Raw genomic sequence first — 133,661 nt, 5'->3', positions numbered from 1 at the left:
TTTTGACATTGCTGTTTTATGAGTTATTTGTAATGTTGTTTTTGTCCAGGCAACAGAAATGGAAGAATAATTTGAGACAAAGCTGAAGAGAGCACTTCTATTGAGGAAAAATAATCATACATAATAACTACATAGATGTAACTAGTCTCTGTTATAACGTTAAAGGGGCTGTCCCACGAAAAATATTCTACCTTTTTCGAACCAGCACCTGGATCTGAATATTTTCGCAATTTCATGTAATTAATAGTTTATTATAGCTACTGAGCTATCCAATGAAATCTATCTGCATGGCGCCATCTGCTGTTTGTTCTTTTTCTTATTTCTCTGTCCACCCCAGTGAAGTGGATTTACATGCTTACTCCATACTTCGGCTGCTACCAGCTGCAGCAAAAGGACACACATCTTAGAAAGGACACGCCACCGAGCTGCCAGCTTGAAATAAATTTAGTGGAGGAACTGGATCAATAAATGGAGATAGCTCTGGTTCTAGCTTTGTTAGAAAAGAGACTGTCAGGCACTATATGATGTCTGGTTTTAATATTTTACATTAATCATGAGATAACCCCTTTAAAGGCTATGGACAATTTTGGGGCCTTTTTTGTCATTGAAGTCTACAAATTGTGGGCTAAAAAGCTTTTTTTATTTCTAAGCTTTTCCCCTACAACTTTTACTTTCAGTGTATCTGCTTCACAGTGAATCAGTCGGAGAGCTATTCTGATGGCATGGTCTTTAGCCCTATATTTTCCTAACTGCTCAATAAGTTTGATAATAATTTAGCTTAAAGGGTTTGTGCACCCTGAGTGAGTAGCAAATCCCACTTCTTGGGCAGACCTATAAAGGGAAGCATACTTAGGACGGGTTCACATCAGCGTTATGGATTCCTTTTTTGCGTTTTGGCTTCCGTTTTGCATTCCATCATAATACAAGTCTATGGGCAGCATAACAGATCCATTCTGGTTTCCGTTATGCAGGACTGGACTCCTGCATAATAGAAACCAGTACGGATCCGTTCTGCTGCCCATAGACTTGTATTATGAAGGATCAAAATGGAATGCCTCTTAAAGGCTTCCGTTTTGACTTCCGTCTTATGGATTCGGTTATTTTCCGTTATGACCATGTTATAACGGAAAACAAAAACGGAATCCATAACGCTGATGTGAACCCACCCTTACCTGCTTCCAGGTGCTAGCTCCATGCTCCTTCTCTCCCTGGCTTAGGCTGCTCCACCACGCTCCCACGCCACAGTGGTAACCTGCTCCCCTTACATCACGTGACCATTTAACATGATGTAAGGGGAGAAAGTAAATTTCTGTCTGCAGCAGCATCAGAACGGAACTTTACATCCTGGGAGAGCAGCTGAGCCACCGAGATCAGAGAAAGAAGGAGCTGGGAGCCAGCACCAAGAAGCAGGTAAGTATGCTTCCCTTCAAAGGTCTGCTCAAAAGACAGGGTTTGCCCCCAAAAAAAGTGCAAAAAAACTTTAAAAAAGTATTTATGAGCTGTCAGGATTTCAAAGATAGGGGCTACAGACTGAGCTGCTCCTTGATGGATTCACTGAGAAGGGAAAGCAATTGTTTGCATTTACTGTACACAGAAAGAGAAAACTGTGGAAGAAAAACAATTGAAAATATTTTAAAAAAAGACCACTTTGAAACACCATTTTTTGCCCAAAATAAGTAGAAATACTTTTAAAAATACCCTTTAAAGGTGTCCATAGCTTTTAATAATAACATGATTTAATTGATTATGTAATAGGCAAGGATGTTGGTGACAATCCCTCCACCACCATGGGGCACTGGCAGGAGGTGAGGATGCACTTATAGTTGAATGTGAACAAAAAATCCAGCAAAATGATACGATTGATGTAATAGAGTTACTCGAAGGGAAACAACTGGTCCAGCAAAACAAGCATACTCTTAAAATCTTAAAGTTTAATTAATCCTCTTTAAAATCGGATAATATCCCAATAATTGATATATAACTTGGCCAATAATGTGATAATCTTAAAGACCAGACATACAAACAATGATGTGGGATCTACCAGGTATAGACAGGGGAGGAGGGGAGGAGGGGGAGAGGGAGGGTGGACCTAACCAACCCTTCGCTGACCCTATCTAACCCTCTGTCTAGGGATGACCCTGAATGGTAGGGACTCCCTGTCCTCGTGCCTAGACTAAATGTACCCTGGTTGTCCCTATGCTAAACATATAGCACTAATATAGCCCAATAATGACCTTAATGTGTTGTGGGTGTCCCCGCTGAATACAACTATAACGGGGGCTATCTAATACATATAGGTGATACCTCGACACGTTTCACCCTATATTACAGGTTCCTCAGGAGATAGATCTGATGAGTGACTATCATTTAACAAATAAGAATAAATTGATATCACAAAATCATGTTAACTGCAGCGGTGGCAATCATGAATCTTATACACGTCTACCAGAGATTACTCAAAACAAATAGCCTTCCATGTAATGTCAGATGAAAGGCACTGTGATGAACCAATGGATACTGGTTCCCCAGTGTTACACTCAATATCCACAATATAAATTGTGGCAGTGCCAGTGAAGGATCCGCAATCAGTGGAGGACATGTCCTAAATCTCACACTTAACCAAGATGTTAACTGCAGTAGTGGTAATCAGGCGTCAATAAGCGCGTCCTCCAACAGATACAACAGGGACACGCACTTCCTTGTAATTTGATGGCCTGTAAACAGAAACCAAACAGTGACATAGGGGTACACATACAACAAGATAATAATAACCCCTGCCTGTAGGTCACACAGCATAACGTACCCGTCAGATGGCGGTTTCACACAAACTGCAATCACCTTCCACCATATAATTTCCTATAGGGTTGTGATGATGTTGGTAGAGAACCTGCAGTCCTAGAGATTAACCACGTAAAATGCAACGGTTCACTGGACATGCAAGAGTCACATGGAGGCAATGAGTAAATTGCTTACAATGGAAGACGTCGCGTCCAATGTGTCCACTCTGCCGCTGTCACAATGGACTAACTAGTCTGATGCCTGCTTACAATTTAAACAGGATGCCCAGTTCCCACCCTATAGTTGAATGTGGTGACAGCTGCTGTCAAGCAACCCGGGCACCTAGCATAAAACCCTGGGAACATACATGTTCCTGGTGCCTGATGTTAGCAACAGCACCAGTCATAGGGAAAGTTACAAGAAGAAGGCAGAGCTCAGCAGTGTGGAGCAATGGTGGTCAAAGGCCTGTGATGACATCCAGGGTTGGTGTCACGATGGGGAGTGTGGGACAACTCCCCACCGTATAACATGGGTAAATGGACTTCCGATTCCGGCGCTGAGATGGAAGGCGAGTAGTAAGTGAGCTCCGACCATCCCTCACCCATAACAAGCTCCGGTCGCTATATACCGGCAGTGCGAGGGTCGGGTTTGCGTCCCCGATCTCTCAAGATTGCCCTGCAAGAGACCAATGGACAGATACCTGCTCCGGAGCGGTAAAAAACTTGTACGGAGCGGCGCTACACAGGCCGACAACAAGACATCAGGCAAGATGGAGGACCTAGTTCCTGCGTCTCCGTAGAGCGCTGTTGAAAGCGTTATAGATGCCTTACCTGACTCGCCACTCGGTGACCCATCGGAGGGGGCCAGAATAAACTATAAATCACTGGCAATAGAAGTGGCCAGACACCTGGTGCCAGATATCAAGGAGACGCTCTCCAAAACACTGGCGGCGTCCCTACAGCAGCTGCATGAGACTGTGGGGCAGCATGAGGTGTGCCTAGTGGACCTAGGACAGCATTGTTCAGCATTAGAGGAGGAGAACTCCAAATCCAACCTGGCCATTCAGGAGCTACAGAACCATAATATCATACTGAAAGACCGTCTTGAGGACTTAGAGAACCGTTCCAGGCGGAACAATTTGAGACTCCTGGGTTTACTTGAGGCGGTGAAAACACAAGCCCTCAAAGAGATATGCGAATTTGACCTACCACGGGCCCTGGGCCTGGATGGAAAGCACAAAGTTGAGCGTGCACACTGGATCGGAACGCCACCAGACCAGAACAGTTCACCTGGCCGGAGCAGCAACAACTCACTGCAGAGACCCGTCCAGTAATCATGAGGTAACTGGACTATTGCGATAAGGAGGCGATTCTTAGGGCCTACAGAACCAGGAGAGGCCCCTTGATGATTAAGGGGCAGGTAATACTGCTATTTGCGGACTATTCTGCTCAAGTTGCAAAACAAAGGAGAGAGTTTAGCTGTTTGTGCTCGGCTTTGTACGGCTGTCAGATCAAGTTTCAGCTACAATACCCGGCTACGCTGAGAGTGGCCATGCCAGATGGAACTTCTGCTGTATTTAGTGACCCCTCAGGATTCCCTGCAAGACCTGCTGGCCGCTGAAGATATACGGGACTTGGCTGACCGGGGTAGGGGTAAATATAAGCGTTGGGAGAGATCAAGCAGCCCGGAGGAGAAGCATCTTCCTCAGAGGGATGGTGGTCGTAGAGGCGGAGAGCAGCCTCCTGGAAGGGGCCGTGCGCCACGTGTCAGTTAAGGACTCCAGTTTAACCTGATGTAGTTAATTGCAATGTAAGGTTAGCATAAGGGCAAGTGAGGTAATGATGTTAAATACCGTGGAAAATGGTGAAGTTATCATGAGCTCTGGTGCTAATATGTTTAGTATGTTTAAAAGGTGTTCCAATAGAACCAAGTCACTAGCATCTTGTAGGAATGTGTAGGTCGCTAACGACACATGGTAGAGGATGTGCTATAACGTAATAACAGGCAAATACACAGTTGGTGGGGGGTGGGTGAGCCTTGGCAGCTCAGAAAAAAGGAAGCCCCAATAACAGAAAGTAAATACGGTGGGAGGTGGGGTTGGTTTAACCGTTGGTGTTGACGGTCATAGTTCTGCAGTTATTTTTTGAAGGGGGGGGAGGGGATCTAGCTATATTTGCTGGAGATTTGTTGTTCTATTTTTCAGGGAAGCATATTCTAATCAAATAGGGGATAAGGATTTCGAGCTGGTATAACACTTAGGAGACTAGGGGTATGAAAGTCATATCCTGGAATGTTAAGGGCCTAAGATCACCCCACAAGAGATGGATGGTGCTGCGTCACCTGAAAAAGGCTGACCCGGATATAGTAATACTTCAGGAAACGCACCTCGCAGTGAATGATTTTACAAGGATGAATAAACTGTGGGTAGGGAAAGTGTATGGATCGGCCTCGGTTGAAAAAAAAGCTGGGGTACTAATCCTAATAACAAGAATCTAAATTGTCAGGTTCTAGGATCATTTTCGGATGAAGGGGGACGACTTATCCAAATCCGGATTGCAGTTCAAGGAACACATTATAGCATCTATAATGTGTATGGCCCCAACAAAAACAATGGGAATTTTTTTAAAGATCTAGAATCCAAACTATTGACTGATCCCTGCGAGAATAAAATAGTGGGGGGGGGGATTTCAATTCGGTGGTGAGAGAGGCGGAGGACAGGCAGCGTAGTAACTCCCCAAAGGCAGCTACAAGTAACCATGACAGAGCTTTAGGTAGATTGATGGAGGGGGTGGTATTGGTTGATCCATGGCGCCAATTGCACCCTGATGAAAGATCCTATTCCTTTTATTCTCATTCGCAGGATTCATGGTCGCGTATAGATTATACACTGACCAGCTCTGATCTGATGAGAAAGGTGGAAAAGGCTGTAATTGGCGACCTTGGTGATATCAGATCTCTCCCCAATTTGGATACAAGTGATTTCCTTCAAATCTGGTAACAAATGAAGATTTTACTAACAAGTTGATTGCATGGTGGGAGGAATACATGGGTGACAATCAGGTGCATACAGATTCATCTGAGCTGTTGTGGAACGCCTCTAAAGTAGTCATACGGGGGAAAATTATGAGCTATGTTTTTGGGCTTCGGAAACAAACTCAAGCTAAATTTGAGCAAACAAGTTTATTAGTAAGAGACTCCTACCAGGAATACAGGAGGAACCCCACAGCCCTCAATAGACAAAAGTGGCTAGATGCCAGGGGAGCTTTTGAGGCTAATGAAAAAAACAGGGAGATGCTAAATAATACTAAACTTGCGGCAACGTTGCACAGATTTGGAAACAAATCTGGGAGTCTTAAGGCTAATCTTGCTAAAGGCAGGCGAGCCCCTCAGTTCATATCTGGCCTTAAGGAACAGAAAGGACAAGTTGTTACTGACCCTTCTAGGATAAATTCAATGCTAGGTGAATACTATGAGAAATTATACCAGGATACCACTAAACCTGATCTTAAGGATTCTCTCTTGGAAAAGGTCAAATTACCATGTCTTAGCACGGAACAATTACAACTCCTTAATAGAGAGGTAGGACTTGAAGAACTTCAATCAGTCATTAAAAAGTTAGGCAATGCTAAAGTGCCTGGCCCAGATGGGTACCCTGGGGAATATTACAAAGCATTATTAGGTCAGGTATCACCGATCTTACTACAATGGTATAATGAAGTACTACAGGGCAAAGCATCCCCAGACCAGGAAAACATCTCCTATATCAAGTTACTTCCCAAGCCGGGTAAAGACCCCTTATCACCAGGGTCCTATAGACCGATCTCACTAATCAATGTGGATACCAAGATTCTATCAAAGATTATTGCAGATCGTTTGGCGGCCATACTACCTTCACTTATTGGTAAAGAACAGGTGGGATTTGTGCAGGGTCGTTCAGCGGTAACAAACCTTTGTACGGTATTAACGGTCCTAGATAGAGTTCGCCACCGACCGAGACCTGGGGAAGCTCCAGCCATGCTCACCTTAGATGCTGAGAAGGCTTTTGACAATGTGAGATGGGCAAGGCTAGAGGCAGTGCTGGATAAGATGGGGTTCTCGGGGGATGTTTAGGGTTTTTCTCACGCAATTATACAGATTACCGAGGGCACGGATATCTACTCCGGGCTTCTTGTCCAAGCCCTTCTATCTTCAAAAAGGGACATGCCAGGGGTGCCCTCTATCACCCCTTTTGTTTAACCTTTCCATTGAACCACTAGCTAGGTTCTTAAGTCATTCAGATCTATATGAAGGAGTAGGGATTGGGAATAGGCAACTGAAGGTCTCATTATTCGCAGATGACATAATGCTATTCATAGCCAACCCTAGAAAGCACATAGATAAAAATTTTCAGGCTCTGAATCATTTTGGTTCCTATTCGGGGTATAGATTGAATGCGTCAAAATGCGAGATGTTGGCCCTATCCCAGAACGATGTGGGGGGATATCAGATACCGAAGCACTTGAATATAACAAAGGCGCAAGGGAGTATCAAATATCTGGGCATTCATATTGGCAGAGACCCGCATTCATTGTGTACCTTGAATTTTCCCCCTCTCATAGCCAAGATAGTGCAAGAATTGGATAGATGGCAGGGATTACCGCTAAATTTGGTAGGTAGATGTCATCTCATTAAAATGATGAGTATGTCCAAGCGTCTATATCCACTCCAGACTATCCCGCTTATCATTCGCCACGCAGATGTTCAATTACTGGAGAGTAGATTCATTCGCTTTCTCTGGCAAGGGAAAAAGGCCTAGAATCTCACTGGACAAACTAAAGCTGAGGAAGGAGGAGGGAGGGTTGAACTTTCCCGATATTAGAGGCTACAACTTAACGTGTATAAGTAGACACATCTTAGACTGGGTCAATGGGACGAGTTACTATTCAAACTTGGCCTTAGAGCGGGAATTGGTGCGGCCCTGGGACCTGGTGGCTTTGCTACATGCTAAGAGGCCCACTTTACCGGTTTACATCAAATCTTCTCTTATAATAAGGGACATGACGATAGCCTGGAAAGCCCTTAGAACCCATTTTCATCTCCCATACCAGATATCCATACACCTTCCTTTACGGGGGAACCCATCATTCCGACCAGGTAGTGGCAATGTATTTTTCAAAGAATGGGCCCTTAAGGGGTTGAATAAAATAGGGGATATGTTCCATGAGTCTGAGAGGAGGTGGGCAACTCTGCAGGAATTAAAAAGTAAAATGGCATTAGGAAGTTCCTCGTTCATGCAGTATTCTCAAGTAAAAAATGACTGCAGGAGTTTATCTAGAGATCTGTCAATGGAATGGAAACCTAATGATTTTGATTCGTTCATCAGTGTCAAGACGAAGAGGTCATTGTCAATGTTACACCATGTGCTGAGGGATAGGTGGAGAGCTAAAGATCCCAGGGGAATATTTAAAAAATGGGCTAAAGAATTAGGGGTGGTGGAGATTCATGAAACGATTTGGTCAGGGATCTCAGCAATGTGCAAGGCCATAATAAATGAAACATGGAGGGAAACACATGTAAAAATCCTGCATCACGCGATATATGGATTTGATATCCCTAGTTCCCCGACTAGTCCAGGGAGACTTACAGCTTGCCCTAAGTGCGACACCCCCAAGACAGATCTATATCATGGTTTGTGGAAGTGTTCGAAGTTAGGTGGGTACTGGGAGGAAATTGGCCAGATGTTGGGGAAGATTAGCAGAATACGTGCTGCAGTCTCGCCATCGGCGGCAATACTGCATTGTGAAGTTAATAATCATCCAGATACCCAGATCTTAGGGGAAAAGGAAGGTGATCTTTCTAAAATACCATTGGTGGGTCACAAACTATTTATGGTTGCTAAAAGATGTTTGCTTCAGTTATGGCTATCAACCGAGGTCCCCACTATTGCAATGGTGGTAGCCCAAATGGGTAACTTATTTCATTTGGAATGGTTAGAAGCATTAAACTGCAAAGAGGTGCTTGGACAGCGTCTATTTCGGACATGGAAACTGTTTGTCTTGTCATATGTTCCGAACACAGAGTTCATGAAAATTATGAGCCCATTCAGACTGACAGCATGGTACCTAAAAGAAGACTTAAAGGGAGGCCTAGGTCCGTTGCAAGTAACCAGATACATTTCAGATGTCACTTTCAGACTCATTTGGAGGCCAAGCATATGTATGTTCGGAAGGGGGAGAAATGATCTAGTTTACTAAGAAAACTACGTAAGGGCAGATGTCTCTATTGCGCTTAGAGCTTCCTTGGGATATTTCTAGGACAACGGATCTGCATCAGATAGGTTGGGGGGAGGGGGAGAGGAGACCAGGAGGTATACCAGTTTAATGGGGGGGAGGGGGGGGGGAAAATTGAAAATGAGATTCCAAATGTATTGTTTGATTTGATTTCTGCTATACTTTGATATTGATGCAATGCAATGATGTAAGGAGGATAATGTTATACCCTCGAATTGCCTGATATGTGTAATTTGCTTGTCATTGTACGGAATCTCTTAAACTTAATAAAAAGATATAAAAAAATAAATAAAAAAAACATGGGTAAATGGGGAAGCAGCTAGGCCTGGACAACAGGAAAAGGGGAGCAGGTCACCTCCTAGAGCTTCCCTAATCCTCGCCCTGACTCCTAACCGTATGAGCGGACCCATATGGTAGAACGGCTCATACCCAGGAACCTTGGACCCTGAGACGCCCTGATAATCCCTGGAACAGGAGCAGGGGTGAGACGACCTGTTCTTCCAAGACATGGATGAACAGGAGCAGGGCCGGACTGGGGATAAAAACCAGCCCTGGAAAAAGTTGCACACCAGCCCCACGGCGTTGCGTCATTATTTACTTGTTTATAAAAGGGGAAAGCATTCATTTTAAAACACGTGTGTAAACACGAATATGAACTTTGCCCCACAATAGCTCTTTTGTAGAACCCCATTGTTCATATTACCGTTTTACTGGCTAGGGCAGCGCTAAATCCCGGCCGACGGTGACGTCACTGGGCTTCCTGGCAGCCCCATGGAGAGCCCCGGTACGTCACCAGATCTTCAAAAAATGCCTTTGCCCTGCGCGATTTAGCGCAGGGCAAAGGAGAGCATCGGAGCATGAACTGCTCCGATGCTCAAGTCAAGGGGGCTTCCTGAATGAAAATGGAGGTATGTCCGGGTTCAGCTCTGAACCCGAACAACCCCTTTAATTTATACTCAGATATAGTCCTCCTGTAAGTACCTGGCTTTCCCCCTCTTCCTCACCCCCCTTCCCCCCCTCCCTTCCCGTTCTGTCCCCCTTGAATGTATGTCAGCAGCAGCACCAGGAGAAGGACTGGAGCTGCAGGCTGCACAGGGACAAGTGAGTGACTGGCAACCCCTTCCTGCTGTCACAGAGTTGCTGGATTCTCCTGGAAAAGTTGTTGAAGTGCATCTGCCTGGAGGTGGTGGGCTCCAAGCTTCTCACAGCCACTCTGACCATCATGCATGGAGTTTCAGCTGCCTGGAAGTGACCTCCAGGCTTCTATGTATGAAGGCACAGTAGACTGCTGGGAGCTGCCTGTGTGGAGGCTGAGCAGCCTGCTGGATGCAGAGAGCTGTGTGATCACTGTCCCCTCCTGTACAGAGAGCAGCAAGGGATCTCCAGGAGTGACATCGGCTGGGCAGATCAGCTTCTAGGATCTGGGCTCCATGGGCCCTCTGTAGCCCTCACATGCTTCTTTATGCATCACAGCAAGGAGATTGGGGCAGTTGACAGCAGGGCTCTGGCTGGAGGTAGCACTTTGTGAAAGGTTGTCACACAGGTTGTCAGGGGCTGGGAGTAGAGAACATCTTGGTGTGTAACCTGGTGTCACTGTGCTGTACAAAGGATCTTCTGGGCATGGTGCCTCCACAGAGGGCAGGGAATCAGATTGACTGAGGAGGGCTTGTACTTTGGAGAAGAATATGTGGCTTCATGTGACAGAGCAGAGGAATGGCACAGAAGAGTGTGTGGATGAGGATACGTCGTGTCTCCAGGAGCTCTGCCCCTGACATCTCCAAGTGACAGACACTGCTGGACCCCCTGGCACCCTGCACACAGAGCCTTCATGTATGTATGGCTGGTGCCAACTTGTGATCAGATCTGACAGTCTGCAGCCAGGAAGCGCTGCCACCCTGTCCCTGTGCATGCACCCGGAGCCCTCTGTGCCCACACCGGTGATGCCATGTCCCGCAACCATAGTGGAGGTGATGTGGGAGGCTCTGGATAAAAAGCAGCTCTGGAGGTAAAGGCAGGGGCAGGGACCGTTACTACGGCATGAAAGATGTGGAGTCGGGTCGGGGCAACAGGGTGCTGTTGAACTCCAGTAGAGGGGACGGGCTGCTTCTCCTGGGCACCAGTGACACTGACAGGGGCAGCGGTGTGGGATCGGGAGGGGGCTTGCAGGAGAGCCGCCGGGGGAAGCAGGGAGCTTGCATGAGCTTATTGGGGAAGCCGCTGTCGTATAACAGCAGCCAGAGCTGCCGGAGGAACGTGAAGTACCGGAGGCTGCATAACTACCTGCGCAACGTGTTGGAGAGACCCCGGGGCTGGGCATTTGTCTACCACGTCTTTGTGTGAGTACCGGACACCGTGCTGCTGTGTATAATGCACCGCCACTTGCCACATGTGGGCATGGCCCTGGCATCCAATACATATCAGGGAAAGCTATACTGTGCATGTATAATGTGTACAGGGTGCCAGGGGGGTCCAGCAGTGTCTGTCACTTGGAGATGTCAGGGGCAGAGCTCCTGGAGACACGACGTATCCTCATCCACACACTCTTCTGTGCGATTCATCTGCTCTGTCACATGAAGCCACATATTCTTCTCCAAAGTACAAGCCCTCCTCAGTCAATCTGATTCCCTGCCCTCTGTGGAGGCTCCATGCCCAGCAGATCCTTGGTACAGCACAGTGACACCAGGTTACACACCAAGATGTTCTCCCCTCCCAGCCCCTGACAACCTGTGTGACAACCTTTCACAAAGTGTTACCTCCAGCCAGAGCCCTGCTGTCAACTGCCCCAATCATCTCCTTGCTGTGATGCATGTGAGGGCCACAGAGGGCCCATGGAGCCCAGATCCTAGATGCTGATCTGCCCAGCTGATGCCACTCCTGGAGATTCCTGTAAACTGGAGACTGTATGTACACTAATAGTATACACTACATAACCCTGAGAGCCTGCACAGTCACATGTGGGCACAGCCCTGGCATCCAATACATATCACAGAGAGCTATACTGTGCAGTATAGCTTATAATGCACAGTATAGCTCTCTGTGACATGTATTGGATGCCAGGGCTGTGCCCACATGTGACTGTGCAGGCTGTCAGGGTTATGTAGTGTATATTAGTGTACATACAGTCTTATAATTTATAAGACTGTATGTAAATAATATACACTACATAACCCTGACAGCCTGCACAGTCACATGTGGGCACAGCCTTGCCCCTTCTTACCCCCAGTATTTGCGGCTCCTCAAGTCCTCTCAGGGCTGTGTTTACATTGGGTCTGGCTCTGCTTCTGGTCTGCGGCCTGGGCCCGGCATATTGAATCTAGAGGTGAGGCGGTGGGAGCCTGAGGCCACTTGCAGGAAGAGAGGGGCGGCCGCCCACACACAGGACAGCCAGCCAGGCCGGGCCAGGAGGATCAGGGGCTGCCGCTCACAGCGACACCAGGTGGTCGGAGGGAGTAGTGCCGCTCCCACGGAGGCCGGCCGGCCTGCTCAGCTCCACCCACCGGCCACCACTACAGAACTTAGAGTCAGAGCTTTCGGATTCGGCCTGCCGGCCGCCGAATAAGTGTAGGAATATCTTAAAGCGGCCCCAGGGCCAGCGGCCTACCGGGAAATTTCCCGGTATCCCGGTAGGCCAGTCCGGCCCTGAACAGGAGTCTCAACCGGACTAGATGCAGGGAAGGAAAAGGCAGTGAAAAGCCACTGAATCATCATCAGGTAAGAGCCAAGAACAACACGCACTTACCGGCCGCTGCAACAACGAAGACTGGACCCTATGCAACAGTACTGGAACCCGTACACCACACAGGACACAGTACAAACAACAAACACAGGTATCAAGCACACCAGTCACTGTCTGGACCCCCATGTGGACAGGATGCATGGCGGCCCCAGGCAGAGCTGCACACTGACTTGTGGTTCTCCCTCTGGGGAACCCAGGGGCCCTCTCACCGAAGGCACAACTGAAAGGGGAAATGTCTAGCAACCATGCTGGACAACAGACACCAAACAGACCAGAAATGGAACACCAAACTAGACATACAGCACACCCAGAACATAACCCACACCAAACATAAACAATGGAAAGTAGGGAATGAAGGGATATTGATGTTCCACAAGGTGGCCCTCAAGCACTGGGCAGATGGAATAAGCCAGTCAGGAGCAAAGCGCCAGCACCAACAAAGGCTGGAGGACAACTGACTCCAGCCTACAGGCCACAGGCAATATAAACCAAGTGGCCACACCCAGCCAGATAGTTAACCCTCTAGCACCAGAGAGGGAAGGAACCAGGAAAAAAATGGCAGTTTACAGACATGCTGCATAAACAACACGTTGCCACGGGCAACCAGCAGGCACGGCAAACGTGTCACGGCGCATAGAGACAAGACCATGACACAGCCGTGACAGGTGGACTGGGAACTTATAGTGGCCCTGGAAAAAATACAAAAAGTGGCCCCGTTTTGTAGTTGGGTCCAAACTGATGGAGGTAGGGCCAACACAAGTTGGCATTGCCAGCAATACCATATTGTGACACATTATACCACCCCAACAGGACAAAATAGCACAGTCCATCACAAAATACTGTCCCAGGAGCACGGCCATTAGGAGGGCTCAGGCGTCTCTCTGGGCATCGGTCCAACGGGAAATTTCCCTTTAAGGTCTATGGCCAATCCACCCCTGATGACATCATAACGTTCTGATCACTGCAAAAGGGAATGGAACTGAGTAGTTTGGAGAAATGGTGGTCAAGCGCAGCGTCCCACTAGCTTATGGGGGAACTGCAAAAGCTTTTTGTTATCATCTGTATATCATGCTGTATTATGTTATCCTGTGATATTCCTATTTACCAGGCTGTCAGGTGCACTACATACATCCACCACTAGGTGTATAAATAGTGTAGTTCAGGCCTAGTTAGGGAGTTAAGTCAGTTGAGAGGAGAAGTGAGAAGTGAAGGAGTGAGAGTGCAGCTGTGGCTGTGTTAAATGAAAGGCAATTCAAGAGAAACGGAGTGGAGATAAAATACAATGGACAACAGCCATTTATTCAGGCTTCAAGGACCTTTGGATTCAAGGTGAAGGACTTACTAGCTTCGGGCAGCCTAACCATTAACGAGCTGGAGAAACAGAACCGGATTAAGGAGCTGATTATCAGTGAGGGTATAACTAACTACCCTAGCCTGACACAACATTACCAGCACAGCCTGTTAAAGGGATTAATCACATTTAACCTGCATGTGAACAGAGACTGTATTATTACTGGATTTGAACTGTTATTAAGCACCTGATTATAGTAAAGTTTACTGTTGGATTCAAACCTGCCTCATTCTTCTAACTCCACATCACTATTACTCAAAACACTCTGCACCATAAAGGTGCTGGCGTCACGACATTACTTAAACCAGGGGCCCAGCTGCACAAGCACTCAGCAACCATCCACCATCAAGGGCACCTCAATCCCCACCTGGCCGGTGTCCCCTGTAACCGAGTGTGCCCCGGAGAATCCACTGCTGTTCTCCCCTTCACTGCACTGCTGGCCCAGGGAGGCGTCTGCTAAACCGTGATGAACTGTATGTACATTCCGGCCCACTGTGCACCTCACGTGTTCTACCCCTGCAGACTGGCACGTTGCATAAATTGGCATCCCCGAACAGGATCCATATCCTTTGTGCCTTATGTGAATGAGCCCCAATTGATTGACTGTTTTTATTGGGCTAAATAACTGTTTAAACTGCTTAAAACTGCAAGGATATATACACTGTGCACATTGACTGCTTTAAAAACGAACTGTTGAAATTGAGAAAAACACAGATTGATTTGTCACTAGAACTGCTTGCTGCGATTGAATTGACTTTGACCTTGAATCTAAAATGGCTGCCGGAGGCCTTCTTGTCAGATTTTTTGGCGCCTTCACCCCGCAAAACGCCCTGTACAGCGGGAAAATAGAGTGCCACCGCTATATGCAAAATAACTTGGATGGCCCACTATACCTTCATAGTAGTGATCCGGGAAGGCCGGCCCTGTATGCACAATTTTGCGCCGCCTCTTCTGTCAGTCAGATTCACTGGAGTCCAAAGATACGCGAAACTTCGCATGTAAGTGACGGGAGGAGAAAATAAGTGCGATCACCAGCCGTCCTCTACGGAACAATTATATGTTAGTACTCCGATACCTCTGCAGTCTGAGAACTCTCCAAAAATAACAGGGAGCGCTGCCGGAAAAGTTTAATTAAATACGAACTGCTTAAACATTACATTCAGCCGGCACCGTGATTCTTAAAGGGCTATACCCCCACAAAATAAAGGTAGCCCATCGCAGCACAGCCTAAAAAGTGTGTGCAACTAGATTTCACCAGCCATTACCATGTCTGTGCAGAAAGATAATGTGCAGCCTGACCTCAATAGGTCCCCTGCAGTAGCCGCAGCCGTTTCCAACGCATCACAGACCGCTGCAGCACCAAGTATGATGCCGCTAACGATGTCTTACTACTTAGGGGCACCCTGGTTCCCGCGATACTCTGGGGAAGCCCATACTTTAAGAGACTTTAAAGAAAAGATCCTTCCTATATTCAGGTTGTATCCTGTAACAGTAGAGCAACAAATGGAAATTCTGCTTGCGCAATTGGAAGGAGCTGCCAACAGAGAAGTGAAGTCCTGGCCAAGCTCAGAGAGGAAAACGCTGGAGCAGATATTTGAACTGTGTCAGAGGTTAAGATGAGGTTCTTCAGCAAGAAACAACAATCTGGTGAGTCACTCAGAGACTTTGCATTGTCATTGCAGGAAGCCCTCAGAGCTGTGGTACAGGTAGACCCCCATGAAGCGGAAAATGAGGACAAGACGCTTAAGGAGCAATTCATTGAAGGTGTTAACACAGAAGCCTTAAAAAGTCAGTTAAGGATCCTAGCGGCTCAGCATCCAAGTTCCACTTTTCTAGACTTCAAAGAGTTAGCCATTAGCATTATGGGGACAAACACCCCCTCGAAGCCTACTAGGCTACCTATGGATATGCCAGTTGTATCTCCAAAATGTTGTTCCATAGCCAGTCAAGCAACTTCAGCCCCGGCTCCTGATGCAGTTCCCACCTTGACAGAGCAAGTCAACTTTCTGACCAAAAATCTGGAGAAAGTGTGTGAAAAACTGGAAGAATGGGAAAAGCCCTTGCTGCTGGAGGATGAGACGCCGGTATCCAGGAGACTCTTCCCTCCTGATTATAAAGAGACATATCCCAGAAATTCTGGAAGATGCCCTCCTGACCGCTCCAGTGCTCGGAGACGACACACTTGCACCTACTGTCACAAGCTAGGCCAAACAGAAATGATGTGCTGGCAGTTAAAAGGTCAACCCTCGAGGTCGAGGACCATCCCTCGGGAGGTGAATCAGTAGGTCTAAAAGATCCCGCTGGATGCCTAGATATGTAGGATCACGTCCAGAAGTGGTTCTTCAAATAAATGGGGTTCCCTTTGTTGCTTTATTGGATACCGGGTCCCAAGTCACAACCATTCAACAGTCAGCATTTGAAAAATACTGGGATCAGTAACTGGTCCTGATCCCAGTATTTTTCAAATGCTGACTGTTGAATGGTCAATCACCAGAATCCTGGCTGAGTCTTATAGCCAGCAACGGAAAACCCATGCCAGTGCATGGTTACTGGAAACCAACTCTCCTAGTAGGAGTCACTACACTACCCCGGCAAGGTATCCTTGTTGTGCAGGTCAAGGAAGATCACAACCCTCCAGTAGTCCTAGGGATGAACGTCCTTAGGAATTGTTATGCTGAAATGCTTGAAGCTTTGCACAAATCTATACCTACTGCCGCACCTGCCTCCAAAAAGGCAATACAACAGACTATCCGTGTGTTAAGTGCGCAACATAAATTTGCTAATGAGAAAGGAGAGATTTGCTGTGCCTGTATCCGGGGTAACCAACCAGTAATCCTTAAACCAAATATCGAAACACTCCTGTGGTGCCGAGCTGCTCTTGGGATCCAAGGCCAAGACTACCAGGCCGTGGTAGAACCCATCACTCTAGAAGACCATCCTTTAGTCTGAGCTGCAAGGAGCCTAGTGACTGTGTCTCAAGGTAAAGTGCCTATTTGTCTTCTGAATTTAAGTGACAGTATAACTTTGAACAAGCATTACTCTGTGGCCCAACTACTACAAGTCACTTTCCAAGATGTTCTCAGAGTGCGTGTAGCTATTACAGAACAATCTGCTCAGAAGCTACATCCACAAAAATATCCTTCAGATACATTATGGAGGAAAGAACTCAACGTGGGAGATACCTCTACCCCTGAGGGCCAAATTGAAGGAGTCTTAAAAGTTCTGCAAGAGCATCATCAGGCCTTCAGTAAACACCCTACAGATTATGGTGAAGTCAGTGTAATCAAGCACACCATCTCTACCGGTTCACATCCTCCAATCAAGGAGAGGTATCGGCCTATACCACCGACAATGTACCAATCTGTGAAACAAAGGATCCAGGAAATGAAAGATTCAAACATCATCCGAGACAGCCATAGTCCATGGGAGGCACCTCTAGTCCTTGTCCCAAAGAAAGATGGTAACATTAGATTCTGTGTGGACTATAGGAAAATTTATCAAATCACCCATAAGGATGCCTATCCTTTACCAAGAATCGAGGAGTCCCTGACAGCATTGGGGTCCTCAGCCTACTTCTCTACCCTGGACTTAACCAGTGGGTACTGGCAGGTACCTATCACCCCTGAAGACCGTGAAAAAACTGCTTTTACTACCCCTGTGGGCCTATTTGAACTTAATTACATGCCTTTTGGACTCTGCAATGGCCCTGGAACTTTCCAAAGACTAATGGAGAGATGCTTACGCCACAACAAATTTGAAACTGTCCTGCTATACATGGATGATGTAATCATCTATTCAAAATCCTATGAGGATCACTTAAAACATTTTGCAGAAGTTTTCCAAGTCCTCATCAAGCATGGACTCAAGATCAAGCCATCTAAGTGCTATTTACTAAAGTCAGAAGTCAAGCACCTGGGACATGTAGTCGGTGCTGAAGGTGTTAAGGCAGATCCAGACAAGATAGGGGCAGTCCGGAATTGGCCTACTCCTACTACAGTAAAAGAGGTGAGAAGTTTTCTTAGTTTTGCAGGATACTATAGACGTTTCATCCCTCACTGTTCAGATTGCTAAACTGAAACAAGAGCTCCTGAGAGGACATCCTAAGAAGTACCAGAAATCCCAGATATCAGTTGAATGGAATGAAGAAAGGGAAATCGCTTTACAACTCATGAAGAAGAAGTTGACAGAACCACCTATCTTGGGCTATCCGGATTATCAACAGCCATTCCATCTCTACACTGATGCCAGTCAGAGAGGCCTGGGAGCTGTCCTGTCTCAAGTGCAAGAAGGTAAAGAAAGAGCAATTGCTTATGCTAGCAGATCTCTTAGAGGTGCTGAGAAAAATGACCAGAATTACAGTTCCTTCAAGTTAGAGTTCCTAGCACTTGTTTGGGCCGTCACTGAAAATTTTAGGATTATCTCGCAGCAACCCCATTTGTGGCCTATACTGATAACAACCCACTGGCGTATCTCAACACGGAGTCTTAGAACAAAGATGGGCCTCACATCTTGCCAACTACAACTTTACCGTCAAGTAAAGAACAGGCAAGTCAAATGAAAATATGGATGCCTTATCTCGCCTGCCCATTAAAGAAGATCCTACAGAGAATTTAGATGTATGGGAAGAAGTGGAGATTCCTGGTTTTTACCGACATTTTGCCCAAAACGCCATCACCGCCAAAGGTAAAGAAGTTTTCCAGTTTCAACAACAGACAGATCCAAAATCTCCAGTTGAAAAAGAAGGTTGGATCAAGTTGCAATTAGAAAGCAGAGTCTTAGTTGAACTTCAAGACTTCATCACCAGTGGAAGAACCCCGGAACGAATCCGCCAGAGAAATGCAGATCCAGAGTTACTCAAACTATGGAGACATCGAAAACAACTCTTCATGCAAAAGGGCTTGATGTTAAGAAGCACTCTAGATCCAATTACCAATGATCGGCTGTACCAAATCCTGATACCCCGCCGAGAAGTAAGACTCGTTCTCGAAATGTACCATGATAAGTCAGGACACTTTGGGGTACAAAAGACTGAGGCTACTATCCGCCGCAGGTTTTACTGGATTGGAATGAGAGGAGATATTGAGAGTTGGCGTCGAGAATGTTCTACTTGTGCCCTTGGGAGAAAGGAAAGACATGACCAGAGAGCACCATTACATTCCATCGTGAGCAAAACTTCTCTAGAAATAGTGGCCATTGACCATGTAAAGGTAGAACCAAGTCGCTCAGGGTATACCTATGCCATGACGATAATTGATCACTACACTAAATTTGTAGTAGCTGTACCTGTTAAAGACTTGATGACCAAAACCACTGCCAATGTTTTCTGAAAAACTTCCTGTTGCCCTATGGATGCCCTGAAAAGATTCTTACAGATCAAGGATCCGCCTTCGAGTCCCAATTGTTCCATGAACTGTGTTCCCTTCATAATTGTCAGAAGATCAGAACAAATGCTTACCATCCTCAAGGTAACGGACTTTGTGAAAAGATGAATCAAACCTTAATTAAATGTTGAGGGCTGTACCACCTGCTAAGAGTACTGAGTGGCCCACTTTACTGCCCCAATTGATCTATACTTACAACGATACCATCCATTGTTCTACTGGATATACTCCATATTATCTTGTGTTTGGCCGCCAAGGAAAGTTGCCTGCGGATCACACCCTGGATGTGCAAGTTCCAGAATCAATTAACCCTCTACAACAAACTGATTGAGTGAGTGAACATCAGAAATGCCTAGCCGATGCCCAGGAGATTGTCCAAATCCGCATGGCAAATGCACGCGACAAACAACAGAATGACTATAACCAGTCTGCTAAAGCAGAACCTTTAGAAATTGGTAACCGAGTGTGGCTGAGAAATAATCATCGCATTAGCAAGCTGGATAGAAAATGGGAAAGAGAACCCTACCTCATTACTAGAGATGTCGCGAACATAAAATTTTCCGTTCGCGAACGCAAATTTCCTCAAATGTTCGCGAACGGGCAAACCGGGCGAACCGCCATAGACTTTAATAGGCAGGCGAATTTTAAAAACCCACAGGGACTCTTTCTGGCCACAATAGTGATGGAAAAGTTGCTTCAAGGGGATTAACACCTGGACTGTGGCATGCCGGAGGGGGATCTTTGGCAAAACTCCCATGGAAAATTACATAGTTGACGCAGAGTCTGGTTTTAATCCATAAAGGGCATAAATCACCTAACATTCCTAAATTGTTTGGAATAACGTGCTTTAAAACATCAGGTATGATGTTGTATCGATCAGGTAGTGTTAAGGTTACGCCCGCTTCACAGTGACAGACCAAACTATGACAGACCAAACTCCCTGTTTAACGCACCGCAAACAACTTCAAACAGTCCATTTGCATAACCGCAAACTCCCCATTTGCACAAGGTTGGATACCAAGCTAGACATGTCCCGTTCCTTGTCCTCACTGATGTCATTGAAGGTCTCTTCCTCCACCCAGCCACGTACAACACCAAGGGTCCCCGAAAGGTGACAACAAGCCCCCTGGGACACCTGCTGTGTTTGGTCTTCCACCTCCTCAAAGCCACCTTCTTCCTCTGACTCCTCTTCTTCAGACTCCTCTCTCTGCGTTGCCTCTCTCTGCGTTATTATAAGGTGTGTTAAGTAGTACTATTCCTATCAGTTTAATCCCTGTTACGTCCCCTATCAGGGGACGTGTATATGGAATCGATTTTGCCTATGGCAATCAGGGGGACGTGTATATGGAATCGATTTTAGGAACCGGGAGATGGAAAAAGATGCTTGGTCGGTCCTCCTACTTCCAATTTGGGGCACTGCGAGGGCAATCTACTGTGCTACCAGATAGGAGTGGTGTGTTAAGTAGTACTATTCCTATCAGTTTAATCCCTGTTACGTCCCCTATCAGGGGACGTGTATATGGAATCGATTTTAGGAACCGGGAGATGGAAAAAGATGCTTGGTCGGTCCTCCTACTTCTAATTTGGGGCACTGCACGTGCAATCTACTGTGCCACCAGATAGGAGTGGTGTAGTACTTTTTCTATCAGTTTAATCCCTGTTACGTCCACTAGTATTATTATTATTATTATAAGGTGTGTTAAGTAGTACTATTCCTATCAGTTTAATCCCTGTTACGTCCCCTATCAGGGGACGTGTATATGGAATCGATTTTATGAACCGGGAGATGGGAAAAGATGCTTGGTCGGTCCTCCTACTTCCAATTTGGGGCACTGCGCGTGCAATCTACTGTGCCACCAAATAGGAATGGTGTGTTAAGTAGTACTATTCCTATCAGTTTAATCCCTGTTACGTCCTCTATCAGGGGACGTGTATATGGAATCGATTTTAGGAACCGGGAGATGGAAAAAGATGCTTGGTCGGTCCTCCTACTTCCAATTTGGGGCACTGCGCGTGCTATCTACTATGCCACCAGATAAGAGTGGTGTGTTAAGTAGTACTATTCCTATCAGTTTAATCCCTGTTACGTCCACTAGTAATATTATTATTGTTGTTATTATAAGGTGTGTTAAGTAGTACTATTCCTATCAGTTTAATCCCTGTTACGTCCCCTATCAGGGGACGTGTATGGAATAGATTTTAGACAACCACAAGAGTTGTCAATAGTTGACACACTCATGACATACATTTTATTCCTCTATGCGTCAATCTTGGTGTAGTGATGACTGTGCTCGTGCGCACGTTTGGGAGATTGCAGGCGATGGGGGTTTTTCAAAGCCTATGGTCGTGCTGAAGTAGTTCAGTGACAGTTAAGTGACCCAGAAAACAATGATTCTGCAGTGTGGGCCCATTGTTGGCCTAGTAGGCTTTAATGATCACCTTAGATGATCACAAAGAAAATTAATGTTTTTTCTATGCAAAATTATTCAAACGATCGCTTTTGGTCTGTTCACAATGAAGCAACAACCTTATCATCTGGGGTGTGCCAACATTGCCATTGCCAACACACTCATAGAGGTGGTCGCTTCATTGTGATACGCAAGCCCCTTCACCACAACAAGGTAACGAACACAAAGGGGAATTGACACATGTATGTGCCTTTTTTTTTGTTTGGTTTTTGAAGCCACAGTGCAGCACCAGAGGCCAGAAAAATTAGGCATGTACACATGCCTGAAAAATTAGGTATTGTTGCAGCCGCTGCAACAGAAAAATTTATGTTTCCCAGGCAGAAAGTGCCCTAAAACATTGCGGCTTGAACCCTAGTTGGTGGCGGATAAGTCACGCAAGTCATCCGGCAAGTGAGGAGTAACGACATTGCCACTGAGTATATGAAAGATACACCCCTGATGTGTCGTCCTTTATTTTTCTTTATTTTCATTTCTATGTTTTGTCTGTTTGTGGGAGTTTGTTATTTTATTAGATGATTTATATTAAAGGCTACGTTTTATAGCAGGAAGTACCCTGTGATGTGAATAAATAGCAGTCAGTTGCCTGCACGTGTGTGAGACCTCACACAAGGAATCATTGAGGCACCGGCACCTATTGCTTATGGGCCGATTTGGACCGCCAGTGATATGCCATAGATCCCAGTGACCATATGGGACCATCTATTTCCCAACCTGGGCATGCAAGTAACACCATTTAACTTGCATAAAATGGCGCATATTATTTATACGTGACCAGCCTGAGTGGGATAGTACTAATATTGTCTATATTGACATGGTGTGATAGTCCCACAACATCTATACCTTGGTGGACTCTCACTCCTTATTTATTACTGCCACTGGTACCATACATGTGTCCTATCGCTCTTAATGTGACAGGACGTGCTATTCAGAATAATTATATATAATAGGTTATCTACTTTGAATGTTTGATGCACTGTCATGAGTATTGATGGCCCGTGACTGCTGGCCATCTTTATTTAATGTACAACATTGATGGCCCGTGACTATCGTGCCATCTTCTTTTGACTGTGCTACCTTTTTTAAGTGTTGATGCCTAGTATTACACAAAGTTAAGTATCCCCTGAAGAACCCAGTTTATCTTTGTGGGTGAAACGCGTTGGGATCAGGGTGCCTAGGCATATGCTGCGGCTCTGTAGGAGCGGTTCCAGGTATCCTTCATTATTATTATTATGTTTGGCATCTTAATATATGGTAATATATATAGATATCTGCATGTCTTAGTAGAAACATAGATAACCGTACCGTATTGTGTTGACGACATATTCAAGAACACTGTTTCTAGCAATTGGGGGATCCACGGCTGTGGTGCTCTATTTGCTCTGTGTATAAAAATGTATTCTTTTTTGTACCTAGACTAGGCCCCTATATGGGCATCCAATACGGCTCTGCCCAGAGATACGCTATAGGGTCAGCCTAGGGTCTATCAGGAGGTTCCAGAATACGGGATCGCCCCTATCGGGGCAGCCATTCCATTTTTATGCAGGGACCATTCAGCATAGGACCACCCCTAGGGACAGGCCCAATATCACAAAAGTCAACCTGCCTACCTCACTATACCATCAAAACGCAAGTGAGGAGTAACGACATTGACACTGAGTATATGAAAGATACACCCCTGATGTGTCGTCCTTTATTTTTCTTTATTTTCATTTCTATGTTTTGTCTGTTTGTGGGAGTTTGTTATTTTATTATATGATTTATATTAAAGGCTACGTTTTATAGCAGGAAGTACCCTGTGATTACATAATTATACAAACATACTACCTGTAACTATTACTCCCTCTGACGGAATATTGTCTTAGCTGTGATTGATGCTATTTATTCACAGTCAAAATTGTTGTTTTTCTTTAAATGGAATCGAATGTGACACCAGATATGAGTTGCGCTGGTGACACTATGGACTTGCAGCAGGGCCTTAAACACACAAACACATGCAGGCAACTGACTGCTTTTTATTCACAGTCAAAATTGTTGTTTTTCTTTAAATGGAATCGAATGCAACACCAGATATGAGTTGCGCTGGTGACACTATGCACTTGCAGGGCATGAAACACACGCACGTGCCGGCAACTGACTGCTATTATATTACAGTCAAAAAAGTTTTTTGTTTTTTTTAAATGCACGCTACTGTGACACCAGATATGAGTGGTGGCACTGGGCAAGTGGTCACAGTATACGCTGTGAGCCTGACACATACGCTGGCAGGCAGGCAACTGCAATTAGATTACACAGGGGAGAAAAAATTCAGACTGATGTTCTAGCCCTAAAAAGGGCTTTTTGGGGTGCTGTCCTTAGAGCAGAGATCAGATGAGTCTTTCGGTACTGTAGTGGACACTGAATACACTAGCCTAGCTATCGATTTCCCTATTAAATCAGCAGCAGCTACACGGTCCCTCCTCTCACTAAGAATGCAGCTTCCGAATGAATCTAAAATGGATGCTGTCCAGGAGGTGGGAGGGTCTGGGAGGGAGTATATGCTGATTGGCTGGAATGTGTCTGCTGACTGTGAGGTAAGGGGTCAAAGTTTACTCAATGATGATGAATAGGGGGCGGACCGAACATCGCATAATAGTTCGGGACATCTCTACTCATTATAGCTATTCCCAATGGTGAGAATGATGTCTAGGAAATCACTAAGGCAAACAGAGCACCACAAATAGTGCATCGCAAACGCCTTAAGTTGTGTTTAAAAAGAGCTGTTCAAGAGGAAATTCAATCCACAGTACAAGTGCCTGAAAAACCAGCTGAACCAGAAGGACCAATGCAGACCATGGAGAAATTATTGCTGGAATCAGATCCTCTACAGTGGTTCCTTATGCCGTGGGTTAACATTCCTGTACCCGCAAAGGTAAATACAATTCCACCTCAGCCAAAAGAACTACCTCATGGAGGATCTTCAGAAAACACTGAAGTATCCAGTTCTCTTGAACCAACGTCTATGGAGTCACTACCACTTCGGAGATCCGACCGGACTACTAAGGGACCACCGCCTGCTCATTACAGAGACTTTCTGCAGCCGCGGCCGAGAAGAAGACTACCAGCCCTGCCTGTTCAACTGTAATTCCCTTTCCTACAATTTGAAGCTACAGAGCCGGGTGAGAGACCTATTACTTTGATTGTTTTGCCTTACCCAAAGGACTCTCTACAAACCTGCTTCTACTTGTTGGTTGCAACATTTAAGCCTTGTGCCCGGAGATAGACTTTAACGTACCTGAGCCTCTGTGATTTCCTTCTATTGACATTTTGCTCAGGGAACGGACTCATGCCCTGTGAGCCTCCTGTAAGATTTATTGTTGATTTTATTATGGGCTACCCTGGTTTTCATTGTTCACTGTGCCAGGTCAGCGCCCCTGCTCACCAGTCTTAGAAGAGAACGACGGCCCCTTGTCACCAAAATTATGCTAAAGTGTGTTTTCATAATGTGCATTTTCATGCTACTTGCTATTTATACCTATATGCTTGTTTGCATGCTTGTCTCTTTTATATCTTTCAGGAGACTTCGCCCAGAATGTGTTGAGGGCGACACATCTTAAACAAAGGGTGTATGCAGCATCCCACTAGTTTATGTGGGAACTGCAAAAGCTTTTTGTTATTATCTGTATATCATGCTGTATTATGTTAAACCTGTGATATTCCTATTTACCAGGCTGTCAGGTGCACTACATACATCCACCACTAGGTGTATAAATAGTGTAGTTCAGGCCTAGTTAGGGAGTTAAGTCAGTTGAGAGGAGAAGTGAGAAGTGAAGGAGTGTGAGTGCAGCTGTAGCTGTGTTAAATGAAAGGCAATTCAAGAGAAACGGAGTGGAGATAAAATACAAAGGACAACAGCTATTTATTCAGGCTTCAAGGACCTTTGGATTCAAGGTGAAGGACTTACTAGCTTCGGGCAGCCTCACCATTAAAGAGCTGGAGAAACAGAACCGGATTAAGAGGCTGATTATCAGTGAGGGTATAACTAACTACCCTAGCCTGACACAACATTACCAGCACAGCCTGTTAAAGGGATTAATCACATTTAACCTGCATGTGAACAGAGACTGTATTATTACTGGATTTGAACTGTTATTAAGCACCTGGTTATAGTAAAGTTTACTGTTGGATTCAAACCTGCCTCATTCTTCTAACTCCACATCACTATTACTCTAAACACTCTGCACCATAAAGGTGCTGGCGTCATGACATTACTTAAACCAGGGGCCCAGCCGCACAAGCACTCAGCAACCATCCACCATCAAGGGCACCTCAATCCCCACCTGGCCGGTGTCCCCTGTAACCGAGTGTGCCCCGGAGAATCCACTGCTGTTCTCCCCTTCACTGCACTGCTGGCCCAGGGAGGCATCTGCTAAACCGTGAGTAACCGATGAACTGTATGTACATTCCGGCCCACGTGCACCTCACGTGTTCTACCCCTGCAGACTGGCATGTTGCACAAGGACCTGTCATTATGTCATGGGAGCATTGTGTGGAGGAAAAGAAAGTACGGAAGCAATGGGTTTAATGTGAGCAAGAGAAATGCTGGGAGTTATAATCCTCTCCACTTATACCTCCTTCCTGTAATGTCCTCTGATATCATATAATAATGGCCTGGACATGCTGGGAGTTTTAGTTCTCTTCTCATGTATGTACCTATGTGATATTCCTGATTAAAACTATTCTCATATATGATGATTTATTGTGTTATAAGTTTTAATATTGTTTTCTGCTTTTATCAATCATTTTGATGAAAAAAGTATAATGCTTTGTGATCACCAGATGGTATGCCTGATGGATAAAAGATGACAACTCCTATGGGAGCCATTTGGTGCCACAAAATTATACATACTTTAAAGTATTATACAGTAATTTCAATTTGAAGGACGAGATTTTAGGTAGTTTTGGAGGGAAAAGAATGTAATAGCTTTGATTTCAAATCTCCTGCCTGCAAATAATTAACATCTGCAATGAAATTCAAATTGAAAATCACAGAAAATACACATAATACTAAGAAAGGTATGTTTTGCATTGTGTCAGGCAGCACTATGTAGCCCAGGACTCCTATATAGCCAGATTTGCTGACAGATTCCTTTTAAGTAACAGGACATAGAGGTTACTCATAGTCCTCAGACCCTCTTCTAGCTTTGGCTTGGCACAGAGGTTCCTGTGTGTAAAGGAACTGTCTGGCTCAGTAGAATAACTAAAGTGGCTCCCATCTAATCATAACCAATTCATAGAAATAGAAGGAGGAAGACCTAGCTATTGGTGGCTCCCATGCTGTGTAAGCGTGGGAGCCATTGACTGAAGGGCAAGTGGTGCAGGGAAGGGTTATTTATAGGGGAGGTTTCGCCGGGCCGAGCGCGCCTCAGGAGGAGGATATATATAGGGTTAACTCCTCCACTTCCTCTTGGTGTGCTCTCGGCCGGCGAAGATTGAAAGTTTTCCTGCACCATGTGAAATCATATAATGGCAGGGTTGAATGAAGCAGACCTCCTGGCTCTCCTACAGGAGAAGGTTGCCAGGGAAGGTTCCGCATGGTTAGCACCCCTGCTCTCAGTCAGTGCGCTGGGGAGCTCTGTGTCCCCTCAGGCAGCTGCTGCCCCTCCTGCTGCGGGACCCGTGCGATCCTCGCGCCCCCCTGGCCGCCTGTCCTCTTCCCCAGTTAGTCATCCCAGGCGTGGCCGTGCCCCGTCCAGGGCACCGGCGTGCCGCGGGCCTGCCGCCCGGCAATGCACAGCCCCATTACATGTTCCCCAGCAGACCGCTTGGCTATGGCACCTTCGGCTGTGCTGCAGGTTGCACAGCCTGTTTTTCCTCCTGGGGCCATGCAGCCTGTTACTGACCCTCCAGGCAGGCTGGCCAGATGGTTTGGACATCAGCCAGTACCCCCTCCACCTGCTGTTTCTACCCCCCCCCCCTCTGGCCCCCCCGGCATCGGCCCCACAGGGTGACTTACCGGCTCCTGTGGCAGCTTCTGCTCATTCTAAGTCTGGGGCTGCAATTACTCCTGTTGGCATGGTAATAATAGCAGTGAGAAATTCTTTGAATTTGAAGCTGTCCCTGGCACACCGCAAGATAGGATATCGTCAATTCCTATAGACGGCTGCACGTTGGTGCGGGGATTTAGCGTAGTCAGTGGCTGCAGTCGTCGGGGCGCGCGTCGCTCCGCATCGGACTCGGTCAGTAGCGTATCTCGCAGCCAGTGTAGGTCTCACAGCCGGAGGTCGGACCACGGTGGACCGTCGAGTCTTGGTCGCAGACACCGCAGTTCCCGTGGCTCCAGGATACACAGAGATCGCTCGGTTTCCTCGCGTTCCAGTGTGGAAATTCGTGGTCGTTCTTCCAGGAGGGATCATCGCAGACGGAGATGAAGTCGCGGGAGGCGTTCTCACAGCCCTTCGCAAGTGGCTAGATCCGCGCCTGTGGTTATGGCTCCTGGCGCTCCTGTGCTGCCTTCCCCTCCGGTTCAGTGGCGACGCCAGGGGTGGCCCATCCACCGCCTGCGAGTGGTTTGGATGCATCCAGCCTTTTGTTTCATGATGCTTATTTTTGTGGAGTGGCACTGTTAGGTGGTCAGGTCACTCAGAAGGTTAAGGAAAAAATAGTTAACTGTCAGTACGTGGATATTTGGTCCTTGTTGGCAGTCGATCAATTTAGTGTCGGAAAAACGTGTAGAGAAATCTGATGATAGGAAGCCCAAAGTCACCAAGACTTTTGGCAACTGGCTACAGGCTTTTTCTATATTGGCTGGGATATATAGTCAGCGTCACCCAGACAAAGTGTGGGAATTGTTCACTTATGTTGATTTAATTTATTCGGCCCACAAGTTTTATGGTGGTACGGCGTGGTGGCGTTATGATGAGGAGTTCAGACGCCGTCTGGCATTGAGACCCGAGGTTGGTTGGGCGTCAAAAGCCATGGATGACTGGATCCAATTAATGATGTCGTCCCACCCTCCCTTGTCCTTTCAGACACCTCAATCTGTGGGTTCCTATGGCCCCGCAGCAGGAGGTCGATGGTCTGGAGCTTGTTGGCTCTTCAACAAAGGTTACTGTCGCTTCTTTGCATCCTGCAAGTTCCGGCATGAGTGCTCCCTCTGTGGTGGGTCCCATTCAGCCCTCAGGTGCTTAAAAAAAAAAATAGCGGCCAGGGCGGTTCCTACCAGAGCGGAGGACCCCAGTGAATGTGCAAAGGATGCACCAGTGTCTCGAACGATATCCCAAGCGACAGGAGGCCGTCAGGCTCCTTGAAGGTTTTGAGTTCAGTTTCTGGATTCCTCATCTACACCATCACTCGGTTGTGTTCACAGGTAATCTGAAGTCAGTTTTGGAGCACCCTGGGGAGGCACAGGCGAAAGTAGACAAGGAGGTTGCTCTGGGTTGTATGGCTGGGCCTTTCGGGGAGCCCCCGTTTAATAATTTACGGGTGTCCCTTCTTGGTGTGGTCCCCAAAAAGAGCCGGGAAAATTTAGATTAATACACCATTTATCATTTCTGGAAGGGGATTCTGTCAATGATGCGATTCCAAAGGAAGAAGCGGCTGTCTCATATACCTCTTTTGATGCGGCTTTACGCCTAATCATGAAAGCTGGCCTGGGAGCCCTCTCGGCAAAAACAGACATAGAATCTGCCTTCCGGCTTCTGCCGGTCCAGCCGGATTGCTTCCATCTGCTTGTGCCTTCCCATGGGTTGCTTCATTTCGTGTAAGTACTTTCAGAAGTTTAGTTGTTTCTTAGAGTGGGTTGTAAAAGTTGAGACTGGGAACATTTTGGTTGCGCATTAACTGGATGACTTCCTTTTTATCGGTCCGAGCGGGTCTGTGAGTCAATGCTTGCGACTTTTCGTTTTCTCACAGCGCGGTTCGAAGTTCCGTTAGCCGAGAAAAAAACTGAAGGTCCCACGTGTTGTCTTTCCTTCCTAGGTATCCAAATTGATACAGAGAGGGGCTTGATTAGTTTGCCACAGGATAAGCTGATGCGTTTGTGTGCTGCCCTCAATAACTGTCTGGATGCAAAAAAGATTACGCTTAGGGAATTGCAGTCTCTCCTAGGTCAGTTAGCATTTGCATGCCAGATTTTTCTGATGGGGAGGGTTTTTTCACGGCGCTTGGCGGGCGTTCGGCAGCCACACCATTTTTGTCACGGGGTTCCGAAGGTGCACTCGGTCCCCCATTTCCTGCAGACCTGTTGCTTAGCTTTGGGAATGAGGATCTGTGTTTGACCTCATTCCCAGGGCGGCTTTACTAGCTGGGTGGTTCCCTGCTCCTAGTCTGCCTTGAGCGCCAAGCTGGTCACTCGGTGCTCGACTGGTTGGTCTGTCGGTCATGTGACGCTGGCCACGTCACATGACCCTCACTCCCCACTATAAATACAGGCAGCCTGCTGGCTACAGGTTGCCTGTTAATTTCTAGGTTCCTGGCTATTTGTTGGACTACTGAATACTTACCTGATCCTGTTCCCTGACGATCCTTTGCCTGCTCCTCCTGTACTGCGCATCCGTCCTGGTATTGTGACCTCGGCTCCCACCTGACTACTCTCTCAGGACTCCTCTTGTACTTCTCTGCTCTCCTGGTATTTGACCCCGGCTTCTCCTGACCATTCTTTGCTTAATCCTTTGTACTGTGTAGCTTTCTTGGTTCTGACCCGGTCCGTTCATGTTCCGTATTTTGTCTTGTCTGTCTTCCCTGCACATATCCTAAGTTAGGGACTGTCGTCCAGTTGTCCCCTGTCATCAGGATTTGTGAGGCAAGTAGGCAGGGCCAGGGGTGAGGGTGGAGCACAGTGGTCACTATCCTTCCCCCTGTGTGTGTGTGGATGTGACCGTTATAGATTAACAGGCCCAATAACCACTGTATCATGAATCCTCTTACTACCCTGACTGACCATGTCTCTAGCTTGACCCAGGTGGTGCAGGAGCTAGGAGAGAAACTCCGTTCTTTTGAGTTAGGGCAACGTTCTTCCACTCCTCTGCCCTCCAGTCCACATTTTGAACCCCAGATCGAGCTCCCAGAACCCTTTTCTGGAGACCGGAAGAGGTTTCTCTCCTTTAAGGAGAGTTGCAAACTCTACTTCCGTTTGCGCCCCGTGTCCTCCGGAGAGCCAACGCGTGGGGATTATCATTTCTCTACTACAGGGTGATCCCCAGGCCTGGGCATTCTCGTTACCTCCTGGGGCCAGTTGTCTGACTTCTGTGGAGGTTTTTTTTCAGGCCCTGGGTACCCTCTATGACGAGCCAGACAGGGCCCTGGTAGCCGATACGGCTCTTAGGGCACTGGTTCAGGGCCATCTCCCTGCGGAGGAGTATTGCACCCAATTCAGTAGGTGGTGTGTCCCCTTAGGATGGAATGAACCAGCCCTGAAGAGTCAGTTTAGGTCTGGTCTGTCTGATAATTTAAAAGAGCTATTAGTCAGTTATCAAATTCCAGAGACCTTAGAGGAGATGATGACCCTAGTTGTCCGACTTGACCGACGAGTTAGAGAGAGACGACAAGAACGACAGTTCTGTTCTCAGATGGTGGTCCAGCCAGAGGCCTTTTTCAGGGACAACACTGAGGTCTCCACCGAGGAACCCATGCAGGTTGGCATGATGCGGGGTAATCTTCGTCGCAGACGCGGAGAGTGCTTCTACTGTGGAGATCCTGGACATTGGATCAACAAGTGTCCTAAGAGGGTCCTCTCTGACAAATCTCCTAAGGCTGGACAACCTAAAGACCAGGTACACCCTAATTTTTCTAAATATAAGCTTTTGGTACCCATAACAATTTCTCTGGGGGTTAATAAGTGGCCGGGTAAGGCCTTTATTGATTCCGGTTCAGCGACCAGCTTTATTGACTTTGAATTTGCTAGTAAATTGGGTATTCCTATGTTTGCTTTACCTACACCTATCCATGTCATGGCTATTAATGCTACTCCCCTGATGGGTGGTACGGTGAGGTCATGTACCTCTGAAATTTCTCTGACCGTGGGTTTGTGCCACTCTGAGAGATGTTCCCTTTTAGTCCTGGAGAACCTACCGGTTGAGGTGGTACTGGGGTTGCCTTGGCTCCGTTTACATAACCCCACAATTGATTGGTCCAAAGGAGAGTTGGTGAAATGGGGACCTAAGTGTGACTCATGCTTGTCCGTGGTCCAGGCTGGGGTTTCAGTAAGGTCTAATACATTACCCTCAGTTAGGACATCATGACGTACCGGTACGTCATGTGTCCTGAAGAGGTTATGGGTGGTTTCCTTGTGGCAGGCAAACACATCTGATTCATTATTTGTAGGATACTCTTATAAATAGTTTTTTCCACTATGACCCGGAAGGCTTGTGTAGTGGATAAGGACAATTATGGCCTAATCATCCAGTTGTGTCCAGGCACTCGGAAAGCTACATGGTGACTTTAGCCTGTCTTTCTCCTCCATGAACTTGCTTCTCCTCCTCTCTACATTCTAATGAAGTTCTCTCAGCTAGACACACCCCCACTATATATATTATGTGACGCCAGCACCACCTAGGGGAGAATGGATGTAAATAAACTTGCCAGCCAGATAATAAAGAATACCATACATTGCAGTTCAATACATACAGTTGCAAGAAAAAGTATGTGAACCCTTTGGAATGATATGGATTTCTGCACAAATTGGTCATAAAATGTGATCTGATCTTCATCTAAGTCACAACAATAGACAATCACAGTCTGCTTAAACTAATAACACACAAAGAATTAAATGTTACCATGTTTTTATTGAACACACCATGTAAACATTCACAGTGCAGGTGGAAAAGTATGTGAACCCCTAGACTAATGACATCTCCAAGAGCTAATTGGAGTGAGGTGTTAGCCAACTGGAGTCCAATCAATGAGATGAGATTGAAGGTGTTGGTTACAGCTGCCCTATAAAAAACACACACCAGTTCTGGGTTTGCTTTTCGCAAGAAGCATTGCCTGATGTGAATGATGCCTCGCACAAAAGAGCTCTCAGAAGACCTACGATTAAGAATTGTTGACTTGCATGAAGCTGGAAAGGGTTATAAAAGTATCTCCAAAAGCCTTGCTGTTCATCAGTCCACGGTAAGACAAATTGTCTATAAATGGAGAAAGTTCAGCACTGCTGCTACTCTCCCTAGGAGTGGCCGTCCTGTAAAGATGTCTGCAAGAGCACAGCACAGACTGCTCAATGAGGTGAAGAAGAATCCTAGAGTGTTAGCTAAAGACTTACAAAAGTCTCTGGCATATGCTAACATCCCTGTTAGTGAATCTACAATACGTAAAACACTAAACAAGAATGGATTTCATGGGAGGATATCACAGAGGAAGCCACTGCTGTCCAAAAAAAAACATTGCTGCACATTTACAGTTTGCACAAGAGCACCTGGATGTTCCACAGCAGTACTGACAAAATATTTTGTGGACAGATGAAACCAAAGTTGAGTTGTTTGGAAGAAACACACAACACTATGTTTGGAGAAAAAGAGGCACAGCACACCAACATCAAAACCTCATCCCAACTGTGAAGTATGGTGGTGGGGGCATCATGGTTTGGGGCTGCTTTGCTGCGTCAGGGCCTGGACGGATTGCCATCATCGAAGGAAAAATGAAGTTTATCAAGACATTTTGCAGGAGAACTTAAGGCCATCTGTCCACAAGCTGAAGCTCAACAGAAGATGGTTTTTGCAACAGGACAACGACCCAAAGCATAGAAGTAAATCAACAACAGAATGGCTTAAACAGAAGAAAATACGCCTTCTGCAGTGGCCCAGTCAGAGTCCTGACCTTAACATGATTGAGATGCTGTGGCATGACCTCAAAAAAGCGATTCACACCAGACATCCCAAGAATATTGCTGAACTGAAACAGTTCTGTAAAGAGGAATGGTCAAGAATTACTCCTGACCGTTGTGCACATCTGATCTGCAACTACAGGAAACATTTGGTTGAAGTTATTGCTGCCAAAGGAGGTTCAACCAGTTATTAAATCCAAGGGTTCACATACTTTTTCCACCTGCACTGTGAATGTTTACATGGTGTGTTCAGTAAAAACATGGTAACATTTAATTATTTGTGTGTTATTAGTTTAAGCAGACTGTGATTGTCTATTGTTGTGACTAAGATGAAGATCAGATCACATTTTATGACCAATTTGTGCAGAAATCCATATCATTCCAAAGGGTTCACATACTTTTTCTTGCAACTGTATATATATTCAGATGTTTGAAGTGTCCCATTTACACACATATGTGGGACGATGCACTGGTCTTTGAAATCTCCTGCAATTCCGGAGGATGGGCCTAATTTATCATTAATCAAGCATATCCTCCAGCAACCTATGTGCCATAATAAAATCTACGACAACTCTGTTTTCACATGCGCCATCAAACTACTGCAAATGAAGATAAATGTGGTGGACGTGGACCCAATGCCCCAGCCCAAAATTTTTTCAAGTGGTTTTGAAAATGTTGCAAAAAATGATGAAGGGTGTTAACTCTCCCTTTTAGTAGTTAAAAGCACTTAAGTGGTTAAAAACATAAATACTAATCATTTATGAGCTGAAGATACATATACAGTTGTGTTCAAAATAATAGCAGTCAGACATCACTAACCTAATCAATCACTGTTTCTGGTAGAAATTTAATTTTTACATGGCAAATAATTTACTAGCAGGTGTAGTAGCGTAATAGAAATCCAACAGACCCAACAGTCATGACATGCATGCTGCTGATTCTCTGTAATTCAATCACTTATTGAAAGGGGCATGTTCAAAATAATAGCAGTGTGGAGTTCAATGAGTGATCTCATTCATTCTTTGAAAAACAGGTGGCAATTATTGCCCTTATTTAAGGAAGGAAGGCAGCAAATGTTGTACATGCTGGTTACAGTGCATTTCTCTCTGAAATTCTGAGGGAAATGGGTCGTTCCAGACATTGTTCAGAAGAACAGCGTACCTTGATTAAAAAGTTAATTGGAGAGGGGAAAACATATAAAGAAGTGCAGAAAATGATAGGGTGCTCAGCTAAAATGATCGCAAATGCTTTAAAATGGCAACCAAAACCTGAAAGACGTGGAAGAAAGCAAAAAACTACCATTCAAATGGATAGAAGAATAGTCAAAATGGCAAGGACTCAGCTCCAGGAAGATAAAAGAAGGTCTAAAGTTACCTGTGAGTAGAGTTGAGCGAACACCTGGATGTTCGGGTTCGAGAAGTTCGGCCGAACTTCCCGGAAATGTTCGGGTTCGGGATCCGAACTCGACCCGAACTTCGCCCCGAACCCGAACCCCATTGAAGTCAATGGGGACCCGAACTTTTCGGCACTAAAAAGGCTGTAAAATAGCCCAGGAAAGGGCTAGAGGGCTGCAAAAGGCAGCAAAATGTAGGTAAATCCCCTGCAAACAAATGTGGATAGGGAAATGAATTAAAATTAAAATAAAATAAATTAAAATTAACCAATATCAATTGGAGAGAGGTCTCATGGCAAAGAATCAGGCTTCATGTCATAGCAGAGAATCAGGCTTCACGTCACCCACCACTGGAACAGGCCTTTGTCAGATATTTAGGCCCCGGCACACAGACAGAGGAGAGAGGTCCCATAGCAGAGAATCAGGCTTCATGTCATAGCAGAGAATCAGGCTTCAAGTCATAGCAGAGAATCAGGCTTCATGTCATAGCAGAGAATCAGGCTTCACGTCACCCACCACTGGAACAGGCCATTGTCAGATATTTAGGCCCCGGCACCCACACAGAGGAGAGAGGTCTCATAGCAGAGAATCAGGCTTCATGGCATAGCAGAGAATCAGGCTTCACGTCACCCACCATTGGAACAGGCCACTGTCAGATATTTTTAGGCCCCGACACCCAGACAGAGGAGAGAGGTCCCATAGCAGAGAATCAGGCTTCATGTCATAGCAGAGAATCAGGCGTCAAGTCATAGCAGAGAATCAGGCTTCATGTCATAGCAGAGAATCAGGCTTCACGTCACCCACCACTGGAACAGGCCATTGTCAGATATTTAGGCCCCGGCACCCAGACAGAGGAGAGAGGTCCCATAGCAGAGAATCAGGCTTCATGGCATAGCAGAGAATCAGGCTTCATGTCACCCAACGCTGGAACAGGCCACTGTCAGATATTTTTAGGCCCCGACACCCAGACAGAGTCGAGGTAGAGAGAAAAAAGAGAGGGTTAATCCTGTACTCCTAAGGTAGGAGATATGGGAAGAACACACAGGGCGCCAGAGGTAGAGGACACAGTGGAGTGGGAAAAAAGTAAATTTAAATAATACGTATTCAGGTCCAGATTGTGTTAGACAAGGAGGTGAAGAACCAACAAGCAGGGCAGCCTAGGTGATAAACTATATGCAGAGAAGCAATATAGTAGAGCAGGAAAAAGATAAAAAGGAAAAAAATCACCAAATGGCGCCTCTCCGCTAGTTAGATATAGTAGGTGCTAGAATAAACTGTATCCCAACAAGAAAATTTAGGAGATCGATAAATATATATATAAATATATACAGTATAATAATTGATATAAATAATAAATGTAACAGATATAAGCCCCTTTTAAGGGTGTAGGGGTGGAACGCAACAATGCTACGTCTGATAAAATGAAGCCGCAAGGAGCAGCTGGTCTATATTCAAAAACGTATATAAAAACATAAAGTAAAAGGTGAAAAGTCACCGAAACTTACTTCACCAGGGAGGGGTGTAAAAGGATAAAGCTCAAGATACCCAATACAACCACCTCCCTCGCCTGGTTCGCTTGTAGAATGATTGGAAAATATGTTAGTCCACACCAGGGGTCATCTGGTATAATCCCTTTAACAGGTAAAAATCAGGTTGGCTCAATGCGTTTCGGGGATATATAAACCCCTTCCTCAGGAGCAGAGTAGGTAATAGGCTTATACAAAGGGTTAAGACAAAATAAACATCTATAAATAGTGGAGTCAGAGTGAAATAGGAGGCGTGTTTGGCGCCGAAAAAGTCATGGGCGTCACTTCCGGAAGTGACCTCACTAACAAACAATGAACAGCATAAAAGACATATAAAACATACAAATACACAAATATTAGAGAGGTAAGACAACAAGTGTGCTCTGTGCTGAATATACATCTCTCACAATCTAAATCATGCCTGGTATGCGTGGTCAGAGAGCCGCACGAAGGTATCGGAGTGAATGTGGACCCAGCAGGAGGAACTTCCGGTGTGTGGAACGCAGCAACCGGAAGTGCGTTCCAGGGGCCCGTCACACAAGACAGGCAAAAGCTGAAAATAACATTGAGGCGCAATGTCTGACAGATCGTGGGGTATATAAGGGGACTCAGGAATAGGGGGAGAGTGAAAATGATTAAAACGGGACGATACATAGAGGATATATTAAACGGAAGTTCCGGTGCATGGAACGCATCAGAGGCGATGCGTTCCACCAGTCGATCCGGTGCCTGGAACGCATCAAAGGCGGTGCGTTCCGCCCTAGTAGTTGGTGTTTAACAGGACATGGGCTCTACACATGAATATTAAGAACATAGAGAACCAGTAGTAGATAGGTGGACACTATGGTTTGATAAACATGTGTGAATATATATATATATATATATATATATATATACACACATTTTAAAAAATGCATAATTGTAATGATAAAAAATGTAATATATAAGTTTAGTTATGTTGGCCAAGATAAAAATCGTTAAGAGACCCTAGAAAAGGAGGAGAAAAATATGATAAAAAATATATATACTAAAATCTTATAAAAAATACATATGTAAGAAGAAACAAATATATATATATATATATATATATATATACATACATATATAAATAGATACATGTAGAGAGTGAAATAACCCTAGAGATGAACAAAAAATATATATAGATATATATAAAAAGAATATAAAAGCAAAAGTACACAAAACCGGCTGAACACGTAATAAATCAGTATTTTATGTACTCGAGACTCTCGTTCAGGCCAAAGGGTGTTAGCGTGTTCATACGGTAAATCCAATACATCTCTTTCCTGGCCAAGTTCTGGAATGAGGATGGGACCCATTCGAGTGGGGTGACATGAAGAAATTGTGGGTTCCCATCATGAATCTCTGAAAAGTGTCTGGAGACACTATGTGTTAATACCTTTCTTTTAATGTTCGACCGATGGTCGTTCATGCGCTCTCTGATCGTTTGAGTGGTACGACCTATGTATTTTAATTGGCAAGTGCATTCCAGCAGGTATGTAACGTTTGTGGAGCCGCAGCTCAGATGGTGTCTAGGGGTGAAAACTTCATTTGTGCCTGGAATATTTATTGTCTTCCTACCATGTGTGATCATCTTGCAACATTTACATTTGGTTTTATAGTATTTGGAGATGCCCGGACTAGCGGCTGTCATGGATGTTAATGGATCTCCAAAGATGGACGTTTGGGTACGTTTGAAATTCAATTTGGGACACGAGGGGGCCAATATGTTTTTTAAGGTAGGAGCTCTTCTGAAGGTGAGCGAGGGAATAGGTGGAAGGGTTATACCTAATATAGGGTCCTTTTGTAGGATGGGCCAGTGTTTGACTAAAATTTCCCTGATTTTTCTGTGTACGGTGTTATATCTGGTAACCAGGTAAGATTTGGTATCCGTCCTTTTAGTGGGGAAATCATTCTTGACAGTACTCTTAGGCCTAAGGGACTCTTCTTGGTCAAGTGAGAGTACCCGTTTCTCGGATCCTGCTATAAGTGTTTTAGGGTAACCTTTATCTCTGAAGCGGTTTTTTAGAAGGGTTAGTTGCCTTTTAAGGATCTGATCATCAGAACAGTTCCTTCTCAAACGTTTCATTTGACTGAAAGGAATATTCCTTTTCCATTTCAGATAATGGCAGCTAGTAAAATCGAGAAAACTATTAGCATCCACCTTCTTAAAAAAGGTCTTTGTTTGGATAGTGTCATTAATGGAATTGAGGTGGATATCTAAAAATATGGCTTCTGACGGGTGATGGTCGATGCTGAAAGATAAGCCCCAATCGTTGGTGTTAAAAACATTAAAAAAAGATAAAAGTTCGACATCAGTGCCCTCCCAGATAAAAATGATGTTGTCTATATAACGACGGTAAAATCTAATCTTAGGATTGTGTAAAAGGCTGTGTAATTCTTCAAAGTAGCCCATAAGCAGATTAGCGTAGGAAGGCGCAAATTTCGTCCCCATCGCGGTCCCTTTTTGTTGGATAAAATTTTTTTCATTAAAAGTGAAATAGTTGTGATGTAGAATAAAATCAATATCCTTGCAGATGAATTCCTTTTGTTCGTTTGGTAATGAAGGGTCACTTTCCAAAAAAATGTTTAACAGACATTAGACCTAGATCATGTCTAATGTTGCTATATAATGCGGTCACATCAAGGGTGACCCAAATGTAGTTATCCTGCCACTGTATACTCTTCAGAAGATTAATTAAGTGGGAGGAATCTCTTAGATAAGACGGCAATAGTTGAACATACTTTTGGAGAAAGGAATCAACATAGGCAGAAAGGTTAGTGGTGAGGGAATCAATCCCTGAAATAATTGGTCGACCCGGGGGATACTTGTCGTTTTTGTGAATCTTGGGTAGAAAATAAAAAATAGCAATGGCTGGATGAAAGGGAATAAGGAATTGTTTTTCTTTTTTATCTATGATCCCAGAGGCATAACCTTGTTCTATTAATGATGTAAGTGACTTTTTAAAAACATCTGTCGGGTCACCGTCTAGGGTTCTGTAGTAATCTGGGTCTGTAAGTATTTTATTGGCTTCTTTGAGGTAATAATCAGTGTCCATGATTACAACTCCCCCTCCTTTGTCAGCGTTCTTAATGACAATATCGTTATTACTTCTCAGGTTTTTTAGAGCTTTTTTTCTCCTTGAAGGTCAGATTGTGTTGTTTGGCGCCAGAGGGTGACTTGCTGGTGGTGGTGAGGGATTTGAACTCGTCTAGGACCATATTGTAATAGCTCTCAAGGTGTGGGCCTTTACTCTCTAGGGGGTAGAAGGTGGATTTCATGGAGAGTTTGGATCTGAAGGGGGTGGGGCCTGTGGCAGAGTGGGCGGTAGGTCTATCAGATATCGGGGTGAGAAGGTCGATTACAGACCGTGTAGTTTCTGTTGTAGTGGCAATAGTAGTTGTTTTAGTGAGTTCTTTAATTTTAAAATGGCGTTTTAGAGTAAGATTTCAAATAAATTTATTAAGGTCTACAAAGAGTTCGAAGGGATCTGGTGGGTTGGATGGACAGAAGGATACAGTTGGGATACAGTTTATTCTAGCACCCAGACAGAGGAGAGGTTCATTCAACTTTGGGTTGCCCCGCAATATAATGGTAAAATGAAAATAAAAAAAGGATTGAATGAGGAAGTGCCCTGGAGTACAATAATATATGGTTAAGGGGAGGTAGTTATAAATGTCTAATCTGCACAAGGGATGGACAGGTCCTGTGGGATCCATGCTTGGTTCATTTTTATGAACGTCAGCTTGTCCACATTGGCTGTAGACAGGCGGCTGCGTTTGTCTGTAATGACGCCCCCTGCCGTGCTGAATACACGTTCAGACAAAACGCTGGCCGCCGGCAGGCCAGCACCTCCAAGGCATAAAAGGCTAGCTCTGGCCACGTGGACAATTTGGAGACCCAGAAGTTGAATGGGGCCGAACCATCAGTCAGTATGTGGAGGGGTGTGCACACGTACTGTTTCACCATGTTAGTGAAATGTTGCCTCCTGCTAACACGTTCCGTATCAGGTGGTGGTGCAGTTAGCTGTGGCGTGGTGACAAAACTTTTCCACATCTCTGCCATGCTAACCCTGCCCTCAGAGGAGCTGGCCGTGACACAGCTGCGTTGGCGACCTCTTGCTCCTCCTCTGCCTTCGCCTTGGGCTTCCACTTGTTCCCCTGTGACATTTGGGAATGCTCTCAGTAGCGCGTCTACCAACGTGCGCTTGTACTCGCGCATCTTCCTATCACGCTCCAGTGCAGGAAGTAAGGTGGGCACATTGTCTTTGTACCTTTGTAGCTGTCCTCTGTGAGAGGCGTATCGTCATCGTCCTGCGTTTCCCCCCAGCCACGCACCAGTGATGGGCCCGAGCTGCGTTGGGTGCCACCCCACTGTGAACATGCTTCATCCTCATCCTCCTCCACCTCCTCCTCATCCTCGTCCTCCTCGTCCTCCAGTAGTGGGCCCTGGCTGGCCACATTTGTACCTGGCCTCTGCTGTTGCAAAAAACCTCCCTCTGGGTCACTTCGAAGAGACTGGCCTGAAAGTGCTAAAAATGACCCCTCTTCCTCCTCCTCCTCCTGGGCCACCTCCTCTTCCATCATCGCCCTAAGTGTTTTCTCAAGGAGACATAGAAGTGGTATTGTAATGCTGATAATGGCGTCATCGCCACTAGCCATGTTGGTGGAGTACCCGAAACAGCGCAACAGGGCACACAGGTCTCGCATGGAGGCCCAGTCATCGGTGGTGAAGTGGTGCTGTTCCGCAGTGCGACTGACCCGTGCGTGCTGAAGCTGAAACTCCACTATGGCCTGCTGCTGCTCGCACAGTCTGTCCAGCAGGTGCAAGGTGGAGTTCCACCTGGTGGGCACGTCGCATATGAGGCGGTGAGCGGGAAGGCCGAATTTATGCTGTAGCGCAGACAGGCGAGCAGCGGCAGGATGTGAACGCCGGAAGCGCGCGCAGACGGCCCGCACTTTATGCAGCAGCTCTGACATGTCGGGGTAGTTGTGAATGAACTTCTGCACCACCAAATTCAGCACATTCGCCAGGCAAGGGATGTGTGTCAAACCGGCTAGTCCCAGAGCTGCAACGAGATTTCGCCCATTATCGCACACCACCAGGCCGGGCATGAGGCTCACCGGCAGCAACCACTCGTCGGTTTGTTGTTCTATACCCCGCCACAACTCCTGTGCGGTGTGGGGCCTGTCCCCCAAACATATGAGTTTCAGAATGGCCTGCTGATGTTTACCCCGGGCTGTGCTGAAGTTGGTGGTGAAGGTGTGTGGCTGACTGGATGAGCAGGTGGAAGAAGAGGAGGAGGAAGCCGAGTAGGAGGAGGAGGCAACAGGAGGCAAAGAATGTTGCCCTGCGATCCTTGGCGGCAGAAGGACGTGCGCCAAACAGCTCTCTGCCTGGGGCCCAGCCGCCACTACATTTACCTAGTGTGCAGTTAGGGAGATATAGCGTCCCTGGCCGTGCTTACTGGTCCACGTATCTGTGGTTAGGTGGACCTTGCCACAGATGGCGTTGCGCAGTGCACACTTGATTTTATCGGATACTTGGTTGTGCAGGGAAGGCACGGCTCTCTTGGAGAAGTAGTGGCGGCTGGGAACAACATACTGTGGGACAGCAAGCGACATGAGCTGTTTGAAGCTGTCTGTGTCCACCAGCCTGAATGACAGCATTTCATATGCCAGTAGTTTAGAAATGCTGGCATTCAGGGCCAGGGATCGAGGGTGGCTAGGTGGGAATTTACGCTTTCTCTCAAATGTTTGTGAGATGGAGAGCTGAACCCTGCTGTGTGACATGGTTGAGATGCTTGGTGACAGAGGTGGTGGTGTTGGTGGTACATCCTCTGTTTGCTGGGCGGCAGGTGCCAACGTTCCTCCAGAGGCAGAGGAAGAGGCCGAGGCGGCAGCAGCAGAAGAGGTAGCAGGGGGAGCCTGAGTGAGTTCCTTGTTTTTAAGGTGTTTACTCCACTGCAGTTCATGCTTTGCATGCAGGTGCCTGGTCATGCAGGTTGTGCTAAGGTTCAGAACGTTAATGCCTCGCTTCAGGCTCTGATGGCACAGCGTGCAAACCACTCGGGTCTTGTCGTCAGCACATTGTTTGAAGAACTGCCACGCCAGGGAACTCCTTGAAGCTGCCTTTGGGGTGCTCGGTCCCAGATGGCGGTGGCCAGTAGCAGACGGACTCTCTTGGCGGCGGGTGTTCTGCTTTTGCCCACTGCTCCCTCTTTTGCTACGCTGTTGGCTCGGTCTCACCACTGCCTTTTCCTCCGAATTCTGAAAGTCAGTGGCACGACCTTCATTCCATGTGGGATCTAGGACCGCATCGTCCCCTGCATCGTCTTCCACCCAGTCTTCCTCCCTGACCTCCTGTTCAGTCTGCACACTGCAGAAAGACGCAGCAGTTGGCACCTGTGTTTCGTCATTATCAGAGACGTGCTGAGGTGGTATTCCCATGTCCTCATCATCAGGAAACATAAGTGGTTGTGCGTCAGTGCATTCTATGTCTTCCACCGCTGAGGAAGGGCTAGGTGGATGCCCTTGGGAAACCCTGCCAGCAGAGTCTTCAAACAGCATAAGAGACTGCTGCATAACTTGAGGCTCAGACAGTTTCCCTGATATGCATGGGGGTGATGTGACAGACTGATGGGCTTGGTTTTCAGGCGCTATCTGTTTTCCTCATTGTTACCGTTCACCACAATAAGAAAAAAATTATTTGGCCCAATGTATTGAATTCAAATTCAGGTCTTTTTTTACAGGCACCTAACACTATCTGGCTATCTATTTAGGTACCGTATTACACTAATACAGGCACAGCAGTAACGACAGATTTAGCTGAATATAAATTGTAGGCCTAGTATTTAGGCCCTGGATGCCAGGTATCCCTTTTACGGACAGAATTAGACTTGGAAATGCACGGTAGCATGTGAAGTTATTGAGGATGACCCTATCAGCACCTTCAATCTAATATACCCTTTTATGGATAGATTTAAACTTGGCCTGATACAGCAGAAAACAATTATTTAGGGAATTTCTAAGTTGGGAATTGTATTTAACCCAGAACAAAAACTGTGCTTCGGCAGACAGCAGACAGTATTACAATTGGCTAGCCACAAGTGAAACACCAGATTTAGGGTACTGCTATTTTGGCAATTGTATTTTACCCCTCAATGAAATAGCAAGCACAGCCAAGCCCCTGATGTAGGATATAGCAAAAAAAAATAACACACTATTGATGGTTAAAAATGGACTTGGTGGCAGCTTGTGCTGGCGCACCACAAGACACAAAATGGCCGCCGATCACCCCAGAAAAAAGTGACTGAAAAACGCTCTGGGCAGCCTTAAAACAGTGAATAGCAGAGGTTGTATGATACACAGCTGTATATCGATCACTTCAGTAAGTAAATCACTGCCTAATCTCGCCCTAACAGCACCAGCTGCATCCTATCCCTACACTGATCAGAGCAGAGTGACGCGCGGCGCTACGTGACTCCAGCTTAAATAGAGGCTGGGTCACATGCTGCACTGGCCAATCACAGCCATGCCAATAGTAGTCATGGCTGTGATGGCCTCTTGGGGCAAGTAGTATGACGCTTGTTGATTGGCTGCTTTGCAGCCTTTCAAAAAGCGCCAAGAAAGCGCCGAACACCGAACCCGAACCCGGACTTTTACGAAAATGTTCGGGTCCGTGTCACGGACACCCCAAAATTCGGTACGAACCCGAACTATACAGTTCCGATTCGCTCATCCCTACCTGTGAGTACTGTTACAATTAGAAGACGCCTATGTGAAACCAAGCTATCTGCAAGAAGCCCCCGCAAAGTCCCACTGTTTAAAAAAAGACATGTGCTGAAGAGGTTACAATTTGCCAAAGAGCACATTGACCGGCCTAAAGAGACATTTTGTGGACTGATGAAAGTAAGATTGTTCTTTTTGGGTCTAGTGGCCGGAGACAGTTTGTCAGATGAACCCCAAACACTGAATTTAAGCCACAGTACACTGTGAAGACAGTGAAGCATGGTGGTGCAAGCATCATGATATGGGGATGTTTCTCATACTACGGTGTTGGTCCTATTTATCGCATTACAGGGATCATGGATCAGTTTGAATACATCAGAATACTTGAAGAGGTCATGCTGCCTTATCCTGAAGAGGAAATGCCCTTGAAATGGGTGTTCCAACAAGACAACGACCCCAAACACACCAGTAAACGTGCAACATCTTGGTTCCAGACCAAAAAGATTGACGTTATGGAGTGGTCAGCCCAATCCCCGATCTTAATCCAATAGAAAACTTGTGGGGTGACATAAAAAATGCAGTTTCTGAGGCAAAATCAAGAAATAGAGAAGAACTGTGGAATGTAGTCCAATCATCCTGGGCTGAAATACCTGTTCACAGGTGCCACAAGTTGGTTGACTCCATGCAACACAGATGTACAGCAGTTCTCAGAAACAGTGGTTATACAATTAAATGTTAGTTAAGTGATTCAAATGAAAGCAAAACATTTTTCATTTTATATAGTGAATGTTTGAGTTTGTAAAGAAGAATACAAACTGCTATTTTTTTGAACAGTCTAATATTCACTTTTCTTAAATGTTTTTAGAGGAACAACACACACTTGATATATTTTTCTTCATGTTTTGATTTGGAATAGAATGTGTAGTGTTCCCAATGCATTTGTGTGTATGGAAATAAAAGCTATTAGAAGGATTTTGGAAAAAGGACTTTTTTAAACACACTGCTATTATTTTGAACACAACTGTAATTATGTATAATAAAAGCAGTTGTACTTGCAGCAACAAGGAAATTAAGTTTGTCATGTTGATGAAAAGGTTTGGTGTATATGAATGTTTTGTTTGGACTGTGGAAGGCTTCTTAATATGTGCACACCAGGAAACAAGCTTTCATATCTATCCATCAATACCTTTAATATGTCCCCAACAGAAAAACGTCAAGAGGTGAAAGGGAGACGGTGCCAATCCAAACAGTAACTGAGGTAACCACAATGTATCAAGACTTACAAAATAAATTGGAATGCTGTTCAATCAGATAGGATCTTTAGATTGTTTTTGACTATTCATTTGATCATCAGATATGCAATATGGCGGTCATTTATTATGTTACAAGAAAATTTAGACTAGAACCTTCAGAATCACAGGTGCATATCCATGAAGCAAACATAATTACAAAAAACAAGATGGCTGCACACCATTATACATACAAACAATAGAGCTGAGAAATGGGGGTCATTCCAGATAAAAGTGGTACAATACCGACTATAAATGAGTTAATGGAAGCTTTTAGCGCACATATTTGCTCAATGGGTCCCTAACACTAAATATATGGCCTCTCTTTGGACTTACATAAGCCTACAATATTCAGGGCAGTGTAGAGACCAGCTACATACGTACTCTGCTCAGAAGTCCCAGGTAGATTGGCATGTTCATTTCTCAGCTCTATTGTTTGTATGTATAATGGTGTGCAGCCATCTTGTTTTTTGTAATTATGTTTGCTTCATGGATATGCACCCGTGATTCTGAAGGTTCTAGTCTAAATTCTCTTGTAGTATATATTGAGGGTAACTCCTATTTTAGACTGGACACGCTCATCTACCTGGGACTTCTGAGCAGAGGACGTATGTAGCTGGTCTCTACACTGCCCTGAATATTGCAGGCTTAAGTAAGTCCAAAGAGAGGCCGTATATTTAGTGTTAGGGACCCATCTGCGGAAGCCACCTTGACGCCTGGTAGATGGGCCCGACACACGTTTGAGCAAATATGTGCGCTAAGAGCTCCAATTAACTCATTTATAGTCGGTATTGTACCACTTTTATCTGGAATGACCCCCATTTCTCAGCTCTATTGTTTGTATGTATAATGGTGTGCAGCCATCTTGTTTTTTGGCCATTTATGTGTTATACGCCACTTTTTTGGCGTATTTAGGTCGCAGATTTTGTTGCAAATGTGTTTTGCACCAAAATCTGTGACTTTACCCCACTCATGCCACTTTTGTAAAGTGGTGGAAAAAAGGAGACGTGACACAGGCGGGGAAGAGGGAGCTGGCATAGATTACAGCATGTTGCACGGCCGGCAGCAGCAAGCGCCAAAGTTATGTAGAGGTGTATCCACCAGAGGCGCACAGGGATCATTGGTACTCTGGTCTTAATAAATGTCCTCCTATGTCTTTATAATTCTTACTTTTTTGCATTTAATACTGGATAAGAACATCCATTAGCACCAAAGCTTATAAGATGGACATTATGGGGGACATTTTTTTATGAATTATACGCCACTTTTTGGCATATTATTATTGCAGATTTTGTCGCAATGGTTACTTTCAGCAAAATCTGTGACTGTGGCAGCTCACAGAATGGTTCCCGAGTGCCAAGAAAAGGGTGTGTGGCATGGGTGGGGAAGAGGGCGGGTCGGCAGGCCCATCTCATTTATCATTTTCCACTCTAGTTTTTTGCATAGAAAATGACATAAATCTACACCAGCAAGGGAGCTGGCGTAGATTTTAGTATGCTGGAGGAAGTGCCAAAGTTATGTTTGGCGCCTCCACAGCTTTCTGCAAACACAAATAAAGTACAATAATGCCATAGTTATAGAAAATATTCTGGTGCTAATGCTACGCTTATCTTATAAATGTGAGATTCTTGGCAAATACATTTTGTACAAAATTATGTGTGTCCATCTGCTGGCGTCAAGGCGATCTCTATAAGACAGGAACCTAACACTAAATACTACCTGCTATAGTGCCATATTGGCCACTAGTGATGGCCTTGCGGTTCACCCGGCAGTTGGTTCGCGGTGAACTTTGCTCGTTCGCGATTCGCCGAACATGCGAACATATGGAGATATTCGCGCCCACCATATTATTTTACATTGTGAAGAACTTTGACCCATGACACATCCATCAGGTGATACAGGACAGCCAATTGAAAAGTTTCAGCCCATTGACATACCCCCTACCTTATAAATAGACCTGATCCCATTTTACATTCAGTCTTTTGTCAGTGTAGGGAGAGGTTGCTGTGTGGAGCTGGGCCAGACTGTTAGGGACAATAACGCTATCAAATAGGTCCACAAAAGTTCTTTTTAGGACTGGTATAGGTGTGCTATCAATAGGTGTGCAGTACAGAGGGGGGGGGTAATACACTTATAATATACAGTCATGGCCAAAAGTTTTGAGAATGACACAAATATTAGTTTTCACAAAGTTTGCTGCTAAACTGCTTTTAGATCTTTGTTTCAGTTGTTTCTGTGATGTAGTAAAATATAATTACACGCACTTCATACGTTTCAAAGGCTTTTATCGACAATTACATGACATTTATGCAAAGAGTCAGTATTTGCAGTGTTGGCCCTTCTTTTTCAGGACCTCTGCAATTCGACTGGGCATGCTCTCAATCAACTTCTGGGCCAATTCCTGACTGATAGCAACCCATTCTTTCATAATCACTTCTTGGAGTTTGTCAGAATTAGTGGGTTTTTGTTTGTCCACCCGGCTCTTGAGGATTGACCACAAGTTCTCAATAGGATTAAGATCTGGGGAGTTTCCAGGCCATGGACCCAAAATGTCAACGTTTTGGTCCCCGAGCCACTTAGTTATCACTTTTGCCTTATGGCACGGTGCTCCATCGTGCTGGAAAATGCATTGTTCTTCACCAAACTGTTGTTGGATTGTTGGAAGAAGTTGCTGTTGGAGAGTGTTTTGGTACCATTCTTTATTCATGGCTGTGTTTTTGGGCAAAATTGTGAGTGAGCCCACTCCCTTGGATGAGAAGCAACCCCACACATGAATGGTCTCAGGATGCTTTACTGTTGGCATGACACAGAACTGATGGTAGCGCTCACCTTTTCTTCTCCGGACAAGCCTTTTTCCAGATGCCCCAAACAATCGGAAAGAGGCTTCATCGGAGAATATGACTTTGCCCCAGTCCTCAGCAGTCCATTCACCATACTTTCTGCAGAAGATCAATCTGTCCCTGATGGTTTTTTTTGGAGAGAAGTGGCTTCTTTGCTGGCCTTCTTGACATCAGGCCATCTTCCAAAAGTCTTCGCCTCACTGTGCGTGCAGATGCACTCACACCTGCCTGCTGCCAGTCCTGAGCAAGCTCTGCACTGGTGGCACTCCTGGCGCTTGCTGGACTTTCTTGGATGCCCTGAAGCCTTCTTAACAAGAATTGAACCTCTTTCCTTGAAGTTCTTGATGATCCTATAAATTGTTGATTGAGGTGCAATCTTAGTAGCCACAATATCCTTGCCTTTTATGCAACGCAATGATGGCTGCACGCGTTTCTTTGCAGGTCACCATGGTTAACAATGGAAGAACAATGATTTCAAGCATCACCCTCCTTTTAACATGTTAAGTCTGCCATTTTAACCCAATCAGCCTGACATAATGATCTCCAGCCTTGTGCTCGTCAACATTCTCACCTGAGTTAACAAGACGATTACTGAAATGATCTCAGCAGGTCCTTTAATGACAGCAATGATATGCAGTGGAAAGTTTTTTTTGGGATTAAGTTAATTTTCATGGCAAAGAAGGACTATGCAATTCATCTGATCACTCTTTATAACATTCTGGAGTATACGCAAATTGCTATTATAAAAACTTTTCCAATTTCCAATATTTATGTAATTCTCAAAACTTTTGGCCACGACTGTACTTTCTAACATAGAAAGCATATTATAGTGGATTTGTATTGTGCAGCAGTGGTTAGCGGTTCTGCAGCGATACTGCAGCTATATAGAGGGACAAACGCAATTAGAAAAAATAATCATAACTGGTGTGATATACCAGTCACCCCCCCAAAAAAACTGATAGAAACGGGGTGTTATATACCAATAATATACTTTCTTTATAGTGCATTTGGGTACTGCAGCATTTGTTTGCGAGTTTGCTGCGTTCCCTCTGCTACACACAGTGACAAACGGTATTGGAAAAAATAATCATAACTGGTGTGCGCATGCGCGTACGCGAAAATTATGTTGCTGATATTTCGCATTTAAAAAAAATAATTAATGGAGATCGCAAATTCGAATAATACAGTACATCTGGTATGTCACTGTCCATGTTGTGGGACTAGTTGTGCACTTCTAGTAATTATTTATTGGCTGCAAATATGAGCTGAAGGTTTTTCAGGTTCGCCTGCCATTAAAATAAATGGGACCCGCCGCAAAGTTGTGGTTTGCGAACATTTCATCTTCCGTCCCGGCAGATGTTCGTCCATCACTATTGGCCACCATAAAATACAGGGAATGCAGGTTCCACATGCATGCTGGGTCCACTCTGCTTTTTACCGGTTTTGGTGCCAAAATGGCCTCCATTAAATCCAGGGAATGCAGGTCCAACAAGCATGCCGAGCCCACTCTATACCTCTCCTGGTGCCAGAAGGCTGCCAATGAATGCAGGGAGAGCAGGCTACAGCTTTATGGCTCATTTGCACGACCTTAGGTCTCCCGTTGCCCAATGCAGAACGTTGCGGAACAGAAGCACGGAACGGAACACTACAGAAACACTACGGAGTGCTTCTGTGGTGTTCCGTTCCGCAAAAAGATAGAACTTGTTCTATCTTTTTGCAGAACGGACGAATCGCGGATCCCATTCAAGGGAATGGGTCTGCAATCCGCATGTGGCTGCCACACGGTCAGTACCCGTGCATTGTGGACCGCAATTTGCTGTCTGCACCACAGGCACAGAGCCCTTATGTTCAGCCCTTATACTTATACTAATTCAAATCAGTCTATGCGGTAGACAGGCTAGACAGGGTTGCAAGACTAAATGGAGTCAGTGTGCTGACTGAACAGCTTTTTCTTTCCACCTAACTTTGGCGCATACATTGGCAGCGCAGAGGGACTAAGACCGATGTCTAAATCGCCAGTCTTAATAAGGAAAAAAAATGATTATTTTTTTTAAAAGATATAAAAATTCTAATCACCCTCTTTCCCAAAAAAAATAAATAAACGTAGGCATTACTGCATCCCAATACACCCAAACTATTAAAATATAAAAATATTATCCGATATGGCGTAACGGAAAAGATAAAATAAAAATGGCTCTTTCATAAATGAAAACAATATATATCCCTGCAAAAATGAGCCTTCACACAGCTCTGTAGACATAAAAGTAAAACCATTATGGAGGTCAGAATATGGTGATGGAAATAAAAATAAAATTCTAAGTTTTTATTTTTTTAAATCTTAAAACTATACAAACGTGATATTTCTGTAATCATACTGAGCTAGAGAATGAAGAGCATGGCACAGATTTACTACATAGGTAACTCCTTTAAAACTAAACCCATAAAACTATGGCAGAATTCCATGTGCGGTTTTTTTCAATTCCACCCCATTTCAATTTTTTATGAGCCTTTCACTAAATATTATGCAACAGCTAATGGTTCCATTAGAAAGTATAACTTGCCCAGCAAAAACAGGGGTTCATTCACGGCAAAAGGGGGTTCATTTCACCCAGCAATACAACAGAGGATTTTGAGAGATTTAGGCCCATGAACCCCTGCTGTGCCTGGGTGACATGGACCTAAATCTCTCAAAATCCTCTGTTGTATTGCTGGGTGACATGAACCCCTTTTGCCGTGAATGAACCCCTGCTGTGCCTGGGTGACAGGGGCCTAAATCTCTCAAAATCCTCTGTTCTATTGCTGGGTGACAAGAACCCACTTTTGCCATGAATGAACCCCTGCTGTGCCTGGGTGACATGGGCCTAAATCTTTCAAAATCCTCTGTTCTATTGCTGGGTGACAAGAACCCCCTTTTGCTGTGAATGAACCCCTGCTCTGCATTGCTGACACGGAACTAAATTTAGTGAAAACATCTGTTACTAATCGGAATATGCACGACTACAAGCGCACGCTGATGATGGCATTCCCACCTGACAGTGGGGGCACTGTGGAAGCACAAGGCGAAGGCAGAGAAGGAGGAAGAGGTCGCCAACGCAGCTGGGGCACCGCCAGCACCTGAGAAGGCAGGGTTAGCATGGCCCAAATGTGGAAAAGCTTTGTCAGCCTTGGAGGTGCTGACCTGCCCTGCAGCCAGTGTATAGTGTGAACATGTGTTTAGCACGGCAGAGAGCATTATCACAGGCCGCAGCCAATGTGGACAAGCTTACGTTTATTAAAATGAACCAGGCATGTGTAATATCCTGAAGTATGTCACTAAACTTCTTCCACGCTGCTTCATAATGTTGAGTGTATATGTGTATTGTCATCTGGTGTAAGCTAACTGTGCATTTGCCTTTATATATATTTCTATGCCTGTTTTATATATATGCTGTAATTCTTAATGTACACCAGCAGGTGGCAGCAGTAGGCAGCAGGTCAGAGTTAGCTTCTAGGCTGGAATAGACCATTCCAGGCTAGCTCCCCCCTTTCTGAGGAGGAGTGGACTGTTCCCACATCCTACTTCAGGGGGAGGAAGGAAAGTTCTAGTCAGTGTGTGAGCCACCCCCCTGCTGGGGTAGGCTGTGTTAGTAGGAGCTCCCAGAAACAGGGATCCCAACCTAGGATCCAAGCCTCGGCTGAGGCCCAAGATCAACCTTCCCAGCCTGAGTCCCCTACCTCAGCTGGTGGACAAGGAAAGCAGCTCTTCCCAGACATATAGATCTCCAGGAAGACAACACCATTCCCTGTGAGCAGTCCTGTAAGTACAGATCCAAAGACAAAGAGAAGATAAGTACCTCATCAGCTAGTCAGACCCATATCAAGCAGACTAAAGACAGAGCAGAAGATAGATACCTGCCAGATTCTAATAGGCGTATGTATAAGAAGCAGAATACATATAAATTCCTGCCACATATTGCCACTACCTGCTGGGATCCTAGACTATTGCTGTACTTGTATGGATCAAAGCTGCATACCACTAAGTAAAGACAAGTTGGATCCTATTACCTGTTTGGATCTCAATTATTCCTCAATTACTCCTACTGACCACACTCAAATTTATTGCATGTGAGCCAGGATACAGGAGTCCAGCCGTACCACAGGTAGGAGACACCGTTGACACTACCATATCTGCTACACAGAGATATTACCCTCCTCTGGCATTCCTCACCTGGTACTTGAGCTATAACATCTTAAAGGGCCCTGCTACAGTACCTGCGCAAGCTGCAATTGGCTTCACGAACTACTACACATACAGTACAGACCAAAAGTTTGGACACACCTTCTCATTCAAAGAGTTTTCTTTATTTTCATGACTATGAAAATTGTAGATTCACACTGAAGGCATCAAAACTATGGCATCCACACATGTGGAATTATATACATAACAAACAAGTGTGAAACAACTGAAAATATGTCATATTCTAGGTTCTTCAAAGTAGCCACCTTTTGCTTTGATTACTGCTTTGCACACTCTTGGCATTCTCTTGATGAGCTTCAAGAGGTAGTCCCCTGAAATGATTTTCACTTCACAGGTGTGCCCTGTCAGGTTTAATAAGTGGGATTTCTTGCCTTATCAATGGGGTTGGGACCATCAGTTGCATTGAGGAGAAGTCAGGTGGATACACAGCTGATAGTCCTACTGAATAGACTGTTAGAATTTGTATTATGGCAAGAAAAAAGCAGCTAAGTAAAGAAAAACGAGTGGCCATCATTACTTTAAAAAATGAAGGTCAGTCAGTCAGCCGAAAAATTGGGAAAACTTTGAAAGTAAGGGCTATTTGACCATGAAGGAGAGTGATGGGGTGCTGCGCCAGAATACCTGGCCTCCACAGTCACCGGACCTGAACCCAATCGGGATGGTTTGGGGTGAGCTGGACCGCAGAGTGAAGGCAAAAATGCCAACAAGTGCTAAGCATCTCTGGGAACTCCTTCAAGACTGTTGGAAGACCATTTCAGGGGACTACCTCTTGAAGCTCATCAAGAGAATGCCAAGAGTGTGCAAAGCAGTAATTAAAGCAAAAGGTGGCTACTTTGAAGAACCTAGAATATGACATATTTTCAGTTGTTTCACACTTGTTTGTTATGTATATAATTCCACATGTGTTAATTCATAGTTTTGATGCCTTCATAGTCATGAAAATAAAGAAAACTCTTTGAATGAGAAGGTGTGTCCGAACTTTTGGTCTGTACTGTATATCCTGACCCACTGCATAGCTGACCCCCTGACCCAGTGTCCTGCTCATTACACATGGATCCCACAGGACTTGTCCGTACCTTGTGCAGAATAGAAATTTATACCAGCCTCAACCATCCATTCTTGTACTCAAGTGCACTTATTCTTTGTTTTATTTTGTTATATGTCCCAATATTTTGGGGGATACCCCAATTTAAAAATAAAAAATAACACAAATCAGTGTTGGCTACCTATTCCTCCTTCACCGCCGCTTCCACCTACACCGCCACATCAACCAACCCCGCAACATCCACCCATCCACCACCTCCTCAACTTCCTACTCCTAGATCCAGATTGTTATTTTTAATTTTTCTGTATTTTATGTTATTTTAAGTCATTTTCCTATCCACATTTGTTTGCAGAACAAATGCCATGCTCTTAAGCACATTTTGATGCCTTTTGCAGCCCTCTAGCCCTTTCCAGGAATATTTTAGAGCCATTTTAGTGCCCAAAAGTTCGGGTCCCCATTGACTTCAATAGGGTTTGGGTTCGGGGTCAAGTTCGGGTCAAGTTCGGGTCCCGAACCCGAACTTTTCTTTCAAGTTCGGCCAAACCTGCCGAACCCGAACGTCCAGGTGTCCACTGAACTCTGGTTATTTCCCTATCCACATTTGTTTGCAGAGCAGTTGCCATGCTCTTAAGCACATTTTACTGACTTTTATATCCCTCTAGCCTTTTCAAGGACTATTTTAGAGCCATTTTAATGCAAAAAAAGTGCCAATTTTAGTGCCCTAAATTGAAAAAATTCTTATTTTCAATTGTCGGGTGACATTTTAAAATTTTTGGCGTATACAAACCCCTGCTGTGCATGGGTGACATGGGCCTAAATCTCTCAAAATCCTCTGTTCTATTGCTGGGTGACAAGAACCCTCTTTTGCCGTGAATGAACCCCTGCTGTGCCTGGGTGACAGGGGACTAAATCTCTCAAAATCCTCTGTTCTCTTGCTTGGTGACATGAACCCTAAAAAACGCACATGGAATTCTGCCATAGTTTTATGGGTTTAGTTTTAAAGGAGTTACCTATGTAGTAAATCTGTGCCATGCTCTTCATTCTCTAGCTCAGTATGATTACAGAAATATCACGTTTGTATAGTTTTAAGATTTAAAAAAATAAAAACTTAGAATTTTATTTTTATTTCCATCACCAGTATATTAGAGGGTTGTTTCACCCTAACCAAAAAGCTGTATTTCTATCCTAAATGTGACAGTGACTTATGCACGTGTAATCCCAGATGTGCATTATATTAGAGGATTTTTTCACCCTAACCAAAAAGCTGTATTTCTGTCCTAAATGTGACAGTCACTTATGCTCGTGTAATCCCAGATGTGCAGTATATGAGAGGCTTTTTCACCCCAGTATGCCAAAGCCGTATTTATGGCCTAAATGTGACAGTCACTTATGCATGTGTAATCCCAGATATGCAGTATATCAGAGGCTTTTTTTACCCTAACCAAAAAGCTGTATTTCTGTCCTAAATATGACAGTGACTTATGCACGTGTAACCCCAGATGTGCAGTACATTAGAGGGTTTTTTCACCCTAACCAAAAAGCTGTACTTCTGTCCTAAATGTGACAGTCACTTATGCATGTGTAATCCTAGATGTGAAGTATATGAGAGGCTTTTTTCACCCCAGTATGCCAAAGCCGTATTTATGGCCTAAATGTGACAGTCTCTTATGCACGTGTAATCCCAGATGTGCAGTATATTAGAGGGTTTTTTCACCCTAACCAAAAAGCTGTATTTCTGTCCTAAATGTGACAGTGATTTATGCACGTGTAATCCCAGATGTGCAGTACATTAGAGGGTTTTTTCACCTTAACCAAAAAGCTGTATTTCTGTCCTAAATGTGACAGTCACTTATGCACATGTAATCCCAGATGTGCAGTATATGAGAGGCTTTTTTCACCCCAGTATGCCAAAGCCGTATTTATGGCCTAACTGTGACAGTCACTTATGCATGTGTGATCCCAGATATGCAGTATATCAGAGGCTTTTTTCACCCTAACCAAAAAGCTGTATTTCTGTCCTAAATGTGACAGTGATTTATGCACGTGTAATCCCAGATGTGCAGTACATTAGAGGGTTTTTTCACCCTAACCAAAAAGCTGTATTTCTGTCCTAAATGTGACAGTCACTTATGCATGTGTAATCCTAGATGTGAAGTATATGAGAGGCTTTTTTCACCCCAGTATGCCAAAGCCGTATTTATGGCCTAAATTTGACAGTCTCTTATGCACGTGTAATCCCAGATGTGCAGTATATTAGAGGGTTTTTTCACCCTAACCAAAAAGCTGTATTTCTGTCCTAAATGTGACAGTGACTTATGCACGTGTAATCACAGATGTGCAGTACATTAGAGGGTTTTTTCACCTTAACCAAAAAGCTGTATTTCTGTCCTAAATGTGACAGTCACTTATGCACATGTAATCCCAGATGTGCAGTATATGAGAGGCTTTTTTCACCCCAGTATGCCAAAGCCGTATTTATGGCCTAAATGTGACAGTCACTTATGCATGTGTAATCCCAGATATGCAGTATATCAGAGGCTTTTTTTACCCTAACCAAAAAGCTGTATTTCTGTCCTAAATGTGACAGTGACTTATGCACGTGTAATCCCAGATGTGCAGTACATTAGAGGGGTTTTTCACCCTAAACAAAAAGCTGTATTTCTGTCCTAAATGTGACAGTCACTTATGCATGTGTAATCCTAGATGTGAAGTATATAAGAGGCTTTTTTTACCCCAGTATGCCAAAGCCGTATTTATGGCCTAAATGTGACAGTCTCTTATGCACGTGTAATCCCAGATGTGCAGTATATCAGAGGGTTTTTTCACCCTAACCAAAAAGCTGTATTGCTGTCCTAAATGTGACAGTGACTTATGCACGTGTAATCCCAGATGTGCAGTACATTAGAGGTTTTTTTCACCCTAACCAAAAAGCTGTATTTCTGTCCTAAATGTGACAGTCATTTATGCACGTGTAATCCCAGATGTGCAGTATATCAGAGGCTTTTTTCACCCCAGTATGCCAAAGCCATATTTATGGCCTAAATGTGACAGTCACTTATGCTTGTCTAATCCCAGATGTGCATTATATTAGAGGGTTTTTTCACCCTAACCAAAAAGCTGTATTTCTGTCCAAAATGTGACAGTCACTTATGCATGTGTAATCCCAGATGTGCAGTATATCAGAGGCTTTTTTCACCCTAGTATGCCAAAGCCTTATTTATGGCCTAAATGTGACAGTCACTTATGCACGTGTAATCCCAGATGTGCAGTATATTAGAGGGTTTTTTCACCCTAACCAAAAAGCTGTATTTCTGTCCTAAATGTGACAGTCACTTATGCTTGTCTAATCCCAGATGTGCAGTATATCAGAGGCTTTTTTCCCCCCAGTATTCCAAAGCCGTATTTCTGGACTTGCAGATAGCCTGTGTTGGTGCACTATCGTTGCATAAAATGGCTGCCGATCATGTATTGATATTGACTAACTGAAGAAAAAAAAGTTCGTTTTCAGCAGTAGTTGGCTCAGGGCAGGCTTAAAAAAATTGTGCATTGCACCCACAAAACACTTTTTCTGTAGATCGCTGAGTACATAAACCAGTTCTTGATAAGATTGCTCCCTGATCTCTCCCTCACAGCAGCTGCATACTCTCCCTACACTAATCCGAGCAGAGTGACGGGCGGCGCTACGTGACTCCAGCTTAAATAGAGGCTGGGTCACATGCTGCAGTTGGCCAATCACAGCCATGCCAATAGTAGGCATGGCTGTGATGGCCTTTTGGGGCAAGTAGTATGACGCTTGTTGATTGGCTTCCGTGCAGCCATTCAAAAAGCACCAAGAAAGCGTCGAACTCCGAACCCAAACCCAAACTTTTACGTAAATGTTCGGGTTCGGGTCCGGGTGCCGAAAAACCTAAAGTTCGGTACGAACCCGAACTTTACAGTTCGGGTTCGCTCAACTCTAGAAATAACTTAAAATAAAATAAAATAAAATAACTAAAAATTACAAATTATTAACCTGAAACTCAGAGAAGGAGGTGGATATGGAGTCGGAGGTTGAGGAGGCGGTGAATGTGGTGTTGTAGCTGGAGGCAGCAATGGAGGAGGTGGAGGTAGCCAAAATGTTTTTTTATTTTTTTTATTGGGGTAGGTAGCCCCCAAAATATTGGGACAAATAAAAAAGAAAATAAAGAATCATTGCACTTGACTTGAGTACAAGAATGTATGTTTGATGGTGGTATAAATGTCTATTCTGCACAAGTTACAGACAAGTCTTGTGGGATCCAAGCCTGGTTCATTTTAATGAACGTGAGCTTGTCCACGTTGGCTGTGGACAGGCGGCTGTGCTTGTCTGTGATGATGCCCCCTGCCGTGCTAAACACACGTTCAGATAATACACTGGCTGCAGGGCAGGCCAGCACCTCCAAGGTGTAAAGGGCAAGCTCAGGCCATGTGCCCAATTTGGAGACCCAGAAGTTGAATGGGGCAGACTTGTCATTCAGTACGTGTAGGCGTGTGCACACATACTGCTCCACCATGTTGGTGAAATGCGGCCTCCTGCTAAAATGTTCCATATCAGCTGGTGGTGCTGGTTGTTGTGGCGCGCTGACAAAGCTTTTCCACATTTCGGCCATGCTAACCCTGCCTTCTGAGGTGCTGGCGGTGCCCCAGCTGCGTTGGCGACCTCTTCCTGGTCCTCTGCCTTGTGCTTCCACTGTGCCCCCACTGTCAGGTGGGAATGCCACCAGCAGCGCATCTACCAGCGTGCGCTTGTACTCACGCATCTTACGATCACACTCCAGTGACAGAATTAAGAACGGTACATTGTTCTTATAACGGGGATCCAGCAGTGTGGCCATCAGTACAAGTTAAAATGTGGGCAACTCGGCGGTCGTTGCGGAGACATTGCAGCATGTAATCGCTCATGTGTGCCAGGCTGCCCAGAGGCAACGAAAAGCTGTCCTCTGTGGAAGGTGTATCGTCTGTGTCCTCTGTATCCCCCCATCCATGCACGAGTGATGGCCATTAGCTTGTCTGGGTGCAACCCTGCTGTGAACATGGTTCCTCCTCCTGCATCTCCTCATCCTCCACCTCCTCATCCTCCAGAACTGTGCCCTGGCTGGACAATTGTGTACCTTGGGTTTGTGGGTGCAGGAACCCACCCTCGGAGCCAATTGGTAATGACTGGCCGGAAACCCTACGAAATGATCCCTCTTCCTCCTCCTCCTCCTGTGCCACATCCTCTTCCATCATCGCCATGAGCGTTTTTTCAAGGAGGCTTAGAAGTGGGATAGTAACACTGAGAACGGCGTTATCGGCACTGGTCATGTTGGTGGAGTACTCGAAACAGCGCAACAAGGAACACAGGTCTCGCATGGAGGCCCAATCATTGGTGGTGAAGTGGTGCTGTTCCGCCGAGCGACTCACCCGTGCGTGCTGCAGCTGAAACTCCACTATCGCCTGCTGCTGCTCACACAGTCTGGCCAGCATGTGCAAGGTGAAATTCCACCTTGTGGGCACGTCGCATATGAGGCGGTGAAGTCTGGAAGGCCGAAGTTACGCTGCAGCGCTGACAGGCGAGCAGCAGCAGGGTGAGAACGCCGAAAGCGCCCACAGACGGCCCGCACTTTATGCAGCAGCTCTGACATGTCTGGATAATTTTTAAGGAATCTCTTCACCACCAAATTCAGCACATGCGCCAGGCAAGGGATGTGCGTCAAACCGGCTAGTCCCAGAGCTGCTATGAGATTTCGCCTGCTTGGCTGATTTGCAAGGGGGTGATGTGAAAGACTGATGAACATTGCCTGCCTGATGGATCCACTGTCAGCAACCCAATCTACTATTGCCTGTACTTGTTCAGGCCTCACCATTCGTAGAGCAGCATTAGACCCGACCAAATACCGCTGCAGGTTTTGTCGCCTACTCGCACCTGAGGAAGGGGTTTCACTTGTGCGTGTAGCTGGCACAGATCAACCACATCCTCTCCCTGCAACAGGAGCTCCACCAGCAGCACCACGACCTGGGCCACGTCCCTTATTTGACGCTCTTGTCATATTTTTTAAATTTAGGATCTTGCCCTAAATGGGTGTTTAATAATAGCAGAATAGAACGACAGTATGTAAAGGGTGTATCTCACACGGCCTGAACCAGATTAGGCCTCAATAAAAGATTTTTTTGCCCAAAATGGCTGTATTTCAAATGCCTAATTCAAACCCCTGTATGTAGAGGTAGTATCTCAGAGGGCCTGAACCTCTGTAGGCCTGCAGTAAATATATCTTTGCACAAAAAGGCTGTATTTCAAATGGCTGTATTTCAAATGCCTAATTCAAACCCCTGTATGTATAGGGGGGATCACACACGCCCTGAACCAGTGTAGGCCTGAAGTAAATATATCTTTGCACAAAAAGGCTGTATTTCAAATGGCTGTATTTAAAATGCCTAATTCAAACCCCTGTATGTATAGGGGGGATCACACTCACCCTGAATCAGTGTAGGCCTGCAGTAAATATATCTTTGCACAAAAAGGCAGTATTTCAAATGGCTAATTCAAACCCCTGTATGTATAGGGGGGATCACACACGGTCTGAACCTGTGTAGGCCTGAAGTAAATATATCTTTGCACAAAAAGGCTGTATTTCAAATGGCTGTATTTCAAATGACTAATTCAAACCCCTGTATGTATAGGGGGGATCACACACGCCCTGAATCAGTGTAGGTCTGCAGTTAATATATCTTTGCACAAAAAGGCAGTATTTCAAATGGCTGTATTTCAAATGCCTAATTCAAACCCCTGTATGTAGGGGGGTATCTTACACGGTCTGAACCAGTGTAGGCATGAAGTAAATATATCTTTGCACAAAATGGCTGTATTTCAAATGCCTAATTCAAACCCCTGTATGTAGAGGGGGTATCTCACAGGGCCTGAACCAGTGTAGGTCTGAATTTAATATTGGTGCACCAAATGGCGGTATTTAAAATCTCTGAATGTAACTCAAATGTATTAAGGGTGTATCTCACAATGACATCTGCATCAAAGGCTGCCAACTAAATTTTTTGTGCCCAAATGAGTGTTTGTTTAAAAACTGAATTTGACAGCAGTATATAAGCCTGTAATTTCACACGTGCTGATGCTGCAAGGCCTGAAAATAGTGTTTTTTGTCAAAAGAGTGTGTTTTTCAAACCCCAGAAGATGATGGGTGTATTTCTACCTTAAATTGCACACTGACTAATACAGATGTTGTAGATTGCCAAAAAACAATTTTTTTGCTAACAGAATATGAAAGTTGTATATATTAAACTTGAATTTAACACTTGCTGATCTGGAAAATACTGTTTTTTGAAGGAAAAAAAAGTGTGTTTTTCAAACCCCAGAAAATAATGGGTGTATTTCTACTGACTAATACAGATGTTGTAGATTGCCCAAAAACTATTTTTTTGCTAACAGAATATGAAAGTTGTATATATTAAACTTGAATTTAACACTTGCTGATCTGGAAAATACTGTTTTTTGAAGAAAAAAAAAGAGTGTTTTTAAAACCCCAGAAAATGATGGGTGTATTTCTACCTTAAATTGGACACTGACTAATACAGATGTTGTAGTTTGCCCCAAAAAAATGGTGATTTGCAATGTCCCAAAAGCTCAGGTGCAGTGCTGGTGCACTGAGCATGCATAAAATGGCCGCCGCCGCCACCCACCAAACTAACAGAATTCTAAAAGTTTGTATTTTTTGGTCAATGAGCTCAGGGCAGGGTAAAACGATTGTGCCCTGCACCCACACAACTATTTGTCTGTAGATCGCTGAGTTAGATTCTCTCCTATGCTCTCCCTGAAATCACAAGTCCAGCAGCATCCTCTCCCTACACTTGTAACAGCAGAGTGACGTGCAGCGCTACGTGACCCAAGCTTATATAGAGGCTGGGTCACATGCTGCTCTGGCCAATCACAGCCATGCCATTAGTAGGCATGGCTGTGATGGCCTCTTGGGGCAAGTAGTATGACGCTTGTTGATTGGCTGCTGTGCAGCCTTTCAAAAAGCGCCAAGAAAGCGGCGAACACCGAACCCGAACCCAAACTTTTACGGAAATGTTCGGGTTCCCAAAATCCTAAAGTTCGGTACGAACCCGAACTTTACAGTTCGGGTTAGCTCAACCCTACTCAACCCTAAAAGTAAGTGGTTGTCAAGAACCAGCATCATTAATCATTGCAGCACATGCCTTGAAAAGAGTCAAATCCACCTGAGAAGAGTCCTGGTTATTCCTAATCTCCTGCTCTCCCCGTCCATCTGCTGATGATTGGCAGTTCTCTCCTAGACAGAAAGGGAGAAAACCCGGTATTAGACTGTCAGTCATCAGCAGGTGGGCAGGAATTCATGAATAACCAGGACTCTTCTCAGGTAGATTTGGCTCTTTTCAAGGCCTGGGCTGCACTGAATATGATGCTGGTTCTCGGCAACCACTTATTTTTAAGTGAAATCAGCATTTCTGTCACTATTTTATGCTGCCCTCAGTACGGTCAGCATAAAGTTAATGACAGGTTCCCTTTAATATATGCTGTACTTCATTCATAGGCTGAGGATAGACATCATTTTGCAAATAAGAATTATAGTACATTCAAAAAGTCAACAAGGAAATATGTCTCATCAGGTTATGCCTCCTTTGTTCTCTGTAGATACATTTTGTGCTTGGAGTCTAAAAGTCTTCTATTGTTCCGCATTCATAGAAATACACAGAAATTAGTATTTGTATAGCACTGGCATGATACTCAGCAGGAAGTAAAGGGAACATGCTGCCAGTGCAAATCATGTTGAAGTATAATATTTAAATATTATTTTATTTGTTATCAGTTTATTATCAGTTAACACCTGTATGCCCATATAAAATGACTTCACAAATCACAATTCATCCTAAATATTGCAGTAATAAGGAGAGAATGTGACCCCTGATTCAGGTTCAAATCGATTCTACTCGAATCACAAGGACTTTGTTTGATTGAAAATCTCTCTCTCTCTCTCTCTCTCTCTCACAATTTGTCTGAATTTTATTAACTTTTTCTAGGGAGGGGTGGGGAAAAAATACTACCTATATCCAACCAGTACTATATGGTATTGTTTGGATATGGGTATTCTTGATGGGGGGAGGGCAGCAGCAAGCAGTGGGGTTTCGGGGGGGGGGAGCCTGTAGGCTCATAGAGGACTCCTACTCCTTCGCCCTCCCTGCTCGCATGCATATGGCGCCCTGTGTCCACTGTCCTGCGCCCACTCTGCTTAAGCCTGACATAGCCCATCTATACCCGGCTTTACCAAAGCAGACAGGCAGGAGCAGTTATGTGTGCTGTACATCACTCACTGCCGCCCCAGTCAAATCCTTACTCCCATACAGCACTATTATATCAGCGGTGTATCAGAGTACGGATTATAAAGCGCTATAGGCACCTGAATTCAGCACCAATTTCTTATAAGATTCTAACGGTTTCAGTAGAACATGTATACATTTTTTTTATTGGCAAATGGGGGTGTGGCATGGGAGGAGTCAGGAGGTGGGATGGGCCAGGGGTGGGTAGTGGGCGGGGTTGGGGGGCCAAATTCAGATTCTTGCTATGGGGCCCAGTGATTTCTATGTATGCCCCTGATTGCAACGTTTATATTTTTCATGCAACAAGAGGTATGTGTAGTCTTTACTTGTGTGCGGCAGTTTACAGTGATGGATCATGTGATGGACCATGTGATGAACGCAGTGACGTCATCAAATGTCCTGTTGCTCACAGATGATGACAGAAGTGGATTAAGGTGAGTTAAATTATTTTTACATTTTTTCAACCCCTCCAACCCTATTTTACTATGCATTCTGTATTCAGGATGCTATTATTTCCCCTTATAACCATGTTATAATGGAAAATAATACAATTTACACAACCTTGAACCCAAACCTGAACTTCTGTGAAGAAGTTCGGGTCTGGGTACCACATTCAGTTTTTTATCACGCGCGTGCAAAACGCATTGCACCCGCACGATAAAAACTGAACAACGGAACGCAATCGCAGTCAAAACTGACTGCAATTGCGTACCTACTCGCGCGGGTTTGCCGCAACGCATCCGGACCTTATCCGGACACGCTCGTGTGAAAGAGGCCTTAGGATCTGAGGTTTCTTCAATCCTGGCCATTAGAGCAGGTGCTCAGCTGTCACTAGACTGATGGACACATGCTCCAACTGAAGCAGGACACCTGTGCTGGGTTACACCTTAGGCTACTTTCACACCTGCGTTCAGGTGTCCGCTCGTGAGCTCCGTTTGAAGGGGCTCACGAGCGGTCCTGAACGCAGCCGTCCGGCCCCAATGCATTCTCAATGGAGGCGGATCCACTGAGAATGCATCCGCCTGCCAGCGCTCATCCTCCGCTCCGCTCAGTGAGCGGACACCTGAACGCTGCTTGCAGCGTTCGGGTGTCCGCCTGGCCGTGCGGAGGCGAGCGGATCCGTCCAGACTTATAATGGAAGTCAATGGGGACGGATCCGTTTGAAGATGACACAGTATGGCTCAATTTTCAAACGGATCCGTCCCCCATTGACTTTCAATGTAAAGTCTGAACGGATCCGTTTGCATTATCATAAAAAAAAAAAAAAAAAAAAAAATTATTTTTTTTTGTTCATTGTTATGCAAACGGATCCGTTCTGAACGGATGCAAGCGTTTGCATTATAGGAGCGGATCCGTCTGTGCAGACTCCAGACGGATCCGCTCCTAACGCAAGTGTGAAAGTAGCCTTAACTGCCAGAAAGAGTGTGTATGCAGGGCTAAAGCCCATAAGTGACCATCGTAAAAACAAGCATGGATGGTCACTTACCCGTTAATATTTATCCAGAATAAAAAGACATATGGAGGGAGGTTTTTAAGTTTTTTGAACAGCACGGTTCCTACAGTTAATCCACCGCTGGATCACGGATGACTGATATGTAAATAGTAACTATGTATTTAGGCAGGGGTAGGTTATGTCTTTCTTCAGAGCTTTGTATCACAGTGGATTTATTGCGCAATTATTGCTATCATGGTTTCGATCTCTACTGTTCTCATTATATAAGTTTGGATTGGATTCAAGATTTCAGGTGCAGTTAGTAGTTTTGGAGAAGTGTTTCCTTTTCAGATCACGTTGAAGTCCCTTCTTCTGTAATACTGAAAGCTATTATATTCTAGGGTATGTTTAATATAGATGCCAGCCACACTCATTAAAAGGACGGCTGCACATTTCTAGTTGTATAGTATCAGGAATAGGTAACAGCTTTTTGCCTTTTAACGTCCTACTAGATGTGCCAATCTCTATTGGGACATGAAAAGGCAGTGCGGCTGCCCCCTGGGATAGAGTTTTTATGCTGCCCCTTCTCTCGCACTCTCACTATTTGCCACAAGTACTTACACAGTGAGCTGGGTAGGAGTAGCAATTAGCAATAATCAACTTACCTTTAGCGGAGATGTATTGAGGGGGTCAGCTTAGTCAGGGAGATGGACCTTAAAGGGACACTGACAGGCTCAATTAGCATATTTAGGCATATATATGTCAGTACAGGTCTTATAAAGTCTATTAAAATCATCTAAGTATCCCCCCTGTCCACCTTATAAATACCGAAATATAAAGTTTTATAACCTGCTTGTCCGGTCACCAATCTGCCCAGCCAGCCGCTCCCAACTGCCGTTCTGAAGCCCCGCCCAGCTCATTAATATTCACTTCGCTGGGCGGCGGCTACAACTCTCCCGACTCAAGTGCCCGGCGCATGCGCATAAAGCAGGGGCTGCAGCGCTCTGTACGCAGGCGCGATGTGACCCCGGCCTGGCGCATGCGCTGAAGATTGGACGGAGGACGTGCCCAGAGGATCGAATGGGCTGTGCTCAGAATCTTGAGTCGGGAGAGTTGTAGCCGCCGCCCAGCGAAGTGAATATTGATGAGCTGGGCGGGGCTTCAGAACGGCAGTTGGGAGCGGCTGGGCGCATTTTGAGATTAAACGCCGCCCCTTGGGCAGATTGGTGACCGGACAAGCAGGTTATAAAACTTTATATTTCGGTATTTAGAAGGTGGACAGGGGGGATACTTAGATGATTTTAATAGACTTTATAAGACCTGTATTGACATATATATGCCTAAATATGCTAATTGGGCCTGTCAGTGTCCCTTTAATTATATTTTTGTCCTACTGTAGAAAGGGTGGCGGGGGACAGCTTGCTTACTAGGCTCCTGCTCCAGTCAGTTGTCTTACAGCTAGACATAGGACAGTGAGGAGGAGGCGATATGGCTATGCTCCTGGGACACAGGAATTTCTTTATATATTTATCAGTTTTAACTATGAGACAAAAAAGTGCCAAAGAAAAGGAGAAGGTTCATGGAGAAAGCGCCAGGATATTTTTTATTTCTATTTTTAGTAGGTATTCGCCATGTTTAGTGTTACTTTAAACTACAGTATACAGCATACAGTGGCGTAACCTGAAATAACTGGGCCCCACAGCAAATTTTTGAATGGGGCCCCCCTTCAACAACTTCTTCTTCACAACCCCCGCCTCCCTAGCAATGCCATTCCTGTGGCTAATAAAGGTTGCCTTCTCAAACCAAGCCCGGCAGCTGCTCTGGGATTTCGTGCAAGATCTTCAATAAAGATGGCAGCGGCCGGCTCTTTGTACTCATGAGGATGAGGTAAGCATTATTTTTTTTATTTTTTACCGCCATTCAGGGAAAACCGATTCGCTACCACGAAGCATGAGGAAGTTTGGCTTCACGGCGAATCAAATTTTCCCTGAAATTCGGATCAAATTCCACTTTGGAGTTTGATTCGCTCAACAATACTGAGAAGTCACATTGGAGGTCCTATCAATGATGGACAGCCTTCTCTTTATACACAGTCATACAGAGATGGCTGTCACTCAGCGCTTAGGACCACCGACATGATTCCAAAGCCCAGTAGGAGCAGAAGTTTAAATAATGACATTGACAAGTTTTACTATATATCAATCTGCTCAGCTCCTCCTACTCTATAACGTGCTGTCTGTAGTCTCCTGACCTTTTCATGGTGACAGGTTCTTTTTAAATGTCATTGCCCTATCTCTTCCCTTTGCAAAATAAAACTTTTAGCAAGATTATTGCCTCCAGTGTGTCATCCGTTGAGAGCCTCATTTGGCTGATACCTTTTGAACACTGAGATTTAGTAACAGAATAAAATCAAAAGACATATATTTCTTACTATAATATGACAAAATGAATATATTTATTAATGTTAATTTATTAAATGATTTTCCCATCTTGGACATTTATGGCATATTGCTAGGATATGCCACAAATATCAGATAGATGTTGTCCTATCTCCAGAACGTGGCCCCCGACGTGAGCGCGCTCGTCAGAAGTCTCATTTCGGTGGATGTAGAGCATGCCATCCAAGCACAGATACCTCTCCGTTCACCACTATGACTACCAGATATACCAGATATTGACATGCCAGCTACCAGATATTGACATGCCAGCGCTCGGCTATTTTTGGGACTCCGATAGCAGTGAATGGAGCATGGCTGTGCTTTCACAGCTGCTCTCCTTTCGCTTCAGGGGCCCTGTTATGGACATAGGAGTGGGTCCCAGTGGGAGCCATACGCTGTGTTACATTGGTGGCATATTCTAGTTATATGCCATAAATGTCTAAGATCGGACCACCCTTTTAATGATTAGTGTACATAAATCTGCTGTTAGCTAATGGTGATTAGCATTGTGTTTTCAGGGCATTATTGTGGCATATTGAGCTTCAAAGCTATCTCCATAGTTGAGGTCATCGCTAAAATACTCAAGGGTCATGATATTAGAGGAACTGAAAAAAAATTCATCTGTGTTCTTGCAGATCCGCCCAAGAATTTTTGCATCTTCTGGAAACCCATCATAGATTGTAATAGAGCCAAAAGCACACATTGGTGGATTTCCCATCCTGTTTAGACATTAAGCAGAAAATGAATTATATACATCACATAATAATTCATAATGACACAACATACACTAGATAATATTAAGTACTTACTTTACATAGTTGAAACGCAGCTCCACAAAACCAGATGGGACGGTTTCAATGACCCATGTACACCAGTTATTAGGAGGGTCATAAAACATGTTCGATACAAGACCATTGGCCTCCTTAAGAAAACCTCCACAGGTCTCTTCTACAATGACATTAGTAAAACTGTCATAGAAATTCAACATTATTTTTCTTTTGGAAAAGCTTATTCTGTATATATAATGTACAGATGTATGTAGCATTCGGCATAAGAGTTAGCCTGATGTTATAGCACTAACATACAGTAGCATGAGTATATTATTTTAATCACCTGTAAGAATGGACTTGCTATTGTGGGGTTTCACTCTGGTAGACAGGTTAGCGGACACAGTATAGAGGCAATCACAAAGTCTTTAACTTAAATAGTTCAGTGTTTATTCACACAGAAAGGCCTCATGCACACGACCGTTCCGTTTTTTTTAGGTCAGCAAACCGCGGATCCGCAAAAAAAAAGAACCCGTCCGTGTGCCTTCCGCAAATTGCGGAACAGAACGAGTGGCCCATTGTAGAAATGCCTAATGCCTAGTGCTGTCCGCATCTTTTGCGGCCCCATTGAAGTGAATGGGTCCACATCCGAGAAAAAATGGATGCGGACCACAACAACGGTCATGTGCATGTGGCCAAAGCAAACAAAATAACAGTTCGCAGTCTTGGTTTTTGTTCACACCATGGAAAGTCCACAGAACACAAACATTCACCTTGTCAGCATTTTCTCATCAGCGGTCCTCAGCAGACTTTAGGGGCCTGTTTTGCAGCATGTGGCTCTCAGCTAGTGATGGACGAACATTGACCGGGACGGTTCGCGAACACGATCAAATTTTTTAGCGAACAGTGTGTTCGCAGCAGGCCCCATAGACTTGAATGGCAGGCAAACCTAAAAAACCTTCAGGTCATATTTGCAGCCACCAAATAGTTACTAGAAGTGCACAAATAGTCCCACAACATGGACAGTGACATACCAGATGTATTATTCGAATTTGCGATCTCCATTTATAATTTTTTTCAATGCAAAATATCGGCAATGTCATTTTCACGTATGCGCATGTGCAAAATAGGCGCCTGACTATACAAAAGTCCCTATAGAAGAGCAGTATTTGTGGAAGAAGGTATTTCACACCCCTGCCTCAATCAGTTTTTTTGGGGGGCAACTGGTAAATCACACCAGTAGAAATTTTTTGTTCCAATAGCGTATGTCACTCTGTGTAGCAGAGGTAATGCAGCAGAACCGCAAACAAATGCTGCACTACCCAAATGCACTATATAGAAAGTACAGGGTGGGCCATTTATATGGATACACCTTAATAAAATGGGAATGGTTGGTGATATTAACTTCCTGTTTGTGGCACATTAGTATATGTGAGGGGGGAAACTTTTCAAGATGGGTGGTGTCCATGGCGGCCATTTTAAAGTCGGCCATTTTGAATCCAACTTTTGTTTTTTCAATAGGAAGAGGGTCATGTGACACATCAAACTTTTCGGGAATTTCACAAGAAAAACAATGGTGTGCTTGGTTTTAACATAACTTTATTATTTCATGAGTTATTTACACGTTTCTGACCACTTATAAAATGTGTTCAATGTGCTGCCCATTGTGTTGGATTGTCAATGCAACCCTCTTCTCCCACTCTTCACACACTGATAGCAACACCGCAGGAGAAATGCTAGCACAGGCTTCCAGTATCCGTAGTTTCAGGTGCTGCACATCTCGTATCATCTGAAGGCAATCGTCTATGCTGTGAAGATACGAGATGTGCAGCACCTGAAACTACGGATACTGGAAGCCTGTGCTAGCATTTCTCCTGCGGTGTTGCTATCAGTGTGTGAAGAGTGGGAGAAGAGGGTTGCATTGACAATCCAACACAATGGGCAGCACATTGAACACATTTTATAAGTGGTCAGAAACTTGTAAATAACTCATGAAAGAATAAAGTTACGCTAAAACCAAGCACACCATTGTTTTTGTTGTGAAATTCCCAATAAGTTTGATGTGTCACATGACCCTCTTCCTATTGAAAAAACAAAAGTTGGATTCAAAATGGCCGACTTTAAAATGGCCGCCATGGTCACCACCCATCTTGAAAAGTTTCCCCCCTCACATATACTAATGTGCCACAAACAGGAAGTTAATTTCACCAACAATTCCAATTTCATTAAGGTGTATCCATATAAATGGCCCACCCTGTATATTATTCGTATATAACACCCCTGCTTCAATCAGTTTTTTTGGGGAGGCAACTGGTATATCACACCAGTAGAAATTATTTGTTCCAATAGCTTTTGTCCCTCTGTATAGCTGCAGTATCTCAGCAGAACCGCACACAACTGCTGCACAATACAATTGCACTATAATATACTTTCTATGTTAGAAAGTATATTATAAGTATATTACACCCCTCAGTAAGTTATACCTATCGATAGCACACCTATACCAGTCCTTAGAAGGACTTTTGTGGCCCTAATAGCTAGCGTTTGGTGTCCCTAACAGTCTGTCCCTGCTCCACACAGCAACCTCTCCCTACACTGGCAAAAGACTGAATGTAAAATGTCTGCCAGCTCGTGTTTTTTTTTTAAGGGTGAGGGTGTGTCCATGTGCTAAAACGTCTCAATTGGTCTGTACCACCTGATGGATGTGTGTAACACCCCAGAGTTGTGTTACTAAACTCTTTTACCCCGCTACAATCTGTTAAGAACATTAACCTTGTCATCTCATGTAATTTCACATTATATCCTCACAAATGTGCATTGAAAACCTTGTTAATTGTATATTGTTGCAATTTTCATATTCACCAGCCGGTGGAAGCAATGTGTTAGCAAGGAGTTAAGTTCAGTTTAGTGTTCCTAGGCTGGAATAGTTCATTCCAGTTTAGCTCCCCCCTCTGTGAGCAGAGTAGGTTGCACCCACATCCTGCCTCATGGGTGGAGAAGGAAGTTAGAGTCAGTGTAACCCACCCCCTGCTAGGGGTAGGGTGTGCATGCTAGGAGCTCCCAAATATAGGGAATCAAGCCAGGATCTTGTCTCGGCTGAGACATTGATCATCCTCCCCAGCCTGAGCCTTGCAGCCTCAGCTGGAAGAAGCAAGCAGACAACTCTAGAATTCCAGGAAGAAAGCATACCCTGTGAAGATAACTGTGAGTAAAGACCAGAGACCCAGGAGAAGCCATATTCCTCCTCAGCCAGTCAGTCCCCATACAGCAGAAGATAGAAAGTGCAGAAGCCAAATTCGTGCCACAGTGTGGAGCTAACACGCGGACGTCCTTTCCTGCAAGCTCCAGGTACGTGAAAGCAGAAGATAAATTCCTGCCAACCATTTCCAATACCTGCTGGGACCTAAGACTAAAGCTGTATCTTGCTTGGATGAAATTCACCATCAGTAAAGACAAGTTTGAACTTTACCAAGGGTCTGGATCTCAATTACTGCTGCAAATCCCTCTATTACTCCTACTAGCACTACACTCATTTTATTGCAAGTGAGCCAGGCTCCAGGAGTCCAGCCGTACCCAGGTAGGAGACACCGTTGACACCATTACCACTACCATACAGAGACATTACACCCCTCTGGCATTCCGAATCCTAACCTGGTACGTGAGTTACAACACCTAAAGGGCCCTGTGATTGTACCCTGCGCACGCTGCATTTGGCGTCACGAACAAAACTATAAACTATCACCTACACCTGACCCAGCCATTTGCAAAATTTGGCGTCAGAGTCCATACCACGGTCCAGCCCATTGCATGTGTCATAGGTCAAAGTTCTTCACAATGTAAAAGAATATGGCGGGCGCGAAAATTGCCATATGATCGAATGTTCGGCGAATCGGGCAAAGTTCCCTGCAAAACGACTGCCGGGCGAACGGCAAGGCCATCTCTACTCTCAGCCCTTTTGCACGGCACACAACTTCAGATCCCTAACCACAGAGACTCCACAGCTTCACTGTGAGATGGAGGATAATCCACCGCACCTGATTAATGGTGACTGCTTTTATAAGCCTCCCAAGACCCGGCCCCGAACGTGGGAAGTAGCGACCCACCGAGCACTTTGGCTACTCCCAGTAAGAGCCGTCCCGGATTGGCTTTACAGCCATACTAAACAGTTGAAGTGTCAGACTGCAAAGCAATAATGACACTTCAGGAAAAAAAACGGCTCTTACCTCACCGAGGCCAGGAACCTCGGTGACACGTACAGACCATCAATGATGGCCCCTTGTTCCTTCCTACATACCTCCCTCCTTTGTTCAACCCTGAGGGGGTAGACACACATTAAACAGTGTACCCGGGACAAGGTATCCACATTTCCTAGTAACCGGCCTGCCCTGTGTTCCACCGAAAATTAGAAATTTTGCAAAGACAGAAACCACAGGTTGACGCAGGCATTTCTGTCCTTGGCCTGGCTCATCCATTTGAGAGGGGAGTGGTCGGTCACCAGACAAAACTTTCTTCCCAACAAATAATAGCGGAGAGACTCGAGGGGCCACTTGATAGCCAGGCACTCTCTCTCCACTATACTATACCTGTTCTCAGCTGGGGTAAGCTTCCAGCTGAGGAAGACAACGGGATGATACTCCCCGTTGACCTCCTGAGACAGTACAGCACCGAGACCCACCTCGGAGGCATCGGTCTGTACTATAAACTCACTTCTGAAGTCGGGCGTCACCAAAACCGGGAACCCACACAGGGCCGACTTCAAAGCGGAGAAAGCCTTTTCCGCCTGCTCATTCCAGTGGACCGTCACTGACTTGCGTCCCTTCAAAAGGCCTGTCAATGGTGCGGCCATAGTGGCAAAGTGGGGACAAACCTCATATAGTATCCCACCATTTCCAGGAACGACTTTACTTACCGAGTAGTGACAGGTCGGGGCCAATTCCGAATTGCCTCAATTTTGTTCACCTGAGGTTTGATAACTCTGCGTCCAATTATATACCATAGGTACTTGGTCTCTTCTAACCCTATCGCGCACTTTATTGGGTTAGCAGTCAAGTCAGCCTTTCTAAGGGAGTCCACTACAGCCTGTACTTTAGGTAGGTGACTTTCCCAGTAGGTGCTGTGGATAACGATATCGTCCAGGTACGCTGAAGTGTACCGACGATGTGGACGGAGTACAATGTCCATTAGCCTTTGAAATAGTGGCGGGGGCGCCATGTAGACCAAAGTACCTTGTACTGATACAGCCCCTCTGGTGTGAGGAAAGCCGTTTTTTCCTTGGCAGCCTCTGTCAAGGGTACCTGCCAGTACCCTTTGGTGAGGTCCAACAAAGAAAAATACCAGGCTTGGCCTAACTTTTCAATAAGCTCATTCACTCGGGGCATGGGATATGCGTCAAACTTGGAACCTTATTAAAGGGTTTCTATCACTTCGTTTCACCTATTTAGCTTTCAGACACTAGCGATCCGCTAGTGTCTGCTTTATCTAACCATCCTAATATAAGAGCTTATTGTCCTGCCGTTTAGCTAAAAAAATAACTTATATAGATATGCAAATGAGCCTCTAGGTGCTATAGGGGCGTGATTAGCACCTAGAGGCTCCGTCTACCTTAACAAACTGCCGCCGCCCAGCGCGTCCCTCCAGCCCGCCCATCTCCTCCGGAATGCGATGCTCCTCGTATTCGGCGCATGCGCAGTGAATGTCTGATCGCTTCCCTGCTCAGACATCTCCACTGCGCCTGCGCCGATGACGTCATAGTGCTCCGAGGAACAGGCGCAGTGGAGATGTCTGAGCAGGGAAGCGATCAGACATTCACTGCGCATGCGCCGAATACGAGGAGCATTGCATTCCGGAGGAGATGGGCGGGCTGGAGGGACGCGCTGGGCGGCGGCAGTTTGTTAAGGTAGACGGAGCCTCTAGGTGCTAATCACGCCCCCATAGCACCTAGAGGCTCATTTGCATATCTATATAAGTTATTTTTTTAGCTAAACGGCAGGACAATAAGCTCTTATATTAAGATGGTTAGATAAAGCAGACACTAGCGGATCGCTAGTGTCTGAAAGCTAAATAGGTGAAACGAAGTGATAGAAACCCTTTAAGTTTGCGGAAGTCACACTTAGCGGGGTTGTGTCCACCTCTTCCACCGGAGTGGCGATCACCCCTACCGCTGGCCCTTCAGACTCAGGTTCCCAGGGTTCTGGTCTCCCCCCTGAGCTGGGCCACTCTGCTAAGGTTACATCTGTCTCACGGGTATCGGTAACTTTCGTATCCGGCCATAGTGCCAGGAAAGTCTCTCCCAATTATTAGTTCATACTGTAATTTTGTGGCGACGGCCACCTCATGAGTCGACCTGCCGGCCACCGTTGACAGAGAGACCAGGGCAGTGGGATTGTCCTTTAATTCTCCATGAATGCACACAACGCCGACTTTTTGGCCAGTATACTTGGCGGGCCACACCAGGGCAGCTCATACCAGGGACACCAGGCTCCCTGAATCCAGCAGTGCCACCGCCAGAGTGTCCCCCACTTCCACCTGGCACAGGTGGCTATAGTCTATATTCTCAGAGGTACATGTGGCACACAGCTTCCTGGCATACAATGATTGGCGGTAGCCATAATTGGTATCCATGGGTTCATCCCGATGGGGACAGTCGACCCGTATGTGTCCAGGCTCCTGGCACCGTCAGCAGGACACCGGGGCTAGGTCTGCAGGGGGTATGTCCTGGGCGGGTTTTGCTGGCACCAGCCGCCGGGTCTGGGGTGGCGATTTCCGGGGTTTGACGGGCCCCCTCCCAAAATAACCCCCCGGCAGTTTTCTGGTGGCCTTGTAGCTCTCCACCAGGTCGACCACCTCTAAGGCATTACCAGGAGACACCTGGCCGATCCAGTGCTGGAGAGGGTACGTCAAAGCCCTCCAGAACACATCCACCAACAGACGGTCCAGCATAGCCGTGGGAGTCAATATGTCAGGCTGCAGCCATTTTTGCAACCGGTGTAGTAGGTCATAATATTGTGGTCTGGTGGGTTCAGCCGGGTTAAATTCCCACTGATGCACCCGCTGGGCCCGGACCAATACATTCACCCCCTGTCTTGCCAGGATCTCACCTTTTACGGTCGGGTAGTCGGCCGCTTGATCATCGGGTAGATCGAACAACACTTGTGGGGTCCAGACACCAGAAACAGAGCGACGATCTCAGCCCACTGGTCTCGGGGAAACCTCTCCCTCACGGCCACCTTTTCGAACACCACCAGATAGGTCTCGATATCATCCGAGGGAGTCATTTTAGGAATCTACGCATGGACAGCTTTCCGGGCATCGTGGATGTTCTGGGACGCTCCTGCCGCTTGCAACGCCATCACATACTGTAATAACAGCTGGTTAGTTTCCTGCTGCTGCTTGTTAGCCTCCCGCTGACAAGCAAGTTAGCCTCCACAAGGGCTTTCATGACTGCCTCCATTTTGTCAGGGGACACGGGTCGTAACCTTGCCGGCTTAATACACTCGTGCCTGGGAAAAACGAAAAACTTTTTGGCCTTCAGGCCTGCATCACTGTGTTTGTCCGCATCTGACATCAATTGTGGGGTTTCGCTCTGGTAGGCAGGTTAGTGGACGCAGTATAGAGGCAATCACAAAGTTATTTAACTTAAATAGTTTAGTGTTTATTCACACAGAAGGCAAAACAAAATAACAGTCCGCAGTCTTGGTGTTTGTTCACACGATGGAAAGTCCACAGAACACAAACATTCACCTGGTTAGCAGTTTCTCATCAGCGGTCCCCAGCATAATAGCAAGCGATCAAAAAGTCATATGCACCCCAAAATAGTGCCAATCAAACAGTCATCTCATCCCGCAAAAAATGAGACCCTAACTAAGATAATCGCCCAAAAACTGAAAAAACTATGGCTCTCAGAATATAGAAACACTAAAACATGATTTATTTATTTTTGTTTCAAAAATATTATTGTGTAAAACTTACATAAATAAAAAAAAGTATATATATTAGGTATCGCCGCGTCCGTATCGACTGGATATATAAAAATATCACATGACCTAACCCCTCAGATGAACACCGTAAAAAAAGTAAACAAAAACTGTGCTAAATAAACAATTTTTTGTCACCTTAAATCACAAAAAGTGTAATAGCAAGCGATCAAAAAGTCACACGCACCCCAAAATAGTGCCAATCAAACCGTCATCTCATCCCGCAAAATTCTCACCCTACCCAAGGTAATCGCCCAAAAACTGAAAAAATTATGGCTCTCAGACTATAGAAACACTAAAACATTATTTTTTTTGCTTCAAAAATAAAATCATTGTGTAAAACTTACATAAATAAAAAAAAGTATACATATTAGGTATCGCCGCATCCGTATTGACCGGCTCTATAAAAATATCATGACCTAACCCCTCAGATTAACACCGTAAAAAATTTAAAATAAAAACTGTGCTAAATAAACAATTTTTTGTCACCTTACATCACAAAAAGTGTAATAGCAAGCGATCAAAAAGTCAAACACACCCCAAAATAGTGTCAAGGTAATCGCCCAAAAACTGAAAAAAATATGTCTCTCAGACTATGGAAACACTAAAACATGATTTTTTTAGCTTCAAAAAAGAAATCATTGTGTAAAACTTACATAAATAAAAAAAAAGTATACATATTAGGTATCGCCGCATCCGTGACAACCTGGTCTATAAAAATATCACATGATCTAACCTGTCAGATGATAGTTGTAAATAACAAAAAATAAAAACGGTGCTAAAACAGCTATTTCTTGTTATCTTGCCTCACAAAAAGTGTAATATAGAGCAACCAAAAATCATATGTACCCTAAACTAGTACCAACAATACTGCCACCCTATCCCGTAGTTTCTAAAATGGGGCCTTTTTTGGGAGTTTCTACTCTAGGGGTGCATCAGGGGGGCTTCAAATTGGACAAAAAAAACTGTCCAGCAAAATTTGCCTTCCAAAACCGTAAGGCATTCCTTTCCTTCTGTGCCCTGCCGTGTGCCCGTACAGCTGTTTACGACCACATATGGGGTGTTTCTGTAAACTACAGAATCAGGGCCATAAATATTGAGTTTTGTTTGGCTCTTGGAAAATTTGCCAAAAAATTGAAATTCTGAAATTTCATCTCCATTTGACAATAACTCTTGTGGAACACCTAAAGGGTTAACAACATTTGTAAAATCTGTTTTGAATACCTTGAGGGGTGTAGTTTCTTAGATGGGGTCACTTTTATGGAGTTTCTACTCTACGGGTGCATCAGGGGGGCTTCAAATGGGACATGGTGTCAAAAAAAACAGTCCAGCAAAATCTGCCTTCCAAAAACAGTATGGCACTCCTTTCCTTCTGCGCCCTGCAGTGTGCCCGTACAGTAGTTTACGACCACTTATGGGGTGTTTCTGTAAACTACAGAATCAGGGCCATAAATATTGAGATTGGTTTGGCTGTTAACCCTTGCTTTGTAACTGGAAAAAAATTATTAAAATGGAAAATCTGCCAAAAAGGGAACTTTTGAAATTGTATCTCTATTTTCCATTAATTCTTGTGGAACACCTAAAAGGTTAACAAAGTTTGAAAAATCAGTTTTGAATACCTTGAGGGGTGTAGTTTATAGAATGGGGTCATTTATGGGTGATTTATATTATGTAAGCCTCGCAAAGTGACTTCAGACTGGTCCCTAAAAATTGGGTTTTTGAAAATTTCTGAAGAATTTCAAGATTTGCTTCTAAAGTTCTAAGCCTTGTAACATCCCCAAAAAATAAAATATCATTCCCAAAATGATCCAAACATGAAGTAGATAGAAGTAGATATATGGGGAATGTAAAGTAATAACTATTTTTGGTAAATTTGGTATTTTTTCATGCAAAACAATTAACTTTTTTACCCAAAATTTAGCAGTGTCATGAAGTACAATATGTGACAAAAAAACAATCTCAGAACGGCCTGGGTAAGTAAAAGCGTTTTAAAGTTATCAGCACTTAAAGTGACACTGGTCAGATTTGCAAAAAATTTAAGTCCTTAAAGGGGTTGTCCGAGTTATTTTTTTGTTCTTTCTATGTTCCTCACTGGGCAAATGTAACAGCTTTCCAATTCACTCACTTTATCTCCAGTGGCTGGTTTCTCAGATTTCACTGAGGGTCACATGACCTGTGATGTCAGCTTCTCTCCCTGCTCTGATAAAGGTCGTTTACAAGCCTGTAAACGAAACGTCACTGTGCTGGCCACGCCCCCTTCACTGCCGGCTGTGTGCTCTATCCTAGGAATCTTAACCCCTTCAGCTGCACAGACTCAGGGCTGAAGTGTTTACTGTGTAGCTGCAGGCAGTGAGGAGACAAATGCTGGGCACAGGAGCTGAAAGAGAAGTTCTGCAGAGCATTACAGGTAGGGGGAAGATCCTGTGTGTATTAGCAGTGTCATTATACAAACCGGATTCCAAAAAAGTTGGGACACTAAACAAATTGTGAATAAAAACTGAATGCAATGATGTGGAGATGGCAAATGTCAATATTTTATTTGTAATAGAACGTAGATGACAGATCAAACGTTTAATCCGAGTAAATGTATCATTTTAAAGGAAAAATACGTTGATTCCAATTTTCACGGTGTCAACAAATCCCAAAAAAGTTGGGACAAGTAGCAATAAGAGGCTGGAAAAAGTAAATTTGAGCATAACGAAGAGCTGGAAGACCAATTAACACTAATTAGGTCAATTGGCAACATGATTGGGTATAAAAAGAGCTTCTCAGAGTGGCAGTGTCTTTCAGAAGCCAAGATGGGTAGAGGATCACCAATTCCCACAATGTTGCGCAGAAAGATAGTGGAGTAATATCAGAAAGGTGTTACCCAGCGAAAAATTGCAAAGACTTTGCATCTATCATCATCAACTGTGCATAACATCATCCGAAGATTCAGAGAATCTGGAACAATCTCTGTGCGTAAGGGTCAAGGCCGTAAAACCATACTGGATGCCCGTGATCTCCGGGCCCTTAAACGACACTGCACCACAAACAGGAATGCTACTGTAAAGGAAATCACAGAATGGGCTCAGGAATACTTCCAGAAACCATTGTCAGTGAACACAATCCACCGTGCCATCCGCCGTTGCCAGCTGAAACTCTACAGTGCAAAGAAGAAGCCATTTCTAAGCAAGATCCACAAGCTCAGGCGTTTTCACTGGGCCAGGGATCATTTAAAATGGAGTGTGGCAAAATGGAAGACTGTTCTGTGGTCAGACGAGTCACGATTCGAAGTTCTTTTTGGAAATCTGGGACGCCATGTCATCCGGACCAAAGAGGACAAGGACAACTCAAGTTGTTATCAACGCTCAGTTCAGAAGCCTGCATCTCTGATGGTATGGGGTTGCATGAGTGCGTGTGGCATGGGCAGCTTGCATGTCTGGAAAGGCACCATCAATGCAGAAAAATATATTCAGGTTCTAGAACAATATATGCTCCCATCCAGACGTCATCTCTTTCAGGGAAGACCTTGCATTTTTCAACAAGATAATGCCAGACCACATTCTGCATCAATCACAACATCATGGCTGCGTAGGAGAAGGATCCGGGTACTGAAATGGCCAGTCTGCAGTCCAGATCTTTCACCTATAGAGAACATTTGGCGCATCATAAAGAGGAAGGTGCAACAAAGAAGGCCCAAAACGATTGAACAGTTAGATGCCTGTATTAGACAAGAATGGGAAAGCATTCCTATTTCTAAACTTGAGAAACTGGTCTCCTCGGTCCCCAGACGTCTGTTGAGTGTTGTAAGAAGAAGGGGAGATGCCACACAGTGGTGAAAATGGCCTTGTCCCTACTTTTTGGGGACTTGTTGACACCATGAAGTTCTGATTCAACATATTTTTCCCTTAAAATGGTACATTTTCTCAGTTTAAACTTTTGTTCCGTGATTTATGTTCTATTCTGAATAAAATATTAGAAGTTGGCACCTCCACATCATTGCATTCAGTTTTTATTCACGATTTGTATAGTGTCCCAACTTTTTTGGAATCCGGTTTGTATAAGTGGAACTTGTAGTTCTACACTTACAAGTTGCTGTTTTCTCCCAGCACTCAGGGCAGCTCTTGTATCCACTCCCTTAACAGTGTCATTATACAGCTGGGACTTGTAGTCCTACACATACAACAAGCTGCAGAGTCTCCCAGCAGGCAGACATGTCACTCAGGGAAGCTCTTGTATTCACTCCCTTAGCAGAGCAGGGGGAGGGCCAGAGATTGTTTTTATTGCATGTAAACAAAGGGCCAGGAAAGAACCAGGGAAATGAGGAAATATATATTTTTTTTTTGCATAAAACTTACTTAGCTCAGTTATATATCAGATATTCAGTGCTATATTATTTTTTTTCATAACTCGGATAACCCCTTTAAGGTGAAATAGGGCTTCGTCCTTAAGGGGTTAAAGAAGAATTTCTGAAATGTTATTCCCTGTCACCTATGCAGAGCAGGGGTTTCTATCCAGCAAAATCTGTAAAATGTCACCTGACAATGTAACAGACAATTTTTTGAAATTTATGTTCCTGTCACCAATGCAGAGGTGCCCCCGTGACGTCCACCATCCATTTGGATATCTTCTCTATCAACTTTCGATGTTCTTTTCTGAGCCTACCATGTTAATCACGATTATCGGCGAATCAGGGTTCCACGCCGGAGAGGGAGCATGAGAAAGAGAGACCACATCCAAGGGAGATAAATGCATGAAATTTTATTTTGATCGAGCGGAAATATGGGAAAAAGTTATTGAAGCGCAAATGTGGGACAAATTATTGAAGTGCAAATGTGGGTAGAAATTATTAAAGCGCAAATGTGGGACAAATTATTAAAGCGCAAATGTGGGACAAATTATTGAAGCACAAATGTGGGACAACTTGTTAAAGTTTAAGCATTGAAAGAAAGAAGGTGGCGCGCATCAATTAAAGAAGAATTTCTGAACTTTTATTCCCTGTGACCTATGCAGAGCAGGGGTTTATTCATGTTCAAAATTGTAAAATTTCAACCCAAGAATGTAAAAGAAAAATTTTTGAAATTTATTAACCTAAATTAATCTACTTGGTAGAACAGGGGTCTATGACAGAAAAAAATTGTTAAATGTCACCCGAAAATGTAAAGTAAAAATTTGTGAAATGCATTAAGCTGTCAACTAGGTAGAGGAGGGATATATTAAACCAATTCAATTATTGCATTTTATTTACCTATCTACTAGGTATAGCAGTTGTACATTACACCAAAAAAAAAATTTGTGAATTTCACCCGAAAATGTAACAGACAAATTTGTGAATTTTTTTAACCTGTCTACTAGGTGTAGCAGTGGTACATCACACCCAAAAAATTGTGAATTTCACCCGAAAATGTAACAGACAAATTAGTTAATTTTTTAACCTGTCTACTACTGTAGGTATAGCAGTGGTATATCACACCCAAAAATTGGTGAATCTCACCCAAAAATGTAACAGACAAAGTAGTGAAAAGACATAAAATAAAATACGTACAAATCCCCCCAAAAATATTTGATTTATGAGGTGGAGGTCCATATGGAGTAGGAGTTTGAGGAGGTGGTGGATGTAGCGGTGTAGGTGGAAGCAGCATTGGAGGAGGACGAGGTATCCAACACTGGTTTTTGGTTTTAATTTATTTTTTAATTAGGGTACACTCCAAAAGAGTTTGAAATATCCAAAATACCAAAATATCCTAAATACAAGAATGTGTTAAGGCCAGTATACATGTCTATTCTGCACAAGGTACAGACAAGTTCTGTGGGATCCATGCCTGGTTCATTTTAATGAACGTGAGCTTGTCCACATTGTCTGTGGATAGGCGGCTGCGCTTGTCTGTGACAACGCCCCCAGCCATGCTAAACACACGTTCAGATAGTACACTGGCTGCAGGGCAAGCCAGCACCTCCAAGTCGTAAAGGGCAAGCTCAGGCCATGTGCCCAATTTGGAGACCCAGAAGTTGAAGGGGGCAGACCTGTGTAGCCGTGTGCACACATACTGCTCCACCATGTTGGTGAAATGCTGCCTCCTGCTAAGACGTTCCATATCAGCTGGTGGTGCTGGTTGTTGTGGCGTGCTGACAAAGCTTTTCCACATTTTGGCCATGCTAACCCTGCCTTCTGAGGTGCTGGCGGTGCCCCAGTTGCGTTGGCGACCTCTTCCTCCTCCTCTGCTTTAACCTTGTGCTTCCACTGTGCCCCGCTGTCAGGTGGGAATGCCACCAGCAGCGCGTCTACCAGCGTGCGCTTGTACTCATACGATCACATTCCAGTGAGGGAATTAAGGACGGTACGTTGTCCTTGTAACGGGGATCCAGCAGTGTGGCCACCCAGTAATCAGCACAGGTTAGAATGTGGGCAACTCGGCGGTCGTTGCGGAGACACTGCATTATGTAATCGTGCATGTGTGGCTGGCTGCCCAGAGGCAACGAAAAGCTGTCCTCTGTGGGAGGTGTATCGTCTGTGTCCTTTGTATCCCCCCAGCCACGCACCAGTGATGGCTATGAGCTGGTCTGGGTGCCACCCTGCTGTGAACAAGGTTCCTCCTCCTCCATCTCCTCCTCCTCATCCTCCACCTCGTCATCCTCCAGAACTGTGCCCTGGGTGGACAATTGTGTACCTGGCATTTGTGGGTGCAGGAACCCACCCTCGATGCCACTTGTGAAAGACTGGCCGGAAACCCTATGAAATGATCCCTCTTCCTCCTCCTATGCCACATCCTCTTCCATCATCGCCAGCAGCGTTTTTTCAAGGAGGCATGGAAGTGGGATAGTAACGCTGAGAACGACGTTATCGGCACTGGCCATATTGGTGGAGTAATCGAAACAGCGCAACAAGGAACACAGGTCTCGCATGGAGGCCCAGTCATTGGTGGTGAAGTGGTGCTGTTCCGCAAAGCGACTCACCCGTGCGTGCTGCAGCTGAAACTCCACTATCGGCTGCTGCTGCTCGCACAGTCTGGCCAGCATGTGCAAGGTGAAATTCCACCTTGTAGGCACGTCGCATATGAGGCGGTGAGCGGGAAGGCCGAAGTTACGCTGCAGCGCTGACAGGCGAGCAGCAGCAGGGTGAGAACGCCGAAAGCGCGCACAGACAGCCCGCACTTTATGCAGCAGCTCTGACATTTTAGGGTAATTTTTATGGAATCTCTGCACCACCAAATTCAGCACATGCGCCAGGCAAGGGATGTGCATCAAACTGGCTAGTCCCAGAGCTGCTACGAGATTTCGCCCATTATCGCACACTACCAGGCCGGGCTTGAGGCTCACTGGCACTAACCACTCATCGGTCTGTTGTTCAAGGCCCGTCCACAGCTCCTGCGGTTTGTGGGGTTTGTCCCCCAAACAGATAAGTTTTAAAACTGCCTGCTGTTGTTTACCCCTGGTTGTGCTGAAGTTGGTGGTGAAGGTGTTACGCTGACCGGATGAGGAGCCGGTAGAGGATGAGGAAGCGGTGTAGGAGGAGGAAGCAACAGGAGGCAAACTGAAGCGCCCTGCAATCCTCGGTGGTGGAAGGACATGCGCCAAACTGCTATCCGCCTCAGGCCCAGCCGCCACTGCATTTACCCAGTCTGCTGTTATGGAGATATAACAGCCCTGACCATACTTACTGGTCCACGTATCCGTAGTGAGGTGCACCTTGCCACAGATGGCGTTGCGCAGTGCACACCTGATTTTGTCCCCCACTTGGATTTGCAGGGAAGGGATGGCACGCCTGGAAAAGTAGTGGCGGCGGGGCACGACGTACTGTGGGACAGCCACCGCCATAAGGCTGTTAAAACTCTCCATCTCCACCAGACGGAATGACAGCATTTGAGAGGCCAGTAATTTTGAAATGCTGGCATTCAGGGCCAGGGATCGCGGGTAGGTAGGTGGATACTTCCTCTTCCGCTCCAGTGTTTGGGAGATGGAGAGCTGAACGCTTCCGTGGGACATTGTGGAGATGCTTGGTGACCCAGATGGTGGTGTTGCTGGCAGATCCTCTGTTTGCGGGGTGACAGGTGGCACTGTCACTCCAGAGGTGGATGAAGAGGCCAAGACTGCAGCAGAAGAGGAAGCAGGAGGAGCCAGAGACCTTTCTTGGTTTTTGAGGTGTCTACTCCACTGCAGCTCGTGCTTTGCACTTAGATGCCTGGTATTGCAGGTTGTGCTCTGGTTAAGAAGGTTTATGCCTCCCTTCAGGCTCTGATTGCACAGCATGCAAACTACTCGTGTCTTGTCGTCAGCATATTGTCTGAAGAACCGCCACGCTAGGGAACTCCTTGGAGCTGGCTTTGGCGTACTGTCTAGGGGACGGCCGCTCCGCTTTTGCACCCTACTCCCTCTTCTGCTGTGCTGGTGGCTCTATGCGACCACCGCCTTTTCCTCCGAACACCACAGGTCACTCGCATGACCTTGATTCCATCATCTTCCACCCAGTCTTCACCCCTGCCGTTCTTGTCAGTCTGCACACTTTCAAAAGCCCCAGCAGTTGGTACCTGTGTTTCGTCATTATCCGAGACGTGCTGCGATGGTCCTCCCATGTAATTATCTTGAAACATAAGTGGTTGGGCATCTCTTCCACTTATGGGGCAGGGATAGGTGGATGGCCCTGGGAAACCCTGCTAACAGAATCATCAAAAAGCAGAAGAGACTGCTGCATGACCTGGGGCTCAGACTACTTGGCTGATTTGCAAGGGGGTGAGGTGAAAGACTGATGGACATCGGCTGCAGGTACCAACTCTGATCTTTCAGCAGGAGACTGGGTGGGAGACAATGTGAAGGAACTGGAGGCACTGTCAGCAACCCAATCTACTATCGCCTGTACTTGTTCAGACCTCACCATTCGTAGAGCCGCATTAGGCCCGACCAAATACTGCTGCAGGTTCTGTCGCCTACTCGCACCTGAGGAAGGGGTTTCACTTGTACGTGTAGCTGGCACAGATCAACCACGTCCTCTCCCTGCAACAGGAGCTCCACCAGCAGCACCACGACCTGGGCCACATCCCTTATTTGACGCTCTCCTCATATTTCTCAAATTTAGGATCTTGCCCTAAATGGGTGTTTTATTAATAGCAGAATAGAACAACAGTATGTAAAGGGTGTATCTCACACGTACAGATGCAGACTAGGCCGTAATTTAAGTTTTTTGCTTAAAATGGCTGTTTTTCAAATAACAGAATAGAACCACAGTATGTAAAGGGTGTATCTCACACGTACAGATGTAGACTAGGCCGCAATTAAAGTTTTTTGCCCAAAATGGGTGTTTGTTTAATAAAAGAATATGACAGCAGTATATAACCCTTCAATTTTACATGTGCAGATGCAGCAAGGGCTGTAAAATTTAGTATTTTGCCCAAAAAGGGTGTTTTATTAATAGCAGAATATAACCACAGTATCTAAAGTGTGTATCTCACACGGATCCAATTATTATTTTTTGCCCAAAATGGCTGTTTTTCAAATAACAGAATAGAACCACAGTATCTAAAGTGCGTATCTCACACGTACATATCCAGACTAGGCCGCAATTAAAGTTTTTTGCCCAAAATGGTTGTTTTTCAAATAAATGAATAGAACCACAGTATTTTAAAGTGTGTATCTCACAATGACATATGCAGCAAAAGCGGCAAAATTAAGTTTTTTGCCCAAAATGGGTGTTTGTTTAATAACAGAGTATGACAGCAGTATATAACCCTTGAATTTCACACATGCAGCAAGGGCTTTAAAATAGTGTATTTTGCCCAAAAAGGATGTTTTTTAAAAAACAGAAAATTATAGCTGTATTTCTAGCTTAAATTGCACACGGACTAATCCTGCAAAGGCACCAGATGTTGGATATTGCCATAAATTTGTGTTTTTTCAAAGCCAGAAAATTTTAGACATTTTTAAAACTTGTTTTTAACAATCACAGATGCAGCCAGGGCTGCAATATTAAGTATTTTGCAAAAAAAAAGGGTGTTTTTTTACTAACAGAATATGAAAGCTGTATATAATGCTTGAATTTCACACGTGCAGATGTAAAATAGTGTATTTTGCCCAAAAAGGGTGTTTTTAAAAACCCAGAAAATTATAGCAGTTTTTCTAGCTTAAATTGCACACTGACTAATTGTCAGATCCTCTCCTGTCTCGCACACCGGTGTGACCAAAAAGGGTCCTCGTGGAGCTGCAGGACAGGTTACGCGTGTCTCCATTGATACACCAGCTCCGACCCCTTTTTGAACCAACACGGGATGTGTTCGCATGTGCGCCGGAGGGGAAGACCGCATGGCTTTCGGGGACAGCTTGGCCGGGCTAGTGGCAGTACGCTGCGGCCGAGCTTGTCTCCGTTGCCTGTTGTGGATTCCATTCCGTGTCCATGTCGACGCGCTCGCACACTCTCGCAGAGCCGTGCATCCGCATTTACATTCGAAAACGGGTTCGAAAGGGGATACACGGTCGCGTGTACGCGCTTCTTATGCGCTTCGCCGACCAGTGAAGGGAATAGCACCTGGCCGCAAGTTCAAAGCAGATTAGGGGGCCGGCATTGGTCCGATTGACTAATGACCGACCAAAGCCTTGTACACAGGTGTAGGGCAGGATCATGACCTATGGGGAGTGGACACTTGGCGCCCTGGGATTTGTTAGCAGGCACATAAAAGGTGGCCTCCCAGGTCGGTCAGTGCCCACTGTTATCTTCCCTCATCCAGGTGCAGGTCAGTACTGCTTGCTGCTGACTGAAGTTTGCTCGTACATTCCAGTGGGACCCAGGACCCGGGGTTTTCCGTGTCGCATCTGTTCACTTGGCAAGTTGCACAAGGACTTATGCACGGATCGGGGCTACTCCTAGCTTCCCTTTGTTTTGTTTGCCTGTTATTAGCTCCAGTGAAGTTTTGCCTGGACTTTGTTAATTTTGTTAATAAACCCCTTGACTTCATCTTCACTGGTCTGCTTTCTTGGTGCCTTGCATTACACTATTCCTGCAAGGGCACCAGATGTTGGATATTGCCAAAAATGGGTGTTTTTTCAAAGCCAGAAAATTTATGAAGTTTTTAAAGGTGGCTACTTTGAAGAACCTAGAATATGACATATTTTCAGTTGTTTCACACTTGTTTGTTATGTATATAATTCCACATGTGTTAATTCATAGTTTTGATGCCTTCATAGTCATGAAAATAAAGAAAACTCTTTGAATAAGAAGGTGTGTCCAAACTTTTGGTCTGTACTGTATATATAGGCCATATGCCCACTTCTCTCCTGCAGTGGTTCAGTCCAGACACCTGTGCATATTTTGTGATGCTTCAGTAAAAGCAATCGCTGCAGTCGCTTACCTTAAAACTATAGACATTAAAGGTCAAGTCCAAATTAGCTTTGCAATGGGCAAGGCAAAGCTGGCACCAAGTCCTGATCTTACCATACCAAGAATGGAACTTTGTTCTGCTGTTCTGGCAGTAGAACTAGCAGACCTTATCGTGTCAGAAATACCGTATATTTCGCCCTATAAGACGCACCAGCCCATAAGACGCACCTAGGTTTTTGGGGAGGAAAATAAGAAAAAAAATATTTTTAACTAAAAGGTGTGCTTTTGGTGGGTTTGGAACTAATGGTGGTCTGTGGATGGCACTATTACTGGGGATCTGTGGATGACGGACACTGTTATGGGGGATCTGTGGATGACGGACACTGTTATGGGGGGATCTGTGGATGACGGACACTGTTATGGGGGATCTGTGGATGACGGACACTGTTATGGGGGATCTGTGGATGACAGACACTGTTATGGGGGGATCTGTGGATGACGGACACTGTTATGGGGGGATCTGTGGATGACGGACACTGTTACAGAGGGGATCTGTGGCTGGCACTGTTACAGCGGGGATCTGTGGATGGCACTGTTATATATGTGCCATCCACAGACCCCCCACCCCATAACAGTGCCATCCACAGACCCCCTCCAGCCCATAACAGTGCCATCCACAGACCCCCCCCAGCCCATAACAGTGCCATCCACAGACCCCCACCCCTTAACTGTGCCATCCACGGATGTTATCCACAGATCCCCCCCCCCCCCGGCCGCCGCCCCCCAGTATACAAACATAAAATGTCTTATTCAATTAAAAATGATTACACATGCCCCCTCACTCCTAATAGTACCGTACATCCTAATAGCTTCTGTACAATGCAGGCAGGCAAGTCACTGACGTCACTTGCCTGCACCGCCTGCTTCATTCATAAAGTAGGCGGCGCAGGCACGTGACATCATGCCTGCCGGCATTGTACAGAAGCTTTTAGGATGTACGGTACTATTAGGAGTGAGGGGGCATGTGTAATAACTTGTAATTGAATAAGACATTTTATATTTGTGCAGCACTGGAGCGGCGGGGCAGGGCTATAGTACAGTGACTGCACCGCCCCGCCGCAATTGCCGGCCCCCAGCTCCTCCTCCAAGTCCCTCCCCGCTCGCTCGTACATCGCAGACTGCGATGTTAAACTGTCAACATTCGCCCCATAAGACGCAGGGGCATTTCCCCCCCATTTTTTTGGGGGGGGAAAGTGCGTCTTATGGGGTGAAAAATACGGTAGATGTAAAACTTGATAGTACAGTATTTCATACAGACAGCAAAGTAGTGTTGGGCTACATTTACAATGAGACTAGGAGATTTAATGTCTATGTTCATAACAGAGTTCAAAGAATCAGGAGGTCGACACGGCCTACCCAGTGGCACTATACACCAACTGACCTCAACCCTGCAGACCATGCTACTGTTCCTGCAGCCTACCTTAAAGATACTACGTGGCTCACAGGGCCACCATTCCTCTACAAACCTGTACTTGACACTCTTGAGAAAGACACATTTGAACTACTAGAGCCAAATGTTGATGCAGAGATTCGTCCTCATGTTTCTGTACTCACTATAAAAGTTTCTAACCGCCGAGTGCGGTGAAACATGTCGGGGGAGCTGCGTCGCATTACTTTTTAAGATTATGTCAGGGATAGTGTATCTGTAGCACTGTTACCTGCAGGAGCAGTGCGCTGCAGATTTGAATCACTAGGGCAGCATCGATATAGTTAGTTGTGCTGACAGCGAACAGGCTGTCACTTCACTCCAGTCGGATTATCTAAGTATTAGTAATAAAATGAGAAAATAGCACAACGAACATATCGAGTGAATGATAGCTTAAACCTGGTAAGAGTTAACACCAGTGGATAACCCAAAGTGATGAATGATGCCATAGGCAAACTTTGGAAGAGTTATCATTTAATCTAACAAGTATCATTCACAAAAAGATACAATTGATATAATGAATCAGTGACACAGAGTCACGAATCTACCCAGTGTACACTATTTCCTTTCATATATATTTTTAAAGCACTATCAACAGAGATTTTTTCTTTTTTTCTGTTTTGTCATATATGTTAATAAATAATAAAAGTTATGTTTTAAAATTGACCAGAAACAGGAATTATTAGTCTCTCGACTATTGGATTATAATAACAGAGAACTTGGATCCAAACGTTTCAACAAGTTTTCTACGTGGAAATCGCTGAACAGAGCTATAGCTGGTTTAGTTCACATGGCCAGATCCTTTAGAGCCACACCTACAGGATCAGAACACTGCAAAGGTTGGCATTACTGTCATAAGGCCCATACAGTGGACGAGCTCACATAGGCCAGAGACGTTATCATCTGTTGTATCCAACAAGATGTTTATGCTCAAGAATTTGAACTCATCCGAAATCAAAAGAGTGTTCCTAAAGACAGTTCCCTCAAGAGACTTGACCCCTTTATAGATGCTAATGGACTGTTGAGAGTTGGCGGACGTATTTTGAATGCAAAACTCGAGAGTAATGAATGTAATCCCATAATACTCCTGCAATGTGCCGGTCCCCTGGGGAGAACGCGTGAGGTTCATGGTGGGCCGAACGGGTGCAACAGTTCATCATTACTAAACGTTAGTTAGCAGATGCCTCCCGGGGCCAGCAGTGCAGTGAAGGGGAGAACAGCACCAAATTCTCCGGGGCACACTCTATTACAGGGGACACCGGCCAGATGGTGATTGAGGTGCCCTTGATGGTGATTGGATTTTCTGGGGGCTTGTGCGGCTGGGCCCCTGAGTTAAATAAATGTCGTGATGCCAGCACCTTGGTGGTGCAAAATGATGAATTAACATGTATTACATGTATTTGCTGTAATTTCCATGTACACCAGCAGGTGGCAGCAATGTGTCAGCAGGACCTTAGTACAGTTTAGCATATCTAAACTGGAATAGTACATTCCAGTTTAGCTCCCCCTCTATGAGCAGAGTGGGCTGTCCCATGTCCTGCCTCATGGGGAGGAAAGGAAGTTACAGTTAGTGTGCCAGCCACCCCAGCTAGGGGAAGGCTGTGCTGGTAGGAGCTCCCAGTTCTAGGGATCCCAACCCAGGATCGTGTCTCGGCTGAGACCAAAGATCTTCATCCCCAGTCTGAGCCTTCAGCCTTAACTGGTGACAAGCAAGCAGCCACCTCCAGAACTCCAGGACGAACTATTCCCTGTGAGCATAACTGTGAGTAACATCCAGAGACCAGGAGGAGCCAAATTCCTCCTCAGCTAGTCAGTCCCACACACAGCAGAAGATAGACAGAGCAGAAGACAGATTCCTGCCATATTCTCCAGGCAGAAGAGATATTGATCCCTGCCATACATTGCCAATACCTGCTGGGACCCAAGACTATTGCTGTAACTCATATGGATTAATGCTGCCTCCAGTAAAGACGAGTTGAATTATATTACAAGTCTGGATCTTATTTACTGCTACTAAAACCCTCAATTACTCCTACTAGGAACACACTCATTTATTGCAAGTGAGCCAGGATCCAGGAGTCCAGCCGTACCAAGGTAGGAGACACTATACCTACTACCACACAGAGACATTATACCACTCTGGCATTCCTCACCTGGTACGTGAGTTGCAACACCTTAAAGGGCCCTGAGACTGTACCCTGCGCACGCTGCAATTGGCGTCACGAACAAAACTCTTAACCATCATTTACACCTGACCCAGTCAGTGCATATTGTTGCGCCAGTGTGCATTAGTCCAATCCGGCTTACTGCATAAAATGGCGTCACTGGAACAGGACAGGATCGAATTGTGTGCTCAACTGGATCAAAATGCATGTTTTACAGTACTGCAAGACCTACAGATTGTGCCAAAAACCCTGAAAATGGATTTTATTACTTTCATTGCGGGACCAGAAAACGCTGCATTGTGCACGTCAGGGTTAATCAGCCATTTTTCCCTCATGGCGCAGTGTCTTCATGGCTCTCAAGAGTGCAAAGATGTCAAATACGCCCCCCTAGAAGCGGGAAAACTAAAGACTGCCCACCATGAACTTTGTATTGTGAGCCAAGGGAGTAAAGACTCCTCCCTCTGGGCTCCACCCTTACCTCTGGCATTCTTCATGATCAAGGAGGTAGTGAAGATGGCGCTCCCTCAGCCTAAGTGGAACCAGATGGTCATTGGAGGAGAGCCGATGTATAATGAGTACCTCCCGGAGATCCAAGTCTCACAGCTCGGGAAGAAGAGTGGACCCTCCGTCTTTGCCACAGTACCGGAGGCCATGGAGCCCCCTCCGATCAAGAAGTCCGTACCTCCTACTCCAGTCCCTGCGGAAGAAGACAGGACTACAATAAAGTCCTCGGAGGCCGCGGATCCCTCCGCCTCTATTGCCGTCAGCGCGGAAGGCGACACGTCACACCAGATGGCTGCCGATGTTGAATCACGCATCCGACCAGCCTGCACCGCGGACCGAGATGGGACCCCGCACGCAACGATCACCAGGAGGCACCGGAACCGGCCGCAACACCAGGTAGGAGCTGCCGTGCTCCCTGAGGCCCAGGCCCGGTCCGCATCTGCCCCTGCACCGTGTCCCCCGACTCCTGAAACCGCCACCAGGCCTAGGCCTGCTCCGCCAAATACACCCACTGGTGCGGCGGAGGCGGCTGGTGTTTCCACTCCGCTGCCCAGATTTACCCCCATTAAGCCGGGATGCCTGAACCCCGAGGTACCATGGGAGATAACTGCTTTTGCCCAGACGGCGTGGGAGTATAAATCCGCCATCGAGGAATGAGTTAAACAAGTGGTGGACGACCCCCAGCCAGGAGACTCCAGACTGATCAGACGGACAGGAACCGTCCTATGGTTCTCCGTTGAGAGAGGGGTCGGGTTTTTGCAAGACAATCACTCCGGGTCGGAGATCTTTGTGGGCCGCCGCTCAGTGAAGCGACATTATCTACCGCAGGCCCGTCATAACTTGTACGCAGGGGACCAGGTAGAATATACCCCCATGCGTTCTGTACAAGGACCCTTCACTGCCGGTGTGACCCTGCTGGCTAAGCCATTAACAAACTGCAATCATCCCAGAGACCTGGCTGGAGGACACAGGCTCTGCAGGGAAGGTTCGTTCTCTACAAGAAACCCCAGATGGCAGACTGCGTTTTAGGGAGCCCCAGCCAGATCCTGCACCACTTATTCCTGACCTGGCCGCGCCACCAACACTACGGGTGGGCCAGATAAACAATTCTGTTTTGACATTCAATCCTAAGGTGCAACCCTATGTACTGCCCTGGAAGCAGCCTCAAGCACCTTCTGTGTGTCTACCAGAGCTCCTTCAGCCAGAGGTTTTGAGCCCCTCTGCACCGGCTAGGGATTCCGGCTTGCAGCATGTCACAGCTGCATTCTCCAGGCTGTCTGCACAGCCAGTACCTACAACCACCACCAGAGGTCAGTGGCGTACCACTACTGCTGTGACTATGAGCTACCAGACGCAAGAGCGCCCCCTGATGCGCTTTAGTAGCTCTAGTAGCGAGAAGGACATGGATGTCCTTCTCTAAATGCATCCTCTTCAACAAAATAAGGAACTATATGGGAGCCACGTCTTGGACTATTCCTGACGGGTGAGGACCCGTTGGCATTGTGTTTTAACGTTTTTATTTTCAGGTTGCCCTATTTAGTCCTCACCCTGATGGTCATGAGTTGTAAGGACTCCCCCATCAGCATTTCACCCCTCATGTCCAAGTTTACATTGTTTTATCCCCTTTCTCAGGTTACTTCATAGCCTTGTGGAACTATGGTTCTTAACCCTTTCATGACCAAGGGTCATTGATGCCCCAGTGTCCAGGTCAAAATTTACAAATCTGACATGCGTCACTTTATGTTGTAATAGCTTTGGAACACTTTTATTTATCCAAGCCATTCTGAGATTGTTTTCTCGTGACATATTGTACTTCATGATAGTCAAAAATTTGAGTCACCTTTATTTTTGAAAAAATCCCAAATTTGCCAAAAACTTTGAAAAATTCACAATTTTCTAAATTTTAATTTCTCTGCTTCTAAAACAGAAAGTCATACCTAATAAAATATTTATTACTTAACATTTCCCATATGTCTACTTTATGTTGGCATCATTTTATTTTTTTAGGATGTTAGAAGGCTTAGAAGTTTAGAAGCAGTTCTCAAAATTTTTAAGAAAATTTCCAAAACCCACTTTTTAAGGACCAGTTCAGGTCTAAAGTCACTTTGTGGGGCTTACAAAGTGGAAACCCCCCATAAATGACCCCATTGTAGAAACTACACCCCTCAAGTTACTCAAAACTGATTTTACAAACTTTGTTAACCCTTTAGGTGTTACACAAGAATTAAAGGAAAATGGAGATTACATTTCTAAATTTCACTTTTTTGGCAGATTTTCCATTTTATGAAAAAAATTTCTTTAACACATTGAGGGTTAACAGCCAAACAAAACTCAATATTTATTACCCTAATTCTGCGGTTTACAGTAACACACCACATGTGGTCGTAAACTCATGTAAGGGCGCATGGCAGGGCGCAGAAGGAAAGGAACGCTGTATGGTTTTTGGAAGACAGATTTTGCTGGACTGGTTTTAGATGCCTTTCCCATTTAAAGCCCCCCTGATGCACCCATACAGTAGAAACTCCCAAAAAGTGACCCTATTTTGGAAACTAGGGGATAAGGTGCCAGTTTTATTGGTACTATTTTGGGCTACATATCATTTTTAATTGCTCTATATTAAGATTTTTGTGAGGCAAGGTAACCGAAAAATGGCTGTTTTGGCACAGTTTTTTTTTTTTTTTTTACAAGATTCATCTGACAGGGTAGATCATGTGCTATTTTTATAGAACAGGTTGTTACGGACGCAATGATATCAAATATGTCTACTTTCTTTGTTTGTTTGTTTCAGTTTTACATAATGAAGCATTTTTGAAAAAGAAATTATGTTTTTGTGTGTCCATTTTCTGAACGCCATATGTTTTTTATTTTTCTGCCGATCGTCTTGTGCAGGGGCTCGTTTTTTGCAGAAAGATTTGAGGTTTTTATTGGTACTATTTTTGGGTACATAGGATTTATTGATCATTCATTATTACACTTTATGGGGCAAGGTGACCAAAAAATTGGCTGTTTTGGAACAGTTTTTATTTATTTATTTTTACTGAGTTTATCTGAGGGGTTGGGTCATGTGACAGTTTTATAGAGCAGATCGTTACGGACGTGGCAATACCTAATATGTATACTTTTTTTTAATTTATTTAAGTATTACACAATAATAGCATTTCTGAAACCAAAAAAATTATGTTTTAGTGTCTCCATAGTCCGAGAGCCATAGCTTTTTTAATTTTTGGGCGATTGTCTTAAATAGGGTATAATTTTTTGCGGGATGAGGTGACGGTTTGATTGGTACTATTTTGGGGGTCATAAGCCTTTTTGATTGCTTGCTGTTGCATATTTTGTGATGTAAGGTGACAAAAATGGCTTTTTTTACACAGTTTTTATTTTTTTATTTTTTATGGTGTTTATCGGACGGGGTCTATCATGTGATATATTTATAGAGACGGTCGTTACGGACACGGTGATACCTAATATGTGTAGTTTTTTTTTCTTCATTTTTTATAGGAAAAGGCAATTTATTTTTTTAATTTTACATTTTTATTTATTTATTTATTTTTACTTTTATTATTTTCACTTTTTTTTTTTTTAGCAAGTCCTTCTTGGATCTTGAAGATCCAGTGGGGCTGATGGCTGTACTATACTTTGCAATGCTCTTGCATTGCAAAGTATAATACTATCAGAAGCCCTGTAGGTGGCAACAGCGGACGCTTTTGCAAAGCGTCCGGTTGCCATGGCAACCATCGGGCGCTGCCATCGCAGCGCGGCAGCCCCGATGGTGGAGAGAGGGAGCCCCCTCCCTCTATTAACCCCATGGATGCCGCTGCCACGGCATCTATGGGGTTACAGCAGAATGTCAGCATAGAGCTGACACTCTCTGCTGATGGCGGCGGCTCAGGAATGGAGCCGCCGCCATCACACACAGCAGGGGGACCGGGGGCAGCGCTGGAAAGGGGGAAGTACGGCCACCAACATTGAGGGAGGCTGGGGCCGGAGGAATGTATGGGGCGGGGAGGGGGCGGACCGCATCAGGGCAGGAGGCAGGAGATGAGCGCAGGAGGCAGGAGATGAGCTTCAGGGGCAGGCGGACACAAGGGGAGGCTTGGAGGGGCACAGATCGGGGGGCATGAGGAACACTACCTGATTTCAGTCTCTGATCTGCAGAGCGCAGATCAGAGCTTGAAACCGGCATTTTTTCACTGCCGCGATCCGATTGGTTAGTCTGCATAGACTAACCAATCGGATCGATTGCCGGCAAGGGGCCACTCTGATTGGTCCCTTACCGGCATTACTGAACTGTATGCTGTCCGTTACAGCAGCAGGACAGGGGCAGAAGCTTTAATCCAAGCGCTTTGCAGCGCTTGGATTAAAGAACTGGTTTGACATTTATAGACGTGATAGCTGCACGGGGCATGTGCAAATATCACGTATATAAACGGATTGCAGTCGGGAAGGGGTTAAATATGCTGCTTTTATAATATTTTACACTTCCTTGGATTGCAATTAACTTTTATTGTTCCTGTGGATTACAAGTGACTTATGGACTTATTGTTCCTGTCCACAGTCAAGCACTTCAAGAAAAAAGACTCAAGCCATATTTGAGCGTATTATTGCATTGATATTTGCATAATGTTTTTGCACTAACTTCATTTCGAGTTTACAGGTTATGCAACGTTTAAGATAACATGCCCATTGTGTGTATTCTTTTACAGGTGCCGCAATGTGACCTTCCTGCACTATTTGTGACAATTGCACTTAACCAAAAATGTAGCAACTTACTCAAGTATGCCTTAATTTGACAGCTCTTATTCTCTCCTTCCTTTATACGGACTACCTTCATACGGACGCTTAAAACTAATGGCCTACACTTAGTGCACAGGTAGGACCAAGTGGTAAGTCCTGGCAGGTCTAGTAACTACACGGGTAACCCTGCTGCTTCCGGAATCGTTAGAAGTCATAGACCGCTCCTTCCCGCTTGTTTCATGTTCAGGATTGTTCCCATCCTGAGGTGTCTTATTTTCAGGAGTTTCATGGGATTATCATACCCTCCTCCTGTGACATTGCCAGAAGTGCATGGAGACGATAAATACCTCCCCTTCTGAGCCTTTGCCTAAGGTATGGGCCCTCAAACCTTAGAGCCACAATTTAGCTACCTCTTAGTCACCATAGTGATCGTGCTATAAGCCAAATTTCTCAGACTTTAGTGCAGGAAAGGGAATACAGGATAAAGCCACCCTTTCATTTGTGGGCATTCCATTACATAATGGTGGGACTACAGAGTAAAGACCCCCCCATGCTTTCTTTGGCATTGGTGGACGATACCCCAAAAGTCAGTCAGTAATGTTTGCTTAGTGCAGTATTAGGTTCACTGGTTATACCAAGAGAAGGAAACTGTGTGTTGGACACCTTACTCTAGCGGGCAGGAACCTGGGGTTAGCCGTTTCATGTTTGTCTTTGTATGTCTTTATATGTAATACATGCAGCACTTTGTACTTGATTTGGTACCCCAGAGCTGGTTCCTTTCTCCCTCCTAATCATAAGCCGAGGGCGGCTTAACTCGAAGTAAGTGGGAATGTAACATCCCAGATGTCACGACCATGGTCATGGTCGTGACTCTGGACCCGCATGTGGTTGCCTGCGGTTTGGTAGTTGTCAACTACATGGTGAGGGCTACTTGTTTGTTGCCTCACGTGTGGTTTCCGCTGGCAACAATATTGTGTTTGGCGGTATAGCATCCTGAGCGGTTGCTAGGCAGCTTGCTGCCAAGTGCATGCGGTTGCTCCTGGTTTGGTTTGTATGGTGTGCACTGTTACACTTTCCGTCACTTGTGGTTGCCCGTGGCAACGTGTAGTATTGTGTGCGTGTGTGGCAGTGTCTCGGCCTGCTGGCTGATTCCCAGGACATGATTGCCACGCATGCCATTGCCGGCGGTAACTGGTGCGGTGGGATATTTATGTGTGCACTTTCCTAGTTTGTGGTGTATGAGGTTTAGTTATGTATGCACTTTCCCTTTAAGTGGGTTCACTTCCCTCCTTGGTGTTGGAAGGGTTAATTCACTTTCCACTGTGTGTCTGTGTGGGTGTGGCCACTTTGGGCTATATAGCCTCAGTTGAGACCTGATGTCTGAGGGGTACTCCAGCCTTGTTTGTAAGCTGGAGGCATCCTCCTGGTCCCTTATACCATCTGCCAGTGAGGGCCACCCTTGCGGTCATAAATGTTATATGTGATGTTAAGTTGATGTTGCTTTCCTTTCATGTTTAATGCAGCTATGGATCTGGGTTCCTGTGTGTGTATGTGTCTTTGCTGTGTCCATTTATGTATGGTCTGGACACCAGCTTGTGTGCACGGGATCCAGTCAGCAAGGCTGTGGCAGGTAGGTTTGAACTAGAGTTGTTCTCCTGCCATATCCATAGGTCTGTTTATGTACCCCATCTCCTTGCAGCTTGGCCACTTTAGACTCCTGTTTCTCCGCGTCCAGGAGGAACGCGCTGTCTACCCAGCTCCTATCTCAGGGATCTGCGGAGGGTTAGTAGGGATCCGAGGTTCCAGAGCATGAGTCCTCCTACCATTAAGGTCGGCTCATGCAGCTAGGAGTCAGGGTCAGATTAGGGATGCGCTAGGAGGTGACCTGCTCCCTAATTCTGTGGTCCTGGCCAAGTAGCGACCTACCATCTCCTGGCATCGCTCGGCTGAGGGTTTCCCCCATCCTCAGCCGTGACACCAGAGTTATGTTACTAAACTCTTTTACCCCACTACAACCTGTTAAGTGTATCTGCATTGTCATTCTGTGTAATTTAACATCACATTCTCACAAATGTGCATATTCTAGCCTGTTACATGTATTTGCTGTAATTTCCATGTACACCAGCAGGTGGCAGCAATGTGTCAGCAGGACCTTAGTACAGTTTAGCATATCTAAACTGGAATAGTACATTCCAGTTTAGCTCCCCCTCTATGAGCAGAGTGGGTTGTCCCATGTCCTGCCTCATGGGGAGGAAAGGAAGTTACAGTTAGTGTGCCAGCCACCCCAGCTAGGTGAAGGCTGTGCTGGTAGGAGCTCCCAGTTCTAGGGATCCCAACCCAGGATCGTGTCTCGGCTGAGACCAAAGATCTTCATCCCCAGTCTGAGCCTTCAGCCTTAACTGGTGACAAGCAAGCAGCCATCTCCAGACCTCCAGGACAAACCATTCCCTGTGAGCATAACTGTGAGTAACATCCAGAGACCAGGAGAAGCCAAATTCCTCCTCAGCTAGTCAGTCCCACACACAGCAGAAGATAGACAGAGCAGAAGACAGATTCCTGCCATATTCTCCAGGCACATGATAGGAGCAGAAGAGATATTGATCCCTGCCATACATTGCCAATACCTGCTGGGACCCAAGACTATTGCTGTAACTCATATGGATTAATGCTGCCTCCAGTAAAGACAAGTTGAATTATACTACAAGTCTGGATCTCATTTACTGCTACTAAAACCCTCAATTACTCCTACTAGCAACACACTCATTTATTGCAAGTGAGCCAGGATCCAGGAGTCCAGCCGTACCAAGGTAGGAGACACCGTTGACACTATACCTACTACCACACAGAGACATTACACCACTCTGGCATTCCTCACCTGGTACGTGAGTTGCAACACGTTAAAGGGCCCTGAGACTGTACCCTGCGCACGCTGCAATTGGCGTCACTAACAAAACTCTTAACCATCATTTTCTGACTGATCAGGCATTTTTAAGACCAGATCAGGATCCTGATCAGTCATACAAATGCCATCAGTTGGCATACAGAACTGCCTGCAGGATTACTCTGCTGCAAGTGTGAAAGTAGCTTAAGCCAGGTTGGAAAACCAGTTACAAAAATGACTCCCACTCTGGCGAATCTAGTATTGTATTATATTGTTAGCTGTTCGTTCGAATGGCTAACACATAATACTATATTTCCTGCTGCAATAACAGCTGATCATCGGATATTTTCTAAATTGGACCTTTACTAATCAGATGATTGTTATGGGGCTTAATTTGAAATTGGACTTGATGAGACAACTCTTTTAAAGGAGACAAGAACCAATTAGCTAGCTACATAAAGTGGCCTATAGCAAAACTACCAATAATGTAGTTGTTTTATAGCTCTTTGTACTTACCAGGTGCATTATCTGCAACTGGGGAGAAAAATAAAGAAACATATATGAGATATTTAGAATAACGGAGGCTTAATAAAAGGTGAATAGTTGTGTGATTTCATATGGCTTATATTGGGAGTACCACTTTTCAAAGTCACAAGCTATATGGGCAGCTTGTGAACTGAGGCACCTGAATAAATATAAAGTCTCTGCTATCCTACAAAGTAGTGAAGTTCCATGATTTATTTTCTTTTGCAATTACACCAAAGGTCATAAGTTATTAAAGGGGTATTCTGCTTAACAAAAGTCATGCTCTATACACTGAATAGGGATAACTGTTAGAATGGAAGATGTCCCAATCCCACAATTTGAACGGAGAGGTGGTCGAGCATGTGCACGACTGCTCCTTACAAAGTCTATGGGATTGCCAGAGATAGCCAAGTGCTGTACTATCTCTGGTAGTCCCATAGAGATGAATGGATCAGCACTAGTGTTGAGCGAACAGTTCGAGCATAGTTCGGGTCCGTACCGAATTTTGGGGTGTTCGTGACACGGACCCGAACCCGAACTTTTTCGTAAAAGTTCGGGTTCGGGTTCGTCGTTCGGCATGTATTTTGGCGCATTTTGAAAGGCTGCAAAGCAGCCAATTAACATGCATCATACTACTTGCCCTAAGATGCCATCGCAGCCATGCCTACTATTGGCAAGGCTGTGATTGGCCAAGTGCAGCATGTGACTCAGCCTCTTTATAAGCTTGTGCGCACGTCGGGACGTGCTCACTCCCGATGTGAATAGAACAGGGATAGACGCAGCTGATGCTAGGGCGAGAATAGGCAGGGATAATTGAATAACTGGAAGCAAATTTCTCTCCTCCACCTGTGATTCATCTGAACAACTGCAGCTGAGCTGCTTTTTTGATAGGGATTGGCTATTTTTAGAGTGGCCAGAGTGATTTTTCCATACACATGTACCTGGGCTGACCGCCGGCCGCCATTTTGCGACTTGTAGTGCTGCAGCAGAAGCTGCCACAGTGTGCATTCCAAAGCTCCAAACAAGTCAGACATCTACACCTGGGATTCAGACCAATAGCGATTTAGCAGCACAGTCCAAGGCTATTTTTTTTAAAGGTTGTGCAGACCATTTTGTGGCACATGTTACTGGGCTGATAGGCGGCGGCCATCTTGGGACTAGTGCTGCAGCACAATCTCTCCCAACGTCCATTAATCACTTGTAATAGTGGTCTGTGCCATAGAAATCCTACATCAGGGACTTGGGTGTGCTTGTGTCACCCCTACTAATACCAGTCCACCTGTAATCCATACAGTGAAAAGCCATAAAGTATTCCAGTGAGGGAATTTTTTTTTTATTTAAAAAAGGCCAAGTTAGTTTATCTGGCGTTCAATATACTAGATACAGTTAGGCCTGCGTTTCATACATCTGGAATTAGCAAACTAATGTGCTGGGGTTGGGAAAACATATATGTACCCATACTAGAATCTGTCAAAGAAAGCGGTACTCACATATAACAGTCATTCCATCTGTAATCCATACAGTCAAAAGACTGAAAGTATTCCAGTGAGGGAATTTTTTTTATTTAAAAAAGGCCAAGTTAGTTTATCTGGCGTTCAATATACTAGATACAGTTAGGCCTGCGTTTCATACATCTGGAATTAGCAAACTAATGTGCTGGGGTTGGGAAAACATATATGTACCCATACTAGAATCTGTCAAAGAAAGCGGTACTCACATATAACAGTCATTCCATCTGTAATCCATACAGTCAAAAGACTGAAAGTATTCCAGTGAGGGAATTTTTTTTATTTAAAAAAGGCCAAGTTAGTTTATCTGGCGTTCAATATACTAGATACAGTTAGGCCTGCGTTTCATACATCTGGAATTAGCAAACTAATGTGCTGGGGTTGGGAAAACATATATGTACCCATACTAGAATCTGTCAAAGAAAGCGGGTACTCACATATAACAGTCATTCCATCTGTAATCCATACAGTCAAAAGACTGAAAGTATTCCAGTGAGGGAATTTTTTTTTATTTAAAAAAGGCCAAGTTAGTTTATCTGGCGTTCAATATACTAGATACAGTTAGGCCTGCGTTTCATACATCTGGAATTAGCAAACTAATGTGCTGGGGTTGGGAAAACATATATGTACCATACTAGAATCTGTCAAAGAAAGCGGTACTCACATATAACAGTCATTCCATCTGTAATCCATACAGTCAAAAGACTGAAAGTATTCCAGTGAGGGAATTTTTTTTATTTAAAAAAGGCCAAGTTAGTTTATCTGGCGTTCAATATACTAGATACAGTTAGGCCTGCGTTTCATACATCTGGAATTAGCAAACTAATGTGCTGGGGTTGGGAAAACATATATGTACCCATACTAGAATCTGTCAAAGAAAGCGGTACTCACATATAACAGTCATTCCATCTGTAATCCATACAGTCAAAAGACTGAAAGTATTCCAGTGAGGGGATTTTTTTTATTTAAAAAGGCCAAGTTAGTTTATCTGGCGTTCAATATACTAGATACAGTTAGGCCTGCGTTTCATTCATCTGGAATTAGCAAACTAATGTGCTGGGTTGGGAAAACATATATGTACCCATACTAGAATCTGTCAAAGAAAGCGGTACTTACATATAACAGTCATTCCATCTGTAATCCATACAGTCAAAAGACTGAAAGTATTCCAGTGAGGGGATTTTTTTTTATTTAAAAAAGGCCAAGTTAGTTTATCTGGCGTTCAATATACTAGATACAGTTAGGCCTGCGTTTCATACATCTGGAATTAGCAAACTAATGTGCTGGGGTTGGAAAACATATATGTACCCATACTAGAATCTGTCAAAGAAAGCGGGTACTCACATATAACAGTCATTCCATCTGTAATCCATACAGTCAAAAGACTGAAAGTATTCCAGTGAGGGAATTTTTTTTTTATTTAAAAAAGGCCAAGTTAGTTTATCTGGCGTTCAATATACTAGATACAGTTAGGCCTGCGTTTCATACATCTGGAATTAGCAAACTAATGTGCTGGGGTTGGGAAAACATATATGTACCCATACTAGAATCTGTCAAAGAAAGCGGTACTCACATATAACAGTCATTCCATCTGTAATCCATACAGTCAAAAGACTGAAAGTATTCCAGTGAGGGGATTTTGCTTATAAAAAATAATATATTCATTGTGGTGCGAGTTGAATCGCAACAATGAAGAAAAATACTATTAAGGGACGAGGACGCGGTCGTGGTGGTGTCCGTGGAGCCTCTGTTGCTGGTAGAGGACGTGGCCGTCGGCCCCAGGCGCACACAGTAGGGAACGAACTCCCTCAACTAGCCGGCAGAATGTACCGCAATATCTCGTGGGGCCCAATGCCGCTCTTAGGATGGTAAGGCCTGAGCAGGTACAGGCATTAATCGATTGGTCTTCCACCCAGTCTTCTGCGGAAAGCGCACAGGTGGCACCTGAAAACCAAGCCCATCAGTCTGTCACATCACCCCCAAGCATATCAGGGAAACGGTCTGAGCCACAAGTTATGCAGCAGTCTCTTCTTCTGTTTGAAGACTCTGCTTCCAGGGTTTCCCAGGGGCGTTCACCTAGCCCTTCCCCAGTGGAGGAAGACATACCATGCACTGACGCACAACCACTTATGTCTCCAGATGAAGAGGACATGGGAATACCACCACAGCAGAGTCACCGACTCTCTGATGATGACGAAACACAGGTGCCCACTGCCGCGTCTTTTTGCAGTGTGCAGACTGAACAGGAGGAGGTCAGGGAGGGAGACTGGGTGGAAGACGATGCAGAGGACGATGAGGTCTTAGACCCCACATGGACTGAAGGTCGTGGCGATGACTTTCACAGTTCAGAGGAAGAGGTAGTGGTGAGACCGAGACAACAGCGAAGCCAAAGAGGGAGCAGGGGGCCAAAGCAGACGAGCCGCCGCCCCCAGAGTTCGCCTGCTACTGGACATCGCCAACAGGGACCCAGCCCCACAAAGGCAGCTTCAAAGAGTTCCCTGGCATGGCACTTCTTTAAACAATGTCCTACCGACAAGACCCGAGTGACTTGCACGCTCTGCCATCAGCCTGAGGCGAGGCATTAACGTTCTGAACCTCAGCACAACCTGCATGACCAGGCATCTACATGCAAAGCATGAACTGCAGTGGGGTACACACCTTAAAACCAGGCACTCGCTGAGGCTCCCCTGCTCCCTCTACCGCTGCTGCCTCGGCTTCCGCCTCGAGAGGAATGTTGCCACAAGCCGAGCAGCAAACAGAGGATGTGCCACCGACACCACCACCACCGCCACCGTCAACTAGCGTCTCCACTATATCACACAGCAGCGTTCAGCTCTCAATATCTCAAACCTTAGAGAGGAAGCGCAAATTCCCCCCGAGTCACCCTCGAGCCCTTGGCCTGAACGCCAGCATTTCTAAACTGCTGGCCTTTGAAAATGCTGTCATTCCGGCTGGTGTGGACACAGACAGCTTCAAACAGCTGATGGCCATGGCTGTCCCGCAGTATGTGGTTCCCAGCCGCCACTACTTCTCCAGACAGCCGTGCCTTCCCTGCACATGCAAGTGTCCGATAAAATCAAGTGTGCACTGCGCAACGCCATTTGTGCAAGGTCCACCTAACCACAGATACATGGACCAGTAAGCACGGCCAGGGACGCTATATCTCACTAACTGCACACTGGATGAATGTAGTGGCGGGCTGGGCCCCCGGCGGACAGTTCCTTGGCGCACGTCCTTCCGCCCCCTAGGATCGCAGGGCATCATTCTCTGCCTCCTGTAGCCTCCTCCTCCTACTCGGCTTCCTCCTCCACTGCTTCCACCAGCTCATCCGGTCAGCCACACACCTTCACCACCAACTTCAGCACAGCCCGGGGTAAACGTCAGCAGGCCATTCTGAAACTCATATGTTTGGGGGACAGGCCCCACAGCGCAAAGGAGTTGTGGCGGGGTATTGAACAACAGACCGACGAGTGGTTTCTGCCGGTGGGCCTCAAGCCAGGCCTGGTGGTATGCGATAATGGGCGAAATCTCGTGGCAGTCTGGGACATAGCCGGTTTGACGCACATCCCTTGCCTGGCGCATGTGCTGAACTTGGTGGTGCAGAGGTTCATTCACACTACCCCAACATGTCAGAGCTGCTGCATAAAGTGCGGGCCGTCTGTGCGGCTTCCGCCGTTCACATCCTGCCGCTGCTCGCCTGTCTGCGCTACAGCCGGAACTTCGGCCTTCCCGCCTCCACCGCCTCATATGCGATGTGCCCACCCGGTGGAACTCCACCTTGCACATGCTGGAGAGACTGTGCGAGCAGCAGCAGGCCATAGTGGAGTTTCAGCTGCAGCACGCTCGCGTCAGTCGTACTGCCGACAGCACCACTTCACCACCAATGATTGGGCCTCCATGCGAGACCTGTGTGCCCTGCTGCGCTGTTTCGAGTACTCCACCAACATGGCCAGTGGCGATGACACTGTTATCAGCGTTACAATACCACTTCTATGTCTCCTTGAGAAAACACTTAGGGCAATGATGTTAGAGGAGGTGGCCCAGGTGGAGGAGGAGGAGGAGGATGAGGCTCGTTTCTAACACTTTCGGGCCAGTCTGTTCGAAGTGGCTCAGAGGGAGGTTTGTTTAAGCAGCAGAGGACAGGTTCACAAGTCGCCAGCCAAGGCACTGTACTGGAGGACGAGGAGGATGAGGGAGGAGGGAGGTGGAGGGGGACGAGGATGACGCAAGTTCACCGCGGGGTGGCAGCCAGGCCCATCACTGGTGCGTTGCTGGGGGGGATACGTGTGGACGATGACGATACGCCTCCCACAGAGGACAGCTTGTCCTTACCCATGGGTAGCCTGGCCCACATGAGCGATATATGCTCCAATGCCTGCGCAACGACCAGCAGAGTTGCCCACCGTTTTAACGTGTGCAGACTACTGGGTGGCCACCCTGCTGGATCCCCGGTATAAAAGACAATGTGCCCACCTTTAATTCCTGAACTGGAGCGGACCGTAAGATGCGCGAGTACAAGCGCACGCTGATAGAGGCGCTCTTGAGAGCCTTCCCACATGTCACAGGGGACAGGTGGAAGGTGACGGCAGAGGAGTGGCAAGAGGTCGCCAACGCAGCTGTTGTCACGGCCAGCTCATCTGTGGGCAGGGTTAGCATGGCAGAAATGTGGAAAAGTTTTGTCTCCACGCCACAGCTATCTGCACCGACACCTGATACGGAACGTGTTAGCAGGAGGCAGCATTTCACTAACATGGTTGAACTGTATGTCTGCACACCCCTCCACATCCTGACGGATGGTTCGGCCCCATTCAACTACTGGGTTTCGAAATTTGTCCACGTGCCAGAGTTAGCATGTTATGCCTTGGAGGTGCTTTCCTGCCGGCGGCCAGCGTTTTATCTGAACGCGTATTCAGCACGGCAGGGGGCGTCATTACTGACAAGCGCAGCCGCCTGTCCAACAGCCAACGTGGACAAGCTGACCCTTCATAAAGATGAACCAGGCATGGATCCCAAAGGTCCTGTCCCTCCCTTGTGCAGAGTAGTCCTTATTAACTGCCTAAAACATGTCTTGTTGTGCTACGGGCCACTTCTTTATTTGATACAAATTTTATGAAACCCACAGTTTGATGAAACTCTTCTCTGTCTGGGCGCCGGGGCCTAACCAGATGAAATGTGCCGGTTAAACTAACAGGGTGACATGAAGCCATACCTCTGCCATGCTACCTCTGTCTTCTGTCTGGGTGCTGAGGCCTAAGTCAAATTAAAGCGGTCTTCTGCTGTGCTGGGGGATATGAAGCTAATCTCTGACCTCTCTCCCTCTGTCTGGGTCCAAAGGCCTAAATCACTGAAAGAGGCCTTCTCCTGTGGTGTGTGATATGATGCCAGAATATGTGCTGTGGGGCCTCTCTCCTCTTCCTGGGTGCAGGGGTCAAATAAACTAAATTGTGCCTACTCCTGTGGTGGTTGATATGATGCCTGATTCTCTGATGTGGAACCTCTCTCCTCTGTTTGGGTGAAGGGGGTCAAAGTAACTAAATGGTGGCTTCTCCTGTGGTGGCTGATATGATGCCAGAATATGCTGCTGTGGTGCCTCTCTCCTCTTCCTGGGTGCAGGGGTCAAAGTAACTAAATGGTGGCTTCTCCTGTGGTGGCTGATATGATGCCAGAATATGTGCTGTGGGGCCTCTCTCCTCTTCCTGGGTGCAGGGGTCAAAGTAACTCAATGGTGGCTTCTCCTGTGGTGGCTGATATGATGCCAGAATATGTGCTGTGGTGCCTCTCTCCTCTTCCTGGGTGCGGGGGTCAAAGTAACTCAATGGTGGCTTCTCCTGTGGTGGCTGATATGATGCCAGAATATGTGCTGTGGGGCCTCTCTCCTCTTCCTGGGTGCAGGGGTCAAAGTAACTCAATGGTGGCTTCTCCTGTGGTGGTTAGTATGATGCCAGAATATGTGCTGTGGGGCCTCTCTCCTCTTCCTGGGTGCAGGGGTCAAAGTAACTCAATGGTGGCTTCTCCTGTGGTGGCTGATATGATGCCAGAATATGTGCTGTGGGGCCTCTCTCCTCTTCCTGGGTGCAGGGGTCAAAGTAACTCATGGTGGCTTCTCCTGTGGTGGTTAGTATGATGCCAGAATATGTGCTGTGGGGCCTCCTCTCCTCTTCCTGGGTGCAGGGGGCAAAGTAACTCAATGGTGGCTTCTCCTGTGGTGGCTGATATGATGCCAGAATATGTGCTGTGGGGCCTCTCTCCTTTCCTGGGTGCAGGGGTCAAAGTAACTCAATGGTGGCTTCTCTGTGGTGGCTGATATGATGCCAGAATATGTGCTGTGGTGCCTCTCTCCTCTGTCTGGGTCCAAAGGCCTAAATCACTGAAAGAGGCCTTCTCCTGTGGTGTGTGATATGATGCCTGAATATGTGCTGTGGTGCCTCTCTCCTCTTCCTGGGTGTGCGGTGTCAAAGTAACTCAATGGTGGCTTCTCCTGTGGTGGCTGATATGATGCCAGAATATGTGCTGTGGGGGCCTCTCTCCTCTTCCTGGTGCAGGGGTCAAAGTAACTCAATGGTGGCTTCTCCTGTGGTGGCTGATATGATGCCAGAATATGTGCTGTGGGGCCTCTCTCCTCTTCCTGGGTGCAGGGGTCAAAGTAACTCAATGGTGGCTTCTCCTGTGGTGGCTGATATGATGCCAGAATATGTGCCGTGGTGCCTCTCTCCTCTGTCTGGGTCCAAAGGCCTAAATCACTGAAAGAGGCCTTCTCCTGTGGTGTGTGATATGATGCCTGAATATGTGCTGTGGTGCCTCTCTCCTCTTCCTGGGTGCGGGGGTCAAAGTAACTCAATGGTGGCTTCTCCTGTGGTGGCTGATATGATGCCAGAATATGTGCTGTGGTGCCTCTCTCCTCTTCCTGGGTGCGGGGGTCAAAGTAACTCAATGGTGGCTTCTCCTGTGGTGGCTGATATGATGCCAGAATATGTGCTGTGGGGCCTCTCTCCTCTTCCTTGGTGCAGGGGTCAAAGTAACTCAATGGTGGCTTCTCCTGTGCTGATTGATATAAAGCTGATGGTTGTGCCATCTGACATGGTTGCCAGGGTCTGATTCAATGGGGGCCTACTCCTGTGGTGGGTGATTCTAAATGCCTGATTCTCTGCTGTGAAACCTCTCTCCTCTGTCTGGGTGTAGGGGTCAAAGTCTTTCAAAGTCGCCTTCTCCTGTGCTGATTGATATGAAGCTGATGGTTGTGCCATCTGACATGGTTGCCGGGGTCCCATTAAATTGTGGCCTACTCCAGTGGTGGTTGATATGATGCCTGATTCTCTGATGTGGAACCTCTCTCCTCTGTTTGGGTGAAGGGGTCAAAGTAACTAAATGGTGGCTTCTCCTGTGGTGGCTGATTGATGCCAGAATTTGTGCTGTGGGGCTCTCTCTCCTCTTCCTGGGTGCAGGGGTCAAAGTAACTCAATGGTGGCTTCTCCTGTGGTGGCTGATATGATGCCAGAATATGTGCTGTGGTGCCTCTCTCCACTTCCTAGGGTGCGGGGGTCAAAGTAACTCAATGGTGGCTTCTCCTTGTGGTGGCTGATATGATGCCAGAATATGTGCTGTGGGGCCTCTCTCCTCTTCCTGGGTGCAGGGGGTCAAAGTAACTCAATGGTGGCTTCTCCTGTGGTGGTTAGTATGATGCCAGAATATGTGCTGTGGGGCCTCTCTCCTCTTCCTGGGTGCAGGGGGTCAAAGTAACTCAATGGTGGCTTCTCCTGTGGTGGCTGATATGATGCCAGAATATGTGCTGTGGGGCCTCTCTCCTCTTCCTGGGTGCAGGGGTCAAAGTAACTCAATGGTGGCTTCTCCTGTGGTGGCTGATATGATGCCAGAATATGTCGGTGGTGCCTCTCTCCTCTGTCTGGGTCCAAAGGCCCTAAATCACTGAAAGAGGCCTTCTCCTGTGGTGTGTGATATGATGCCTGAATATGTGCTGTGGTGCCTCTCTCCTCTTCCTGGGTGCGGGGGTCAAAGTAACTCAATGGTGGCTTCTCCTGTGGTGGCTGATATGATGCCAGAATATGTGCTGTGGGTGCCTCTCTCCGCTTCCTGGGTGCGGGGGGGTCAAAGTAAACTCAATGGTGCGTTCTCCTGTGGTGGCTGATATGATGCCAGAATATGTGCTGTGGGGCCTCTCTCCTCTTCCTGGGTGCAGGGGTCATCAAAGTAACTCAATGGTGTGGCTTCTCCTGTGGTGGTTAGTATGATGCCAGAATATGTGCTGTGGGGCCTCTCTCCTCTTCCTGGGTGCAGGGGTCAAAGTAACTCAATGGTGGCTTCTCCTGTGGTGGCTGAATATGATGCCAGAAATATGTGCTGTGGTGCCTCTCTCCTCTTCCCTGGGTGCAGGGGTCAAAGTAACTCAATGGTGGCTTCTCCTGTGGTGGCTGATATGATGCCAGAATATGTGCTGTGGGGCCTCTCTCCTCTTCCTGGGTGCAGGGGTCAAAGTAACTCAATGGTGGCTTCTCCTGTGCTGATTGATATAAAGCTGATGGTTGTGCCATCTGACATGGTTGCCAGGGTCTGATTCAATGGGGGCCTACTCCTGTGGTGGGTGATCTAAATGCCTGATTCTCTGCTGTGAAACCTCTCTCCTCCGTCTGGGTGTAGGGGTCAAAGTCTTTCAAAGTCACCTTCTCCTGTGCTGATTGATATGAAGCTGATGGTTGTGCCATCTGACATGGTTGCCGGGGTCCCATTAAATTGTGGCCTACTCCTGTGGTGGTTGATATGATGCCTGATTATCTGATGTGGAACCTCTCTCCTCTGTTTGGGTGAAGGGGTCAAAGTAACTAAATGGTGGCTTCTCCTGTGGTGGCTGATATGATGCCAGAATATGTGCTGTGGGGCCTCTCTCCTCTTCCTGGGTGCAGGGGTCAAAGTAACTCAATGGTGGCTTCTCCTGTGGTGGCTGATATGATGCCAGAATATGTGCTGTGGTGCCTCTCTCCTCTTCCTGGGTGCGGGGGTCAAAGTAACTCAATCGTGGCTTCTCCTGTGGTGGCTGATATGATGCCAGAATATGTGCTGTGGTGCCTCTCTCCTCTTCCTGGGTGCGGGGGTCAAAGTAACTCAATGGTGGCTTCTCCTGTGGTGGCTGATATGATGCCAGAATATGTGCTGTGGTGCCTCTCTCCTCTTCCTGGGTGCAGGGGTCAAAGTAACTAAATGGTGGCTTCTCCTGTGGTGGTTGATATGATGCCTGATTCTCTGCTGTGAAACCTCTCTCCTCCATCTGGGTGTAGGGGTCAAAGTCTTTCAAAGTCGCCTTCTCCTGTGCTGATTGATATAAAGCTGATGGTTGTGCCATCTGACATGGTTGCCAGGGTCTGATTCAATGGGGGCCTACTCCTGTGGTGGGTGATCTAAATGCCTGATTCTCTGCTGTGAAACCTCTCTCCTCCGTCTGGGTGTAGGGGTCAAAGTCTTTCAAAGTCGCCTTCTCCTGTGCTGATTGATATGAAGCTGATGGTTGTGCCATCTGACATGGTTGCCGGGGTCCCATTAAATTGGGGCCTACTCCTGTGGTGGGTGATCTAAATGCCTGATTCTCTGCTTTGAAACCTCTCTCCTCCGTCCGGGTGTAGGGGTCAAAGTCTGTCAAAGTCGCCTTCTCCTGTGCTGATTGATATAAAGCTTATGCTTGTGCCATCTGACATGGTTGCCGGGGTCTGATTCAATGGTGGCCTACTCCTGTGGTGGGTGATCTAAATGCCTGATTCTCTGCTGTGTAACCTCTCTCCTCCGTCTGGGTGTAGGGGTCAAAGTAACTAAATGGTGGCCTACTCCTGTGGTGGGTGATATGATGCCTGGTTCTCTGCTGTGGGACCTCTCTCCTTTGTCTGGGTGCTGTGGTCAAAATAATAGTAAGTGACCTTCTCCATTGGTGGGTGACTTGAAGCCTGATTCTGTGCTATGGGACCTCACTCCAATTAATATTGTTTAATTTTTATTTATTTTATGTTAACTCATCATTTCCCTATCTACATTTGTTTGCAGGGGATTTAACTACATTTTGCTGCCTTTTGCAGCCCTCTAGCCCTTTCCGGGTGTGTTTTACAGCCTTTTTAGTGCCCAAAAGTTCGGGTCCCCATTGACTTCTATGGGGTTCGGGTTCGGGATGAAGTTCGGGTCGAGTTCGGATCCCGAACCCGAACATTTTTCGAAAGTTCGGCCGAACTCGTCGAACCCGAACATCCAGGTGTTCGCTCAACTCTAATCAGCACTGCACATGCTTGATCTGCTTCTCCATTTATATTAGGGTTGAGGACCCCTCTATTATGATTAGTGGGGGTCCCAGCAATCAGACCACACTGATTTAACAATTATTCAATTTTCAACAGATAGGGGATACCTATTTTCTAACCAGAATACCCATTTAAAAAAAAATCATAAAACTCTTACTGACTTGTTCAGTAGCATGTAGAGGGTCCTGCCTCACTTGAGAGAGTTTTTTGCCTGCTGTTTCCGAATTTTATCATACCACAGTATGCTATTAGCACCTAAGCTCATTCCAATGGCCAAATCTTTAACCTCTTTGAGATATATGTCTATAAGCTCTTCTGGTTATCCATATATATGTATATATATATATATATATATATATATATATATACACTGCTCAAAAAAATAAAGGGAACACAAAAATAACACATCCTAGATCTGAATTAATTAAATATTCTTCTGAAATACTTTGTTCTTTACATAGTTGAGTGTGCTGACAACAAAATCACACAAAAATTACAAAATGGAAATCAAATTTTTCAACCCATGGAGGTCTGGATTTGGAGTCACACTTAAAATTAAAGTGGAAAAACACACTACAGGCTGATCCAACTTTGATGTAATGTCCTTAAAACAAGTCAAAATGAGGCTCAGTTGTGTGTGTTGCCTCCACGTGCCTGTATGACCTCCCTACAACGCCTGTGCATGCTCCTGATGAGGTGGCGGACGGTCTCCTGAGGGATCTCCTCCCAGACCTGGACTAAAGCATCTGCCAACTCCTGGACAGTCTAAGGTGCAACGTGACGTTGGTGGATAGAGCGAGACATAATGTCCCAGATGTGCTCAATTGGATTTAGGTCTGGGGAACGGGCGGGCCAGTCCATAGCATCAATGCCTTCGTCTTGCAAGAACTGCTGACACACTCCAGCCACATGAGGTCTGGCATTGTCTTGCATTAGGAGGAACCCAGGGCCAACCGCACCAGCATATGGTCTCACAAGGGGTCTGAGGATCTCATCTCGGTACCTAATGGCAGTCAGGCTACCTCTGGCGAGCACATGGAGGGCTGTGCGGCCCTCCAAAGAAATGCCACCCCACACCATTACTGACCCAATGCAAAACCGGTCATGCTGGAGGATGTTGCAGGCAGCATAACGTTCTCCACGGCGTCTCAAGACTCTGTCACGTCTGTCACATGTGCTCAGTGTGAACCTGCTTTCATCTGTGAAGAGCACAGGGCGCCAGTGGCGAATTTGCCAATCTTGGTGTTCTCTGGCAAATGCCAAACGTCCTGCACGGTGTTGGGCTGTAAGCACAACCCCCACCTGTGGACGTCGGGCCCTCATATCACCTCATGGAGTCTGTTTCTGACCGTTTGAGCAGACACATGCACATTTGTGGCCTGCTGGAGGTCATTTTGCAGGGCTCTGGCAGTGCTCCTCCTGTTCCTCCTTTCACAAAGGCGGAGGTAGCGGTCCTGCTGCTGGGTTGTTGCCCTCCTACGGCCTCCTCCACGTCTCCTGATGTACTGGCCTATCTCCTGGTAGCGCCTCCATGCTCTGGACACTACGCTGACAGACACAGCAAGCCACAGCTCGCATTGATGTGCCATCCTGGATAAGCTGCACTACCTAAGCCACTTGTGTGGGTTGTAGACTCCGTCTACCACTAGAGTGAAAGCACCGCCAGCATTCAAAAGTGACCAAAACATCAACCAGGAAGCATAGGAACGGAGAAGTGGTCTGTGGTCACCACCTGCAGAACCACTCCTTTATTGGGGGTGTCTTGCTAATTGCCTATAATTTCCACCTGTTGTCTATCCCATTTGCACAACAGCATGTGAAATTGATTGTCACTCAGTGTTGCTTCCTAAGTGGACAGTTTGATTTCACAGAAGTGTGATTGACTTGGAGTTACATTGTGTTGTTTAAGTTCCCTTTATTTTTTTGAGCGGTGTGTATATATATATATATATATATATGAACCAACAGCCTTTCAAACCTAAAAACAACATGTTAAAAGGTGAAGGTTCACTTACCTGCATTAAAGGGAATGTTCATTGCAAGAAGCACAAGACAGAACACAGGATTTGTATTCTCCATGCTGGAAGGTAATTGTATGAGCTCAGTGTGTTTGGCTGTTAAAATATATTGACTTTAATTTCCTGGGAGTGCCTTATAAGCCTTTAGAGAATCAGGAAACTGGCAGATACTACCAGACAAAATATTTATTATTAACCCTATTTGAAAGCAAAAAGTAATAAATTGTTCATAATTCTGCTTTTAAAGGGGTTGTCTAGGCTTTTACTATTGATGACCTATTCGTTAACCCTTCTGTTAACCTATCTGTTAACTCTTCTTTAACATTTTTATTTTTACATTTTATAGTTTTTTGATTTTTTATATAGAACCCAATGACATTACCACAAAATGCTATGCAATCTGCAGGCAGCAAGTTATAGAGCAGGAGGAGCTGAATAGATTGAAATATAGTTTTGTGGGAAAATATTTAATAAAACGTTTAACTTATACATTTATATCTCTGCTTTAAGAGACTGGGAGAAGGAGGAGACTCTTGCTTGTTCTATTTTCCCACAGTAATTGGGGGGATGCTTCACTTGGTTCAATAGAGTCATGGTGCCTATGTTTGAATGCCCACAGCTAATGTTAAGCAATTAACACTTTTCCCCGAGCTTTTTCATATCTTGGCATTGGTAGAAGCTAGAGATAATGGACATTCCAAGCTTTCAAACAGGACCAGAATCACAGCATTATCTCCACTCTATGTTAGAAATAAGGTTGGGAGTGGAACCAGTGAAACCTGCTTTTACTTTAACTTTCAGCTGCATTCCTGCCAATCTAATTTCTAACAGCTATATCTTGTAATGCTAGTTTTCAATACAACACCAGGCCTATATCTCTTTGCTACCAATCCAAGATATGAGGGGTTAAAGCAGTCCTCCCCTCTTCAGTGTGGATGAGGAGTGGGCAGTTGGGGAGCAGACAGACTGCAGGAGGAAAGAAATATAAAAATTTATATAAATTTGGACCAGAAAAAAAGAGATCCCAATGCATGGCACTCACCATAAAAAATCTTCCTTTATTTAATCCAGTGTGCACATACAGCAAGGACAGGAAGGTAATGCAGGAGATCAGACGGCCTATGGCTGTTTCATGTCTCAGTAGATTTCTTATATCACAGTGAATGACGTAAATAAATTAAAATCATTTTAAATTTGATGTTTTTATCTTTCCCCATAACACTAAAATAATTAAAGTTAGTTAATACACTATATTTATCCCAAAATGTTTCATAAAAAAACTACAACTCAAGCGCAAAATCTAGAAAAGTTTTTAGAAGAAAAATTGAAAAGTTATGAATGCTTAAGATGCTTAAGGCTAAAATTAGTTATGTAACTAAGGGGTTAAAATGTAATTGTGTCCCCTGAAGTGTGTGCCAACAATACTTCAGACCTATGTTAAAAATCTACAATAAAAAAGTGACATTTTTGGGGGTGGGTTTTCCATTTTTAATGTTGTGATCTTGCACATGGCAATGCTTTGTTTTCGGCAACTATAAGGAAAAACTGTACAGAAAGGCTAGGTGCAACCCCTGCAGACAGGTGATACTCACACAGAGCTGCAGATGAGCTTGACAGGTCTGGCATGTTTTGGATCCTGTGCTCACAGTATCAGTGGCATCACCAGTTCCTGAGCTGCGTTGGTCAGGGCATGGGTGATGTTACGGGACACATTGCTGGTGTAAGGCTGGGACTGTGCACCTTGAAAAAATATTGGCGGCTGGGGACAGAGTACCGTGGGACAGCTGCCGTCATCAGGCTGCTGCGGAAAGCTCAGTGTCCACAAGCCTAAATGGGCAACATTTCCCAGGGCCAGCAATTTGGAAAGGTACGAATTTAGTGCTATGGTCTGTGGGTGGGTGGGTGGCTGGGTATTTGCGCTTTCATTCAAAGGCCTGGGGTATAGACATCTGTATGCTGCGATAGGGACACAGAAGTGGATGTGCTAGCTGATGGTGCTTGCGAAGGGTCCAGGTACATGGCAGAAGGCATCCGGGCCTGAGTCTTGGACAGGGGATTGGCCAGCATGTAACACAGGGAAGAGGAGCAGTGGTGTGACCACCCGCAGACACAGATTGTGGACCCAGGCGTTTGTCCACCTATTAGGGCCTCTTTCACACGGGCGTCCAGGATTTGCTCCGATGCATCGCGTGTGCATTGCGGGAAAACGCCGCGAGTAGGAACGCAATTACAGTCAGTTTTTGACTGCGATTGCGTTCCGATGTTCAGTTTTTTCCGCGCGAGTTCAATGCGTTTTTTCACGCGCGAGAGAATAAACTGAATGTGGTACCCAGACCCGAACCTGGACTTCTTCACTGAAGTTCAGGTTTGGGTTAGGTGTTCTATTCTACCGTGGTTATAAAGGAAAATTATAGCATTCTTAATACAGAATGCTAACTAAAATGTTGCTTGAGGGGTTAAAATAAAATGAAACAATTAACTCACCCCATCCACTTATTCTCGCTGCCAGCATCGTCTTCTTCTTTCAGGACCTGCAAATGGACCTTTGATGTGTCCGGTGACGTCAGTGCAGGTCCTGCTGAACGAAGATAGAAGATCCTTCTATCTTCATTCAGCAGGACCTGCGCTGACGTCACCGCACACACCACATGGTGAGCACGCTTACGTTGTCAAAGGTCCGTTTGCAGGTGCTGAAAGAGAAGAAAGAAGACGATGCCAGCTGCACGAACAAGTGGATGGGGTGAGTTAATTTATTTTTTATTTTTATTTTTTAACCCCTCAAGCAACATTAGTAGTAAGTATTCTGTATTAAGAATGTTATTATTTTTCTTATAACCATGTTATAAGGGAAAATAATACAGGTAAATTGACTTTTATCATTTTACTAACATCATCTCCCTAGCAAACCATGCGTGAAAAATCACATTGCATCCGCACTTGCTGGGGCCTACAGGGTGAGCTTATCCTATAAAAGATTTTAGGTGCAGGCCTGCTGGTGAGCTGACCCCTGTAAAAATTATATGCGAGGGTCTGCTGTTGAGCTGACCCTGTAAAATATTTGAGGTGCGGGCCTGCTGGTGAGCTGACCCTGTAAAAGCTTTTAGGTGCGGGCCTGCTGGTGAGCTGACCATGTAAAAGAATTTTAGGTGCAGGCCTGCTGTGATCTGACCCTTTAAAGGTTGTAGGTGAAGGCCTGCAGGTGAGCTGACCATCTAAAAAATTATATACGAGGGCCTGCAGCTGAACTGACCCTGTAAAACATAATGAGGGCATTATATGCGACGAATAAGCATTTGTTGATATGATGGAAGAGGAGAAGGAGGATGAGAAAAGGAAGATTCAACCATATACCCTTGTTTGTGGTGGAACGGGTGCATGGGAATACAGTGTATTGAGTACATTATAAACAACACATTTAAAATTCCTTTATGTTCTTCAGCTTTCCTCTGGTGGAGTCGAGAAGTCATGGTCAATCCAGGCCTTGTTCATTTTTTATAAGAGTCAACTAGTTAGCATTTTCTGTTAACAGGCGGATACGTTTATCTGTTATAATGCCACAAGCAGCACTAAATACCCGCTCAGACAAAACGCTGGCGGCAGCGCAGGCCAGCATCTCCAAAGCGCAGAGCACTAGTTCGTGCCACGTGTCCAGCTTGGACACCCAGTAGTTGTAAGGCACTGAGGGATCATTGAGGAAGCTGACACGGACTGCTATGTACTCCTTCACCATCTTCCAAAATGTTTCCCTCCTTGTGACACTATGCCGCGCATCAGGGTGAGGGTGCTGGTGGGGTGTCATGAAACTGTCCCAGGCTTTGGAGAGTGTTGCCCTGCCTCTGTTGGAACTGCTGTGTGTTCCCCTTGTCTCCCCTCCTCGGTTGGCCAAGGAACTACGGACTCTGCCGCCAGCGTTGTCAGATGGAAATTTTTGGAGCAATTTTTCAACAAGGATCTTCTGGTATTGCACGGTTTTGCTCGTCCTCTCCACCAGGGGAATGAGAGATAAGAAGTTCTCTTTGTAGCGAGGGTCGAGAAGGGTGAACAACCAGTAATCCATGTTGTCCAAAATGCATATAACGCGTGGGTCGCAAGAAAGGCAGCCTAACATGAAGTCAGCCATGTGTGCCAGAGTACCAACAGGCAAGACTTCGCTGTCGTCACCCGGAAGATCACCACTCTCAATCTCCTCATCCTCTTCCTCCTCTTCTGCCTACCCACGCTAAACAGATGAAATTAAACTTCCATGGGTACAACCCTCTGTAGCGGAGGCAACCGTCTTCTGCTCCTCCTCCTTCTCTTCATAGTCGAATTTGCGCTGAGAAGACGAACTGAGGGTGGTCTGGCTATCACCCTGTGTAATGTCTTAACCCATTTCCACCTCTTCCACATGCAAAGCGTCGTACTTAATTGTGAGCAGCGAGCGTTTGAGTAGACACAGAAGTGGGATGGTTACACTGATAATAGCGTTATCGCCACTCACCATCTGTGTTGATTCCTCAATGTTTCTTAAAACCTCACAGAGGTCAGAAATCCATGCCCACTCCTTGCTTATGAATAGCGGAAGCTGATTGGAAAGGTGACGACCATGTTGCAGCTGTATTTCACTACTGCCCTCTGCTGCTCACAAAGCCTGGCCAACATGTGGAACGTGGAGTTCCAGCGCATGCTCGCGTTACACAACAGCCTGTGAGCTGGCAAGTTCAAGCGCTGCTGCAGCATTGACAGACTGGCTGAAGCTGTCGATGACTTGCGGAAATGTGCACACACGTGGCGCATCTTCACCAGTAGCTCAGGCAAAATTGGGGGTAGGTTTTGAGAAACAGCTGAACCACTAGGTGAACACGTGGGCTAGGAATGGGATGTGTGTGAGCTTGCCAGCTCCAAAGCCACCACCAAGTTACGGCCATTATCAGACACAACCATGCCTAGTTCTAGGTTGAGTGAGGAGAGCCACAGCTCAGTCTGGTCTCTTATCCCCTGCCACAGCTCTGTGGTGGAGTGCTGTTTGTCCCCTAAGCATATCAGCTTCAGCACGGCCTGTTGCCGCTTCCCACTGGAGTGCTACACTACTTCCAGCTACCGACTGATGACTGACTGGTGCTGCATGCGGATAATTCGGAGGTTGGAAGTGGAGGAGGCGGAGGAGGAGAAGTGGGGGTAAGAGCCACTAACGTAGGTGCTGGCGGAAACCCTGAATGACGTAGGGCCCGCAATCCTTGGTGTCGGTAGCACCTGTGCCATCCCAGTGTACGACTCGATCCCGGCCTCCACAACATTTACCCAGTGTGCCGATCAGGAAAATGTAGCGTCCCTGGCCGAATGCACTTGTCGATGTGTCCGTGGTTAAGTGGACCTTCCCAGGTAACTGCGTTGGTCAGGGCACGTGTGATGTTACGGGACACATGTTGTTGTAAGGCGGCACGGCACACCTTGAAAAAATAGTGGCGGCTGGGGACTGCGTAACGCGGAAAGGCCGCCAACAGGCCAGGGCCAGTAATTTGGAAAGCTGAGCATTTAGTGCTATGGTCTGTGGGTGGGTGGCTAGGTATTTTGCTTGCATTCAAAGGCCTGGTGTAAGGACATTTGGACGCTGCGCTGGGACATGGAAGTGGATGTGTTCGCTGATGGTGCTTGCGAAGGTCCAGGTGCAGGGCGGGAGGCATCCTGGCATGCGCCTTCGACAGGGGATTGGCCAGCACGTAACATAGGGGAAGAGAAGGCAGGGGTGTGACCTGCAGACACAGATTGTGGACCCAGGCGTTTTTCCCACTTATTACAGTGCTTGGATGCCATGTGGTGGATCATGCTGGTGGTGGCGAGGTTGCTAGTGTTCACGCCCCGGCTCATTTTCGCATGGCACAGGTTGCAAACTACTATTCTTTTGTCATCCGCACTTTCCTCAAAAAAGCACCATACAGGGAGTGCAGAATTATTAGGCAAGTTGTATTTTGGAGGGTTAATTTTATTATTGAACAACAACCATGTTCTCAATGAACCCAAAAACTCATTAATATCAAAGCTGAATATTTTTGGAAGTAGTTTTAGTTTGTTTTAGTTTTAGCTATTTTAGGGGGATATCTGTGTGTGCAGGTGACTATTACTGTGCATAATATTAGGCAACTTAACAAAAAACAAATATATACCCATTTCAATTATTTATTTTTACCAGTGAAACCAATATACATCTCAACATTCACAAAATATACATTTCTGACATCAAAAACAAAACAAAAACAAATCAGGTGACCAATATAGCCACCTTTCTTTGCAAGGACACTCAAAAGCCTGCCATCCATGGATTCTGTCAGTGTTTTGATCTGTTCACCATCACATTGCGTGCAGCAGCAACACACAGCCTCCCAGACACTGTTCAGAGAGGTGTACTGTTTTCCCTCATTGTAAATCTCACATTTGATGATGGACCACAGGTTCTCAATGGGGTTCAGATCAGGGTGAACAAGGAGGCCATGTCATTAGATTTTCTTCTTTTATACCCTTTCTTGCCAGCCACGCTGTGGAGTACTTGACGCGTGTGATGGGAGCATTGTCCTGCACGAAAATCATGTTTTTCTTGAAGGATGCAGACTTCTTCCTTGGACCACTGCATGAAGAAAGTGTCTTCCAGAAACTGGCAGTAGGACTGGGAGTTTGAGCTTGACTCCATCCTCAATCCGAAAAGGCCCCACAAGCTCATCTTTGATGATACCAGCCCAAACCAGTACTCCACCTCCACCTTGCTGGCGTCTGAGTCGGACTGGAGCTCTCTGCCCTTTACCAATCCAGCCACGGGCCCATCCATCTGGCCCATCAAGACTCACTCTCATTTCATCAGTCCATAAAACCTTAGAAAAATCAGTCTTGAGATATTTCTTGGCCCAGTCTTGACGTTTCAGCTTGTGTGTCTTGTTCAGAGGTGGTCTTCTTTCAGCCTTTCTTACCTTGGCCATGTCTCTGAGTATTGCACACCTTGTGCTTTTGGGCACTCCAGTGATGTTGCAGCTCTGAAATATGGCCAAACTGGTGGCAAGTGGCATCTTGGCAGCTGCACGCTTGACTTTTCTCAGTTCATGGGCAGTTATTTTGCGCCTTGGTTTTTCCACACGCTTCTTGCGACCCTGTTGACTATTTTGAATGAGACGCTTGATTGTTCGATGATCGCGCTTCAGAAGCTTTGCAATTTTAAGAGTGCTGCATCCCTCTGCAAGATATCTCACTATTTTTTGACTTTTCTGAGCCTGTCAAGTCCTTCTTTTGACCCATTTTGCCATTTGCCTAATAATTATGCACACCTAATATAGGGTGTTGATGTCATTAGACCACACCCCTTCTCATTACAGAGATGCACATCACCTAATATGCTTAATTGGTAGTAGGCTTTCGAGCCTATACAGCTTGGAGTAAGACAACATGCATAAAGAGGATGATGTGGTCAAAATACTCATTTGCCTAATAATTCCGCAATGCAGTGTACTGCGGACATCTACCCCTTTGGCAAGGAGATTTCCGCAAGGGCAAGGGGGTGCTCCGTGAAACAGTTGTGGACCTGTTTGGTGTTGCCTGCCTTCTCCCTTTTGGCACCCCACTGCCTCTTTCAGCCTGTTGCGGTGCTGCAAATTCCTCCCCCTCTGTACTGCTGTCCTCGATCGGCTTGCCACCTTCCCAGGTTGGTCAGTGACCTCATCATCCACTACTTTCTCTTCCACTTCCTCACTCACTGTGTCTCATCCTCTTTATCAACCTCTTGAGACAGTAATTGCGGTTGACTCATTGGCAACTGTGTCTCATCGTCATCCACCTCATTAAACACTAATTGCCGTTCCCCACCGTCATGTTCTTGTGATTGTGGATGCTTAAGAGGTTGGGAATCAGGGCACAAGATCTCATGTTCCTCTTCAAGCGTGCTTGGCGAGAGGGCCAAATTGAGTAATGGCGATGAAAAGTAGTCCTCGTATATCCGAGTGTGGGATCACTATTTTGGCCAGACTGTAAATGGTAGGAGGAAGGAGGATCAGGGTGAGGATTGTGTTGAATAGACTCCTGGCTACTGAGACTGGACTTGGTGGAAAACAGGGTGGTGCTTAACCGACTGAAAGCATTATCTGCTGCAATCCAACCGACCATCTGCTTGAACTGGGCTGACTTCAAGAGTGTTCTTGCGCCGCCCTGCAAACTGGGACATGTAGCTAGGTGTCTTGGATGTTTATTTTTCTTGTGCTCTGGCAGCAGGCAAATTTTCTCTGCCCCCAGGGCCACGGCCTCTGCGTGCACCATCAGCATCACGGCCCACTTCCCCGTCCCTTACTGCTCTCCTTTTTCATTTTAAATGTGATATATGCTTGAAAGAATGTCACACGTACAGTAGCGTAGGATTAGGAATTGTATGTGCAAAAAAATTTACAAAGGTATTTGTGATGAGGAAACGTTATACAGAGATATCCCACAGGTAATGTCACTGTTCGCAGTGTCTCTGGAAAAAGTGCACTGGATGTCACTGATATTTTAGGGATGCACACACTTTAAACAGGAGATGTGGTGCAGATAATTTAACTGTCCGCAGCGGACACCGATCTACGGAAATAAGTGGACTGGATTTCATAGATATTTTAGGGATGCGCACACTTTAAACAGGAGATGTGGCGCGAATAATTTAACTGTCCACAGCGGCCTATTACACGGTATTTAGCGCAGGATTGCGTTAAAAATATATATTGCTGCGTGTTACACACAGGACTTTTAGGTCTCTGAAAAGTTCTTGGTATAAAAATCTTTCTATTAGGCCCCTTTCACACGGGCGAGTATTCCGCGCGGATGCAATGCGGTGAGTTGAACGCATTGCACCCGCACTGAATACCGACCTATTCATTTCTATGGGGCTGTTCACATGAGCAGTGATTTCACGCATCACTTGTGCGTTGCGTGAAAATCGCAGCATGCTCTATATTCTGCGTTTTTCACGCAACGCAGGCCCCATAGAAGTGAATAGGGTTGCGTGAAAATCGCAAGCATCTGCAAGCAAGTGCGGATGCGGTACGATTTTCACGCACGGTTGCTTGGAGACGATCGGGATGAGACCCGATCATTATTTTTTTCCCTTATAACATGGTTATAAGGGAAAATAATAGCATTCTGAATACAGAATGCATAGTAAAATAGCGCTGGAGGGGTTAAAAAAAAAATTAAAAATTATTTAACTCATTTTAATCCACTTGCTCGCGCAGCCGGCATCTCCTTCTGTCTCCTTTGCTGAACAGGACCTGTGGTGACGTCACTCCGGTCATCACATGATCATCACATGATCTTTTACCATGGTGATGGATCATGTGATGACCAGAGTGACGTCACCACAGGTCCTGTTCAGCAAAGGAGACAGAAGGAGATGCCGGGCTGTGCGATCAAGTGGACTAAGGTGAGTTAAATTATTATTTTTTACCCCTCCAGCCTTTTTCACTATGCATTCTGTATTCAGAATGCTATTATTTTCCCTTATAACCATGGGTACCAAACATGCGTGATTTTTCTCACGCGAGAGCAAAACGCATTACAATGTTTTGCACTCGCGTGGAAAAATCGCGGGTGTTCCCGTAACGCACCCGCACATTTTCCCGCAACGCCCATCTGAAAGAGGCCTTACACTCCCTGCACTGTCTGTCCCTTCCTATGCACAGCTCTCCCTAACACTGAGCAATTTAGCGCAGGTTGCGCTACAAACATATATTGCTGCTGTCACACACAATGGTAATTACAAGGACTTTTGGGTCTCTGAAACGTTTTTGTACCAAAAAAATATTCAATTGCACTCCCTACACTCTCTGTCCCTTCCTATGCCCAGCTCTCCCTAACACTGAGCAATTTAGCGCAGGTGCGCTACAAACATATATTGCTGCTGTCACAACACAATGGTAATTACAAGGACTTTTGGGTCTCTGAAACGTTTTTGTACCAAAAAAATATTCAATTGCACTCCCTACACTCTCTGTCCCTTCCTATGCCCAGCTCTCCCTGACTTGGAATGAGCTGGAAACGTGTCATCGGGTGCTACATGCCTACTGGCATTACAGTGAGGCAGTATTTACCTGCACGTTTATTGGCTGCTTAGCAGTCGCGAAACATGCGGGGAGGAGACTCGAGCATTGCGTTCGAGCACATGGCATTCGGCCGAGCATGCTCGCTCAACACTAATAAGCATATCTGTTTTACCACATATACAATCTCTCACTCAAGCGCACCGTGCAAAGAGTACAACCTGTTGACCAATAAACAAGTTAGACTACAAAGAACAGTCCTCTTATTTGGAAGACAGGAATGGTTTATGCTGAATGTCAGACTGCACACTGTGTGAACGTGTAAGAAGACAGAACATTTCATCTTAAGAGAATATAGTTTTGAGAAGTATAATACCTAGATACGTAATGGAGGCATGAGATCATTTGATAGGAATATTCTGGGCCCAAGATGGAGGGGTAGGGCCTCGAACTAGTAGAGCTTCAGATTTATCCACAGTAGGGCCATATCTAGTTATCCGTTTTAAGGTTGGATGCACTGTTTGGCGAGGGTTAGGGAGGAATAATAGGATATCATCAGCGAATGCCGATACCTGTTATCTGCTGAGTGCCTACTCTAATTCCCTGAATACTGGAATCTGAGTGTATGAGACGTAGGAGGGGTCAAGGGTTAAATTGAATAATAAGGGAAAAAAAGGACATCCCTGCCTAGCTCTGCAATATAGGTTAATCAGCGGGGAGTTCAAACCATTAATGGCAAGTGCAACAAAAGGACGGGGGCACTACTGGGGTCCCTTAAAGGGAAAGTGTCTTTTGTGATGCCAGTTGAATTTCAGCAACGAGGGACAGGGTCCCCCTTTTAGTGGATATGGTGGTACCCAGGATAGGAATTCCAGAGTGGTGTAAGAGTGGCCTAATGTCCTTTGGTGGTGTAGCACGTGTCAGCTCCTACCTGAATACACTGGAACCCCAAGCGTGGCCATCCGTTGCACAAAAAGGGTTGTTGAATGGTGGGATTAAGAAATAAATCGAGTCCAGACTTGGTACAACGTTGAACAGTAACTTTACTTGAGTAATCTTGCATCAGAAACAATCTTCAGGCTTTATCTTGGTCATCAGCAGATTTTGGCTTTAACTATGGCAGGTAAACATATTCGGCTCTGCTACATCTGTACTCTTTCAGCTCTGTTTTGCTGACTGGATTAAATGGAAACTTTTCCTTTCTGCGGAACTTAACTTTGTGTAGTATGAAGGATATATAAAGAAAAGAGGGGGCACTCACAAAAGGGATCCCTAGATGAATAAAGTACAGATATTTATTAATAGTTTAAGAACATCCCCTAAAAATCATTAAAACATACATAAAATAAATATGCACTGATAATATTCCTGACACCAAACTCTAGAGATGAATTAGGGATTGCCGACAATGTAATATAGTAACACGGTAATTGTCCCAATAAGAGTTCTGTTCCACCCAGGTGCAGGAGTAAAGTCAATGGTAATACAATTGATACCGGCCTGTTGGAGCGGTGATAGTGCTAATGTCCCTTTGTCCGATTAGGACATACAGAGGTAGGTGGCAGATATGGAGACTGAACTCCAGTACTTACAGTCTCTTTGTCGCTTGCAATGCTCCGGTCTAACCCTTCCTGGCTGGCTCTGTGCAGCACTGATATCTCAGGCGGCCGTACACTCACCGCGTCCCGCGTTGTGTACTCGGCCAAGACGTGGCGTCCCACGTGACCTGGTTCTCTAGGGTGCCGGCTGGACGCTGCGCTGACGTCACTGGTGTGCGACTTGACCTCCGATACTGTGCCGGAGAGAAATCTCATATGCCAATATCTTTAAGTGAAGAGCTTGCTTATTCTTTTCCGAATCCACGCTCACTCTGTCTATGCCAGACGCGTTTCAGGGTCATACACCCCTTCCTCAGTGGCCAACTGAGTGAGTGATTCACACTCCTTATATGTGGGTTTTTTGCAATTCCCACAATCCACTTTTCTGGGCTTCACCTAATAGGTGGGATGGATCACATTGTTGCTTGCTTGTATCACTATCACAGCACACTATAGCTTATTCTAAAACATTGTTAAATGAAGTTTATAACCATAAATAACATTCCATATATTTATTAACAATAAAAACAGTTCATGAGAAGGCTCCAACGGTCAGAATGACATTTTGAAGAAACCGCATCAAAAACGCATCCAAACCGCAATCAGTGGTGAACTGCGTTTTATGTGCGGTTTTCACTATTTTAATGCTTTTGCAGGGTGTTAAGATGAGCCTATCCATGTGTATTCTTATGGCATACATTGATTGGTAGTTTGCTTGCCAAATTTGTTGATTGTACGTAGCGAGGGTGAGCCGCTGTACGTATACGCTTTGTGTAGTATGACTCTGGCTCTTTATTTCTATCTGTAGCTTTATCTTTGTCTTTATCTTGCTCTTTATCTTTATCCAGGGAACCTTTCCTCCTGGCTTCTCTGAGGCTCCTTACTCCTTTCTCTCTATCCAGCAGAGCTGATGGTGCTCTGCTGGCCTAGGCAGGGGCTCGCCCAGAAGGGACGAGCTCCCCTGCTCACAACCCTCCCTCTTGCAGGGGGTAGACCAGACTGACATCTACTAACTAATCTAAACTCCTCCCTCTCTAGAGAGGGCTAGAATGGACAAAAAGGTTACATTCTATGTAAACTAACTCTGCCATTATTGCCGCCATCTGCTGGTGAACCAGGCACATTACATATCACATAACAGTTTCATAGGAAATAAATATACATTTTGCAGGATATGGAAATAAATACATAAGATGACATTGGGTCAACCATAAGAGATAGTGATGGGGCAAATAGAGTGGTAATTCCCCCTAGCAGGGCGTTAGACAAGTGAAGCTTGGATGTGCATCTGGATATGGTGCAAGAAGTTAGTGACGGTAGAGCTGAATTCACAATGTGTGAGAGAGAAATTTAAAAATGTCCACAAATTTCAAACAATTTTTCTGCATCTTGGCTGAGAATCATTGAAGGGGGACTCGATCTTGATTGAGCATCAATGGCTTGTCTAATACCTACCTACTAGTGCATGTCATCGTCATCTCCCACCTGGACTACTGCCACATCCTCCTGTGTGGCATCCCATCCAGCACTCTTGCTCCACTCCAATCTATTCTCAAGTCCGCTGCCCGGTTAATCCACCTCTCCCCTCGTTTCTCCTCTCCCCCCCCCCCCCCACCCGCCAATCCATTCACTGGCTCCCCATTGCCCAACAAATTCAGTTTAAAATACTTACAACTACATATAAGGCCGTCCACAACCTGTCCCCTCCTTACATCTCTGAGCTGCTTTCTCGATACATCTCCACACTAAATCTCAGATCCTCACAGGACTTCCTCCTCTGTTTTCCTCTGATCTGTTCTTCCCATAATCGACTGAAAGATTTCTCACGTGCCTCTCCCCTGTTCTGGAACTCAGCACCCCAACACATCAGGATCTCCCCCAACATCAAAACCTCCAAGAGTAACCTGAAAACCTACCTTTTCAGGAAAGCCTACTAGTGTTGATCGAGCACCGTATTGCTCGGGGGCTCGGGCCAAACACATCGTAATATTCGGGTGCTCAACGGAGCACGCGAGTATAATGGAAGTCAATGGGAGAACCAAAGCATTAAACCAGGTACCCCCTGCTCTGAGGAGGGGAGGGTGCCTGGTTCATAAGAAAATGTCAAAAATTGTTGGTAACACCACCGAAATGGTTCTGTAACAGCATGGGGAGGATGTATTGATGCATCTTGGACTCGTTGGTCGCTGCTGGGAACTATGTTGTCCGAATAGTACGCCACTTTTACATAACGACAATAATATGCACAAAACCAAGGGGAAAAAAAACGATTTTTAGAGGAAAAGTTGATATAAAACATTCTATCCTGAATATTTACTTGTATATAAAGTGCAAGTGCTGCCAAAAATTACAAGGAAGAGGCACTCCGATACACCCTTAGTTACACATAAAGGAGGGCATCATACACACCCTTTGAAAATTATGATTGACGGCCTGCTAGGGACCCTCAAAAACATTAGGAGCAAGGGCCTGCTGATCTGACCATCTAAAACATTATGGGCGGTGGCCTGCTGCCGCTTTGTCGACTCTAGTTAACCTGGGGCCGATGGCACTTCCCCGTGACGGCGACGATCCACTCGGATGTCTGGGCTATCAACTTTTGATGTAATTGTCAGCTCAAAACCATTGTAAACTACGGGTAATGGGGAATCAGTGTTTGATTCCGGAGAGGGAGCCTGAGAAACGGCTACCACATCCAAGGTGTCACTACCAGAGCTTTGGGACGTTCTCACAGCTCTGTTTCTCCACCCCTGTGATGATGTCACTACTAGAGCTGGGAGGAGTTCTCACTGCTCTGTTTACTTTTGGTTTCCTTCCTCCCAGCTGTTCCTCATGCGTTTGATTTCCCTCTCTTTATATCACCCCTCCTCCTATTGTAGGGCGTGGATTATAGTTCTCATTTCAGTTGTAGCTCTTGCTTTAGTATCTTCACTTGTAGCTATCAGTTCACTGGACCTATGTTCTGCTGCAGCAAGCACTCCGGATATTGCCAGCTGTCCTTGGATCCGTCTTCTCTGCGGCTGCAACACCTTCAGCTAAGTGTACAGACATTGTTGTGTACCTGATTATTTTCTGACTGGATCTGAGGTGGCCACGGTTCCCTCCATATACTGAGTAGGGCACCGGTGGCCGTGCCCCTTCCACTATTGTAGGGGTTACAGTGGTCATCAGTCTTAGGTACGTGGGCATGCCTCGTTCCGCCATTTGGATCCGGGCATGTGCTTTAGCAGCATAGGGAGAGCTTTGAGGGTCTGACAGGGGTCACCCTTTATCCTCCCTAGTTTGGGTTCGGTCAGTAGCTCTTTTACTGTGTATACTATTGTTGCTCACATACAGCCGTGACATTATAATCCACCAAAACCGTCCTTTTTTGACATGGATCCGCTTTCTGGCCTGGTTGACCGCATGCAGGGTCTTTCTTTGGAAGTAGCGGATCTCCGTCAATCTATGACTCAGCTTCAAGCATTGGGCTCTGCTCCGGCTCATGGAGTCTGTTGCGAGCCAAAGGTCTCACTTCCGGAAACGTTTTCCGGGGGCAGTGAGAATTTTGTTCGCTTCAGAGAGGCATGCAAACTCCATTTTTGCTTGTGTCCCCACTCCTCTGGTAAGGAGGAGCAGAGGGTGAGGATTGTCATCTCCCTACTCAGGGGTAATGCTCAGACTTGGGCTTTTTCGCTGCCATCAGGGGATCCCTCCCTTCGATCCGTGGAAAGATTTTTTGTGGCCCTGGGGCAGATTTATGATGACCCGGATCGTGTTGCTCTGGCCGAATCTAACTTACGTGTTTTATGCCAGAACAAACTGTCTGCGGAGCTTTATTGTTCTGAATTTCGGAGATGGGCAGCTGATTCGGGTTGGAATGATGCTGCACTCCGGAGTCAGTTCTGTCATGGTCTCTCAGAGAGATTGAAAGATGCTTTTGCTTTCCATGAGAGACCAATGTCCTTAGAGTCTGCCATGTCATTGGCGGTACGCCTTGACAGGCGTCTAAGAGAAAGAAACGAGACCTCTCTGTCCAGCCATTGTCAGTCTAGGGGCAGTGGTGCGGACTCATTCAGTGTGCAGGGGCCTCATCCTGTCTCGCTCCCCTCTGAGGAGGAGCCCATGCAGCTAGGTCGACTTGCCCCTGATAAAAGAGGATTTAGTCCTCAGAGTATGGTGTGTTTTTGTTGTGGGGGCATAGGTCATTTGGCAAATGTTTGTCCGTCTAGGAGATTCTTGAACTGTACTAAGAGCGATAATAAGAGAAAAACCTCAAAAGGTAAATCATCAAGTTCTGCTTCATCTGCTACTTTGGGCAAAGTTGATGTAGGAATTGATGCTTTTCCTCTGACCTGCAGTTCCTGTTTTCTCCTGTCTGCCAGGGTGGCGCTAGAGAGCAAGGTCATTTCTTGTGAGATTTTTGTCGATAGTGGAGCGGCCGTCAATCTTATTGACACTCAATTTGTAGCCATGCATGGTTTTCAGGTTTGCACATTAGAAAAGGATATACCTGTTTTTGCTATTGACTCTGCTCCACTCTCACAGAGATCTCTGAAGGGCATTGTTCACAATATCTGGCTAGCTGTAGGTGACACTCATGTGGAGGATATATCTTGTTTTGTCCTTAACGGATTGCCTTCTCCTCTAGTTTTGGGGTTACCCTGGCTCACTAGACATAACCCCACTATTGATTGGCAAGGAAGGCAAATAAATGTGTGGAGTGACTTTTGTAGAGAGAATTGTCTCACAGCGACTTTTGCAGAGGTGTCTACTAAAACTGTGCCATCATTTCTCTCTGATTTCTCGGACGTGTTTTCCGAGAGCGGTGTTCAGGAGCTACCTCCTCACCGGGAGTTTGACTTTCCCATTAACCTCATTCCCGGCGCCAAGCTGCCAAAAGCACGCCTCTACAATCTCTCACAACCGGAAAGAATCGCAATGCGAACTTATATCTCCAAGAGTCTCGAAAAGGGGCATATTCGTCCCTCAAAGTCACCTGTGGCCGCGGGTTTTTTTTTTTGTTAAAAAAAAGATGGCTCTCTGAGACCTTGCCTAGATTTTAGGGAGCTGAACCGTATCACGATTCGCGATCCCTATCCCCTTCCTCTGATCCCGGATCTCTTCAACCAAATTGTTGGGGCCAAGGTGTTTTCCAAATTGGATTTGAGAGGCGCGTACAACCTGGTCAGGGTCAGAGAGGGGGATGAATGGAAAACGGCCTTTAATACCCCTAACGGGCATTTCGAGAATCTCGTTATGCCTTTCGGCCTGATGAATGCTCCGGCCGTCTTTCAGCATTTTGTTAATAGTATTTTCTACCATTTAATGGGGAAATTTGTATTGGTGTATCTTGATGATATTTTGATTTTTTCCCCTGATGTTCAGACCCATCAGGATCATCTTTTTCAGGTTCTGCAGATTCTGCGGGAAAATAAATTGTACGCCAAGCTGGAGAAATGTCTTTTTATGGTATCGGAGATTCAATTTCTGGGTTTTCTCCTCTCTGCTTCTGGTTTTCGCATGGATCCGGAGAAGGTCCGTGCTGTACTTGAATGGGAGCTTCCTGAGAATCAGAAGGCATTGATGCGCTTTCTGGGTTTTGCGAACTATTACAGAAAGTTCATTTTGAATTATTCCTCTGTTGTCAAACCCCTTACTGACATGAAAAAAAAGGGGGCGGATTTTTCCTCTTGGTCGGAGGAGGCGCTTGCAGCCTTTTCTAAGATTAAAGAGAGTTTTGCGTCTGCTCCCGTCTTGGTGCATCCCGATGTTTCCTTACCTTTTATTGTTGAGGTGAATGCTTCCGAGGTGGGTGTGGGTGCGGTTTTGTCCCAGGGCCCTTCTCCTGCCAAATGGCGACCCTGTGCCTTTTTCTCTAAAAAACTCTCCCCGGCAGAGAGAAACTATGATGTGGGAGATAGGGAGTTGTTGGCCATCAAGTTGGCTTTCGAGGAATGGCGCCATTGGTTGGAGGGGGCCAGGCACCCTATCACCGTTTTTAACGACCATAAGAATCTGGCATACTTGGAGTCGGCCAGGCGTATGAATCCGAGACAGGCCAGATGGTCTCTGTTCTTCTCCAGATTCAATTTTGTTGTTACATTCCGACCTGGGATAAAAAATGTGAAGGCTGATGCTCTCTCTCGCTGTTTTCCGGGAGGAGGAAACTCTGAGGACCCGGGTCCCATTTTGGCGGAGGGGGTAGTTGTTTCTGCTCTATATTCCGATTTGGAGGCCGAGGTCCAGGCTGCCCGGACTGAGGCATCTGCCCGTTGTCCTTCTGGGAAGTTGTTCGTGCCTCCTGAGCTACGTCACAAACTCTTTAAGGAGCATCATGATACGGTTCTTGCTGGTCACCCCGGGAGTAGAGCCACGGTAGATCTCATTGCTCAGAGATTTTGGTGGCCGGCTCTTCGTAAGTCGGTGGAGGGTTTTGTGGCTGCTTGTGAGACGTGCGCTCGCGCTAAGGTCCCTCGTTCACGGCCTTCAGGTTCCCTTCTCCCGTTACCCATACCTTCCCGTCCTTGGACACACCTGTCCATGGACTTTATCACGGATCTTCCTCGTTCCTCGGGGAAGTCGGTGATCCTGGTGGTGGTGGACCGTTTTAGCAAGATGGCTCATTTCGTACCTTTCCCTGGTTTACCCAATGCTAAAACGTTGGCGCAAGCTTTTGTCGACCATATTGTTAAATTGCACGGCATTCCCTCTGATATTGTTTCCGATAGAGGCACGCAGTTTGTGTCCAGGTTCTGGAAGGCTTTCTGTTCTCGCCTGGGGGTTCGGCTGTCCTTCTCTTCTGCTTTTCACCCGCAGTCGAATGGTCAGACTGAGCACCTCAATCAGAATCTGGAGACATATTTGCGCTGTTTTGTGGCAGAGAACCAGGAGGATTGGTGTTCATTTCTCCCTCTTGCTGAGTTTGCTCTGAACAACCGTTGTCAGGAATCTTCTGATAAGTCACCATTCTTTGGTGCATATGGGTTCCATCCGCAGTTTGGGACATTCTCGGGAGGGGCTCTTTCTGGTTTACCTGAGGAGGAGAGATTTTCCTCGTCTTTGTCTACCATTTGGCAAAAGATTCAGAGTAATCTTAAAAAGATGACAGAGAGGTATAGGCGTGTGGCTGATAAGAGACGTGTGCCTGGTCCGGGCCTGAATGTGGGTGATCTGGTGTGGTTGTCTACAAGAAATATTAAACTGAAGGTTCCCTCCTGGAAATTGGGTCCCAAGTTTATTAGGCCTTATAAAATCTTGTCAGTCATCAATCCTGTTGCCTTCCGTCTTGATCTTCCACGGGTTTGGAAGATACATAATGTATTTCACAGATCTCTCTTAAAACCATATGTCCAGCCCACGGTACCCTCCTCTTTGCCTCCTCCTCCGATTTTGGTTTATGGTAATCTGGAGTTTGAGGTTTCCAGAATTGTGGACTCTCGCATTGTCCGCGGTTCTCTTCAGTAGCTCGTTCATTGGAAGGGTTATGGTCCTGAGGAGAGGATGTGGGCTCCGGTGTCGGACATTAAAGCCACTCGCCTCATCAGGGCATTTCATAGGGCTCATCCTGAGAAGGTGGGTCCTGGGTGTCCGGAGTCCACCCGTAGAGGGGGGGGTACTGTCACTACCAGAGCTTTGGGACGTTCTCACAGCTCTGTTTCTCCACCCCTATGATGATGTCACTACTAGAGCTGGGAGGAGTTCTCACTGCTCTGTTTACTTTTGGTTTCCTTCCTCCCAGCTGTTCCTCATGCGTTTGATTTCCCTCTCTTTATATCACCCCTCCTCCTATTGTAGGGCGTGGATTATAGTTCTCATTTCAGTTATAGCTCTTGCTTTAGTATCTTCACTTGTAGCTATCAGTTCACTGGACCTATGTTCTGCTGCAGCAAGCACTCCGGATATTGCCAGCTGTCCTTGGATCCGTCTTCTCTGCGGCTGCAACACCTTCAGCTAAGTGTACAGACATTGTTGTGTACCTGATTATTTTCTGACTGGATCTGAGGTGGCCACGGTTCCCTCCATATACTGAGTAGGGCACCGGTGGCCGTGCCCCTTCCACTATTGTAGGGGTTACAGTGGTCATCAGTCTTAGGTACGTGGGCATGCCTCGTTCCGCCATTTGGATCCGGGCATGTGCTTTAGCAGCATAGGGAGAGCTTTGAGGGTCTGACAGGGGTCACCCTTTATCCTCCCTAGTTTGGGTCCGGTCAGTAGCTCTTTTACTGTGTATACTATTGTTGCTCACATACAGCCGTGACACAAAGAAGGCAAGCGGGGGGGGCGCGCAAACCACACACGTGACGATAAATAACAATATCGGGCTCTTAAGATGCTCTGTTATTGGAATGAGTAATAAAAAATTACAGGGAATGTCACTGCGGTATTTTGGATTAGGAAACGTTAGACAGGAGAGGCCCTGCTGCCGCTTTGTTGACTCTAGATAACTTCTGCCTGATCGCACATCCCCGTGACGTCACCGATCCATTTGGATATCTTCCCTATCAACTTTAGATGTTCATTTATGCGCCTAACATGGTGACCACCGGTAACGGGGAATCATTGTTCGATTTCGGAGAGGGAGCCTGATAAACGGCTATGGCTACTACTTCAAAGCAAGGCAGCATGAGTTGCGGGCCTGCAAGTGAGTTGACCCTGTAAAAGATTTGAGTTGCGGGCCTGCGGGTGAGCTGACCCTGTAAAACATTATATGCGAGTGCCTGCGGGTGAGCTGACCCTGTAAAACATTACATGCGAGGGCCTGCATGTGAGCTGACCCAGTAAAAGATTTGAGTTGCGGGCCTGCAGGTGAGCTGACCCAGTAAAAGATTTTAGGTGCGGGCCTACTGGTGAG

The 133,661-nt window shown here is 45.7% G+C and overlaps 1 protein-coding gene across 2 annotated transcripts; it reads right to left on the bottom strand.

Annotated features, from left to right (window-relative positions):
* Positions 1 to 67,322: 67,322 nt before the first annotated feature.
* Positions 67,323 to 113,289, bottom strand: LOC121005936 (deleted in malignant brain tumors 1 protein). 2 transcript variants are annotated; one of them, XM_040438782.1, is made up of 4 exons: positions 113,206 to 113,289; positions 99,385 to 99,402; positions 67,884 to 68,022; positions 67,323 to 67,793 (listed from the first exon to the last, which is right to left on the bottom strand). In XM_040438782.1, the coding sequence occupies exons 1-4, from the start codon at positions 113,267 to 113,269 to the stop codon at positions 67,589 to 67,591; spliced, it is 426 nt and encodes a 141-aa protein (XP_040294716.1). In that variant the 5' UTR covers positions 113,270 to 113,289; the 3' UTR covers positions 67,323 to 67,588. The 2 variants fall into 2 exon arrangements, with proteins under 2 accessions (XP_040294716.1, XP_040294717.1); XM_040438783.1 differs by lacking the exon at positions 99,385 to 99,402 and having other exon boundaries at positions 113,206 to 113,259.
* Positions 113,290 to 133,661: the final 20,372 nt, after the last annotated feature.

The sequence above is a fragment of the Bufo bufo genome, chromosome 6 (genome assembly GCF_905171765.1).
Source record: "Bufo bufo chromosome 6, aBufBuf1.1, whole genome shotgun sequence".
NCBI lineage: Eukaryota > Metazoa > Chordata > Amphibia > Anura > Bufonidae > Bufo > Bufo bufo.
Note: the sequence above shows the minus strand (reverse complement) of the source record. Positions and strands in the feature narration are given on the sequence as shown.

Excerpts from the sequence above, each read along its gene's own strand:
- LOC121005936 (XM_040438782.1), bottom strand. The coding sequence starts at position 113,269 with ATGGAGAATACAAATCCTGTGTTCTGTCTTGTGCTTCTTGCAATGAAC. Across the intron at positions 67,794-67,883 it reads CTGCGTTTCAACTATGTAAA|GATGGGAAATCCACCAATGT; the intron begins GTAAGTACTTAA and ends ATGTCTAAACAG.